This window comes from Sinohyriopsis cumingii, chromosome 18 (genome assembly GCF_028554795.1).
Source record: "Sinohyriopsis cumingii isolate HCF-2022 chromosome 18, ASM2855479v2, whole genome shotgun sequence".
Lineage (NCBI taxonomy): Eukaryota > Metazoa > Mollusca > Bivalvia > Unionida > Unionidae > Sinohyriopsis > Sinohyriopsis cumingii.
Window position 1 is genome coordinate 69912212 of NC_142978.1, and position 144179 is coordinate 70056390.

The window sequence follows — 144179 nt, forward strand, 5'->3', positions numbered from 1 at the left end:
TCACTAGTTTGTACTGATCGTACTTTAAGTTAGAGGAGTTTGATTTCAGCGTCTCTTCAACATTATCTTATTGGGGTCCAGGTTTAACAGTAGGAAAGGTCTAAAGAAAATTCATTGAGCCGATTTCGAGAATTCGCTGCTAAAAAGGAATTCGAGCAGAGCACATGCCGTACGGTTTAGCCATTATGTCCCCTATTTGTACAGTTTTGACATGGACACATCTTTAATATTTTATCTCTAGGGGATAGATAGAGTACACCTACGAAAGAAGTCCTGACGAATTTATTTGAGAGGAAAAAGCGAAATAATGGGTCGCCCTTTATATACGGGGTATCAAAAGCAACCAAATGTTAATAGATTGTATGAATAGTTTGTACTTTGTACTCCAACTTAGAGGAATTTGATTTCAAGGACTTTTAGATAGTATCTAATTAGTGATTCCTTCTAACAGAATGAAAACTTCGAAAGAAATTCGTTTAGCCGATTTCTAGAAATTAGATACCCGTTCTAACAGTACGAAAAGTTAGAAGGAAATGCGTCGACCCGATTTCGAGAAATTACCGGCTAGAGAAAGGAAGTCGAGTTCAATGCATGCCGTTTAAAGATGATGTCTTACGTAAACAGTTAAGCTATTAAGTCCCCACTTAAAAACTTTGACAATGACCCTTCCTTGATATTTTATCTCCTGGGGATATAGCGCATCCACGAAGGAAGCCCTGATGAATTTCTTCGAGAAGAATCATCGAAATAGGAAGTGTCCTGTAGGTATCGTGTATGAAAAAAATCGCTAATATATTCGTATAAATAGATTTGTATTGAGTTTTTACTAAGAGGATTTTGAATCCAATCCCGCTTCGATATTATCTAAAATGGTCCATGTTCTTCCAGTAGAAAACTTTTGATGAAAATTCGTCGAATCGATTTCGAGAAATTTGCAGCTAGATTAAGGAGGTCCAGAACAGCACATAGCGTAAGAAAACTATATATTAAGCATACCTTTGGACCATTACGTCCCCACTTTAGAGTTTTGACATAGACCGTTCCCTGAAGTCATGTTGTCAGTTCACAAGCGAAAGTTTATAATAGCGCAAGTTGTAGGAAGTAATAAGAGGTATTGGGCAGGAGTTATTGCCGTTTGTCTATATACAATGGACAGAAAAGACGAATTTTCCTTTTTGTGAAAGCTGGAATTTGGCGGTAGTAGGGGTTATATTTCTAACATTAATAATTAATGTCATAGGAGAATGTATTCGAACGAGAAATATAGTATCATGCCAGTGTTCCATCACTTTGGGTATATTTCTTCAGTCAAACATTTAAATGGTAGTTTGGACTACTACAAAGTAATATAATACGATAGTAAAATATCTTTTGAGCGTTTTGTGTATATAATTTTGGCACACTATTTCTACCTCCCAAGGAGCAGAAGTGCTTCCTTTACTGAATGAACTTTCAAACAAGAACAAGATGAACACCGTCCTTTGTATATTCGATGAAGGTGGATCTTTCAGCATGTTATACAATATTCGGACAACAAACTCGATCTCCTGCTAACAACCGCTGACACAAAACCACGCATAGTGAGCTGAATTGTTCCCACCCATCCTTTCGCCTAAGCGATTACTTAAAAACGCTTATCAAAGTCGTAGAAATTGTTACCTAATGACTTGAAGATCTTGCCAAAACACTCCATTAGCTTATGAAACCACTAAAAGAGCTAAGAGAACACCACTCGTAGTGCTTATCAAGCAACTCGAATCGCCGACCAAAATACTCTAAGTGATTACTCAATAAGTTGAAACATACTAGGCATGCATCCCAAAAGTCGTCCCCCATACACCACATTTCCTTCAGCAACCTATGAGGAGAATAGTAACTTTGTACCCCGTCTTCTAAGATATACTAGGAAACCAAAAACAAAATAGCGTCTAGGTCCACCACTCATCACAAACACCTTCACGCTGAAAATGGATCTTAGGTATAGGGCAACATATTTATAGATCTGTGTGTATGCATGTTTGTGTGTGTGTGTGTGATTAGGATTTTTACCGTAGCTTTAACAATTTTGCAGTCATATCGCTACGATGTCTACAGTGTGGCAGTTTTATAGTTATGTCTAGCACTGGCGCATCATGCCGTAGACACTTATCATGATGTCCCACCCAGTCACATTATCCTGACACCAGGCCGGCAAGTCCTAACACTAACCTCTTAATGCTGAGCGCCTAGCGAGGCAGAGGTTAGTATCATTTTTGTAAGTCTTTGATATATGCATGTTTGCTTGGGACTCTACATTAATATAGACAGTAACGTGCAAAAGAGAATAAATGTTCCCAATCTAAGGAGATCAATATGATCAAATCATATAGTAGGTGTCCTATATTGATTTCTTCACTTTAGTCGGCACTAGCAATTAATCAACGACAATAATTCAAAATGGGAACACCACAAATTTTCCACATGACATGATTTATCAATATGTGTGTATATTTTTGTATTAGGTATTCATGGTGGACAGCTAATAGATTTTGAAGATTTGTACAACCCAAAAGTTGCGATAAAATCAAAGATCAATATAAATCTCTTAAAGAAGGGCTTGCATCACCTTCATGTACAACGACTATGCGATCTCGATAGATCGTACAAAAACACGGAGTCATTAGCCGGACGTTTGTGCGAACACATTGGTAATTCTGGTTTCTCGCAAGTTGCTTGGAAATGTATTCAGACCTATTCAGGATGGAGAGCCACTTGTGAGAGACAGTCGAAAACGACAGAGACCAAGGAGATACAATTCGGATGAGTATATTTTACCAATAGAGAAGAAAAAACAATGTTTGTACAGGAAGAGATTCAGATTTGTTTCTCCGTTTAAAAGAACTTCCAAAATAAGACAAAATGACTCCATACAGTATGATCGTGAGCACAGTCATTCAAATATGGCGGGCACCTATGACAATCAAGCCGTCATGATCAGGAAAGATAACTTCGAAGATTCATTATATGCAGCAGATTCAGATCATTTTAAAATTTCGCATGCAATATATGCTACAGTTAGATCAGGAGATGACGTGTTACAATCCTTTGTGGAAGACAATGCCAAGGATGGGTTTACAAATAATGCATCCGATGATATGCAGATGGATAAATTTGCGTCAGATGGATATATTTTTACTGATGATGAAAGACGACATTTAGACTGCACAAGTAGTGCAGAGTTAGTACTAGAAGAAAAGACTGGGAAAGATTATATCAAATTGTATCATGGTCTTTGCAAAACTTTAGAAACTCACAGCATCACTGACAAGGAAGCTGCCCTGGCTGAGAAAAGGAAATTTGACGATTCCGATGCAGGCTATTGCAAAAGCTCTTCTAAAGGAGATGAATTATTTAGATCAAATGCTTACGTAGTACAAGGATTTGTTCAAGACCGTGACACATGTAAGGATATAGATGAGGTGAGCCTTTTAAATGATAGTTCAGACATTATACCGGTTGAGAATTTCGACGTCTCATGTTCACAGGATATCACAGAAGAATCTAAGTACTTGAGTAAAAGTGCAAACGTTGAGGATGACAGGAGTAGCTCTGATGAAAAAGAAATGATGGAGAAGGAAGAAAATATTTATGAACCATACCGCAAAATAGAATCGCCAGAATATTTTGAAGTATGCTTATCAAAAGACGAGTGGACACAAATTAAACCAAATAAAAACGAAAGTCAAAGGAAATTACGAGGAAATTGGACAGACATTTTAACTCAGAAGGTGTCGGAAAAGGTTCCATCTTGTGTTCTTAGGTTCACATATAACAGAGTGAAGAAAAAAGGAACTCGCAAGCAAAATGCTCGTTATTTCTATGGGAAAGCCAACTGCCAGTTTGAAAACTGTGCTCAATTCATTTTTGAGATACAGAAGAAGCTAAAACATGTATCCAAGAATGGTGTACATATCAAAGTGACAAGAAAAGGTGAAGTGATACACAAAGAATTTGAAGAAAGGCGGCGGCAGTTACGTGGTAAAAAACGAGAAGAGTATAAACAAGAGATAGAAAGGTCTGGTGCATCTAAGTTGCATTATGAGATATTAGGAAGAATGGACAAAACTGCATTCGATGCTGGAAATCGTACCGACGCTTCTACTAAGCAAGTGCTACGAAATCTGCAATATGAGAGAAACAAGGAACACAACTTGGACGATGATGAGTGGAAAGATTTGGTTTTAACGAAAAATGTACTGGAAGATTGTGACAAAGAAAGTTCGCATGTACGCGGTTATGTTCAATTCCTTTCCCTTTCACATTTTACAGTTATACTGTTCACAGAGAAACAGCTGCAGCTTCTTCGTAATAAGGTGAAGACCGACGAGGGTGTGTTGTACCTTGATGCTACTGGCTCTGTTGTTCGCAAATTAAAAGATTCAACTAAGGAAATATTTTATTATGCTGAGGTTTTAAAAGGCCACAAATCAAAGGAGCCCCCTATCCCGATTGCAGAGATGATAACAAACGAGCACACGACAACCATGATTTCTCTCCTTCTTGCTAGAGTTAAGCAGGCATTGCTCACTTTATATAGGACATGGACGGTGGTGCAGCCTTCCCGTATAGAACTGGATTATTCGTGGGCTATGATTAATGCCGTTCTTTTGGTTTGCAATCAAGAAAACATAAACGTTATTTGAACAGAGCCTGGGAAATGGCAAGTAAATCAATTTCGCTAGCTAAATTCACAAAGGTGCACTTATGTTCGGCTCATCTGATCAAAAGAGTGCGCGACAGACTTTCAAAAGTGACAACTGACAACGGACTGGCCGAGTACTGCACTTTTTCCTTTGCATTGCTGCAAAACTCTTATACTTTAAGTCAAGCCGCCGACTTATATTCTTCCATATGTATAGTTTTGGGTTCAGAGTTTGTGACCAACAACGTACAGGAGTCCGTTGAGAAAATTCAGAGAAGAATAGCATTACTTCCACATGCGGACGAGGTTTCGAGTATACATACACCAGAATTGGAAACTAACGTTGAAATTGAGACAAGCGCGACAATAAGGGCTTCATCACCTTTCCATAAATACTTTGAAGTCATTAGGTCGCAAAGCAACGAAATGGCGAAAAAGTGTACTGAAACAACATGCCGAAGGAATCCATACCACAATGTTAAAGCACTTGGTGTAATTGAATCTTACTTACATATCTATCCATTTTGGAGTGGTTTACTTTTGAAGCAAGAAACTTCATCAGAAGACCGTACCAGGCACACAAATTGTTTCGTAGAATATTGGTTCCGGATTGTGAAACACGACATCTTAAAGAAGAAACTCCGACAGCGTGCTGGAAGGTTTATCAGGATGTTGCATTTAAACATAATCGGAAGATGCAGGGAATACGAGTATAGCATGAAATCAACAATGCGTCAAAGAAGAGTAAAGGAAATTGAGATAGAAACACCCACAGTTAAATAAGACGATATTGACGTGTCAAAGGAACAGTGGAGAAGGGAAGCAAAGACTTCACAGACTACACCGAGGTATTTCTCGCCTCCCAAGAAGATTCCAACTCCAAAGAAAGAAAATGCCAAAGATGTAAAGAAGACCAAGCAACCGTCTGATATCATGCGACAAGGTGAAAACATGATAAAGAATAGTGGAATTACAACCTTCCACCCGGCTTTATCAGAAACGAAAGAGAACTTCCTACAAAATTCTGTAATCGTTAGATCAGGCAAGGCTGATCAGCCTGGACATCGACTGGAAAATAAACACAACAATTGTTGGCTCAATTCCCCGATACAAGCAATGAAAAATTGTGAAGGATTACTTCATTCAACAAACAGTACAATCACCACCTTCAGTAAGTATCAGGTTTTGTCATTGAATTATTATTTACATGCATGTACTGATTATGCTGGTTATAGCAACAGCATATCAAGCTTGTACAAAAATGTTTCGACTGTTAACGGTACTTTGTAGATATCAAATTTAGTTAAAGATTTGTATTCTCTTAGATTTAAACTGACATACATTCTGATTCTTGTAATATGTAAATTGTTCAAGATTATTTGGCAATGTTACACTTGCAACTATATAATCCTAAATATATTTTATGTTTCTTTTCATGGTATATTAAGTCTGACTCTTTGTCTACTTATGTAAGTACGTTTGAAGCCATGCTCGCTTTCATGTGGTGGACCATAGCACCATTTTTAAAAGAATTACATTGCCAAATAATTCATAAGAGACTATATATTAATATCATTAATGAGACCGTTAGGGTAATCATCCATGGCTGTTGGTACCACAAATATGCTCTATTTTTCACCCTGAAAATTATTCTGCTAGATTTTCACCTTTTGTACTTAACAATTTTCATAATCAGACCATTTTTACACATATAACCATACTTCCTGATGGACTCGGTGAATGTCGAAACGTTGCTTGCGAAGATTTTGTGCGTTTGTTCTCAACAATACTGCGTGACACCCGTTTTACAATTAATTTTATTTTATCAGTGCCTTCATACATTAAAACATACGTAATACTCACCTCACACACGCACATGGGTCTGCATAATATTCTTCATTGTAAGGAAATACTATTAGATCTTTACAATCCATACATCTTTACATTCTTAACGTCTGAAACGACTTTTATCTTCGTCGTTATTCTGTGGTTGATTATGTCTACGTGGATTTATTTTCATTCTGGTACAAATAATGTTACGTTAGCATAACAGTTTATTTCAACAAAGGTTTGTGTTCTGCTTCATATCAACACGCTAGTTAACTATCTGGAATGTTAGCGTTCTCCGTATTTGTTAATAAAGACATGATCCGCTTTGAAACAAAAGTTATAATTTAAAACATTAAATATTGTCATTTTTAAAACCCAACATAATTTGGTGTACAATTGTAGTGTGAAGCCCTTTTTTGACATCTCCACTAAATTGTATGCGGTTAACATACTGCTGAACGGCCTGACGATGAAAGTCTAAAAAGTCATCATTAGAGATGATGATGATGATGCTCATCATCATCGTTATTATCATTATTATTTTCAATAGTTTTGATTTGTTACAATTATGAGGTGTATATTCTCTGTGAAATTGAAAAACATTTGGTACATAAACATGTCTCAATGATGATTACAATCTGATTTATGATAGGATATTATTATTATTATTATTATTATTATTATCAATGTTGCTCTTGTTATTGTTTTTAATTTTACGTATATATTTCGTTATTTACTATTTAATTTTAGACGCAGGGATAACAGATCCAGTTCTGGGTATTTTACAGGAGAAAATGCATCTTCTTCTTACGAAAACTGATGAAAAAATCGTACATTCAGTGGACGACATATTGGTATGTATATAAACAATGTTTAATAGGAATCTCCAAATTATATTCACGAAAGTCCATAGAAATACGTCACATCGTATGCTGTAATTTTAAAATAAGTCTTAAAGCATGTGTGAAAACGTGATGAAAATAATGTGATTGTTTCAATACCATTCTTGTTCTTTTATAGGATGTAATACAAGCTGTGCCAGAGTATCGAGATACTGAAGTTGGCGAGCAACAAGATCCTTCTGTTTTGCTTCAAAGATCTATTAGCCAGGATGCACGACGTTAAATCCTTTGAGCCATCTACTTTACACTATGAACATGAATGCATAACCTGCGGAGAAGTACTAAACCTTTCAAATTATATATATATAGCTTTCACGGTCGATTTATAATTTGAGGCGCAGAATCAGATTGCTACGTAATAACCTTCATCAGCATAGATAAGTTTGTAATGCAATTTAGTAATTTTCTGCTAAAGACGATTTCTTGAAATAGAGAGTTGTGACTAGCATATCTAATGCTGGTGATAGTAATATCACTTAATTATATAAGGCTAATAACCAACAAAGTTATAGTACGTTCTTTTTCCCTTAGGCCCAAAATTACGACATGTTCAGCTAATGGCCCCTTCAAATACGCATAGTTTCCAAGATTGATATGATATACTTGTGACGATACATATAAATGTTAATAATACATCGCATTTAATAACTTATTAGATACTGCAAGTCCTTGATATATTACAGATGTTTTGTATTACTTTATTTGTAGTTCTAAGTATGTTCGCTTCCTACATGACTTACTTAAGGTGGTTTATCACGGTCGAGTCTATACCTGTTCCCATACTTAAAGATTTTGCCATGTGCGCTGTATTTCGTAGTTAATTTTGAAGTTAATATTTAGCTGTATTGTTCTTAAAAGTCCATATACTTTATACGGAGAGAATCTATATTTTAGAAATTCATAAGATAAATTTAAGAAATCACTTTTGTGATTGCACTGGAAAGAAGATAATCACACAAAGACATTTTAAAGATATCTTTAATCTGAGGAACTGCGATGGCGTTGTCTTTGTTATGTTGCGCATTGTGCAAGTTTTCACATTTTAAAAGCTCTAATATGAGAAAAGAGAATTAGGATATGATTCGGGTCCTATAATATATGCACTTACACAGCAATAGTATCATCATGTATCGTTTTCACACATTATTGGAGAATGCTTTTATTATTATGATAAAAATCAATAAAAATTAACATTTGTCATAACATATCTTTTCCTTTATCCAGAACAGAAAATAGTCAGAAGAGAAGGCATATATGTTCATGGTAGAGATGAAGTTATATGAGCCAACAGTTCAAAAGTGTTTGGACGAATTTTTTAAAGAAGAGGTACTCTCTGGCAGCGAATCTGTGTAAGTATCATAAAGTTGTACCTTTTGTCCGTATTCCTTCGATTCTTGTATGAGATCTCACCAATTCCCTTGATACAGTATGAAATTGTTTACAACTATTTCGTAGTTAATGTTCCAATGAAAAAAGTACGGAAAAGAAGAAAAGGAAAAAATAGTTATATTATCCTCCTTTGGTTTGATCTTAACTGTGTTCATTCCTTTGATGAAATAGTTAAATGGCCGCATCTCTTCCTTCTTTCCTACATCAATTTCGTAAATACAGGAATACTAAGATACAGGTCTTTTGACAGAATCTCACTGTGTCAATGTTTGGAATAGGTGCAATACAAATATACGTCTGCTGCTCTGTGGAATTACGCATCGTGTACTGTCGATGTGAACCCAACTCTGCATATGTCAAGTGTTTTTTTTTTTTTTTTACGAAAACGACTGTATTTATATGTTGATAGATTAAGCTTTTCAGTCACAACAACTAAGAAAATAAAAATATAGCAATGACAACACAATATTTCCATAATGTTATAGATATCTTGTCAAAGCGCAACGCATTATGAGTGAATAAATTAGTTGACAAATGGGCAGAGAAATAGACTCATGTATATTCAAATAATTTTCAAGTCAGATCATTATGATCCTTTTAATATATACAACTTAAAGGAAAACAACACAAATAAGCATTGATCGGTTTCATTTATATTACTTCTCCTACTCAATATAGTCCATGCAGTGTTTCTAAATGCTGTTATATCCAGTAGATAAATTTGGTGTCTGGAGTACCAAATGGCTCCGTTTTATGTTCGTTCTTATTTGTATGTATTTTAAGACAACCACTAGAATGTAACTAGACTTTATTGCTTATTCATGAATTGATACTTGTAACATTGAATATATGCTGTACAACGTTTCAGACGATTGACGAATGGTCATTGCAGTGGTTGATTGACTTTAACACAACCATCCCAGAGGCTGTGCTATTACGGTGTACGTTCGAGCCATTTTCTCCTAAACTATAATTCTGAAAATAAATTGTATAATTTGTTTCTTACCACACATATATATGACTAGCAATTATTAATCTTAGCAATTGGACAATATATATATATATATATATATATATATATATATATATGTGTGTGTGTGTGTGTGTGTGTGTGTGTTATATTTTCAGTTGACGTGAAACTGATAAATGTCTTGTAACATTTTTAATATAAATTAAATATATTTGTTTAGATGTATATGTTTTACATACATCTGCCTTTTGCTTGAACACGTTGATTTGGTTTTGAATGTGTGTTCGGCTACAAGCTATTGTTATTTGCATAAAGTACAATTTGATGGGTGGAGATTAATTGATTACTTACGTCTCTGCTTCATGTCTTGTTGACTTTTAACACCATTGGTTGATGCGACAAAGATGTATAATCTTAAACTTAGAATACTTCTTCTGTAACTTTTGTTAGAGTTAACAAACTAGACATTCGTTTCTTTTCTCCTGATAACACTAGTTGATTGAATTAAAGGTGAAAGTATATGCTTATATTCAGAAGTAAACTTGAAGCTAAGGCAATGCACTTCGCTGCCTATTTATTCGTTCAGTTAAGGAACCTGTAGAACCAATTGTATTGTTTGATATTATGATTTGTACTCTAACAATTCTAGAGACTGTTTTTTATTTATGATGAATGTTTGCAAAATGCATACTATTACAGATTTATCTGCAAAATACCTATACAACAAATGAGGAAATTTGTCAGATTGTTTTATCAACTCTTTATAGCAATGGCTGCTATTAAGTCGGTATATAGATTGTCTAATTTGGCTACTAATTTTCATATCCTCTTTCTTTACTTCCACCAGTCGTATATTAAAGGCCTATAAACCTAATATAAATAGGGAGTACTAAACATTTGATTTATCCACTTATTTAAGCAATGACATGACGATCTTATGCCTATTCGTTTTTACATATGTACTCTTGTACAATAGTTTTCCACGAGTCGTTGATTGCCTAATTTAGGACTTCATCCATTTATAAAATTCTCTCTCATTTATTGTGTCTACTGATGTTGTATACATCAAGTATGCTTACATATAATTGTATGAAACAAAACTCGTTATATGCTTCTATATATGTAGCTTTTAATCGATTATATGGGAAGGGGCTTTGTGATAACTTGTATACTGACTGCATTAGCCAACGTAAAGCACCGGCTATGATTGAAATACAGACAACCAACATATGCAGCTATTTTAACTCTGTTGTTAGGAAGGACTCGGTTACATGGAAGGTAAACTACGTTATATATGTTCTTTCGTTTACGATGGTTTATTGTTGCACATCGCCTATTTGCAATTATAGTTACTCTGATATAATTGACTTTAATAAATGTTTCATAAATATTTTAAAAGTTACTGCCAAAGGCGTGGAACAAAAACCATCCACATCAGAAGGACGGTTCTTGTACAAGCAGCTGATGTTCTTATAATCCTTCTGAAGAGATAAACAGGTAAATAAATCAATTAATTACAGTATACGAAACTTCTGTTTACTTTCCCTGAACAGATCTCTGTTTGCCCTATATGCAGGCAATTGGGATGTGTTTATCATTGTATTGTAAACCGATCTGGTAATGATAGTCTTTCACTTTGTGATGTTCGATGACTGTCTTCCTTTTCAAGTTCATCTATTTTACTTCATATTGTCTAACACACGCTATTGACCGGAACTCGTTCATGTCCAATGAAACAATTTTCACGCATATTGCGTTAATATTCATTACTACACGTACACTATCAAATCTAAATTTATGTGACGTGTTTTGTCCTTCTTGTTCTTCTCCTATCTTACTGTAATATTGTTTCACAGTTGGCACAAGCACATCTTTATCACATAAATATTCTTTGACATAGCTATGTATGCACATCGAACGTGCAACGATTTACTCTGAAGTAGTTGTTTCCAAGACGTGAAAAACAACGTTGAAACTCTAGCATTTTCAGATAGGTATCTGAAATCTCCATCCTTGTTGTGAATGCATCATTAAGACGATTTGGTGAACATATTTAATTGCACGTTGAAAAGTTGAGAATGGATGGCTATGCAAGATGATAGTCTTACCAAGAATATATATATATATATATATATATATATATATATATATATATATATATATATATATATATATATATATATATATACACAACGTTATGATCTCAAAAGAAAGAAGGAAAACCAGCAAGTTGTGTAAATTCAGCATTTAATTTCCTAAGTTATAAAATGAAAAATGATTTAAAGCCCAAATAATCCTAAACGTTGTATCACTAGTCCCAAAGTAAGGAGTGTTCTGAATGAATTCCAATGCTGAACACGCTTTTGTATACTAATCTTAATGTATCACACTTATATCACCCTAAATGTTTTTTTCTAAAGGGTCTTCAATAATCCCAAAGTAGAGTTTTAGTTCAGCAGGTAAATGAGCTCTTTGTAATTCCAATGGATAATTTAAATAAATAATTCCTCTCAAATTATAACTGAATACAACTGAAAGCAATTGCACTCGAATGATATTAAAATAGGAATGAAATGCTTATCAAATCCTTGTATAAAATCTTAAGTCATACTAAGATGAGCAAATCAAAAGACCCTGTCAACTTGTTTATAAATATTGCCATAAAATACAACACACTACTTTGGACAAAAGCTAGTTCTCAAGACATTTGTTGACGAATGGCCATTAGCTGAAACTACAACCTACAATCACGGATAAAAGTAAAGTGAAACTAATTTTCACATAATTCAATTAAATAAATTAAGGTCATATAGGTATACTGCTGTGAATGAATCTGCTCTGAGATAGTCTGTAGTTTTCACATTCCTATATGTACATGAACGTGTTTTCTAGTGTAAAATACCGGTGCATGATAGTTCTATCCTACCTCACAAAAGAGTGACATTTATCGTGACTTGTCAACTATTTGACCTTCTACTGCGAGCATTGTGCATACAAAGTAACACAATGTTCCCAACTTCCATCAGTACTTGAGCATTCGTTCACACTCATCTTGATAAACATTACTTACAAATTGTTTAGCAAGGGGTGGTTTCAGTTAAATGTTCTGCAGCCATATGTCTTCGACCTAAATATATATGATGCTTCTTTGGTGTAAGTTTCGTAAAAAAGCTGTTCCTACATTTGTTAATATTTTCAAAATTCTTATTCTCATTATCTATTTCTGAAGCTTAACAAATTTCTAGATCAGATGTGAACCGAGGGCTAGTTAAATATGTTTGTATCAGTTTATTTTATGGATAAGGGTGGACTTTATTTTCTGACCTGTTCGCATTTGTATCACCGAGCAAGTAGTCCGCATTGCACAATTCGGTCGCGGTGTATTGTCATTGCCTTAGCCGTTTTAAGCAATCTTGTTTTTCAAAACTAAACTGTTAAAACGTCATTTAAGTTTGTAATGAAAGTTTCAAATTAACCGAAGTTTTGTGTTCTTTCTTACGGTAAGGACAGTTTGCTTTTGTTGTTGTTGTTGTAGGGTTTAACGCCATTTTTCAGCATACGATATGCTATACATGGCGGCCAGTATTAATGGTGGAGGAAGAACCCGGGAAAACCCCGGAAAGAACCACCGACCTACGAGAAGCTACTGGCAAGCTTTCTCACATACCCACATTGGCTGAATCCGAGACTCGAACACACGCAGATAGAGGTGACATGGCAGTGATCCGTAAGGACAGCGCTTTAGACCACTCGGCCACTCGGAGCCCCAGGACATTTTGCATAGATGTTTCTGTGATTGATTACTATAGCAACATGTGCCATTATTACTTGGACCATCATTTTCCGTTCATAAAGGATCTGTTATGTGACAGTGAAGCATATCAATATTCCAAACAATTTCAAAATACTGAAAATTGGGTGGAAGTTTCAAATAATTATTCTTGCATATGAAGGATTCTGTTAGTCAATACCACTTGTTGAAAAATAAGGATGTTTCCAGAAATGAATATTTAGCATAAATGACTTATGGACAAACTATCTCGGTCCATACCTAACGACTGTTTTAAATATGAATAATAGCAACAAAGAAATTTGCATTTCGCGTTTCTTTTTATAAACGAAAGGATACTATTCTTAGTGACATCGAAACTAAAAGGACAACATTAACAAAACAGACACAGTGAAAATGTTAAAGTGTAACAAAAATAAATTCAAACTGCATTTTAAGACATCTTCACATGTGCGCATATAACGTTAGCTGTATATATATACTCAGTATTTTATATTGACTTAATATGTGTGTGCATGTATTTCATTTGAAGAACAATATTCGTTGACTCAGACAAAGAACAAGCTGTTCCCTGGACGCTGAAGTCAGTTCAGGTAAATTATTGATAAAAACAGGAATATTAACAATAATGTTGTCATATTAAATTTCAAAATTTTACTTCGTTATTAGAAATAGAAAATCAATTTTTTATCAATAAGTATGAGATAATTTTCATAAATGTATTCTTATCAATCGTACAATTCTGAGTAGGCTAAAACCATACGTCCATGTTCTTTCCATTTCTGTGTAAAAATGCTGTCAAGTGTTTATATATAATTCCATATTAGTACCAATCGTAATATAATACATTGCATTTTTAAATAAAATAAAATAATAGTAAATATGTATATATATGCTAATTCAGAGACTTACATAATTTTATATGAGTAATATTAAAATGTATTATCTGCTTTTTAGCTTGGGGTAGATTGTTTTTAGATTGACCATTATAATAATGTATTGCGCTCAAGGCTTCATTGACTTTCATACGCATATCTCTGTTGTTGTATGTATGTACTGCGTGATAATTAAACGTTCATTTATAATTATAATTATATAATGTGAATCCCTTTAGAATATTTATTGATGCAATTTATGTTTAAATTGAATATGTTACATTTTATTCTGCCTTCTCTGTTACCGTGTCTTAAGTGATTAGACCCATGAAATGTACGAGTTGTCGGCACATTACAAAGCCTTTTAGTGCTCGACAGTTTCTGTTGGATTCTATTCTTTCATATTATGTTGTATTTAGTCTTTTAAATCTATATCATTAATTGCACAGTAAAGTCACACTATTAATGAAATAATTACGATTTGATTCTTAAATGTTTGATATCAGACATTGTTTCATAATAGCCGCCTTTGGAAAGGAATGTTTAAAATTGTGATAACTAAATTATGAGTAATTTATGTGTCAGATGTATGTATTGTACTGTTTGGATTGTGATTTGCATCCATTGTACCAACACATATGCACCGACAAAAAAATCAGTTAAATTAATTAATATATATGGTTTATTTATTGTACAACAGATGCATCATGGGAGATCACTGAGCAGTGGACATTGTAGGATTATATATATATATATATATATATATATATATATATATATATATATAGAGAGAGAGAGAGAGAGAGAGAGAGAGAGAGATTAGTTATTAGTTTCAGTTACATTTGTTTCTTCCCCTTCCACGTCCCTTTTGTATTATATTGTTTTGTTACCTATTTTTTCAAAACTATTATAATACTGTTTAAAGACAAAATGCAGAATTATCTCCCATCAAGTAAACGTTTCTATTTGACACTACATTAAGACAATTTACTCATATCATAGGAAACAATTTCAAAACTGTACGATATATATTACTCAGTAGTGACCGATGAAACATTATACAAATCAAAAACAGTACGCACGAGTTTCTGTCCGTTACGAAGACAAATGATGAATCGAAAATGGACTAAGGTGTGTTGTCTATAGTTCAGCGAGAAAGTCTTCCTTGACAATTGTTGACCGAATTCACCACCAAAGAATAAGGCTCTTGGATCATTAAGGACATCCCCATGGGGAAGGCTTCTCGCTGAAGTGGATGACCTCACATTAGGATCGAATAAAGCAGTGTACCAAAATAAACCTAATTCCATACATACCTTTCTCATTATAATTTCATCCAGGCTTGATGACACAAAATTTGACTTGTCGTAAGTGAAGAAGACGTCCGTTTCTGAAACACCCCCAGCTAATCAATCATCCACGAGTACTTTATACGCTACATGGCCGAAAACAATTCTGAGACAAACCCTTCTATCTTCCACAACTCTTATCAGGAACTCCTCAACAATTCAATAACCTCACAAGAATTTATACTGATGGGTCAAAAGATGAGGTAATGGATGCTGTTAGTGGAAACTACACAACCAAAGCTCGCTTGCCAGATGGTGCATCGATTTATTTTCATCCCAATTCAGATCAATATATCTTGCCCTGAAATGTGTCGAAAAGTAAACACATTTTAAACTCCACTATCTTCTCCAATTAAATATCAGTACTTCAGCCACTACACATTAGACAGATGGAAAATCCATTACTGACAAGTATTTGCGTGGAACATTTCGAGCTGTTTATATGGTTGAGTACCCATCCATGTCGATATTAAACGCAATGAAAAAGCACACGACGCTTCTAAAATGGCCATATACCTTCAACCCACTTATTTTTAACTATCATACACTAATGTTAAACCTGGTATCAAAAAGTTCTTATTTATTAAGTGGCGGGCATCAAGGAATGATGCAGTAATTACAAAGTACATTTAATCAAACCAAACCAACCCTAGTTGCCTGGGTTCCTTCATACAGAACCATCCGTAGTTACTATGTAATCATTGCAACAGTTATAATCGGTCATACTTATAGAACCCACCTATACATACTAAAAGGCGTGGACCCAACTGAGTTAGTTTCTTGTAATGAAACCTACGCTGTGAAGCACTTCGTGATAGCTGGTTTTTATCTCCAACGTACACGCGATCATTCCTGCAAAGTTGTACACAAAAAGAGGCTTTTTGATACAGTAAATGTGTCTTGCATCTTAAATTTCTCGAAGGAAGTAAACATTTATTCTAAAATATAACTTTTATTCTATCACTTTAAGGATATTGACGTAACATATATACTGTCGTTCATCCTAAGTCGCTTTTTATCTAATTATTCACTGACACACACCATTTACATCCGCCATTTATCGGGAATCCTCATATATTACCCTCAATATCTCCTCATTTTGGTTTTAATTGTTTGGTTTTACTATCACTGGTCGATAAGGAACCCTTTATGAGATATAAAAGATCATGCCTATAATTATTTTTCTGCGGCAAATATCATTACAGCCGTAAAACTTCAATCAATATATATCTTGAGCATATATACATTTTCTTTGTGTTCCTGCATTTTCTTTACCTGGTTCTTACTAATGTATAGAGTTGCGTGGTATTATCGGTATACCAATTTGCCATGGTATTTTTCCCATTGTATTTACCATGGTCCTTATATACTGTACCAGTGCTTTGGTAGTTTCCGTCAGTAAGGAATATACAGAAATTCCCGAAAACTGGCTGCGAATTTATTGATATTAACAGCATTTTTGTTTATTTTACAATACCAAATAATTGAATTTTGTTATGTGTTTGCCCATCATATGCAATTGTCACAAATTAATTTTAAATATTAGAGTATTAAATTCATGGTCCTTTAATAATCTATTCGATACTTGTCATGTATGCTAGCAAGGTGGCCAAATGGTATGTCGTGGAAGGTGTTCGGGTCACATCCAAATTATTGGAAACTTTTTTAAATAAATGGCATATCTATTTATTTTTAGCGTGTGTTTTTGTGTTTAGCACATGTGTTTCTTTGTAAAATTAAAATTCGTAATTAGATTTTCAGTAGAGCAATTGACTTCCGTTAGAATTAATGAAATTTTTAAAGTCTACTAAATCTTTACTCATTTGTTGAGTCAGTGTGTTTTATATTTACTGACCCTCTCTGAATGCGATGGCATCCAACTCAAAGCTTTCTTGCCTATTATATCAATATTGCAGCTAATTAATTTTTTAGCTTCATAATTTTTTTAAAAATAAACTCTCTAATGTCAGCCCAATATCTTTTGCAGGGTATCAGCTATAGTGTAGGCGTAATCTTTCCATTTGAGTTACAGTTTTTGTTCACACCAATTAACAGAGAAACGTGCATTTAACATCGACATTTAAATTTGCTGTGTATGTATGTGCGTGTGGATAGGTGGCGTGTGCGTGATTTCTTTTGAGTAGATATTTTTTTGTTTGTTTTCAAGAGTATTATTTTTATTTTAAGAAATAAATTTGATACAATATGGAGTTATTTTGCTATAAATCAGTGCAATATATTTTCCCAACTATTGAATCAGTTCCTGATTCCTAATATTCTTGATGTATACCGTGGTATGGGTCGCGTTATGGTCAAAACATCCTTGGCTTACAGCGGTGCAATACTTTTCCTGGTACCCACTTCATCAAATATCCCGTTGAATTTACTCGCCGATTACATCTTCAAAGGTACATAAAATCCACATGAAATGGCATAAATCATATAAACCGAAATATTGTTTATTTAATTTAAATATATCTGCTCAGAAGATTTATATTGTGCTTTTGTGTCTTGTTATTTATGCGCTCGCCATCAAACACGCTGGTTTCTAGTTATATCTGGTTCATTTTAACATGAACTATATCGAAATATAGCAGATTCGTATGACCAATGCTGTTGAAATGTTAGAGTTCTAAGCAGAGAACACCAAATATATATTTAACTTTTACCTATGCTTATTATACAAAGCGTCTTCTTTTCCAGTTACCATAGTCTGGCAAGGAAAGAACTATATACTATATTTCGATATCATATGGTTCATAACTTGTGTAATATTGAAATTAAAATTTTAACACATATACAGCAAAGAATCATTTTATGTTTAGATCTTTATTTTCGTCTTTTTAATACCCTGATATTCGTAATATATGTAATAAAAGCTTGTAAGTATTAATACATGCAAGTCGTTTCGCAATCATATTTCAGATACCACTGCATGCATATCAAAGTCAGGTATTATCCATTACGACGATACGGCTCTAAGCATTAAAAGAGAAGAGTTTCTTCAGTCCAACTATGTCAAGGTAAGCATTGAAGATATCAACAAATATGTTAGTAATATCCGTGTAAATGAAGTATTATACGCTACTTACCAGCAGAATGGATACTGCAGATCTAAACTTGTTTTAATGAAACCGCCACTGAAAACCATTTGCCGTGCATTAATTAACTTTGGTCTGTGTTATCTTCTTTTCATGGATCTGTTATGTCTTTTATGGTTGTATAAGGTGCATGTAATTATATATTTCTCCTTATTAACTTTGCCAATGTTTGACAACATATACACCTGACTCAGTTAGACAGCAAAATATGCAAACAGATCAACCTAGCTGGTTATGTCAGTAGATGATAACAGGTGAATAGCAACATCTCGTCATTCCGAAATGCACTTGTCACATCTTACTTTATGCAGCTGAAGAACAAACATATTATTGCCTCTTAAGAACATTGATCCGAACATTTCCAGTATCTACTTGCCTCGAATATAAAATATGTTTATGTTTCCAGGTGATAATTCACTTTCCCTTATATAATCATAGCATATTTTTTGCAGACAAACTCGTACATACTGTACTTAGAGCAGATCGTAGATTTTGAGGTCACTTCTAAGGTAATTCAGTCAGTAACATAAAATTGTTAAATTCTTTTACAGACATAATTATAATAAACTGGAGCTTGATGCTTATACGGCGAACGGCTGCTTACTTAAATTAGTGTTGCAGACTCTCAAGCAGAGATACATTGTAAAAGAAGCGACTTCAACAATACTGACGCGTAACGGTAACAAAATAAGTTTTCAAACGCTTTTATTCAACTAAATGCAAGAATTCAAACATTCAAAACTGCTCATGACTTTCATATATTTTGTTGATGTACAGAAGTATTAATTTGTGAAAAGAAATATTGTTATATTACTCTACTAATAAACTTGTTTTTATTCGTACAAATAGTTGAACTCAAATGTGTGCAAATTATTTCAAATTGGTTGAAATTAGGCAATATTTTTGCAGGACAAGCAATCATGGATTTAAGAAATATTGCAGTAGAACATTGGATAAAAAATACGGTTATTCTTAAAGAGTTGCATTCCAAATATAGTTCATGTCCAAATAAAATGAATTAATTGATTTTGTGAACCATCGTACTAAGTAGAACTTGCAGCTATAAACTTTTGGCTGACAACCTGGAAACCTATCAATTAAATTCTTATAGTGTCTCTTTAGTATTGAGGAAGATGATGCATTGTGTTTACATATAACGGTTCATAAATACATTTGGCTGCATACATCTTACATATCCGGAATGGCAATCAAGAAGCCAGCAATATGAATGCTGTTGAAATCGAACAATGTTAGCTCACACCACATTAAGAAAACCTAGGAGTCTTTGACTTCAGATACAACAGCTTTTGCAAATGATTTTTTTTTTAAATCTAGAAATTGGTTGGTCTAAATGTCTTATAAACAAAAACAACACTAAAACCACATTTCTTTCAAATCTATAAATCCTTGATGAATCATGCTCAGGAAACAAATATCAGGAGACTGGACATTTATGGATTTGAACCAAAGTAAATTTAATTGTGTAATGCCGAAAATAAATATCGTTATCATTATCATCAATATAAAAATGAAAACCAAGTTTGTTTGAAATTCCAAGAAATCTTGGAATTGTTAGTGTGTGAAAACCAGTTATTCAAAACCTATAACTTCTGTAATTGATTTTAGTACAGAGTAGGTTTTGCTCACGTGGGACGTTCACAAGAAAAGTATACGAATATAAAATTAAAAATGTTGTAATATAACAAATATTGCTCGCATTAGGTGGCCAAAAGTATATAATCTCTTATATTTTTGTTCTGTGTAAAACGAAAAACGAGTAGAAAATAACTGAAAGTGCTTAATGAACTTGTACAAGAATTAATTGTATTGAATATATTTTACCTTCATGATTTAACTTAATTTAAAGATTAACATTAAAATACACCTTTGTTCACATACGTTTCTGAGCATTTTCAAAGCTGAATATAAATATTGCAATCGGAAATAGGAACGATATACAAATTGATGATTGGACTGTGAACACTTGTAGCGTTGTCTTACAACTAATGATTTAAATGTGGTCCACATTGTGAATGGAAAATTCCTTATATAAAAGTGATGACGAATATATTAGTTTACACTAATCATGTTTTGAATCTTGCAGTGAAAATTGCATCTATAATAGTATGTAATAAATGTTAGAAGACTAATGTTCACTTTCTTTTCGTCACAACATATTATGATATGATGCACTGAGATTTGAACCATGCATAAAAATGTATTTGCATGTACGTGTGTGTCAGCATTTAGTTAAATAAAGGTTCCATACGTTCCTGTACATGTAACAAGATATTTTGAACATAGTGAATAAATTTATCATCTATATTAGCAATGAATTTGTTTTTCATACCCGGTAATGGGGCCTTATTTCGAAACAGTATATGTAGCATTGAAATCAAAATTCTCTAAGTAAGGTTTCCATAAGTACAAACTATTGATACCGTTTATTAACATTTGCGTGTTTTTCATAGCCGGTAACCCCTATGGCGCCCCTTATTTTGCTGTTTCGTCTCCACGAAATTCGTCAGGACTTTCTTCGTAGCTGGATTCTATCTCCTAGAGATAAAATATCCATGGAGGACTCATGTGAAGACATACAGAGGGACCTAATGGCTCACATGTACATGTATATAATCTTACGGCATGTGATCTGCTCGTCTTCCTTTATTTAGTCGCAAGTTTCTCGAAATCGGCTCGACGAATTTTCTTTGCATTTTTTCCGCTGTTAGAAAGGGGTCTTATTTCAAAACAGTATAAGCGGCATCGAAATCAAAATCCTCTAAGTAAGGTTTCCATGAGTACAAACTCTTGATACCGTTTATTAACATTTGCGTGTTTTTCATAGCTGGTAACCCCTATGGCGCCCCTTATTTTGCTGTTTCGTCTGCACGAAATTCGTCAGGACTTTCTTCGTAGCTGGATTCTATCTCCTAGAGATAAAATATCCATGGAGGACTCGTGAAGACTTATAAGGAGGGGACTAATGGCTCACATGTATATAATCTTACGGCATGTGATCTGCTCGACTTCCTTTATTTAGTCGCAAATTTCTCGAAATCGGCTCGACAAATTTTCTTTACATTTTTTCTGCTGTTAGAAAGGGGTCTTATTTCAAAACAAAAGGTATGTCAAATATGAATTATTTACAGAAACCACTAAATGTCATTAAAAATAAAGAATAAATCGCATATAATTTCGCAATAAATGTTTTAAAAGTTTTATTTACAAAGACAGTCATTGTACGTGGCTTAGTTTAAAGGACATGTACGGTAACAGATTGTATGGTAATGGTCACAAATAAGATAAGTGCTGCAACCAGCTATATGCCTTGAAATGAAGACAAGTCAATGTGCTACAACCTGCTATATGCCTTGAAATGAAGAGACAAGTCAAAGTGCTGCAACCAGCTATATGCCTTGAAATGAAGAGACAAGTCAAAGTGCTGCAACCAGCTATATGCCTTGAAATGAAGAGACAAGTCAAAGTGCTGCAACCAGCTATATGCCTTGAAATGAAGAGACAAGTCAAAGTGCTGCAACCAGCTATATGCCTTGAAATGAAGAGACAAGTCAAAGTGCTCCAACCAGCTATATGCCTTGAAATGAAGAGACAAGTCAAAGTGCTGCAACCAGCTATACGCCTTGAAATGAAGAGACAAGTCAATTTAGATGCTCCAAATGTAAATGTTCTTCAGGTAAATATTCAAAGCAATACATTAAATTTAATGATATTTTTCGTATTGCTAAATTATCTAACTAACCTAATAACATGATAATGTATGGAGTAGCTAAATGTAGCAAAACAGTGGCTGCACTATATATGATAGACACTGAATCCATACTTAATGTGATTGTAAATGTTTTCTGTCCCAACATAGAATGTGTATGTCATGAATTGTCTCACACAGCACGCACATCACTATGCTCATCAAAAATTTCTACTGCACATATCTAGACATCCACCTTCTCATAAAAGTTTTAGCACCTTTGTACATAATCAGTTACCTTGAGGTTGATATTTTGCATCACCATGGTGTTGCTTATGGTGTCCTCTATGTACAAAAGAGTTTTCTTTATTTGTTTTGCTCTATCTCTTTTGTGTCTTTCAATTCCACCTTTAATTCCATTATCAGTCCACAGGAACATACCATGGTCAGTCGAAAGTTCTAATTCTTTAAATGTCCATTTTACATTTGCATCATGGTCCAATCAATGAGTATCGAAATAATGATCACCGTCTAGTTTGTGACCGTTAGAAACACGCCTAAGTCTGTTAATATTTTAAATCATCAGTTTGGAATTATTTAGACTTTAATAAAACTTGTATAAAGCTAGTATAGCTATTCCATGAAACCTTTCAAACTATCCATAAATACTTGTGAATAACATTTGATGACTCTAAAACTGTAAAAATAAATTGTCAACCTGTATGATTTTAAACCTTTTCCTTCCATCAAAACTAGAATAATTCCAGTTGTAATGAATCGACCGAATTTTATGTAGTATGATTGGATATAAACAGTTATATGGTACTGATCAAGAATTTTTTTATACATCAGTAAATTCTGCAGACTACGTTTGGTTGCCAGTTTCCATGTAACTTTATGTGAAATTTGATCTATACAAACGCCTTATGCCATAATCATAACAATCCCCAACCACCCACTTCCGTGATTTCTGACTCTAATTTTCAACTCCCTGATTAAAATTGGCCATTAGAAATTAAAAGAATGTAACTTGATAGTCATTCCTGCACTCTAACACTCATCCCTTCCGCCAAAGAAATCACATGTCAGGCTTTACAAGCCAATCTTCAGAAATGAATAAAATTTGCTTTTATAATGTTTGACCCACTATTATTTAAGGTCATGGTCATTTGTCAAGAAAAGGGGTTGCTCTATAAATGGACACGATTTTGCTTTTGAAAGATCAAAATGTTGAGAAAGCAATAATAATGACTGTTATAACAATACGTGACATACACATGCGTAATGCTAAAAAAGGAATGGTCTGTTTTAAATGGCATCAGCCAGCTTGTTGTATTAAAATAATGATCACAACAAGTTACTTTGATCACTGGCATGACCCGCTCTGACACTCTATCCCGTATTAATATATAAAGAATCGATGACTCTTGACCAGCAAAGATGGGGCTTTGTATTCTGTCGTAGTAAAGAGGCAAAGGCACCACAGTTGACTTTACAACCAATTCTCTCTGTCTTTCCGTTCTCTACTGTCCTTTGGGAAGCTCAAAATCCCATGCCTGTCCAATCCTTAATGTTGTTTTACCACCTCTTTTTCTGTCTGCCTCTTTTTCTGCATCCTCGCACTGTGCCTTGCAAGATTGTTTTTGCCAGTCCAGATGATCATGACCATACCACTTTAGTTTGCTCTTTTTTTACAGTGGACAAAAGGTCTTTATAGCCTCCAATGGCTTGTTGGATCCTGTTGTGGACTTTTTCATTGGTTACATGGTCAATGTATGAGATGCCCAGGATCTTGCAGTAGCATTTCATTTTGATGGTTTGAATCCTTCTTTGTAGATCTGATGCAAGCGTCCATGTTTCATAAGCATACTGATAGATATGGCAAATTATCATATGTTATCAGTATGACAGATTTGCCAGTGACAACAAATCATGGGCATGGGAGTTTACTTTTTCTTAATGTAGGTGGTTTGTCAAAATAAGGGTTTCCAACAACATGTAAAAATGTGGATACAGTCATGAAAAAGTTTAAACTATGCAGGAGGTCACAGGTTAGAACCAGGCTGAGTTGTACCAAAGACTTATAAAAATGGTACTAACAGCTGCCTCACCACTTGGTTAGTATTAGGACTGGTCAGCCTGGTGTCAGGATAATATAGCTGGGTTGTACCTTTTCTTGTGACTGTCTCAGAAATGTGAACAATGTCCAGTTATAAATGTCTGGTCATTGCCATTCATTTTTACAGACCACATTTATCTTCTGAACCCAGACCACCTTCCAAGTGAGACCACTATTTCTCAGTTAGATTTCTGATCTTAATTGGGAAGTTTCATGATACAAGATTATCAGTACCAGTGAATGAAAGAACATAAAAAAGGTTTACTTGAATAATCAAATTTAGTGAAAAGGGCAATCTTTTGTATCTGCTAAGTACAGCTCATATCAAGGTGTATAGTCTGTAAAATGGCTAATTTTAGGAAATCTGTATTTCATTTGCGCGTCATTTGCATTCCATTCTAGTTTGCATTTCATCTTGCTGTTTTATCTTAAAGTCACAGAAATACATTCAGACCTTGTATTTATCACTTCCATTCATTGTCCCCTTTCATTTTGATTCACATGATTCAAAATGGAAATGCATTTTACTGGAGTCTGGTTTTCTTTTATCAAGGGTGTTAAACATGGAACAACTGCTTTCATATCATGTTTTATTAAAAATTGTGCTTTAATACAATAGCAAATACATAAAATACCAAAGACAGCATTTAATTTATGACAAATAAAAATATAACAACAACTGCAATAAATTAAAAAATGCAGCTTAAGTGTATTTTTTCTTACGGTTTCTTGTTCAAATAAAACTAGTACATATACAACTGCTAATCATGGTGTTAATATGACCACCACTTATCACTCATCATTCTGCATCCTGAATTTGCACTCTGATTTCTGCACAATGTATTCATCATTTCATTTGCTTCCAATTCTGCATTCCATTTCATTGGTAAAATGACCAACAGCTGGTATCCCATAATTTATTACATTGTTTTAAAAATAAACACATGATCTAAAATTCACGTCTTATGATGCAAGACAGCATCCATAAAAGTCTTCAACAGTTCAGTCCGTTCTTTAGCAACTTGGATGGAAATTTGTTGGAGTTCCTTGATTTCAGCAAACATTTTCCTTTGTTCTTCAGCAAAAGCCACAAACCAAGCAGGTGGCTTCTTTGGTTTCTTTAGCCTCTTCTTTGGAGGCCCTGCTTGCTCCTGTGATGGCTGTGTCTGGGTTCCACTCTCTGGAGGCCCTGCTTGCTCCTGTGATGGCTGTGTTTGGGTTCCACTCTCTGGAGGCCCTGCTTGCTCCTGTGATGGCTGTGTCTGGGTTCCACTCTCTGGAGCAGAGAAACTAGTTGATGGAGCAGATGGTTGTGGGAGTCGTTTGGGGGTAATTGCTGATGTTGATGCTGATGTTGATGGTCTTGGTGTGGATGGAATTGATGATACTGATGCTGATGAAGGGATTGTAACAACAGAGGTTGTTCCATCTGAAATGATATACTAATATTCTTTAAAAATGAAAAAAAGGCTGACCAATTTACAGCTATAATGCAAATCACACATCTAAAATCAACACTATACCATAATATTAGAGCAGAGCTGGTGTCTCCAAAACTGATTTAATATTTTCACTACTGCATACATATTATAGCGTTGTCTCCAGTTTTCATCACATGACAAGTGATGAGATAGCCTGGACAAGAAAAATGGAAAGAATCACACAAAAGTAGATTCAACATTTAGCAAGTCTATGAATGAAATTACTGACAAAGACATTATCAGAATAGTTTCGTTGTCTAAATTACTCTCTAAATTTTGCTTTTACTGGGACTTCTCAGAAACCAGGATCCATAATCATCTCAAGGTTTTGGCAAAATGTCTTGCAGAACCAAAGTATTGCAAGTATATTGACATAGAGGGAATGGATAATATGATATATCAATGGACAGTATGATACATTAATGGATAATATGACACATTAATGTATAATATGATACATCAATGGATAATATAACACATTAATGGATAATATGATACATTAATGTACATTATGACACATTAATGTACATGATACATCAATGGATACTATAATACATTATTGGACAATGATACATAAATTGATAATATGATACATTAATGTACATTATGACACATTAATGGATAATATGATACATTAATGGACAATAAGATACATTAATGGATAATAAGATATATAAATGGACAATATAATACATTCAAGAAAATAAAGAGTTGAACAGATCTGTGATTGCTTATGAGTCCAACTGGTCTGCCATTACATAATGCACCAACAGATCTGGGTCTATGCTCTTTGTTTGAAGCAAGCAGTAGAACAAACAACATAGCCAATGATCTGCCAGTGCATTATGTGACACCAGATCAGGGTCTATATTGTTTGTAGTTGGACTTATGAGAGCATATTTAATACAGAAGCCATTTCACTATATTATTATGTGCTTTGGTAAAATAAAATCTGTGCTTTTCATTATGCAATAATTAAACTTTTGTATCGGTGCTTATTTCAAATGCAATTTATGAAAAATGCTGAATAGTTTCAATCTCTCACTTAACATGGCCACAAAATGTGTCTATTATTCAACTTATTTCGTAAATATCTCCTGAAATGACCATACATGTAAGATTATATATGTTAAATGAGCAAACCTTTAGAACAAAAACATTAGCTTTTGTTAATGCATACAGCTGTAGTGACAAGAAAAACGATCTCTGGAATTTAGATGCTTGTTATCAACTTGTTTTTCAACGGTTCTAAAAATGATGTTGTATAAAGTATGTAATCATTATTGCACTGAATAATTTATTACATTCATACAAAAAGTAATATCTTTCATTATTATGGAACTTCCTGCCTTACAAAGTTTAAAATGATGTTTAATTCTATATCATATGTTTGAAAACAAACAGGAGATAAATATAATCTAACCTTTGGATTGAACAAAGCATCCCTTCTTTTGCTTCAACGTTGGATCATCAGCCAGAAGTTTGTCTATCAAACTGTAATAACGCCATCTCCGTCGACAGCATGGGTCACATCCTTCTAGGAGCAATCTGTATCTAAAACAAGTACAAACAAGGTGTTTACTCATAAACACAAATTTTGTTGACAAATTGATAGCTGAAAACAAAACAAATTCTCTCAAGTGTGAAAATTATGCCACAAGGATCTATTTGTCATAAGGTATGATTACAAACTCTGATATGCTTCTATATTCCAGTTTTTACAAGTGTATGTTAAATGGGGGTGAAAATATTAATGATGTCATGAACAGATTTCTATAAAAAGGTCCCTAAAGCATGAATATATGGCCACACTTAAATAGTGTTTGGTATGCTGCATCCACTTACAAAATTTGCACAAGACTACTTAAAATACTGCCCAAGATATTCAGAATGTAATAAAATAATTGTTCAAAATTCACATCCCTCAAGCTTAAAAATGAGGTAAAATCAATTTAGATTTTGGTATGGTTGAGTTACTTAACTCGAGATGTGTGACAATTTTCAGTTTTTGGCATGGTTGAGTTACTTAACTCGAGATGTGTGACAATTTTCAGTTTTTGGCATGGTTGAGTTACTTAACTCAAGATGTGTGACAATTTTTAGTTTTTGGCATGGTTGAGTTACTTAACTCGAGATGTGTGAAAATTTTCAGTTTTTGGCATGGTTGAGTTATTTAACTCGAGATGTGTGACAATTTTCAGTTTATGGCATGGTTGAGTTACTTAACTCAAGATGTGTGAAATTTTCAGTTTTTGGCATGGTTGAGTTACTTAACTCGAGATGTGTGACAATTTTTAGTTTTTGGCATGGTTGAGTTACTTAACTCAAGATGTGTGACAATTTTCAGTTTCTGGCATGGTTGAGTTACTTAACTCAAGATGTGTGACAATTTTCAGTTTTTGGCATGGTTGAGTTACTTAACTCAAGATGTGTGACAATTTTCAGTTTTTGGCATGGTTGAGTTACTTAACTCGAGATGTGTGACAATTTTCATGACTGTAAGTAAAACAAGGTCCAGGATATTTAAAGTAAATGAATGAACAGCTGAAAATACAAAAGTTAATCAACAATGTAAATTAAGTCACAATTCCCTAGTTTTGATTGAAATACAGTAAAACCTGTTATGAGAGACCGCCCCTTCTGCCAACCAAAAGCGGTCTCTCAAGACAGGTGGTCTCTCATAAGAGGTGTGTGAAAATGGACTGGTTTTCAGGGTCAATAGTTAGCATTGTTGAAAAATAAATAATACCCATACTCACTGTACATGTATCATATCCTTTATTCATGAATCTTGTTAAATGATGCATGCATTCCTCTCAAAATATATTTATATAATAAAGATATACATCTATCAAACGAGAATAAAATTTATATTTCAACATCACATTAATATATACAAAAAATTAACAGTTAGATATGATGTATATATCTTATTTTATACACTTATTCACTTGTTTTTTTTTTAAAGAAATCCATTATACTTCTTTGTTGACATGTTTTACTCAGCTATTTGGTCTGAACATGTATCTCAATTATTGCCCTTTCATGAATCAACTTCCCACTTACTGGTATGTTTTTACTGCTTGCGACACAAAACCACTCCCATACTCGCTCGTTCAGATCTCCGTAAACTGTCCGTCGTGCCGTGGCATATTTCCTCTGTGCTTGTGCACCTTTCTGCCATTCGTTTCTAATGGACTTCTTGTCTTTGATTACATTCTGAACTTGCGTTTTACCGACGCTTAAGCTGACTGCTATTTTGTGGTCTCGCCTTTTTCATTTCTTTCAATGACATTAATCCTTTCTTCCAGTGTTAAAATTTTTCTTTTTTTTCAGCGGAGATTCTGCCGTTGTTATTAGTGTTGACGTTATAAAGACTATCGGTTTTGATCAGGTTTTGGGGAATTGTGGAATAAATATATATTATGTACCAATGAATGAAACCAAAAGACATAATTAACTCATCAGGAAACAATACTGTACATTTATTCTGAGACGAAGTTTAAATCAACAGCGTTATAGCTCGATAAACAAATGTTCCGACCATCTGCACCCACGTAAACAGATTGTGGCCTGGTGAAACACTAACAAAAGAAATAAAAAATAATTTTAAAAAAATCTGGAAATGATTCTCACTTACTAGTATTAAAGACAATGAGCTCATTCACCCTCCAGGCATTATGGATTAACTGGAAAGCAAACGACGTACTCAAACCAACACTGAAGTCCTTTCAAACGATTTCTCACTTGGACATAAGGACTACCGGCGTTTTGTGAGTTTTCATACAGATAAAGAAAAAATACAAACCTCTAAATTGACTGCGTATATCCATCATTACTCCCTTTGATGTTACTCTTACTGGCTATTCACATGACTTCGGCACTACAATGGCGGTTAGTGACATGTACTTTAGTCTGGTTTACTGCAGTTTACAAATGACACCGTACGCTGGAGTTGTAAATTTCACAAAACTGGTACTGTAGCAAGACAAATTATTTTTAAATACTTTATTAGAGCAATCTTTGCTATTTATGCAGTCTTTGTTACAAAGGATTAAATGATGGTTAGAGGTGTTTATCCCGATATATGGTTGTTCAACTATAGTGTTATTTAATGTGCACTTTGTTTGCATACTACATTTATCCCGAGCTCTAGTGTTTACAAAGGATTAAGTTAAGGTCAGTTGTGTCAATCTGTTTTGATTTTTTGGCGATGCGGTCATTCATAGCAGTGTCAAAATGCATATTTTGCCAAGAAATCGCGGTCGCTGGTCGCGTTCAGCAGGTGGTCGTTCATAACAGAGCGTTTATATAGTAAAATCGATCCGTGCATTACGATTGTGGTCGGAAATGACAGGTGGTCGCTCATAGCAGAGGTCGCTCATGACAGGTTTTACTGTACCTCACTGACATGCATCTACATGCTTGTTTTTGTTTTTACAGGTATTAACCAACTTATGCAAGTTTGACTAATGCAAATTTTGCATTAATGTGATTTCATACGATTTTTTTTTAAATTTAATTTTATTAATGAAGACTAAAAAACAATTATTTCATTTGCTGAAAACAAACAAATTAGGATTCATAAATGGCTCAAATGGATGGTATTAAAGGTAACTGAATTATGTATTTTTCAAAAAAACTGAAAGGCAGTGAATCCAAACATTTTGAGTCACACAATTTTGAGTAATGTGATCACTCCTTGGAATGCAACTATTGCGTAAGTCACATGTTGGTCACTCAAGTATGCAAATCAAGTTACAGTGACCTGGATTTTATATGGCTAAGTCAATTTCATTGAGATGTATCTACATATTAAACATTTCAACAGTGTAGATGAAATAGGGTTGAAGATTATGTGTAACAAATGAAGAGATCAAAATATGTCACTCAAGCATGCAAATTAGGTCAGTGGCCTAATTTTGGAATGGTCCAGTTATTTTTTCATCAAGATGTATCTACATGCATTTTTCATGAGCATATGTGAAATAGGATCCAAGATACTTAAGTTGTAAGAACGAACAGCTGAAAATGCAACTCACACTCAAGCATGCAAATTAGGTCACAGTGGCATAGTTTGGAATTATTTCTTTGCTTTCATCCAGATGTATTCACATGCCAAGTTTACGAATGTAGGTAAAGTAGATATAAGATACTGATGTTGCAAAATAAAAAAATAACAAAATGCCTTAAGTCACTCAAGCATGCAAATTAGTTCACAGTAACCTAGTTTTGTTGTGACAGAATTACTCAACTTACTTATATCATATTTTCATAGGTATATGATCTGAGCTACTGAGTGTAAAACAAAACATGAATAAACAAACTAACTAAATTTATTTAAAAAATGCTATATCCCCTCCCAACCTTGTTGGCAATGGTAAAACAAATCTGTGAAATGCTGGAACCATTTTTAAAAGGGTGTTAATGTCTTGCCTGTGAATAGTATTGCAATAAGTGATCTAATCCAGATTGTGACAGTGTTATGATGTTCACACTATATTGCTAAGGACACAGTAGATTAAGGTAAATAAACTCCTTTCTAGGGATGCTCAGTTTTGAATTATGGCGGTGGATGGTCGTGGTGGATAGGTATCTAAGATCTATATGACCAAATATATATATGTCTCGTCTAATCTAATGACAATGTATGATATATATTATCACTAGCTGACATGTATATAATAAATGACTTTCAAAAACTTAATACAAGTCCTGGAAATTGTTAAAACTTAACTGCCTTCTGAAAAGCAATTACAAGTTCCACAATTTGCTTGACACTTGGCTCAACCTCATTTATATAGGATATTAAATACTAAATATATCAAATATTTAGTAATATTTATCAATTTATTTTTGTTTAATAAGAACAACCTAACTAAAAAATATCGTATGTGTGGTTTAGAATAACAAAAGCGAGTTTTGTGGTCCCAAATGATCAATGCATGCAAGTGAGAAGTTATCTACTCATGTAAGTGTAGGAAAAAAACTGGAAATTTAAAAAATTTGAACAAAAGAAAGTAAATTTGTTTTTCTAGAAGCATTTATTAGACTTTCAAAACAAAAAACAGCTGGTTGACTTAGTGTTCACACACACACACAATAAAAACAAGAGTCCTTCAAATGGACTTTATTCCACTATCCGAATAGAATTTCCAGTTTATCACTTCTTTTTATTTACTTTATTTTTCAGTGAATTTCAAGAAGGCCACCATAGTGATGGCAATATTGGCTTGAAGATCAGAACCATTTTCATTTAGGACTGTGAAGTTCTATGTGACCCACTGTTATGCGTTGGGGTGGGATGCTCCTAATATTTATTTGAATTACTGTGGAATTCCCACCCTGGCTCATTTTTGTAGGAAGTGAAATTAGTGATAGAGAGAGGTAAAGCTCCAAGCCCCCAGTCAGCAATACCGACAATTAAATTATTAAGAACACAAAGGTGAAATTCAAAAGAGTAACAATTTAATATAAATTAAACGATATTAATTTCTCAACCAATCTTCTTCCTCTCGACCATTTAACAACCTATTTCATCACGTGATTATAGTATGAGATGGTTTTCCCCTGTACTTGGTTTCTATTCATCTGTGCTCTACTCTGCTAATTCCTTTCCTCCTTCCGGCGTTTTCCGTACTGCGATTCTTCTTATCCTCTTCCCCTTTTGTCTCCTTTTCTCCTCCCCCTTCTCTCTCTCTTTCTCCAGCAACTAGGCTTGTTCTCGACCTACTGCCTTGTTCTATCCTGTCTCTCTGAGACTCGGGACTTGACTACCCGGTAGTTCTGTCCCCAAAAGCTTCCTGTGAAAAACACAAGGACATTAGCATTTGTGTTAGCCATCTCGCCTCACACTACATCAACAATCAATCATCAGATAAAGGCTATCTACATCTTCAGTCATGCATTTGTGCACATCAAAAAACACACATGTTCTTATAGAAAACAACATTGCAATAAAGAGTGGTATCCTACTTATCATACAGACATCACTAAATTGCGTCACATCAATATATATATATATATATATATATATATATATATATATATATATATATATATATATATAATTAATCTCATTATTCTCAACAATATCACAACAATCAGATGCATTTCTGTACATTACACTCCCACAAGTGTACACAAATATCCAAATTATTTAATTTTACACACTGCAACCATTTCTAAAGTTACAATTCAATTCAACAGTTGCAAAATCTAGAATATCACATGAATAAATACAATAGTTTACCATGAAGTAACCAGATAGTGAATTAGAATATTAATTCTGACTATGAGCTAGCAATCTACATAATCATAGCTCATTTCTCAAGTATGCATGTAAATTAAACAATACAAAGGTAATTCTATGTACTAACGATTCTAGTAAGTAAATATACATACTGCATATAATTACAATTACAATGCCGTAACATTCTGCAACGATAGAGCAAGTAACTCACTGACCTTTATGAAGCTTTCTGTCCTTGAATGTACCAAGGTTTTTCCCACCAAATCACAAGTGGCTCCCAGAGTGAGTATATTTCTACTTGACCAGTACGAAGGCTTACAATCACTAATTCGTTCCCAGCTCAAATGACTGTTAAATTCTGGTTCGAATTGATGGCCCCACCCTTCCTCAGTTCTGATTGGATATCAATTCTACCCCAGTCGGTCCAGATTAACAGACGAGCCTCAGGCCATCTGTCAACGCGGGGAGATTTACAACAGCAACAAGGGTCCTTTGTTCTAGCACAAAGCTTCCAACGTCTACATGCGAGTTTTGACACCTAACGAAGAGAACTCTTGTACAAACACGAATCGCTACGACAGTGCAGGGTTGACATACTCATGGCGCTAACCCATTCATTTGTTCCTGACTTACATAATTGTGGGCAGGCAAACGTGACAAGGACCAACTAGATATCATAAGATGTTTTCTGGTGAAAATATCTCCATTACATTACCCTCCATTCAGATGGTGCACTTATAGCAAAATAAGTAACAATAATACAAAGAATATTTTGCTGGTCCACACAGGATCTATTCTAGAAATGAAAAGAATAAAGGTTGAGAAATTTCCCCTCCATTAGGAATAAAGGGAGTTAATTTTCTAGAACAGGGGACAGTTATGCTTGATTCTTGTGGTTTTACAGCACACAAGTACTGTAAGGCTATAAAGTGCCACAAAAAAGGTTTTATGGATTGCTTATCAACTTGCGATAAAAAGAAAAAAGAAAATGATGAGATGGCGAGGATAATATATGAAGGTTTTCGATCAATCGGCAATGAAATGATGTGTATAAATCAAAATTAGACTATAAAAAATATTTATGGTGGATGACAGTTGACATGTTCATTAAAAAATCTCAAACTAATTAGGATGCACACATACTATATTTCAGAATAAAAATTTAAAATACAAAATACATTTACTGGATCAATAAGCTTCTTCATGTGCTGAAAATTGTTGTGACAATCACATGTAGAATGGAGATCAAAACAAGCTATAAGAAAGTGCTTCACAGTAAAGGGTTCATTGCAAGAATTGCACTCTTGCAGATTTTCACCATTTAATATATATATATATATATATATATATATATATATATATATAAGTAGTTACTCACATAAGGATAACAAATTTTAATTTGAGCAAGAATTACCTCATCCTTATAGATGGTTTTGCAGGAAGGTGGCAATTCACCTAAGTGGGGATGTGTGTGACCACATGGAGCTTGTTAAGCTTATTGTTAACAGCATCATGCCATGAAGACTGCCACTTAGGAAGTAAGAATTTTTTTTATAACAGGTTTAAAATCAGTGTATGGTATTTTTTAATTAGATGGTTATGCATGTGTGTGTGTGTGGTTTGGATTTTTAACATAGCTTTAACAATTTTTTAGTCATATCGCTACGATATCTGCAGTGTGGCAGTTTATAGTGATGTCTAGCACTGGGAGCATCATGCTGCAGACATGTAGCATGATGTCCCACCCAGTCACGTTATCCTGACACCAGGCCGACCAGTCCTAACTCTAATCTTTTTAATGCTGAATGCCTAGCAAGGCAGTTGTTAGCATTTTTTTGTACAAGTCTTTGGTATGACTCGGCTGGGTATGGAACCCATGACTTCCCGCATCTGAGGCAGATGCTCTAACCACTAGGCCACTGGAGCAGTTATAGAGCTTGGGCTATTCTTGGTAGTTTGGTCGACTCTTTCATTACTTTTAATACCAACATGACTGGGTAGCCAATGGTATATTATATTGCGAGAGGCACACAGATCGGTATTGTAACACCCCATGTGTTATATATTGAAAATATCAGAGTTCAAGACTTAAAAATGCTTTTTATAAATAATAAAGGTGAGATAGAACATGCTTTTCAATCTTGCATAGTGACTTTATATGAACACAGTGTCTGTCACAACACCAAGTTTCTGATAATGCAGAGCAGACTTGTTTGTCTAGATGTGAAATGAAAACGTTACAATACACTATATTATGGTGAAATTAATTATATCATTAAATTCATGTGTGTATTAACAGATAAATTTATTAGATTGACTGTAATTCATTCTGACATAGTAGCATGATCTTAATTTTAAATTTTTTGTTTTAGTACTAGTGTACATAAGCAGTGTGGTGGGAGATAGCAATGGCTTTATAAAGAATTATTTAATAATTATAAAGCATTTAAACTCAAAAGCAATTATGTAACAAATCTGCCGTATATACTCGTGTATAAGCCAACAAATTTAGGAAAAAAATAAGGCCTGGAAGAAGGGGGATCGTCTTATCTGTGGGACAAGGTCCAAGTCTGAAATTTTTTATGCTTTTTTCCCTCAATTTCCAGTATTTATTGTTTCTGCCGAAGATGAGATCACATGCCTAATGATGCCACATGGCTCATAAGATTTGTACTGTCGTGAAGTGAAACAAATATTTTTTTTCTAACTTAAGTGGTAGGATAATGAATGAAAAACATGTTTTAACGTACTTGGCGTCTATTTTGACAGATGACCATCCACCAGAAAATGCAGCCATACGTGTTATTTGAGCCACGGTGGTACGTGTATTTTCCAAAAGAACCGACATATCAGTAATCTCCAGTCAAGTATTTAACCCTCAGCTAATTAGTAATCATTAAACTCTACGGTATCGTACAAATGCACGCTAGCTTATTTCAGTGTAAATATGAAAAGAATCTACGTAAAAAAATAAAAGAATTACGATACTGAAGGTATATACGACAAGCATTTTGATCGAGAGTAGAAATACATGTACGATAGTCTTAACAGAACAATAGTGAGAGGCTCCATAGGGGTTTGTTGCGCACACACTTAGGAAGGGTAAACAACAGGGCAATATACGAGTCAACGTGAATAATTGTAAAACAATATAATTTGTGGGATTTCTTTGACAGGTGTTTTAGAAGTAATCGGCAGCCACAGTTTATATACTACTGTTGTTTAGTTGTTTGTAAAGCAAAGTGGTTTGTTAGCGGTAGAGTGTTGTACAATAGCTACCAGATGCTTAATCTGTGGTAAATGCCTCGGGGATAATAGGTTTGTTTTGTTGCACAATGCCAATGACTTTACTAATACATGCCAACTCTCAGATGTATTGTTTAATGAGATATGGTAGTGGACATGGTTTCTGCTCAAAGTTATAAACTGTCACAATACTTGTATAATGTCCACCTTGAAACCAATCATATTTTTATCAATTGAATCACACTACCGGTAGTTTAAAAAACACACACAAATAAACAACAATGATAAATAATTATCAAATACAAATTGATAACCAACCACACATGGAAATAATTACAGGATAAGGTATATAAATAGTATACTACCGCTATAAGAAATTATTTCACTTTAATCTCTCTAGAAGTTTATATTCAATTGAATCAGATAAAATGAATAGTGTTGGAAGTAAAAGAAAGCGTTCTGCTTAAGATGCAGCATTCAAACTTAAAGTTATTGAATATGCAGAAGCAAAAAACAACTGTGCTGCACCACGTGAATTTTTTGTGAATGAGAAACAAGTACAGGAATGGCAGAAAAGCAAAGCAGCATTAGAAGAAATGCCAAAATCCAATAAGGCTTGTCGGACTGAGATTGCCTCTTTCCCTGAATTGGAGAAAGAACTCAGTGATTTTGTAAGTGAACATCGACAAAATGGATACATTGTCACACGAACTGCAATTCATCTACGTGCTATGCAGATGGCGAAAAATGATAAATATAAGTTGGCAGATTCAAAATTTGTTGCATCAGCTGGCTGGTATTCTCGTTTTATGAACCGGAATGGTTTCTGCCTCAGGCAACGAATGAAGATAACACAAAAGCTACCAAAAGATTTGGAAGAAAAAATTGAATCATTTCAGCAGTTCATCATTAAACGCAGAAAGGAGTGCTCATCTGAACTATCACAAATTGGAAATATGGATGAGATGCCTATGACCTTTGACTTACCAAGCAATAAAACAGTCAATGCTGTTGGTGAGAAAACTATTCTGATAAAAACGACCAGCCATTGAAAAAACGCATTTCACGGTTGTATTGGCATGTTTAGCTGATGGATCAAAGCTGCCTCCTGTCATCATTTTTAAAAGGAAGACGCTGCTGAAAAGCATGAAATTTCATGCTGGTGTCATCGTTCGTGCACAGCAAAAGGGATGGATGACGAAAGTGGAACAATTGAATGGTTGGAGAAAGTACGGAACAAGAGACCAGGTGCAATTCTTCGGAAACCTTCAATGCTCGCATGGGATATGTTTCGTGCACACAAGACCGATGAAGTAAAAAAGGCCGCAAAGAAAATGAAAACAACACTGGCTGTGATACCAGGAGGTTTAACGTCAGTGTTACAACTTCCTGATGTCTGCCTTAACAAACCTTTTAAGGACAAGTTATGAAAGATGTGGGCAGAATGGGTTTGTTCAGGGGCTGTGAAAATGACAAAAGGCGGGAATTTAATGAGGCCGGACATCGATTTGGTCGCCAAGTAGGTATAAGAAGCATGGGACTCAATTCCATCGGAAATGATTGCAAAATCATTCAGGAAGTGCTGTATCAGCAATGCCATGGATGGAACAGAGGATGATGCTATATTTCAATCCGACAATGACAAGGAGAGCGAGAAGGAGAACGACACACTATCGGATGACCATGATGACAATGACGACATATATGATGAAAGCACACCCGTAACAGAAGCAGAGTTTCATGAAATGTTTGGCGAGTCTGATACAGAGCCAGATTTTGAAGGATCTAAAAGTGTTAGAACTTTTATAATTCATGATTTTAGAATGAGGATTAATTAAATTTCCATTAAGACTTAACACTTTAGAATTGTTTTTATTTCAACATATAAATTAGCTTTCTTACTTTCATTTTATTTAATAATGTGATTTGCCTAAATAAACGTATTCAGAACTCACTTTGTGCATCTTGTGATGTACCGGTAGTCTAGAAATTATGGGTCGGCTTATACGCAGGTCATGCACTTTATAACAGTTTTACCAATTCAGTGGGGGGGGGGGGGTCAGCCTATATGTGAACGGGCTTATACGCGCGTATATATGGTATTTTAAAATTTCTCATAACAATTTGATTCAGATTTAGGATTGTAAAGTGTCAAAGTTAATATCGGTCATGTAAAAATATATAAGTGATGGTTTTATATGGCCTGAAATTCTTTTCTACTTAGATGTTCATACTTTGCCGCTCTGACAGCTATCTGCCAGTGCACAGTCTGCACTTGTATTTATAGACTCCTATTCACATCACGTGACCTTAGTTAGCCAATCAATGTTTGTCCTTCTCAGGGTTAGCCATGGCGGTAACTGAGTCAACTGTTCAAACTGCACGGAAAAATCCCTCTGCACACAAAATTTAGACAGAATTAAGTTGTCCTCTCAATGTCTGTGGTGTGGTTTTTACTTTTAATGTTATTTATATATTCATACTTCTGATTAAGTAGAAAAGAACGAAACAGATAAGTGAATTTGATGTGAATCATGCAAGAGTACAATGTACTGATGATGCAAAGAGTCGTAATATGGTTAGAAATAGTACCTATCAAACGCATACTATTTCAAACATTAATGTAAAAAAACAAGTTCTATATAACCTAGAACTTAAAATAATAAATAGTAACATTAGTTCTAACTTATTGCTCAATAAAAGTCTCACAAGAGAAATGTTGATTCTTCCACTGGTCAAATTGACTCCATCACTATCCTGCATCTCCGCTATTTCGGTAATAAAACTCTACCGGATGGCTGAAGTCACTAATTTATGGACTAGCATCATATTTCTGGCTTTGATATTCCAATATCATGGAAGGTATGATAATTAATTTCCTAAACTATTCATGTGAAATTCCAGCATGACACATCTCAACGTTTAATCATCAAATAATCTTCACACATTAACTGGACAATGTGCATGCAAAACTCCATTCACAATACCATTAATGTATTACAACTCATTGAACTGCCTCATGTTTTTCTGACTTTATTTCATGTTTTTACATTATCATTATTAGTATTACTATTGGAAAAGGAATGTAGTTTTTAATAGTGCCTAATATTTTGGTTTGCTGAGTTAGGTATTACAGTATGCTTAATGAGAATATTGGTAGGGACAATTAATTAAGTAAACAAACACTGGGCTTGGAAATATGATGCATAATCTTTGGCACATTCAGTTCATTTTGTGCCTTAATATTTTTTTTGTTTTCTGCATGAATCCTACAAATGTATAAAATATATCCTGATCCTGACATCATTTCACTGGTTCTGATTAAATGTGTTGTGATGTGATTTGGATTTTTAACATAGTTTAAAAAAAATTTCAGTCATATCACCATGATGTCTGCAATGTGGCAGTTTAAAGTGATATCTAGCTCTGGGGCATCATGCCGCAAATATGTAGCATGATGTCCCACCCAGTCACATTATCGTGACACCAGGCCAGCCAGTCCTTTCACTATCCTCTTAATGCTGAGTGCCTAGCAAGGCAGTTGTTAGTAGCATTTTTGTTATGTCTTTGGTATGACTTGGCCGGGGATCAAACCTATGACATCCCGCATCCGAGGCAGATGCTCTAACCACTAGCGCAGTAAATATACAATGAAGTGGTTTTGATTAGAGAAAAATATGATTCATTGATGTATGACTAACTGAAGTTACATTGTATCTGCATGTACTTATTCTCTACCTTTTTGAAGTTTACCTGCATTTACCTGTACTTTACGTTTGAAGTTTATCTACATTTACCTGTACTTTAAACTTCTCATCTTCTTATCACACTGATGACGATTGTAACAGAATCCCTGTTTCTGAAGCTCACTTGCAATTTTCTTATAGATGTCTGCTTTTTTATAATCTTGCGATGTAAAGCATGCCAGATGCTCTCTGTATGTCTTCAGCAGACAAAGTATTGCTTTATGTGTCCATGTAGTCACTCTGGATGTTGCTGCAAAAATATATTAAAACCTGTGTAAAGTTGAGCAGTTTGCCTCCAACTCTCATGCACCCCATAGCTACCCCATGAGTGAGATGAAACTAGTCATAAAAATGGTTCAACTCTTGTGCAAATACTGCAAGCTCCATGACTGCTCAGCATGGATATCTTTTGTTGGTGTTGTTGTTGTTATTGTGGGGTTTAACACCATTTTTCAGCACACGATAGGCTATACATGGCAGCCAGTATTAATGGTGGAGGAAGAACCCGGGAAAACCCCAGAAAGAACCACTGACATATGAGAAGCTACTGGCAAGCTTTCTCACATACCAACATTGGCCGAATCCAAGATTCGAACCCACGCAGACAGATGAGATGGCAGTGACCACTCCGCCCCCCCACCCCCGATATCTTTTGATGATGTCCGTAGTATGTACTAAGTTTCAAAGTAATTCACCTGAAACTTAAACCTGCATTCACATAATTTGTAATATACTCCTATAAGTCACAAACTAGTATAAAATTCAAGACAGTACAAAGATTTCTCCACATGTGCACCTTTAGGTGATCACCATAATATGTACCTAAGTTTCACCACAAGCCAATAAACATTGCATGACAAGTTGCTTTCACATGATTCTAACACATCATTCAGCCACAGACCAAAATGGGCAATAACCTTAACGAGACTCCTGGAGTATTAATCTGTAGATATGTACTTCTTCAGATGATGACCATAATATGCATCACATTTCATAGAAATCCATCAAAACTTGCAAGACTAGTTGTGTTCATAAGATTCTGTTGTGCACTGCATTCAACAACTCCAAGGTAAAAAGGGCAATAACTCTAACAAAAAACTGGGGGAGGATTGTAGTTTGTTGAGATATGAATCTTCAAATGATGCTCATAGCATACAAAAAAAGATGTGATCCACTGAAAGCTGTGAGAACTAGTTGTGTTCACAATATTCTGTCATACACAATGTCTAACTCAAACTAAAAAAGGGAAATAACTCTTACAAAAATTGAAAAAAGCTCAGTGGTTTGTTCATATGCACATTTTCAGATAAAGATTATAACTTTTCCCCAAGTTTCATGGTGATCCATTGAAATCTTTCAGACTAGTTGTGCAAATGAAATTGTGCCAAAGACTGCATTACAACAGAAGACAAAGAGGGTGCAAAAATGTGTGAACAAAGTGATTGGTCATTATGCATATCTTCTGGTGATCTACCTGGTTTCAAAGAAATCCATCAAAAACTGTGGAACCTGTTGTGTTCACTAGATTCTGTCATAAATTACATTCAGCTTAAAGATGGAAAGGCAAGCAAAGCTCTAACAAAATTAAGGGAGGATCATAATCTGTCAAAATGGACATCTCCGTATGATGACCATAACATGTATACAGTTTCAATGAAAACAGCGAGATTATATTATTATATGGAGATGAGGATATAAAACACAGTGCCTGAAAACTGATTTTAAATGCAAAACGTAACCAAGGTGTTATGGATGGATAGATGGATAAAGATAATAAATGTTACATTTCAGTCATATAGCTGTATATATTTGTATAATGCATCAAGTATAAGTGACATCAGCTAGTAAATGCAGGACTAATCATAAAGAATTGTCATATATTACACCAGCTATATGTCCGAAGGGGCAATAACTCATACAAAAATTAATATCATGCAAGTCACTAAATGGCCAATAGGCCCGTGCTGAGATATCAACCATAATACCTGTAATTTCATATACTACTGGATAAGACAAGAATAATCTGTAATAAAACATGAACAAAATGGCTTCCTTAGCTATATATATATTTGGCTCTGTACATAAAATAATACTGCCAACAGGATATACAGTATACATAACACCCACCCTGTAACTTGCTTTTCCTGTCATAACCCCAACCCTAATAGAAAATTTATTACAAAATTCTGACAGAAAATATTTAAGCAACTACCTTTTATACACATTTTCTACTGAGACTCCTCTGTTTGAAATAGTATACAAAAACTGCCAAAATAGATCAAGGAAGATAACTACTCTGAGTAGAATCATGGAATTTGAGTTATGTCCCTTCACCTAGCTGGCCTGGTAGCTTTATTAAGGCCAATAGAACCAAATGTTAAAAAGTGTCTATAGTTAGACTGGACTATTGTAACTCAGTTCTGTCTGGTTCATCTCAATATATGCTCCAGAAACTTCAAAAAGTTCAAAACACAGCTGCTCAGATCATACTTAGAGTACCACGATCAGAGCACACCTCCCCGCTGCTCTGTACCCTACACTGGCTATCCATTCGATCCTGAATCAAACACAAAATTTGTTCTCTGTGCTACGTTTCACTGTCAACTCTAGTCCAACATACCTATCCGACCTCACCCATGTGTACACACCAGCAAGATGCTTATACTCCTCTTCTGACAATCGTATAATCATTATTCCCACTATGAAAATAAAAGTCATATGGACAGCGTTCTTTTGCATACCAGGGCCCAGCAACGTGCAATGAATTGCCCACTGAACTCAGACACAAAGACACAGAGATCCCATTCAAGAGTGTTCTCAAACTCACTCATTTTGACTGCAAGAACAAACTTAAAGACCTAATAATGTTTCCTACCTTAAGTATTCTCAGCATGCTTTTCTACGTTTTCTAATTTCATGGTGTTTGTTTTTGTAATCATATCATTATATGTTTTTTTATCTTATAGGTGTTCTCTAATGTTGCAAAGCGCTCAGAGCTTCTAAAGATTAGGCACTATACAAAGTCCTCATTATTATTATTATTATATACAAATATTCAAATGACAGGGACTAAAGAGTATGTCACAGGCTTGAAACAGATTAATCCATCCAAGGCAATGAATACACAATGTTTGTTATATTTAAATATAAACAATGGCCGTATTTACACAAGCAAGAATAGTCCAATCATGGTTAACATAAATTGTCACTATTACTTACTGTTTTTCTGCGGTTCCAAACTGCTTTGATTCTGTAACTTAACATCATCCAAAATGTCAATCTCAAGCTCATTTTCATCTGGCAATTCATCCACCATAGGGCACTCTGTTTTAAACAAATTCAACGTATTTGAAAATAAAAAAAATGCTGGTCAATAAAACGTGTATTAAGTTATATAGTAATTGTTGAACTTGCGCACTTTGATGTTGCTCTGCCCAGCTTACATAGAAATAACTAATAAAATGATTTCACTGGTCAACTGTCCTAAATACATTTATAATTATTATCCTTTTAAAAGTTTGAAATTTGTTTAAAATTTCAGAATGGTTTCATTAACTGGGCTTGTCTGCCATGACCTCATCTGGCATATTTGCTATTACATCATCATGCCTGACAAATGTCTGCCATGACCTCATCTGGCATATTGACTATTACATCATCATGCCTGACAAATGTCTGCCATGACCTCATCTGGCATATTGACTATTACATCATCATGCCTGACAAATGTCTGCCATGACCTCATCTGGCATATTTACTATTACATCATCATGCCTGACAAAAGTCAGAAACATAAAATAAAAGTGGAATGGAACATGGCTTAGTACAGCCATATTTAATGTCTGTCAAAATAAAATTTATGATCCATTTTAAAAATTATGGTGAATATTTACCATTGATTCCCAATAATGCCTAAGAATTATTAGGCAGTTTAGATTTTTTTAATGGTTAAGACAGAAAGTGCTTAAAAAAACCCGTCTGAAATACGCCTTAAGTATGACCAGAAACTTTTGTACGAGATGAACTATTACCAAATTCCATATGAACTATTTACAAATTCCATATGGACCATTTGCCAATTCCATATGGACTATTCACAAATTCCATATGGAATTTTAATTTTATTCCATATGGACAACCCACAGATCTCATGGACTAATTAGCATATTCCATGAGATTTTCCATACGGAGTACGTATGGAGTCCATAACATTTCCATATGGATACACTGAAATTCATGAGTCCTTCAACCATAGAAGAAAAATGTCCATATGGATATTTCTTTAAAAGTACGTATGGATTCCATATCCAATCCACGTGGAAAATGTCGTACGGGGAATTATCTTAGCTTCATAATGATTCATGCCAATTATGATGTGACTTAATCAACTGTGTGTGATTTGGATTTTTAATGTAACTTTAAAAAAATTACACTCATATTGCTATGATGTCTGTAGTGTGGCAGTTTATAGCGATGTCTAGCTGCAGACATGTAGCATGATGTCCCACCCAGTCACATTATCCTGACAACAGGCCGACCAGTCCTAACACTAACCTCTTAATACTGAGCGCCAAGTGAGGCAGCTTTTAGTACCTTTTTTGTAATTCTTTGGCACGACTCGGCTGGGGATCAAGAACACAAACGCCCGCACCCAAGGTGGACGCTCTAACCACTAGGCAACCGGAGACATAATCAATTGATTTCGGAAAAGAATACAAATGAAATCTTTAACAAAAACGTAAAGAAACTATTGATGCTGCTGATGCCACCTTTGACAATGCTAGAAAAGTGACTAATAGGTCTTACTAATATGGGCTTGATAAAAATTAATTCTTATTTAAATAATTTCACTTATACTTTTTATGTCTTTAGAACAATGTTAGTGCTGTTATACTCACATCATCTACCTCAAAATTTTATTTAATTTAAAGAACTTTCACCATCTTCAGTGTTCATACACAACAGTCCAAAGTATTTTAGCACCAGCAGCTCAGTTTCCCTGTTGTTCAAGTCAATGACATATCCCCTGAACAGCCAGTACACAAAATTTCTTCAATGTACTGAATAAAATGATAAAGAGTTCTGATGAACCTAGTGTCAGCTGCATCCATGTATTGATGCACCCCTCCCCACATGACTTGCATATACTTTAACACAAAACTTGAACAATGACAATGTTGATTGGGTTACCACTTCTGCCAGCCTAAATGTGATGCCTAGGTCACATCTCGCTAATCCATGCCAGGCAATTACTTCATTTACGAAGTTGGGAGACTTTAATCCCCATTTTCAACTGAAACAAATTCTAATCAAAATGTTACCACTTTTAAGAGCATATCCAGAAGGTAAATAGCTTAACCTTTTGACAGGGAAGCCAATGATCTCGAAGCCCAGAAAACTGGATCCCCTGCAAGTAGATCATCCATGAGGTTGAAGTATTTCCAAGTCTGGTTAGTATTGGCACTCTGATCCTTTCCTTCTATTATCATCTTGTATCTTAAATGAAGAAACAACCATTTCATCTACTGTTGCAGAAAACCTCATCCGAAGCAAAAACATGTATTTAAAACATCTGATGTTAAGAAACAAAATTAATGAAGCCTTGAAGCAATTATTTATGTAAAATCTGCATCAACTAACAAGACTTAACAAATCAAAACAAACTAATCAACTATACAAGCAAACAAAATACAATTCATGTCAGCACAATCGACTGATTTCAATAGCGTATTCCACTCAAAAATACCTAGAAAATATGTTTTGGACAAGAAAGTGTGAACATGTGATTAATTAAAAGTATTTGGTCATACATAAGACATGCCTAAATGCTATGAGTAGTGTCTGGTCATACATAGCACATGCCCAAATGCTATGAGTAGTATTTGGTCATACAGTCAGCACATGCCCAAATGCTATGAATAGTCTTCAGTCATTCATAACACATGCCCAAATGCTATGACTAGTATTTGTTCTTACATAACACATGCCCAAATGCTATGAGTAGTATTCAGTCATACATAATACATCCCAAATGCTATGAGTAGTATTCAGTCATACATAACACATCCCAAATGCTATGAGTAGTATTCAGTCATACATAACACGTTCCCAAATGCTGTGAGTACTATTCAGTCATACACAACATATGTCTAAATGCTATGAGTAATATTCAGTCATAGATAATACATGTCCAAATGCTATGAGTAGTATTCAGTCATACATAACACATGCCCAAATGCTATGAGTAGTATTCAGTCATACATAATACATCCCAAATGCTATAAGTAGTATTCAGTCATACATAACATGTTACAAATGCTATAATTAGTATTCTGTCATACATAGCACATGCCCAAATGCTATGAGTTGCATTTGGTCATACATAATACATGCCCAAATGCTATGAGTAGTATTCAGTCATACATAATACATGCCCAAATGCTATGAGTAGTATTCAGTCATACATAATACATCCCAAATGCTATAAGTAGTATTCTGCCATACATAACATGTTCCAAATGCTATGAGTAGTATTTGGTCATATATAACACATGCCCAAATGCTATGAGTAGTATTCAGTCATACATAATACATCCCAAATGCTATAAGTAGTATTCAGTCATACATAACACATGCCCAAATGCTATGAGTAGTATTCAGTCATACGTAATACATCCCAAATGCTATGAGTAGTATTCAGTCATACATAACACATCCCAAATGCTATGAGTAGTATTCAGTCATACATAACACGTTCCCAAATGCTCTGAGTAGTATTCAGTCATACACAACATATGTCTAAATGCTATGAGTAATATTCAGTCATAGATAATACATGTCCAAATGCTATGAGTAGTATTCAGTCATACATAACACATGCCCAAATGCTATGAGTAGTATTCAGTCATACATAATACATCCCAAATGCTGTAAGTAGTATTCAGTCATACATAACATGTTCCAAATGCTATAAGTAGTATTCGGTCATACATAGTACATGCCCAAATGCTATGAGTTGCATTTGGTCATACATAATACATGCCCAAATGCTATGAGTAGTATTCAGTCATACATAATACATGCCCAAATGCTATGAGTAGTATTCAGTCATACATAATACATCCCAAATGTTATAAGTAGTATTCTGTCATACATAACATGTTCCAAATGCTATGAATAGTATTTGGTCATACATAACACATGCCCAAATGCTATGAGTAGTATTCAGTCATACATAATACATCCCAAATGCTATGAGTAGTATTTGGTCATACATAACACATGCCCAAATGCTATGAGTAGTATTCAGTCATACATAATACATCCCAAATGCTATGAGTAGTATTTGGTCATACATAACACATGCCCAAATGCTATGAGTAGTATTCAGTCATACATAATACATCCCAAATGCTATGAGTAGTATTTGGTCATACATAACACATGCCCAAATGCTGCAAGCAGTATTCTTTTCATACATAACACATGCCCAAATGCTGCAAGCAGTAATCTTTTCATACATAACACATGCCAAAATGCTGCAAGCAGTATTCTTTTCATACATAACACATGCCAAAATGATGTGAGTAGTATTTGGTCATACAGAACACATGCTCAAATGCCATCAGCAATATTTGTCATACATAGCACATTGCCCAAATGCTATTATTATTTGGTCCTACATAACACATTGCCCAAATGATATCAGCAATAGTTGGTCATACATAACACATTGCCCAAATGCTATCAGCAATATTTGGTCCTACATAACACATTGCCCAAATGATATCAGCAATAGTTGGTCATACATAACACATTGCCCAAATGCTATCAGCAATATTTGGTCATACATAGCACATTGTCCAAATGCTATTAGTATTTGGTCATACATAGCACATTGTCTAAACACATTGTCTAAACACATTGCCCAAATGCTATCAGCAATATTTGGTCATACATAGCACATTGTCCAAATGCGAGTAGGCTAGGACTCTGGTCTCTTGCTAAATAAAGTATAAATAACATTCAATCTCTAAAAACATTAATAAATAAATAACTTAAAGAGGCAATATCTAAAAACTTATAAATAACATAATGTAGGAAGCACACCCTAAACACCTCGACTAGTAATACCATAATAACCTTGAAAATCTCTCTTCATACATGAATTCTACTAACAACCTCTATAAACAGCATAGAACACCCCCCTTTTTAGAATTTTTTGAGAAAGAAGAAAAAGAAAAAAGAAACACCAGGCAAATGCAACAAGAAACCAGTGATGTGAAGCAACCAGGACCGTTCCCGAGCTCTCCTTCCCACTACTGACAGTCAACCATTCAACTGTAAGGGACCTTTATGGACCCACAGATTGAAGCCAAACTATCTGGGTTCCTTGAACCCTTAAAAGCCTGGGGGAGGTGACACCATTCCCTTCCCCAGGAACAACTAGCAGGCTGCAGTGCAGTCAGAAAAAAGTGGCACATGCACAATTGTGAGCACGCCACTATAATTAAACTCAACAACAAAACAACAAATGCTATTTGTATTTGGTCATACACAACACATTGCCCAGCTGCTATTAGCAATATTTGGTCATACATAGCACATTGGCCAAATGCTATTAGTATCTGGTCATATATAACACATTGCCCAAATGCTATCAGCAATATTTGGACATGGCAATTCCCAAAATGCTATTAGTATTTGGTCATTTATAACACATTGCCCAAATGCTATCAGCAATATTTGGTCATACATAGCACATTGGCCAAATGCTATTAGTATCTGGTCATACATAACACATTGCCCAAATGCTATCAGCAATATTTGGACATGGCAATTCCCAAAATGCTATTAGTATTTGGTCATTTATAACACATTGCCCAAATGCTATCAGCAATATTTGGTCATACATACAACATTGCACAAATGCTATTAGTCTTTGGTCATACATAACACATTGCCCAAATACTATAAGTTGTAAAATGTTCTGGAAGATCTAGGTTTATGTGATATGCCTGAAATACCAAGCAAAACAAAACATTACAAACCCCGATCTAGTTGATTGTTGGTTGGTTTTTAATAATATCTGCAGCGCACTGTTTGTTATATCATGACAAGTTCATGGAAACTCAGCACCTTGTTCAAGGATGCACTGAAAACAGCTGACATGGGGCTGGCCTGAACAGTTGTTGAATCTGCAACCATAACCAAGCTAATACCATAATATATAATGCACTGCAAATCTGGGTCTATGCAGTTTGCTGGAAGTAATCAGTAGAACATAACAGGGACCCTGATCTGCTGGAACACTGCATAGTGGCAAACCAGAAATTACACTGTATGCAGCTGGACCTAACTTGTGAGCATATACGATACATTTCTGTCAGAAACACAGACTTGTACCTACACAACTGCCAGTTGAAAAGAATGTCCTTAGCAATTTAAGATTATGTTGATTTGTTTTTACACCTTTTGGGAAAGTGCCACACTATACACCCATTTATAATGAACATTAAAATACGGACAGCATAGGCCCAGACCGACAGGTAGTCTGCTTTTGCATAATCAACACTTACTGTGCAGCTCAAAATGGCACGATCACTTCATTGTGTTGTCATTAATACTGCATCACATATTCCCTGCTAGTAGGTGTTTTCTAATGCTATAAACTCAGAGGGTGACTGAATGTATAATGACATGGCTCTGACTTTTGTCACTTATCAATAGTGCAAAAGAATTTCTTTTACACAAATTCTATAACTGTACCAACCTTACTCTGACAGAAAACTATAAAGTCAGCTTAAAGTATGTGATAACATGGGAAATCTTTTGCGATTCAAATGTGCTGCAGATCGACTGTGTGGGCTTTTGCTGCAGAAAGTAATCTTAATAAATGTGTTACAGTGAGAAAAATTCACTCATGAACACATATATTTGTTTATGTCTAGCTGATAACAGGATTTCTCATGAAAATTTTATAAATTTTTAAATACTTCTTTAGCTATTAGTTTTTAAACAATTAGTGATGGAGTACTTTTCCCATATCCCTTAATGTAATGACCCTTATTTGGGGACAGGGTACTTTTCCTTTACTCTTCTATGTAACAACCTTTATTTGCAGACAAGGGAACTTTTCCCATACTCTTCTGTGTAATGACCCTTATTTGGGGTCAAGGGTACTTTTCCCAAACTCTTCTATGTAACAACCCTTATTTGGGGACAAGGGGACTTTTCCTTTACTCTTCTATGTGACTACCCTTATTTGGGGACAAGGGGACTTGTCCCAAACTCTTCTATGTAACAACCCTTATTTGGGGACAAGTGTACTTTTCCCATATTCTTCCATATAACAACCCTCATTTGGGAACAAGGGTACTTTTCCACAACTGTTCCATGTAACAAACCCTTATCTGAGGACAATAGTACTTTTCCCATACTCTTCAATGTAACAACCTTATTTGGGGACACGAGAACTCTTTCCATACTCTTCCATATAACAATTCTTATTTGGAAACAATGAACTTTTCCCACATACTCTTCTATGTAGTGACCTTTATTTGGAGACAAGTGTACTTTTTCCATAATCTTCCATATAACAAACATTATTTGGAGACAAGGGAACTTTTCCCACATACTCTTCTATCTAGTGACCTTTATTTGGAGACAAGGGTACTTTTTCCATACTCTTCCATATAACAACCCTTATTTGGAGACAAGGGAACTTTTCCCACATACTCTTCTATGTACTGACCCTTATCTGGTAACAAGGGTACTTTTTCCATACTCTTCCATGTAACAACCCTTATCTGAGGACAAGGGTACATCAAGTTTTAATGACTTGTGTAATATACACTAAATGGTTCTCACAGCTGCATAAGGTTGTCCTTTTGGCAAAAAATCAACAACAAGAAACCAGAGGAAACCACCCATGTCTGTTTGGGAACCAAGTGCTGATGCTTGTGCTGGCTTCCAGTATTGAACTCAGACCAAGGGCTGTTCCAATAACACATATATCACCCCCGGGGACGGCACTTCAAAAAAACTTCTGTAGGAGGTTGTGTTTCGAACTATTTTGATTCTGACAGTGGAAGGTTGGTTAAGAAAATCACTTCTGTTGTGGGTTGTGCTAACAAAATGAGAAATCGCTGGTGGGGTTGTCAGAAAGAAGAAGAAAAAAAAACGAATATATATTTAAAATCGCATCTACCCCCCTCCTAGCGGTCTAACGTGAATATAACATTGGGTCAGAAAATGATGCCAGTACATGCGAGTGCACGTAATTTGTATGAATTCGCATACTTTTAAAGCAGTGATACACATTTGGCAAATTACGTCAACGCCGCGGATATAAAAAAAATGTGCTTTGTTAAATATGCAAGTTTTATTAAACTTTTAACTTAACTTTAAAAGTGCATTTCGCGACGTAATTCGCGCTGCCGTAGCTTTCTCTCAGCGATGATGCTACATCCAGATATCTGGATACTTCGGTTCAACATGAATGGCTGTTAAACTAAATTTGATTCGTTCATTGGCCCTAGAACATGCATTTTATGGAGTTTTAGCCTTACTTTCATCGTGGAAGTTTTACAAATGCGTGTTTTCAATAAGGATCACACAGGAAATCAAAATGATTGAATCACAACATGGTTTGTCTTCAGACGTTTTCAGTCGGCAAATACTGGCTGGTGATAGCTATGATGACAATGAATTTCATGTATATCGGTCTGTTGGACATTGGAAAAATGTCACTGGAAATACCAGTGTGTGATTTTGAACCTAAATTTGATGTTGAGTGTGAGTCCAATGTACATGTTGGATGGACAATATGCCGGTTATATTTATTAAATATACCCATGTCTAAACAAGCAGACTATGGGAATGTTGGACTTAAAACCCTAATACAGCATTATGGAAGAGATAAATCTGGCATAAGAGGCAGCAAAACACTGATTCAAGGAAGTGAATCTTTGGCAGGGTTCATGTTTGTGAAAACTGACAGAGGTCTCAGAAACGCTTATAATCACGCGTATTTGGACGCCAATTTTTTTTATTTAGGTGGGCGGTAAAATTCAAAGACTTGCCAGTCCTGCTTCAGTCACCTGCATAGTGGGAAAATGTGTTGATCAGTTAGCTGTGATGATATTTACAATGACAGAATTTAGTGGTTGAAAGCCCCCCCCCCACCATTATAAGAGTACATCAAAAGAACATGCTGCAATAGCTAAGCGGCGAGATCAAAGGCGTTTGCCTGGCAGCTGGGTGGGAAAATCAACTGATATTTACAGTGCTTGAATTCAGAGGCAGAAATACCCAGAGATGTACTGGTCATTTATAACAGTACATCAAATAAACAACTTTAGCTTTCATTATTGTGTTCATTTCCGAGTGTAATGGAATAAGCAGTGCACATGACCTCGGAATCATGACATGTTAAGACATAGACTTGAATGAGTATTTTGGGGTTCAACGGCAAACTGACGAAGATTGTGAGATTCAGGAGAGGGCTGAAGTTGCAAGAACTGATAATTTGAAAGGGACATTATCCAAGTGTAAGAAAGTGTGTGATGCCTAGCTTAGTGCTTTGAATAAGACCTTCCTTGGATCGAAACAATTCAGACTCACTCTGATGAACAAGCAAGAGCTATGTCAGTGTTATAAAGAATGTAGAAATTAAACTCTGGCAACCAATAGTTCTTATAATTGGCATGGTTTTCTGAGAGGGGACTGCAACTTTTCCTGTTGAGACTCATATTTTTACCAAAATGGGAGCCATGGACTCTAAGTTTTAAAATTCTAACGAGACCTCTGGGTCAAATGTTTTCTTTTTGGGACAGAGATATCCAAGAGAGAATACCCATGGGGCCATACATGTGAGATGTTGAAAATTGCACAACCATAAAGAACAGTAACTTGTTCAAGCCAGTTATGCATATGCGTTTCAGACAGCAGGCAATTAAAGGAGTTCACAGCACAGAATAATATTCGTACACAGAGGAGGAGGATCATATTAAATTCAGATACAATTAACAGATTAATGCTCACAGGGAACATCAGAGATTCCCCATACAACATAATTAAGTGTGTGTAGATCTCAAATTGGCAGAACCACTGAGCAACAAAAGAATAAAAAGACAAACTTTTGTATCATGCAGATGTATGACCAAATGATGTACATGCTTTCTATGTGCAAAAATTAAATGACGTTAAACATAAGAGACTGCCTGATCTGTGCAAACTCAAAGCAAGATGGATAAAATTTGTCCTGTTTGTGTTCGCTTCTTCCTATGTATATTTTGATCATGGTGGTATTTTCTGCAGACCTTTTGGCACTTAGTTCCAAGCCATCATTTGGTATTTGTATTGCAAAATGGATAACTAAAAAAGTCTATTATCTAGTACAATACATTTTTAAGCAGTATCATTAACTGATGATGAAATTGATGAAAAAATACTTGATGCCATTCTGATATATGGATTCGTTACTACACTACTAATCTGTTCATCCTGATTCTTTTTTTTTTATACCATCTCCTTTAGTCTTACTGGTACCAGTGCTTTTAATAAAATTGTAACTTCTATTTTCTTGCAATCTAAATATTTGTAATGATGTGTTATTGTCAAAAGGTAAAATGTACTTAGTGTTGTAAAATCTAAAACTATTAATTAGAAGGGACTAAAGTAAAAAAGTGGACAGAAATTACTGCCATATTACAGTGCTGTTAGAAACAACAGAATAGTCATACAAGATGTATTTTGCACAAAGTTGTAGAACTAGTGCTCGTATTGTCACCATATATTCCACTTAAATAATTATATCATTATTTCTGTATATTCCTATCAGTATTTTCCCAGTGGTAGTAATTTTCTGATCTGATGTTGTTCATTTCTTGTGTAATTTTTACACATAAAGAATTCTCACTGTATCATTAAAAAAACAATGTAATCTGCACCAAATTGAGTTGTTTGAGAAGAAATTAATTTTTTTAACCCAAAAGTCACTGAAGCTACGAGTTCTTGCATTAAAGTCTCACATTAAATAACATTTGAAGTAGCCACGATAGTAGTTTAGGATGCAACTGTACCAATTTCACCTTTGGTATATCCAAATCTTGAATGTGATGGAGGAACAGAGCTCCAAAATAAACACTTCAGTTTTAGAACCTGTTCATTGACTATGAATCAAGTATCCGAGTCCAATTGAATTGCTAGAAATTTTTTAATTCCTTTGACAACATCATAATTAGCTGTCAAATATGGAGTAAGCCTATAGTCTTTATGCCATTCCAACCAAGACCCCACCACAACCACGTGACCATGCCCAATGACATCACAGTAATAATCACTATACAACTAGAGATGACATCTCTTCGAGAATTTTGATTTCAGTAGAGCTGCAACAGAGTGGAACAGTAAGAAAGAGTGACAGATATTTAAGTGTTAGGGAGATATTTAACAATGGCTATTCCCACAACCACCATTTCCTCATTGGAGATCACACACACACAAAACTGAAATCCTGGCAGCATCCCTGCAGAGGAGATAATTTGACTATTTAATTTTATTGGTCTCTGGTTATCCCATGGTATTTCTGTTACTTGAACATTATCTTACAGTGTGTCCATTCAGCATGGTCGAAAAAGGCTTACAACCATTGAGAGTTGTTCAAGGACTCACATTACTACAGATGTGAAAGAATGAGAACCATACTATAAATCAGTAAAGATAAAATAGAGTATATATGTGTTTGACTGTCCCTGACTGGTTGATAATGAAAGTAAGATTTTAGTATAAAAAAATCTTTTGAGAGCTTGTCCTACTTGTAACTGAAAAAAGTGAGGGACATTATTTTATTAACATAATTTCCATCCCTTTACAGACCCGAGTTTGGATGACTCATTACTGAAATCAGCAGCTGACTCTTTGGTGCAGTATTGAAAGCACACATTTCAAATTTGTATTTGTTTTTTTTCTTCACAAAAGCTGTCGTCAGAGATGTGTCTATACTGATATAAATTTGATCATGAGCACTCAAAATTTTAAGTTACTGAATTTTAATATTGTGGTGTTTGCACAAATTTACAGTGGGAACTAAATTAGTGCAGAGTCCTGAACTCTTGAGTTTTGTGCAGAAATATGGAATCCAAGCAGAATACATCCAGAAATGTAGTGGTTTTCAATCTTGGATTTAGTCTCCCCATTGTGTTTCATACTGATATGCATATTCACAGAACATATGTATAGTAGTAGGAAAAGTAAGTGAGAAATTTAGATACATATCATAAACAAGACAAACAGTATGTGGGGGGAGAAGATCATTAGAACAGGCTGGAATGGAGAAGTATAATAAAAACAATGAGTAGAAGTGTGCCTCTTTTTTATGTGTGCAACACTATTTTCTTAGCTTCAGTAAGAAATTTCATCAAAAGGAAGACAATAAAGGGTGTACAGTTAACTAAACCAATATGAATTTAGCTGCTTAAAAGATGTATCAAACTGATTTTAACCTTCTGGTCTGTTTCTGTCCATTCTGGTGAAATGTCCACTGAATCAGTATGGTTGGAAAAAATATTTGGCAAATTTAAAAAATTAAAAATCTTTTGGCAGATTATGATTATACCCTACTTCTGCCTGAGAGATGTGAATAATTTTATTTCCTGGTTTGTTGATTGTGGTTGTTGCTCAGTTCAAATGCATCATTGAAAAACATTGATGCATTCTCATACTATGTTACAAATATTTATTACAGTTGCATATCACCTGATATTGGTGAATATAGCTTGAATAAGTTATAACAGTTCTAGTTGGAACAATGAACATTGTTAAGAGAAAATTTAAGTGAGCTAAAATGTAAACTTTTTGGCAGTGTGGGATGCAGGATTGCTCAAGACTTTTCCATCTCATATGCTCACCATGAAAATTCCATTTGTACCAACTGATGATGACTTTTAGGTAACTGTCAGAAAGGCATAACTGATGATATTCTAAGGTCTACAAAAATTACTAGAGTCAAAAGTTATAAACTCATACAGCTGTGGCAAAAATGATTGACTAGTACCTTTGCTGCTGTTGCCACAGTTGATTAGTTGGTTGATTCAGTGTGGTTTGATTTGGGGTTTTTCGGTGATTTTTTTACAATATATTAGGTGGAGGAAGAACCCCGAAAGACTATATATGGCAGCCAGTTTTACTGCTGAAGAAAATCCATGTCCTTTTGAGACACCAAACACCACTTATGTAGAACCACTGACCTTCCACAAGTAACTGGCAACATTCTCATTAGCACATTGGAAGCAAGTAATCACATGACAAGCATCTTGTACCACTGCCATGGAAGCCCCTCAGTTCTTTATCACAAGACAAGCATCTTAAACCACTCTGCCATGAAAGCCCCTCAGGCCATAGGTATAAGTCTCATATGAAAGACTAGAAGTGGGAGATAGAACCTGCGACAACTGGATTGAAAGTGCAGAATGTTACTGCTAGGCCATCAGTGATGATTATGATGCTGTTGACAATACAGTTAACTGCAATGACACTGATTTTATGAGTGCTCTGGGAAAAATGATTCCTTGACTTTCATCCATTTTTTTAAATCTATGATATAAAAATGTTTGACTTGCTATATTTTTTTATAATTTTATATTAGTCTTGCAACAAGGTGTAAAAATAAGACATCGGTAACTGAAAAAGATGTTCTTACAAGAAATGATATAGTGTAAAAGTAGACAAATGATGCAACATCACTTCCACAGGCATCATTGTTTTTTTTCTTCTGACAAATCATATAAGTTTACCAAAACATTTATTGGAAAAAATAATAATGATTCATAGAATCTGATCACACATTTAAAGCAATACAAGATTTAACTATTATTCTACTCAAAAGCAGCATGCTTGAGAACAAAGAAAAATAGCAAGAAATATTGATCACTTTAGGAAACACAGAGTTTAGTAAGGAAACAAATTCATGATTTCTGTATTAGAACAGAAATATCTATTATAAAATCTGTATTCATTGGATGTTAAATTAGTAGGTATTAAGGGACTGATCAATGACATCTACAAATAATAAGCCACCACGAAAATCGGTGATTTCACAGTATCAGAGACATACTTGGCTGACAGACAAACAAAAAAAAAGGACAAAAAACTGATTATAATGAAAGAATACAAATAAAAATATGCAGCAGATTATATGATGTATATGAATTCAGTAGATTACCTCCAGCCAGCTGTCATTTAAATCGTGTCTGTCCCCAACCCAATATTAAAATCGCTTCTACCGCCCACTAACCCATAGTCAGAAATTATGTTAAAAAAATATACTTCTGTAGGGGGCAGTATTTCTTGATTAAAACACATCTGACGGTGGATCATAATTTTTTAAAACTGCTTTTGTTGTGGGTTGGTTGAATTTGAAAGTGCCTTCCCCCCGGGGGGTATATGTTTTACTGGAAAAGCCCTAATGTGATAAAGCTGTAGGAGCAAAACATTTGAAATTGTATTGAAATAATATTTTATTATTTTATAACTTAACTTGAGTGTGTGTGTTTTGGATTTTTAATGTAGCTTTAACAATTTTTCAGTCATATCGCTACAATGTCTGCAATGTGACAGTTTATAGTTATGTCTAGCACTGGGAGCATCATGCCGCAGACATGTAGCATGATGTCCCACCCAGTCACATTATCCTGACACCAGGACGACCAGTCCTAACACTAATCATTTTAATGCTGAATGCCTAGCAAGGCAGTTGTTAGCATCATTTTTACAAGTCTTTGGTATGACTCGGCTGGGGTTCGAACCCGCAACCTCCTGCATCTGAGGTGGATGCTCTAACCACTAGGCCACAGGAGCAGTCCACTTTGAGATGATGATTGAAATCAAATATATTTCTGGACTATCTGCTCATTTGTACCTATACATACATGCCAATATGCCTAAAAGATTACTTTTATGACTACGCAGCCAGAAGTGCAGAGGTGTGAGAAACCTCCTTACCACTGGGTTGTTTACCTGTGCTTCAGAACTCTTATCTTTTTATCACAGGAAATGTAGTTATACTTGAATCCTTTCTTTGCAAGTTCAGTTGCAACTTTCTTCCAGATTGTTTTCTTCTTGTGAAGACGAGATGTGAACAATTCCCGGTTGTCCTTGTATATCTCAACAAGACACAGCACTGCTCTATGTGTCCATATCTTTGTTTGTGACAACTCTGTAAAATAATGTAAAGAGGCTTTCACAATATGTAAAAATATATTAATATATGCACTGTTATTTGTTAATGTATGCCAAGCAGTTATACGCTGAATATGTGTTCATAGTTTATCCTTCATTTTAAATGACTAGATTTATAGAGCTGAAATGTGGTTCACTTTCTTAGGTTATGGAAATTTACTTGGTAACTCAAATACAACTACATTTTCACGTGGTATTTTAAAATCAGAATTATATTAATTTAATTTGCATGACAAGAAACAAGTTTCTACAAACTGCTTCAATTCCAACTGTCACAAGGTGGAAATTAGAATCTGGCAACAGGTCATCATAGAATCTCAATTTCACTAAGACATTTTCTGTTAAACATCAGCCACATAAAATTGACTGGTACTTTTCTGTTTGTATGCCAAGCTAAATAATTCCTAGGAAAATTGGCAAATTATTCTGTAAGCGATGAGGAAACAATGGTTTAAAATCAAAGTGTGCATTATGACATCATAAAGTAAAGTTCCCTTAATGGTACATTGTATATCAATCATCCTTGTTCATATCTAAGTAAGTCTGGACACATCATGCATAGCTGCAATAATTGATATGAGTAATAGTTTGACAGTAAAATTTGGGGGTCAATATGTGAGTAAATATGCCAAGCACTGAACATATAATACATTCAAGCAAGGCACACCAGATACACAATCAATCAGAAATGTCTTCTTGGAACATGGAAACCTTACCAAAGTACATGGAAACTAAAGTGCCAACATTAACCAAGTTGTGCAGCATGTATTTAATGTCCATACATAAATGGACATGGACAATCTATACAACACTTTTGTGGCATACATCTTGACCATCAGTCCCAGATACCTTTTTGCTCCATCAAGTCATCCTTACTGACCATCTCTTCCATTGATATGGATCCTGTAAAGACATAATTTTGTACAGTTATAGTCGATTCGATTTTTTGTTAGACCTGTTTTATGTGTTGGATTTTTAACATAGCTTTGAAAAAAAAAATGTCAGTCATATCACTACGATGTCTGCATTCAATTCTGTATAATCCTGATCCAACTCTGAATAGGTAAAAGATGCATTTACCATCAGACAGCATGCCAAAAAGATCATTGTCATTTTTGCTTGAAAACACAAGCAGAACAGACTGCGAAGACTGTAATCTAATCTGCTGGCTCAATCCAAGACTACATTTACTATGTTCACACTATTACACATGCTAATACACCTGCAGTCATGTCAATTCAATGCAATGCTACCAAGGAAGGGGGTCAACAAAATCAAGGAAATGAGGATATAATCAACATCAGAAACTTTGCATGTGCCAGCTTTGAGGATCAAACCCAGAACTGAAGAGAAGCTGAGTCTGATATGAACTTTTCTTGATGATATTTGCTTAGCTGTACATACTTGATCTCAAATACACAAGTTCTAAAGTACAAGTCACTGACTTATGATTAGTGGGATTGTTTTGTTATCAGATAACACATAGTAGAGACCTTACCTTTTGGTTTATGGATAGGTCTTATTAGTTTTTCAAAAAGCTGTATTAGTATTAAAACTGTGAAGTCTAAGAACATTTAGGTCTGAAGTTAATTTAAACTGTATTTTGGCATCAACATAGAGCCTGGCTACTGGCAATTACAACGCTGGAACATGAGCATAGGGTACAATAGCATTTACATCAGTGTGTAAGTATTATGACACGGGGTGCACAACGTAGCAAGAACATGTTACAGTGAAAGCATACATCATTATGCTGTCTTTCCTAAGCATCACAGTATTAAGAACATAACAAAATTTTGTAATGTTTTCTTGATTATTTTAACATTTAACAGTAGCATAACAGTTCCTCAGGAAAGCTGATTAATTACCAAGTGACTTGCATTTGAGCTGTACAGCATGATTTTGATGGTTCCAATGTCTATGCAATACAGTCTATGAGGTGAAGGAAATCTTGGAAACAGTGGGAGTGAATACAACTGTGTAAGACACTACTGAGAGATAGAAAGTTTGTGGACTGCTGTAGACATGTCTATTTTGGCCACTGAATAAGACTCTTAACCAAAACTGCTCCAGTCCATCTACCCCTACCCATAACACTGCATTCTTACATCTACCCCTACCCATAACACTGCATTCTTACATCTACCCCTACCCATAACACTGCATTCTTACATCTACCCCTACCCATAACACTGCATTCTTACATCTACCCCTACCCATAACACTGCATTCTTACATCTACCCCTACCCATAACACTGCATTCTTACATCTACCCCTACCCATAACATGACATTTTTACATCTACCCCTACCCATAACACAGCATTCTTACATCTACCCCTACCCATAACACAGCATTCTTACATCTACCCCTACCCATAACACAGCATTCTTACATCTACCCTTACCCAAAACACTGCATTCTTACATCTACCCTTACCCATAACATGACATTTTTACATCTACCCCTACCCATAACACAGCATTCTTACATCTACCCCTACCCATAACACAGCATTCTTACATCTACCCTTACCCAAAACACTGCATTCTTACATCTACCCTTACCCATAACATGACATTTTTACATCTACCCCTACCTATAACACAGCATTCTTATATCTACCCCTACCTATAACACAGCATTCTTGCATCTACCTCTACCCATAACACAGCATTCTTACACCTACCCCTACCAATAATACATTATTCTTACATCTATCCTTACCCATAACACATTATTTTTACACCTACCCCTACCCATAACACAGTATTGTTATATCTTCCCATACCCATAACACAGCATTCTTATATCTACCCCTACGCATAACACAGCATTCTTACATCTATCCCAGCCCATGACCCAGCATTCTTATATCTATCCCTACCCATAACCCTGCATTCTTACATCTACCCCCACCCATAACCCAGCATTCTTAATCTACAACTAACCATAACATGGCATTCTTACATCTATCCCTACCCATAACACAGTATTCTTACATCTACCCCTACCCATGACCCAGCATTCTTATATCTATAACCCCGCATTCTTACATCTACCCTTACCCATAACCCAGCATTCTTATATACCCATACCCATAATCATGAAGTTCCATTGGCTTCACACTAGGGATTCAAGAAGTCCTATTGGCTTCACATTAGGGATTCATGAAGTCCCATTGGCTTCACATTTAGGAAACAGAGACAGTTTACATGTTTACTAGCTACTATATGTTGACAGGTCTTTACCAAGATGAACGATTGCAGAATTCAAACCCGTTTCTAAAACATTACGCAAAGAAATCAACAAAATTCACACAAATCAAGATAATAATTCATTTAGTATATAATCTTTTGCATATAAACCTGTTGACCACTCCACCTCTGCTGCAGCAGGTAGCAGGTGTGAACCCTGGCCAAGTCATACCAAAGACTTATAAAAATGGTACTAACAACTGCCTCACTTGGCACTCAGTATTAAGAGTAAAGTGTTAGGACTGGTGTCAGGATAATGCGACTGGCTGGGACATGATGCCACCTGTCTGCATCATGACACCCTGTGCTAGATAGACATCACTATAAATGGCAACATCGCAGACTTCACAGCTATATCACTCAAATTAATCACACTACATTAAAAATCCAAACATATATGCAAAAAAATCTGTCCTAATTTGCTCAGTATCATGAGAATTTCATGTACTCATATCTACATATAAAAAAAAAAAGTTTTAAATATAGGTATTGAACCAAGATAGATGCCTGACAGATTGACAGTACAATGATTACTGGCTAAATTCCTGCATTGTAATCTCCAATATGACTTTTTTCTGTTCTGGAGTAATGATGACAATAAATTTCAAGATGGCTGTAATGGTGACCATAATAAATGTCAAATAATTACAATTTTCATTTAAAACCAACTGGTCACCATAGGAAATCTTTTAGTAAAAACCTGATGTTGACATGACCATATGTTTGGGAAAAGTAGCTAAAACACGATTTTCAAGATGGCTGCTGTGGTGGCCATAATGAATGTATGAGCAACTTTCATTTACAACTAACTTAGGATGAATGTGTGTATGTAAAGCTTCATGGCAATCCTCAAGTAGTTTAGGTAGTTGAGGAGGAGTAGTGACAACAAACTTGTATTATCAGATGGATGTCAGACAATAGATGATGAACAGGCCATCCCATAAGTTCTTCTGATCAATGACCAGTAGAGCTAAAAGACAATAATTTGAATGTTGAGTCTATTTCCCTTCATCCTCCTCGCTTGGCTGTTTGGTCAAAAATGAAATTGCACCCCATCCCCCCATGTCTTGCAGGAAAAGTAATTTTTAACCTTCCTGTAAGGATGGCAAAGCCAACTGAGAGTCTCTTTGTGCCACAACAGAAATTAGTTCCAAATATTTCCACTTCTGCTGACCAATTCCACGCTGGTTTTTTCCCTCTGCATGAGCTTTGTATCTGAAATATGATGGGAGAAACTGTCATTGCAGGGGTGATTTGCGATGCAAATGTGACCTGATATGCGAACTCACTAATATATATATATATATATATATATATATATATATATATATATATATATATATATTAACTTACAACCTTTTACTTCATTCAACTGGGACTAAATTCACTGCTTATCAAATTCAGTTAATGTTTAATACCCTACCTATTTAAATTGAGGTTACATAAATTCAACGCATATGAAATCCGACTTTTGTGGCAAGATGTCAAGTTATTAAAAAAAAGGTAAATGTTTTCAGGCTTTATCTATAAGAAATCAAATTAAAAGTGTGAAAATGGAAATAATTTAAAGCTAACTATGACCTTGAAAATAAAACCTTGATGATAACATACAAGATACCATCTTAATGAACAAGAGACCCACGCAGACATGATGTCACTTATCTGAGAAAATGTGAATTGTAAGCCTGTAGTGAAATAAACATGGCATGAAATGTTTGGTGCACTTAGTTGCCACATTGTTTATTAGACATCATAAATTATGAGTGTTTTTTGGTCTCATGCTAAGAAAAAACAATGTATTGATTTGTCAGAAGATTTTTAAAAAAATTCATTTACAAGACAAGAACCATGGATGCATGATCCAATTTTATTCCTATGAGGAAAGATTTTATCACTATTCCTCAACAACAAAATGTTTTACGATACTGGTATTTATCATATATACTTGCTTATACGTCAAATCAAACTGCAAAAAACAACAAAGATCCTAATCAGTCCACAAGATTCAGAAGATGTGTTTTAAAAATCTGGGATATGGTAAGAAAATTATTAGAGTCATTGCTAAAAACATTATAGTGATCCATATATTGGGGTTATTGAGAGTATTAAATAAATTGGTTCAGGACAATTTGTTTACAGTTGTTATTTTTAATTAATAGTAGAAATACTAAATATAAATCTAAAATAATAAGTCACTAATGTTACCATTCCATGATCTCAAACTACGTAACAGAAAAGAATGAGAACCATTAAGTTTTGTAAAATTACCAAATAATTTATTTCCCTAAAATACAATGAGAAAGTTTTTTAAAAAATTTACAATGTGGTAAATTAAATCTCAAATAGTCTTAAAAGTTCTACTGCAAGTCCAAAAGTATGGAGTTCCAAATGAATGTCAGTAGTGATCTAAATGAATTCCAAGTTTGAATGTGCTGATGTGCCAATAGCCTGGAATGTGGCACTGTGTAAACAGTCTTGATGTATCACAATGGTATGATTGTTCTTGAATGAATTCACAGTAATCCCAATACGGCAATTTTGTCTGAAAATCAAAGAGCACTCTGTAATTCCAGAGAATAATAATAAATAACTCCTTTTAAATTAAAACTGAACGTACTGGAAGACTGGTTTCACTTTGGATGTTATAGTATGAATGAGTAATTCCAAAATGATCAAACTTAATGCAAAACCTAAGACACAATTTGAGAACCAGATTGAGGGTCAAAAGTTCATTTGTAGAAAGTTATTTTAAAAAATCTTAATAGATCCCCACTACTCTTTCATCTTCATGGAAATTTCCATCAAACTGTAAACAAAAATTGTTTCTAGAAAATTCCAAGGTCAGAATCAAGGCAGCATCCAGAACTAAAACTTAGTAAATATCTTATGTGACCTTAAACATGTAGGCCCAACTCTTACCCTCAATTATGGATAAAGGTCAATCACACAAAAGAGATTATGTTACACCAGTATATGTTAGTTTTTACCAGTAAAATTTGTTCATTTACCAGAAGAAAAAAATAAGAACATTGGTATTTGTGTACCAACTGTAAAATGTGTTTTAAGTCTTAAAAGTTAACTGTTTCAACATCAAAGTCTGTCAAAAGCCAATCTATTCTTTTCACACAATTGTAGTTCCATATTCCCACCGACTTTGATCAGTAATTGACAACAGCATCATAGCACCAGAGAAAGAGTCGGCTTATCACTTTGATGGATTCAGTTGGCATGATAGTATATCAGACCTGCCAACCCTGACGACTCCATTTCAGTAAGGCAGTTCATTTTGTTTTGTAAGATTGACCAGTTTTCAGTAAGGTGTAACAAAATATCCGTAACTGCTCTTCTAAAGTTGGAAAATGTAATTAAAAGTTTGACGCATCAGCGATAAACCTTATGTTCAACTGAAAAGTTTGTAAAAGTACGCATAGACTTTATTTACCACAAGTACAATTGCACAAACTCAAGTTCCAAACCCTATGCAGCTCAATGGCTTGTTGCCATCTCTCAAATTGACATAATTCTTGGAAATTCTTTTCCATTTCACATGGCGATGACAATCATATCTCACACGACAAGACATACTCAAATTGGCATGTGGTGTCCAATAAATGTATTTTGTCCTTTCCAGCATTTATTCACAAGAATCTGAATACCCCTTTCTATTCTTCTGTGTTGATTATTAACACTTTTCTAGAAGCTTATTTTCCCTTTTGTCTTAAACATGCATCGCTTTGTGGATGCCATTTTTACAAATTCTGTAATTAAAGATTTTCATCATGCAGATGCTTCACATGAACAAACAGGTGCAGTTTAAAGCATCTGGGCTGCTACTGTAAAGTTAGTCTGTTTCCCTGACTGATATCACTAATTCATGAAACTCAGTTCCAAATAAAACACGGATGAACCAATTATCTGGATTTTGTCAGCAACAATAGTTTTTCTGTAGTTTTTGCTAGTTAACTGTAAGTCCTTATTTTAAGGGTAATTTTCATAAGATTTACGGCAAAATCGTAAGAGTTGGCAGGTCTGGTATATACATAAGGTAAAATTCTGTCTTCCTAACATGTTAAAATAGATAACTTATGGTTAGGGCTGAGTTCCACCAGTTATCAAATTAATGAAATATATTATTGGTTTACTGCTGCAGCTTAACAAGTGGGGGGGCCTAGAAGCAAGTTTCACTATGCATAGTTGCTGTCAAAACAAAAGCCTAAAGCCAACTCTCCTTCCTGTGCTATTCTGTGGGACTTATTGCTGGTGTGCAAAGCAATTAAATTAAAACACATCCTATTTCTGCTCATATATAGTGTGACCCCGCTATAGCACATTCCATTATAACATGAATTCGGATAAAATATGGTCATGGTGTGGATCCCGAAATTTCATATACATGTATTTTTCTGGTACACAAACAAAAATTCTTTCTTAAAAGTATGAAAAAACATAAAAAGTTTATTAGCATTTTGGGGAAGAGATCTCATATGAATGATCGTTGTGTGGCTCCTGAAATTTTATGTGTATTTTTCTTGGACACAAAAAATGGTTTTATCCTCTTAAAAGTATGAAAATTAACGTGTAAAATGTTTATTCAGGGATCGCGCAGTGCTTTGCTGATGTTGCAAATCACAATTTCTTTTCCCTTATTGGTGGCAAAATATACCATCTGGCAACTTTTTTTCTTGGCGATATTGTCTGCTGTTTAAACATTGGTTTGCAGAGGAGAAATTTAGAGGCCCCATGAAATGAAGCAGCAAACTTGATATAAAATGCACTGAAATTGATCTATTGTTACATAAACAAATTCTTTGTCCATATTGACAAAACCAACGGTGCATTGCTATATCATAATCTGCTTATGTTGACATCTAGTATGAGTACTGTATGTCATGAGATATCATTTTTTTTGGTGACATTTGTAGCGGAGATAAACCGGATGAGGCACTGTCTCATAATCTATCTTTCGTCTGATTTTCGGCTGCTCGCTAGTAATTAATATATTTAAAAAGACTGACATTTGTATGTGGATGTAAAATTCCTCTTCTTTTCATTCAGAATTAAATATTTCAGAATACACATTTTATGTAGTAAACCCTGCCATCAGACCAGAGCACTTTGTCTCTATCATCAGTTGACCCTTTTTTAAATTCTGACACATACGTGGAAGGTAGCATCACTCCACTACCACAGACGTAAAAAAAAAATACCAGATCTTACTTGTTGGTGTGTTCAATAGGCAGGGAGGTACAGTAACTACAATCAACCAAAGGATGGCCAATTCTTTTTTAAAAAAATGTTCCCTGATAAAATAGTTTACTGAAATTTCAAAGAAAACAGATTACCTTTGAAGCACCAGTTTTTATGAGAAAAAAACGTACAAAGCAAATGGAAAACAAAAATCAGTTTCAATCATGCAATACAATTATTTGATGTTGGCGCCACAATTAGAAACGAACATTCGTTTGGTTCTCCAAAGCTGTCCTTTAGTGGTAACTTCAATAATGCATGCACCCTTCATCAAAGAAAGCAGACTACAATCTTCTAATAACAAAGAACCTTTCTTCAGAGGAAGTCAGTACCAAACTTACATCAAAGCAATAGAATTTCATAGATCATTTCATTTTCCAACATGACTGAAACACATTTACTGTGCTGTGAAAGTTTCCTTTTTGCAGGATAAAAGTTCATACTTATGAACGCTACCAATGGCGGCTTAAAATGCTAACTAACTTTTACCAACTTGGGACTTCCTGAAAAGTAAATATGCTTCATCATTCATTTTGTGATTGTGCTATTTTGTCCCATTGAATTCAGACTTATATGACTTGTGACAAAATTGTGGAATATTTTAAATCTCTGTGTGTGCATATTTTCAATGGAATTACTTGTATTGTGGATTCAATATATGTGATGACACGGTGTTAATACTCTATTCATGCTATACATTACACATGTACATATAAACAGGATACATGTATATGTACCAATGTGTGGTTCTTGGAATAAAGTAAACATATTATATATGCCTTTTCTGTTTTCACTACAGGTGTATTTCTTATTTAATATGCATCAATTTAAGATGGTAACTGTGCCAATGAAGCACATATTTTTGCACATTTATTACCTACACCCCTCCTACAAATTTTATTGGGTACATGCATCATTTGCTTCAGCTAACTGACCTGGTTGCTTATAACATGGTTCAGTCTATAACACGGTTGGGTTCTATGGCTCCCAACTAGCGTGCTATAGTGGAGTCACACTGTATGTTAATCCAAGCTTTCATTTCTTTTTGTTCAAAACAATTAAAAAACACATACTTTTTGGCTAAGGGACTAGCTTGGTTTGGATTTTGCCACTTTCTACTTGTGATCTTATAAGCCAAACTTCAGTTGAAAGCTGTCACCTGAACCAAGCCACAAAAATAAAACATTTTATGCAGTGCATGCACACACCATAACTATTTACTTTATAAGTGCACTCTGAAACAAAGCTGTTAATTGCATGTAGATTACATTGGCGACTGACTGACAATTGTGAAATGAGATTACATGGTCCAAGTTTCCTCAGACCCTTCCTACCCTATTTTAGATATTTTACATTTATGTTGGGGTATGGCCAACTGGCTATCAAATAGTTGGAATTTGCCACCACATGGAGAAAGCCCAATTCATGAAGCATAGAGCACTTTCCAGTCATGTGTTTGTTCATTTCATGTGACTACTGTGCTGGTATGGGTCCTCTGCTTGATGAATCTGATTTTCTCCAGGTTGCTGCAACAGCATTAGATTTCTGCTCATTATTCTCAGAATAAATATTTTGTGAATTAAGTATGCTCTAGTTCATTTTACAAACATGTGAATTACGTTTAATAATTTAAATTCTTTTTGTACAACTACATACATTTTATTTCACAGATGTCATGGACATGTAGGTTGCGAGATTTGTTTAGTCATGTGACTAGCAATGCAAATGGCGAGTACCAGGTCATATTTTATGTAGGTTTGACTTGTCTATCAGTGGATTAAAGACATAACAAATAATATAATCACAATTTCTGAGAAAATAAATCTTTCATACATGATACTGGCTGATTAGCATTTGTACCAGTAACATCTGGCCTTGTATCGACCATTTCTGTCCTTGCCAGTACAAAGTAATGGTAGCTGTATTGCCCTAGCAGAATCTCTGCACAATACAATTAAATATATATAATATATAATCCTGAACAAGACCCCAAAACCCAACATACAACACAATTTAGATATATTTAACACTAATAGCATTTATTACATGAATGAAAAGAAAAGGAAAATACAAGTAATAACATAAGAACAACAAATATTTCAGGCATTTTTAAATAGTAATGCCATGATAAGGTTTTAGTAACTTTCAAGTTTTGTTGGGCAGTGAGATTACTGGTGCACATCAGAAAACAACAAACAATACCTAGTTTGTTTTTCAGCTCAAAACAGAAACTTCACTCCCAATGTAAAAAATATTAGTCTACCTAAGACCATGTTTATTTTTGTTATATCTTTCTGCCTGTTTTCTTTAGCTTCAAATTACAGACTATTCAATTTAGACCATTATTTTGCAAATTTATATTACTTGTTTGACTGAAATTCATATTTCATATTTTTTTAAATTATTAACTTGGGAAAGGAAATTTTTAAGGAGAATAATTACCCAATCACATTACATTAGGAATATCAGCCTGCTACCCTATGAATCCAGCACTACTAAAAGACATAAATCGTCTTTTTTGTCTATTTCAATAGACAAAGAGCATTAACTCTTCTGCATTACCTCCCATTGGTACTGCCAAGTGTCACTAGATTTTAGCTGAGTGAGATACTAATGAGGATACTCACATGGCAGGTAGGTTAGGAGAGTTTTTGAGTAATCTGATAGGTTAAGTATTCTCAGAGAAACAGAATTTACTTACATTACATTAAGAGAAGAATAGGAGGAGGGGATGCTGAGCATCTGAAATCTACCTTGGGTATCCTTCTACGGAAGAATAGCTTCATTCCTCACGTGAACATAGCCCGTTCTCCTAATTACATAAGCAACATAACCTGGGGTCACTTGACATGTGACTCTAACATACTGTAAAAAAGATGAATATTGAAATCTTCTTAAGTATAAATTTAACCTGAGAATCCAGTGAAGCTATCAGGCTGTGTTGATTAATCTAGTTGGGTCTGGTGGCTATCTATGCTGCTGCAACTAGACCCACCAGATTTAAGTTTTGCCTCTGCAATGCTAAATCTCTCTGAGATGAAGGCATGAGAAGGCTGACTCTGCATGTCAGCCAACAGCTTCTGTCAAGTCTCGGATGGAAACATTGCATTCAAATGCGAGGCTCACAAATATGGCTTGTTGCTTCTAAGCAGTGATCTTCATGAGGCGACTGATCTAGTGAGACATTCTAATACACCAAGCATACAAGCCACTTCAGCCATGAAACAAAGGTTTGAAGGGTGATATCCTGTGTTCCTGCTCACACCGGAAGGAAGAGGAATTTGCACATGCCACAACTTGTCTCAATGCACTTGAAGTACTGCTTGAGAGCTCAAACAGGATCTTGCATGACTTGTTCTCAATCTGGCCATGGAAGAGAGCAAACAAGTGACAACTCTTTGATTACCAATGGTCAGTAACCTATTTTGGGCTATAAAGAATAGTTGTGTCAAGAGAACCATCAAACACTCCAATCTGCACTGAAGAGAGTTCATGTAGACATAAAGGGCATGCAGCTTGCTTACCCTGGAAGCTAAAGCTATCAGGCAACATGAATTGCATGATAGTGACTTTAGTGAGATGTTGGCTAGAATCTCAAATGGTTAAAACCAAAGAATGGTTCCAATGGAAATTGAGTGAGAGATTTTGGTCAACTGAGACCAAAAAGAGTTAAAATATCTGATAGATCTATATTATGCCCAAAATCATGTCTGCCATGATGCCAGAATGTGTCCAATATCATGGGGTGGTAGCTTTTGATAGCGACTGGGCCAACTGTTTCTGCACAAAGAACCAGATAAAAAAAGTTGACCCATTGAGGGATTGAGGCAAGCAGAGGAACAATTTTGTTGGTATGACACTAATCCCTGAAAACATGCCAATTTCCCTCATAAACTGTTCGTCTCACAAGGCTGTACTGATAAGAACCAAGTGTTTGGAAGTAGATGAAAGTCTAGACCGTGGTTGCTAGAGAAGATTTTCCCTAATAAGACTTGAGAGTTGAAGGAAGAATAGGGTTAGCTGGAATCTTCCTCAGCAGATCTATCGCTATGAGTAGATCGATGAGCCAGGCCTTGTCCCATCTGAGAGGGGCTATCAGAATCATCTAGCCATTCTACCCTTTAACTTCTGGATTATTTTCAGCATCATCAGAAGGGAGGCAAATGTCCAGAACACCTCCCAAATGATTGACAGTGCATTCATAGCCCAAGCTTTTGGGACTGGCACTGAAGAGACAAAGGTGGGTAACTTGTGATTCCACCTTGTCACAAAGAGATCAATCATCAGATGCCCCAAAGGTGCAAATCCAAGAGAAGACCAATTGTTGGAGTGAAGGTCTTGACCTATCCTGGATAGAGTGTCAGCAAGACACTGAGTCTGCCAAGAATGTGTCTCATTTGTACACCAATATGGAGATTGCAACACCAACATGCCAAATCCAAACACACTAGTTAGGTGATTTGGTGCCTCCCTATTTGAAAAGATAGGTCACCACCACTGAGTTGCTAAACCAAAGGAGGACCATTTTTGCATGAGAGGTGATCTTTTCAGAAATGAAAGGCACTGATGACAGCCTTTATTTCTATGATGTTGATGTGTAAAAGACGTTCCCATGGCTCCCATGTGTTGCTGATGGCAGTGAAGTCCGGCACTCCGACCATGCGCACTAGTGTTGATACATACCAATATTTTCACTTGGGTCTTCTCCAGTAACATTCCCAAGATCAGCCAACCTTGGTTGCACCACTAAAGCAGGAATGATTGAATCTCAGGTGTGATAGTGTCTGAGGGGAGTTGAAAGGAGTGCCATTGTGCTTGCAATGTCAGCATAAAAAAAACAGCTGAACAGGTCAGCTGCTGCATTAGATAAGCCAAGGAATTCCAAAAACTCACTCACTGAAATCCAAGTGTTGTTGGAAAAGGACTCAACAAGCTTGACGTATCTGATTATGCGAACACAAGAAGTAGAACCAGATTCAAGTTGGTTAAAAATTTCTGTATCTTGTAAATTCTAGAACAGACAGAGATCTTTCTTCTCTAAGTTCGCTAGAAATCCTGGATGACCTAAAAGATAGAGGAGATCATTCCTGCCTTGGAGATGGATAGAACTTATCATATGTTTCTTGAAGCTGTCGTCCAGGTAGGCTACCATTGTTGTAGATTACATCGATAAGAACAGGCTGAGGATGTAATCCATAACCTCTGCAAAAGTCCAAGGGCTGATGTTGAGGCCAAAGAGAGAACTCTGAACTGATAAACTGTGTTGCGGTAAGCAAAAAGGAGAAAATGTTCATGACATGGGTGGATAGGGATGTGCAAATATGCACTGGTCTGACTGAGACTGATGCCATACTTGTCATGCTGAATGGAGAGGCAGAGTGAACTCGCTGTCTCCATCTTGAATTTTGGCGGTGCAATAAATTGGTTGAAGCAACTCAAGTCAATGATGGGTCTCAACTTGCTGTTTGCTTTCCGAGAAAGAACCAGCCTTGAATAAAACCCCAGGGATTGTGGTCTTTGCACAGGTTCCACTGCCTTTTTTTGTTGATCAGTGATCATATCTCCTGTTGTAGAAAGGCATCCTTCTCCCAATCTAATGCTGCATCCATGAAGAGAGGAGAGGAGGAAAGGGGAATGTGAAGTTCATGAATGAAACCCAAAGCCCCTCCAAATGATTTGGATCACATACACACACACACACTGATACAAACCCTGTTCTGAGGGAAAAGGGAGATCCAGTGAGCTTACAATTCGGTGTCTTACCACCTATGTACAACTGCTTCCTAGGGATCGATATTGTTGCATATATGACTATGAAGGTTCCCCTGTCCTGAAGTCACTTAACATCACTTCATGTTGGCAGGAGCTGGGAGGTTCCAAATGCCACTATGGGTTTAGTGATGAGGTAGAGCGGCAGTTCCTGAGCTGCTTGCATCCAAACTTCCTCTATTCTTCCTCCAAATCATTGGTGACCCAAACAGGGTTGTCTGGAAAGGGAGGGTTTGAGTGATATGAAAGACATGTGACACATTGCATAAGGTGTAAATTGGCCAAAACTGTCAAAGTGTTGGCCATGGTATGGAGAGCAGCCCTGGTCAATGATACTAGCAAGCCTGGCTGTCCCCTCCCAAGCATGGTTATTGTCAGGTGTCTTAGTCAAGTCTGAAAGGTGTCAATGAGGCCAAATCCAAAACTGAAGAAGGTGCAATGACATCCCAAACCAGCTCTGACTTGGCATGGAGCACATCAGTTGCCTTAAAAAACAGATGAGTGAACATATGAACAGCTGCTACATTTTTGTAAAGTGCCAGGAGATCAGTACTGAAGGCGTATGTCACCATAAGCCAAGCTGATTGGGGAAGGAACCAGAATGATGGCATCTTTTCCTCTTCATCAAAAACTAATGATTCTTTAAGTTACTGTAGCAGTAGTGGGTGGAGGGCATTCTGAAGTAGCCAACACACTATAAATGTCCCTGACGGCAGCTTCAACGTTAAATTTTAGTCTATTCCATGGTCAGATCTGAGTATGATGTGAAGGATGGTGGACATGAAGGAGTTTCGTCGCACTCACTGTGCATCGAGGCCAAATCTGGGTCTACCTGCAGCTCTGGAGAAGACATACCAGGTGGCATGAAGATTTAATTCCATCCCATTGAAAACATCACTAGTCCTGGTGGACAAACAGTGAACGTATATAAGTCCAGCACTGCAAGGACAGGTAGCTGGTTTGCATGGTGAATGGTCAGCCTGGAACCTGGCTATATAGATGGTCTGGCTTATCACCGGTGCCACCTACTCCAAGGGCCTGGCTGGACATACAGACTTCTCACTTAAATCTCTATCATAGAAAGGATATGTCACCAATACTACAGTTAGAAGGATGGATCTGTCACTAAGTCAAGGAAGACAACCTACAGTCATCATAACAGGAGGGTAAAAATAAAATGAATGCTAGCAATTGAAACTATACAATGTCACTGTCAAAGAACCTAATATGTAAACAAGTTCTTCTTCATGAAGAGATAATTGTTTTCCACTAATTTTCATCATCAGAAGTTAACATATTTATTTCATTCATTTAAATTCAATAGTTAGTAAAATGAAATGTGAAAACATTAAGTATGATAATTTATGATTGTTTGTGTCATTTATAATGATATGTCAATCCCAGTCTTGCCACTGTTTTGTTAGCACTTACTGAAGTTTCATGTTCCTCATTTTCTTATCACACTCTTCATAACTGTAATTATAACCCTGCTTCTGTAGTTCATCTGCAACTTTTTTCCAGATGTCAATCTTCAAATAGTTACGTTGATGGAAATGTTCCTGATACTTCTTGTATAACTCAATCAGAAGCAACACTGCATCATGAGACCACTGACAAATTGTTGATGCTGAAAAGAATTTTTAAAAACACAACAAAAATAAGAATCCCCTTTTAGTGGAGATATGCTGGTTTTATGTATCTAGAAAGTAAAAAACAAACTTTATTGTTGAGGCTAATCTGATAATATTTAACACTCACCCTAATCCAGAACATGGATGGACACAAACATAGACACCAAAGAGGTCACTATGTTGAGGTTCTTCTCCTAATCCTAAGCATGGAAGGACATAAGCATAGACACCAAAGAGGTCGCTATGTTGAGGTTCTTCTCTTAATCCAGAACATGGATGGACATAAACATAGACACCAAAAGGTTGCTATATTGAGGTTCTTCTCCTAATCCTGAGCATGGATGGACACATAGACACCAAAGAGGTTGCTATGTTGAGGTTCTTCTCCTAATCCAGAGCATGGATGGACACAAACACATAGACACCTTGGAGATCACTATGTTGAGGTTCTTCTAGTAATCAAGAACATGGATGGACACAAACATAGACACCTAGGAGGTTGCTATGTTGAGGTTCTTCTCCTAATCTAGAGCATGGATGGACACAAACATAGACACCAAAGAGGTCACTATATTGAGGTTTTTCTCCTAATCCTGAGCATGGATGGACACATAGACACCAAAGAGGTTGCTATGTTGAGGTTCTTCTCCTAATCCAGAGCATGGATGGACACAAACATAGACATCAAAGAGCTCGCTATGTTGAGGTTCTTCTCCTAATCCAGAACATGGATGGACACAAACACAGACACCTAGGAGGTCGCTATGTTGAGGTTCTTCTCCTAATCCAGAACGTGGATGGACACAAACACAGACACCCAGGAGGTCGCTATGTTGAGGTTCTTCTCCTAATCATGAGCAAGGATGGACACAAGCATAGACACCAAAGATGCTGCTATGCTGATGTTCTTTTCTTAATCCAGAACATGGATGGACACATAGACACCAAAGAGGTTGCTATGTTGAGGTTCTTCTCCTAATCCAGAACATGGATGGACACAAACATAGACACCTAGGAGGTCGCTATGTTGAGGTTCTTCTCCTAATCCAGAGCATGGATGGACAAAAACATAGAAATCAAAGAGGTTGCTATGTTGAGGTTCTTCTCCTAATCCAGAACATGGATGGACACAAACACAGTCACCTAGGAGGTCGCTATGTTGAGGTTCTTCTCCTAATCCTGAGGAAGGATGGACACAAACATAGATACCAAAGAGGTCACTATGTTGAGGTTCTTCTTCTAATCCAGAACATGGATGGACACATAGACACCAAAGAGGTTGCTATGTTGAGGTTCTTCTCCTAATCCAGAACATGGATGGACACAAACATAGACACCTATGAGGTCGCTATGTTGAGGTTCTTCTCCTAATCCAGAGCATGGATGGACACAAACATAGACACCAAAGAGGTTGCTATGTTGAGGTTCTCCTCCTAATCCAGAGCATGGATGGACACAAACATGCTGAGCTTCTTTCAAGGCCAACTTAACAAAACTTAGACATTACAAATTCACCAGTTTCCAGTCTATAACCACTTAAAGCAAGCAAATCTAATACAATGATAATGTTTTGATGACTTTTGCATCAGCCTTGAAAACCAATACAACACAGGAGTTTTTTTTAAAAATAACTCGACCAATCAACTCAATGTTTGTAAGTTTTGGTGCAATGAAGATTACATCGTCATTGGAACAAGAACATGCTACTGAAAAAAGTTTCCTGGACTCACCTTCAGTGAAGTAAAAAGGGAGGTAAGAGCTATTTGAGGTTGTAACGTGTGAAGAGATATTCAGTAACTACATACAACCAGTACATTTTCTGAAAAGCCTTGTGTTTGACTGCATTAGATAAGTGATGGCACTTTTCATCTTGGTATTCCAAAGATTATGAAGCTTTTATTCTGTCTAGCTGGATACCACATAAAATGACTAACTTTTACAATACTGTAGCATCATTTCTTTGCGTGGGGTCCAATTTCTGTAGTTTTGTGAAAAAATGTCATTACTGTGGGTACTTACATTCATGGTTTTGAATGTCAAGTTTGCATATTAGAATGGAATATCATATTTTTGTTTAACATTTACTAATACCCAAAATAAAGAATACAAAGGAATAATAAAACTATTCCAATGCAAATGGCAGTCACTTGAATGTTTAAAACAATACTACCAGATGTATTGCAAAAAGCAAAGAAATGACAAAATCAATACTCACATTGTGTTTCTGTTCAAGTGAATAACATCAATGGAAGATGATGCAGCCAACAACATTAAAACAGTACTACCACCAGTATGAGCACAAAAACACCTGTTCATATCAATAACTTACACCATGTTTTCATTGGAGTGCTGAATGTCAAGGGAATCCAACATCACCAAAATGAGAAGATGCTATATAAACTGAAAGACAGTGGAATCACTCCTTTACTTGTGTCTGCTTCATGTATAGACCAAATTCAACCAATAGACGTGACAATAATTAGAGTACAAAGAATTAAAATCATGCATCCTCAACTGGTATTAAATAGGTCATGCTAGCCATCATTAATAGAGGTTACCGGTACCAATCAGAGCTCTGTATGAGTAAAGTTTAGAACCTCATTAATCAAGTCAATTTACACCAAGAAAAAAAATGGATAATTGCAGCTCACGCGACAATGAATGAAAGATCGGATGTAATTATTATTGGTTTTGAGAGAGCTGGACTTGTCCCATTCTGCAATATAGCAATTATTTACCTGACATGCATTTTCATATATTATGAGACTTGACTGAATGTTGATGAAGTGGTTTGTCCTAATATCAATAAAGTGTGAAGTTTAATACTACGCTGCAAATAGTGTATATAAATATATGTTTCATTAATAATTGTGCTTCACACAAACGTTCTAGAATTTTATTTGCTGGTTGTTTTTTGGGAGATTAAAAATGCTTGGATAAAATGAAATGTGCTTTCAAAAGAACTGGCAGTTCTGATTTTGGTACTGTTTTTTTGTTTTTTGATTATTCCAGCAGACTGCTGATCACTAACCACAAGGCAACTGGCTGCTGTTATCTGATTTCTTTGTCAATATAACACATAGAAACCAGTCAGAACTACAGCCATTACATAACAAATCAAGCTTTTCCATGTTTAAAAAAATAAAATGTTCACATTGTCTTTTTGGCTTGTTTTCAAAAATAAAAGTGCTAAAAAGCAGTCTGCTTGCTGAAACATCACATCCATTTGTAATTAGAGGCTGAAGCCAAATCCCATCAACAACAGTTACTACTTGGATTCGCATCTTCTCAAGGGATGTAATTGCTGCCAGGGTTTGAGAGGGGTGTGCCCTACTATGACTGGGTAAGAATTATTGAAGAAAAATATTTTATTAACAAAATTTGATTCCTTTGTCCAGTATGTAACCCAATCAAAACATATTAGGAGACTATCTTATTTATATTTTAATTTATTTTGCAAGCTTGACTTTTGTCACTGATTGAGCATGGAATAGTTATGGCATCCCCGACTTTTAACATTTTGTTTATTGATTTTTAAGTTCCAAGGTCTAGCCTTGTTTACAAAATGTAGAATGTTCTGGAAGAGAACTTCTGACCCATATTCTGGTCATTTTGTTGTGTCTTGGGGTTTTTATGAAAAGTTCTGATAAAGAAAATTATTAATTCCTTCTTTAAGTTCATTATCTGGATTATTTACTGTTGCGTTCAGTTATAATTTAAAGGAATCATTTGTTTAAAAATTATCAATTATCAAAAGTGTTCATCACTATTTTGGGACTACTGTGAATGGATTCAAAGACATTCTGGATTATATCATTGTGTTACATCAAAACTGTTGGCACATCAGTTCATTCAAGACTATCAGCACATGGAGTTTATTTGGAACACTAAACTTTTAGACTTGTAATAGAACTTTTATGATTATCTGGTATTTAAATCACAACACTAAGTTCCTCTTAAGTTTTCACTTTTTTTAACATAGAGAAATACATTTATATGTTGATTTTGCTAATCTTGTTGTTGCTTTTTTCTGTTAATTAATTTAAGACCAAAGAATCATAACAAATAAGCAAGAGGTGGATTTACCCCTGAGTTGGCCCTCACTTCAGTCTCTAACTATACGTAAAGCCACTTTGAGTTTGGAATGAGATACAGGATAAGATTAGCACAGGTCAATGAATGAATGTGGTTTTGCAAAAATGTTTCCCACAAATCTAATGCAAGTAGATTAAATCATGACTTTATTAATCTACCAAGTGACCTTGGAATGCAGCCTGCTGAGCTGCTGATATAGGTCTCACAAAGCTGAACTAATTTGTTTGAGATGAAACACCTGTGCTAAAAGCTGAAGGATGTCATCTCTGACACTCATCCCATAACTTGGATGATGTCAGCTATGAAATAACTGCAGCTGAATGCCTACTGGAAAACTGCCTTAATCATGTGAGTCAATATGCGTAAGAAATTCATCCATCTAGAGTTAGTTCCTTGTCAGGTGAGCAGATCCAAAACAACAGAGCCTGACCATGGGACAGGAGTGCCTGATCATTATCGCAGCTAATTTCTCTTTGAGAAACCTGTAGAGGAAGGTGGCCATTTAGGAAAGGAGTGTAGAAATCTTACAATTTCCCCTCATGGGTTTTCAATATGGTGGACTTTCTTTCTGTAGTGATTCATCCACCTTTTGCTTGGAAATATGCTCTTTTTGATGTCTTCTTTGATACGAGACAGGCATGCATGTTCAAGATCTTTGAGTTCAGATAAAAAATCTGCAAGTGCAATTGTTTTAGCAGGTGAGGAGAAGATAGATGTTCCTAGAAATATCTACCTTTAAAATGAGAAAGCAGATTTTCCTATAAATATCTGTCTTTAAAAACAGTAGGTCATTGATCATTTTTCCCACCTGATGACAGCATCAGGATTAGCCAGATATATAAAATTCCCAAGCTTTCTGCAAGACTTTGAAAATTAGAAAACATAAATGCATTGTACAAAAGAATGAAAAGTTCCATATAAATTTCAGATTCCATGAATATACTGGTCTGCCAACAGTCCCAACATGTCAAAATAGCATTGTCCACAACTCCTTTGAATGCTTCCCAGAATAATATTATAGTCCAATGAGCACTTTTTATTTCCAAAGAATAATCCAAACAAATGTTTTTCCTCTCTAATATTTAAATACAACATAAAATACATCTGCAGATTTATGTTACAACAAGAACCAAAGAAATAAGAATGAGAAAACTGCCCAGTCCTTGCTACTTATATATACAGGCAAAAGGGTACAACATGCAAATTGTCACTACTCCTATGTGACAAATCATAAATCTACAACATCATAAAAGAACTCACATGATTTAACCCATCCAATGGGAATTAACTTAATTCTTCTAAGATAACACCTGAATAACCTGTCCAATACGAAACAATAGAGAAGTGAGCATTTTTAAGGCAATTACATAACAGAGGTGACCTTTTTGACATACCTGACTGAAACTCAGTACCATTATTGATTTGCTGATTAGCAGGTCAATATTTATTCAATAACATTACTTTTCTTAAGAGGTAACTATATTTTTTTAGATATATTAACTTACATGGAATTTCTGGAAGGTCAACTGAAAATTCATTTAGCTGCTCAGTCATGGAATCATCCATATCACTGCTTTCATCGGAGTTCTCTGTCAGGTCTGTGATATCTGCAAATATTGTGTTAGCATTATTGTTGTTTTTGTTGTCTGTTATTTATATTTTTGTCATTAACATTATTACATTTTTCACAGCCAAATGGTTCTACTTTTTTGACAAATCGTGTCTAATTGTGGGTTCTTGTCATTTCCTGCAGCCTTAGATGTAAAGGATTTTGGGTTGTGGTAGCTGTAGTAGATATTTTTATTATTATTTTTATTATTATTATACTCTATGCCATCAGACTTCTGAATCAATAACAATATTTAGCATGTAATTGTTTTTTCCCCATTAAAAATCTATTATTTGAATCCATCTGAACTTTTGATGAAGTGACAATTATGCAACAGAACTGATTGGCCAATATGTGATAACTCCAATGCAAATGAGAAAGTAATCTGTAATTCAAATGTTAATCAAAAATTCAGAATGAATGCAAACAAACTGAAGACTTGGTAAAACTGCTTCAAAACTTAATTAGTGACAAAATTTGCCTTATAATGCCTTCTTTCATGCATGTCAATTCATTTGGACTTTTGGGTTAGGCCTAATCAAGTAATCAAACAGTTAATGCCTCTTTTTAAAATGCATTCTAGAGATCTGATGAAACCATACCTGATTATCAATCAGTGTAGAACATTCAAGATTTGAATGCATTTTGCTAGATTAACCATGTCTTTATATTTTTCATCCCTCATGAGTAAACATGCACCTTTGACACAGTTCCTACTCTGGCATACTACTCTTGTGAATGCAGCGTTATCAATTAGTTTGTGAATGGAGCATTATTATCTAGCTTGTGAAAAAAGAATAATCAATTAGTTTGTGGATGGAGCATTAGCAGTTAGCTTGTAATGGAGAATAATCAATTAAGTATTTACTGTATATACATGATAAAATAATAATTTTTTCCTGTCCCAGAACTTATGTGAAACTTTTTATTCACCCAAGTAATATGTCCCAACTTAAGAAATGAAATAAATTTGTGTTGAATTTGTGTCCCCACACCACCAACTGCACACTGAAATAAAACAGATAAACAAAACACTTATTTGATAATAAAATGAAAAAAATGAACCTTTTGTATTGTTATCATTTATTCCTCTTTTTTTTCCTCATAAACATTCAAGAATAAAATACGTCCATGAACTCTTTATACGTAGCGTAGGCATCCATACTGTAGGGTGTATTCACTAATGTCAGACAGCACATGACACTTTGTTCACTGACGATTCACAGAGAAACCCATCTTGTTTGGTTGTACTCAAAGGTTTAAATAAGATATCTGACAAACAAAGTCACAAATGAGAGGTAAATAATCAACCAATTGCTTGAAGGCATCTACCATTCATGCATGACATGGTGTCAGGTGCAAAATAACCAGGATTGTAAAATATACAGTTCAACTATACAACATCTCCCAAATAAAAATCATTATTTGAAAATATATTCATTTGAGTGCAAATGACAATCTTTTCACTGGCATGGGTTACAAAAAGAATTATTAAAGCAAGTTATTGCTGTGTATATTATTTTCCTGCAGACATTAATGCCTGTTTATATTAATTATGACTACAGATGCCAAGCAAACAGAAGCCCAAGTGATGAATAAACACAACTGACAGTGAGTAATAAACTCATTGTTTGAATTTACCAACAGAATATCAATGACAAAGGTTATATTTATTACAAAAGCAAGCCGACCTCGGAAGCTGATTTTGGATATATTCAAGCTGATTCTTTTTTGAAGGCTATCAATACAAATTTATTTTATTACAAAGAAACCCGACCTTGGAACCCAACTTTGGATTCTTTTAAGTGTGCCAAATGTTTGGGTTTTGAGGGGAAATTTACAAAGCCAGTTAACAGGGTAGCTAACTTTGGTTCCTTTTCACTGGTATTCAGCTATTTTGAAAATAAAATGAAACAGTGGTACATTTTTTAAACTGACACAATGTAGTGCTTCAGGCATGGATTTCAATGACCCAGTGTTGTCCAAAAGATTCAGAGAAAATAAAATCATTTGATGTATTGTGAACACCAGAAGATGATTTCACTGACAATACGATCATTTACATAGAGGAAATTCCATTGTACTTTGACCTCATTCCTGGATGGACTGTTGATAAGATGGGAGCTAAAAGTGAGAAGAAAAAATCTGACTTTAAGCCTTGCAGTTTCTGCTTCAGATGTATTGCCTCTAACAACAATTTTTCATGGCATGAGAAAGCTATACAAATATATTCATGCGCCGAAAGAATAGATCGTATGTATACAGGAGAAGGGTTAGGTTGATGAGATGATGCTGCAGTGGATAGAGATTTTTATCTCAAATACAGTTTTATATATTTTAAAATAAAATTTAAGTTGGAGAGCATACTCCAACATGCAATTTTTGAATGATTTATAAGGTATCCCGCAACTTACAACTAAACAGTGCACAAAAAGTTACTTAAAAGATTAATTTAAGGCATCCCAACATATAGTGTCCCAACATATACAGTAAATATGATAGCTTGTGAATGGAACAATAGCAATTAGTTTGTGAATGGAGACTCGTCAAATTAGCTTGTTAATGGCGAATCATCAATTAGCTTGTCAACGAAGCATTATTAATTACCTTGTAAATAGAGCATTATCAATTAGCTAACCCAGGAATTAGGTCAAAGTACAATCAATTAGATTTTACGAGTGCCTCTTGTCTCTTGACAGGACAGGCTACACTGAAATCTGAACCAACTGACAAAATTTATCGCATTGCAAAATAACAAAATTCCACAAATGATGAATAATTCATAAAATAGATACATGGAAAACTGCAGGTGTTGGAGAGAAAATGTTACAAAATATTTCAGTGTCATTCAATCATGGTTTAAACATGAACTTAATTCATCAGAGTGAAAACACTACAGAGGAATACAAGAGTCATTTAAAAAGACTGATGCTCTATTGTCCAAAAAGAATTTCCAAGAATCCAAGTTATGTCTGTTTCTTTCTTTTAGGTGCTAAGTGTTGAAACCATATTTTATATTCTTGAACAATAACAAAATTTTCAAGATGGCTGTGGCTAATTGGGTGCGAGATCAGTTCCATTAACATTTAGAAAGAACTAGACATCGTTTGAAGTCTTTTGGTAAAACCGTATGTCAATCAGCACGATCAACCATTCAGAATGTGTAGTCAAGATGGTCATCATGGTGGCTATATGGAATGTAAGACTGGAACCATTTTCATTCAGACCACTAGATATTATAAGAAGCTTTCTTTCTTCTGAAAACCCTATTTTAATATGACTTTCCATTTAGTAGAATTATTGATAAGATTTTCCAGATGACTGCCATGATGGCCATATGGAATATAAGATCAACCATATTTTCATTTAGGACCAACTAGTCATCACAAGTCTCTTTAGTGAAAAACACATAGATATGACGATCCATTCTAGAAGAGTATATATTAAGATTTTCAAGATGGCCACTGTGGCAGCCATAATGGATTAACCATTAGCAGTATTTTCCTTTAGAACTAACTCAACCATGGGATGAATAATGTCTACAAAGTCTTATGGCTATCCTCCAAGTAATTTAGGAGTAGTGATAACAAACAGAGAGCTCATTGTGGGTCTATCACAACTAGAGCTAAAAAGAGAAAAGACCAAGATGATTTGCTTGCAAGCCAAATGCATTAAAAAATTACATAAGGGCAATGGTTTAGCATGATTTTTTGGCAAATAATTCTTTATAATCCCTGTCAAATTTATTATACTATATAAATATTTTTAATAAGTTTAGGATTTTAAAAAATAACAAGATTGTACTGAAAAGCATTGCCATGTACATGCTTTATAGAACCCCATCTGACTGACAAAAAGTAGTTCATCTATAAAGTTGTCATTCAAGAGTTGACAGCCACCATATTAGTAACTTTATACCCTCATGTAATTCAACATAAGGCCAATTCAAGCATTTATTTTATAGGCTTAGTTGATACATTTAACTCTTTATTTACTACAGCTATTGTGCAACTTCTCTACTTTTTGTATTATTAACTATGACACTTTTCAATGGCATGGCAAACTACTGCGATTTTGGCTGTTGATCACCAGAGCCTAAGACAAATGATTAATTTCTATCCAAGAATCATTTTCTGTAAAGTTCAAGTAAGACTGGAAGTTTAAACAGATATTTGAGCTTGTATCAAACTACTAGTACCCACGACTTTTTGACCTTAACAAACACTGCAAGAAAAACATGTTAATATTATGGTCTGGGCAAGCCATTTGTGTAAAACTTTCTAAATGACCTCTCTAATGGTACCATTAATTCTTTGTTCTGCCATGGGTAGAAAAATACTGCATGCATGTAGAACATAATTAAAAGGTGGAGAATATAATTTTAAATTTAAAACACAGACAGAGGTGAATCTACTAAGTGCAAGAGATTTACATGTGTCAGAAAGTTCAACCAGTAAGTACCATATATGCTCACATATAAGTCAAGTCAAAATGCAAACAACAAAGATACTGATCTGTCATAACATAATGCACCTGCAAATTACTGTCAATATTGTTTTGTTCTACTGATTACTCCTAACAATCTCCACAGATCCAGATCTGTCATTATGTGATGACAGATCCGGGTCTTTGCAGTTTGCAAATGGATTTGTCTCTTAAGTGAGTATATACGGTAAAACAAGATTCTAGAGACTGTAATTAATCAAGTCCAAGAGGCTTGTAACTAAATACCTTGCATATGCAGTGTTTTCCACTGTAAGATATCAATTAAAGAGTATTTCATGTATCCTGGGCAACTTGTAAGCAAATTACCTTATTTATGGATTACTGCATTGGTATGGGAAAATATTAACAAGTTTTTTTTTGATGGATACTGCATGACCTGTGGGAGTATGGTATCCACGAAAACGATTTCATACAAATGCAGTAACCATTTTATTATATATTTACTTTCTTATTCTGCCTAAGATTTAATTATTTAAAAAAACCACACCACAAGAAACAAACCAACTGAATTAATACCATATTCCAAAATAAATACACAACCATAGATTTGCCAATACACAATAACAATATTAATGTGCATACACCCAGCAACCTTTCAACTTAGTTGTACACTTGAGATCAGTTTATAAAAGAAATGTCATTTTGGTCTACTTAAAATTGAAATTTCAAGCCATATTGTGAATGAATGCACATGGATTTTGTTTCTATATTGATCTATCCCAATTCCTCAATTCTGTTTTTCTAAATATGATGGACTGGATTATTGGGTCAATTCAGTGCAGTAAGGCGAATGGATTTCAGCTGGAAATGTACTCGAAATGCCAGTAGTTTCAGTCTGTATCAGTTTTTGCAGGACATGTCAGCTGGATTTGAAGAACTAAGGAAGTGCATTTTGAGGAAATTCAAGATGCATAAATGTAAGTATATTCATTACCATTCTTATTACCAGCTAAAGAAAACATGTTTATACCCTGTAACTTGCATATCACTGTTGGAAGGACCCCAGCTATGACCTGTATCATACAGTGTGTCTTCTATCACAAGTCTAACACTGTATCAAAATAGTTACATGGGGAAAATTGAAATGCAGCTGTCATGTGACAGTCCATTTAGCCAGTGGAATTAATACTTTTTTGTCATCTTGGCTTATTGGCTCTGAGGCTGTTTTCTTCCAACCAAATCCTTCAGGTACATTTTTTCTCGAATCTATTATATTGACAGATTTGTAAAATATTAAATCGATGATAAATATGCTTTTCTACGCTAATTTTATAGATCCTAGAGAACAGTGATCATAGTCTGAACCATTCTATTTGAGAAAAGATACAAATATTTCTCCTAAATGTTTCAATGATCAAAGTGGTACTTTTCAATTACTGCATCACTCACGTTTCTTGTTGACATTGCAAATATCATGTTCATTCGTTTGCTTGTTTGAAAGTTTAGTTTCTGACTCAGTGAACTTGTCAACATCGTTAATTTTATTATCTCTCTTTCAAATATACAAAACAACTGTTTTAGTTCCTCCACAAACAAATCTAATAAACTAATAACTATAACATCTACAACATGAGTGTACATGGTTTGTTTACAAAGTAGTTCCTATTACACTATACTATTTTAGGCACAAGTGTTGTGTACACGTGTGCATTTATCAAGGTGTTCAGTATTGTAAAATACTGTACAATGACGATGTAAAGTGAACAGATAAAAAAAGGAAGCATATAATTAATACTCATGTATAAAACAGATCCAACTGCAAACTGTACAGACCTAGATCTGCCATCACAACATGCATTAAAAGAAAAAACTTGGTCTATGCAGCTTGTTTGGAGTAATCAGTATGACAAACAACATAGCCATTATGTGATAACAGATCTGGGTCTATGCTGTTTGCAGTTGGACTTGATTACAAATGAGTACATATGTTAACTAACCACTGCAGTCCTATATAAAAAATGGTAGGATAAAAATTTGTATGAAATTCAATAAAGTAGAACACAACTGAACCTTCTTGGACTGTTTCACATCGACTTGGAACCTGAACAGTTGACTTTTGGGCTGATTCACACTGACTTGCAGCATGAACAGTTGACTTTTGGGCTGATTCACACTGACTTGCAGCATGAACAGTTGACTTTTGGGCTGATTCAAACTGACTTGCAGCCTGAACAGTTGACTTTTGGGCTGATTCACACTGACTTGCAGCCTGAACAGTTGACTCTTGGACTGTTTCAGATTGACTTGCAGCTTGAACAGTAGACTCTTCTATCAAAAGAGTGTCCATTAAGCTGAAATATTCCCATTTTGTGTGATCTCTGTCGCTCTCAATGAGCAACCTATATCTGGAATAAAAGGAAAGAAAGTTTTGCTGCTACACAGAAAAGAAACTAGAAAAGTATTAATATGAAATGGAGGCCCCAAACAAGATGAGGCATCTGAAGGGTAAAAAACTCCAAATCAAACAAGATGAGGCAACTGAAGGTAAAAATTCCAAGTCAAACAAGATGAGGCAACTGAAGGGTAAAAAACTCCAAGTCAAACAAGATGAGGCAACTGAAGGGTAAAATTCCAAGTCAAACAAGATGAGGCAACTGAAGGGTAAAATTCTAAGTCAAACTAAGGTCATAACTTTGCAACCATTTAGAAAAAAAGTGAAAAAGAAATGAGACCTAGATTAAGACTTGTACATTAAAACCTGTCTTGAAAAACCACTGCTGTGTGAGACTACCTGTCTTGAGAGACCACAATATTATGGCAAAAGAGTTGGTCTTTCAAGACAGGTTCTTCTGTATATCAAATCTGGTTTCAATCCAAACAACCGTAAACGATTACCAGTAGGACAAAAAGTACTATGGGTGATATGATGGGCAAACACAGGCCATTTGATTCAATGATAATGACCTAGTTTTATTCAATCTGCATCAAAATATTGTAGTATTTGCTGCTGGCATACATAACCAACAAGTTCTGCATTATGCCATTATTTACTTATTTTTCACCCACCTGGCTATTGTTTGCACAGCAATTTGTACCCTCTCTCAATGAATGTCAAGTTCACTTCACTGAACAGCCACATTTACCTCACATTAGTAGTTACATGGCCAGTAACGTAAAGGAATACAAGCCGCATGTGCATTCTCGTATTAATTGGAAGGGCTATTTCAAAACAGAGAGTTACAAAAACATGATATGATGATATGGTTAGTAAAAAGGATGTTGCTAGGAGACCACGCCCCCTACTCATAAAGTACTATGACCCAGCAGACAAAGGAGTATGAGTAACTGACCTAAATGCACAATTTGTCCAAGGTTTGATAAATAGATTGCTGGATAGAAAAAAAGGTTTGAAGAATTGGCAAAGGAGCATAAACTATTATAGACTTCCACAATCAATATAAGGCATAAATATCAAAGTTCATGTGTTGAAGGTATATCCAGTAGTCTTTACTCTTAAATAAATTTCACAACTAAAATTATTTTTATAATATATTGTGAAAGTAACAAACTTTCAACTATTTCAAAATATACCTATATTTCAATGCCCTCATCTTCTTGTCACACTCCAAATAGCTAAATTTGAAGCCCTGTTCCTCAAGATCCTTTGCAACCTTCTTCCAGAGGGTCAATTTCTTATGGACAGGTGACCTGAACAGAGGCAGATAATTTCTGTATCGCTCTACTAACAGTTGGACTGCTTCATAAGACCAATACACACTTGTTGTTGATGCTGAAACAGAAAGTTTGACATTTAGAATCTTGTTTAATATGATGAAAATTATCATCAGATCATAACACTTGGAGAGTACGAGTCTGTAATTGGAGTACCACCTTATATACTTGCTTATATGTCAAATCCATCTGCAAATAGCACATACCCAGATCAGATATCATATAATGCAACAGCAAATCTGCGGTAGAGCTACTGTTTTTCTTCTCTCAGTCTGTGGTCCTCACCTTTGGCCTTTTAGTCCTCAAATCAATAATCAACAGAATTCTTCCTAAACCCAAGTCCTATGTATGTAAACGTCATAGTGTCCTATAGTACCTCAGCACAACTGAACAGAACGAAAGCTTAGGAAAATAAAACCTTCCATATAAATGCAAACACAAAAATGAACAAGAAAGAATATACAATGTGTGTGTGTGTGATTTGCATTTTTAACATAGCTTTAACAATTTTTCAGTCATATCTCTACGATGTCTGCAGTGTGGCAATTTATAGTGATGTCAAGAACTGGGGCATCATGCCGCAGACATGTAGCATGATGTCCCACCCAGTCATATAATCCTGACACCAGACCGACCAGTCCTAACACTGACCTCTTAAGGCTGAGCACCAAGCGAGGCAGCTGTTAGTACCATTTCTGTAAGTCTTTGGTATGACTCGGCTGGGGATCAAACCCACGACCTCCCACATGCAAGGTGGACACTTTAACCACTAGGTCACTGGAGCGGTGAATATACAATGAAGAGATGTTAAAGTTATGTAAAATGCATTTTAGCTAAAAGCTAAAGGTAACACATGCAAAGAACCCAAATGCAAGTCACCCTCAAATATTGGTTGAGGTTTGTCATGCAGAAGTGTTGGTATTATGCAGATAAAAAAAATTTAATTTATTTCAGTCACTGACTTTGACCATTGAATTTTTGACTCCAACATCAACAGGTTTTTCAGTATACCAACTGCAAGCCACCCACACAATTTGATGACTGTAGATGACAGATAACTTCAGTTACTGTGTAGAACCTTCCTTCTTTCAGTTATATTGACCTTGTCCTTTGACCTTTTGTGATCCCAAAATTGCTCCTAACTCCAAGTGTCAGCCACCTATAATGTCTGATAACAGTAGATATTGCAGAAACCATTTTTCTTCTATCAGTCACAATGACCTTAACCTTTGCCATTTTTTAAATCCTAAAATCTATAGGACTATTCCCCCCGCCAACTGTAAGCCATTCACAAAGTATGGTAACTGTTGATGGTGGAGAAAACTTGAGCCATTGTGCAGAAACTGTTTTCCTTATTAATATTTTAAACACAGTGAGCTTGATGTTTTTAGTTTTTGATGATAAAAACATCAGGGGTCTTTATTACCCCAAATAGAAGCCATCAACAAAGTCTGATAACTGTATATAATGATGGACAAGTCACATTAGTAATAGGCAGACATATGAATCGACAGACATCATAGCATAATCCATTCCATCTTATGGTGGGCAAATAAAAAGTCATTATTTATACATCTAATGATAAAATCAGTATCAAGACAAAGCTTCTTTGATTTCTCTTACAAATAATCTCAAATACTTTCACAATAAATAACAATTCCATAACTTTTTAACTGGCCTTAATTTGAATGGCAAAATAATGAATAACATGAAGGTGTTGTAATGGGATCTGCATACAAGTACAGTGTAACCCCACAAACATCTTCTTGCTATGTACTGAACTGTGCTCTAACCAAAAAGGTCAGTTAGCTGAAGGGGGGGGGGGGATTATAAAAAAGGGAGGGTAATAAAAGTGGGTGCAAAGCTATGTGTTTCATTGGTACAGTTACCATCTTAAATCAATGCATATTAAATGATGAATATACATGTAGTGAAAACAGATTGCATATACAATAACCTAGTGGTTAGAGCATCTGCCTTGAATGTGGGTACGAACCCCAGCCGAGTCATACCAAAGACATAAAAATGGTACTAGCAGCTGCCTCGTTTGGCACTCAACATTAAAAGTTTAGTGTTAGGAGTGGTCAGCCTGGTGTCAGGATAATGTGACTGGGTGGGACATGAAGATACATGTCTGCAGAATGATGCCCCAGAACTAGACATCACTATCAACTGTCACAATGGTAACATTGTAGCGATATGACTGAAAAATTCCAAATCACATACACATGCAATATTTTACTTTATTTCATACTTAAGTGTTATTTTCACATGTGAAAATATAAGATTTCCTATAATACAATGTGATGCTTTATTGTATGTTGCCACAAAAACTGTACCAGCAGCAGCAAAAACAAGTACTTTTTGAGCAAGAACAAATAAACAGAAACTGCCTTACATTACAGACATGGAAATTAATCTTCAATCAACAAATATGACTAGACGCTGTCTACATCTTTTGAAGTTGTTTCGCTTTAACTCCTTGACAACAATGACAAACATGCTGTGATGCATTGCTGAATTGGACTTGCATTGTTTTCAGATCAACAACCAATGATTGCAGGAAAATACTGCTAGTTGCACAATCTAAATACAAATCTTCATCACAAAGAGCCACAACAATCACTTACCACTTCATCATTCAAGAGCTGCATCAACATACAGTTGTATCAAAAAAAGGATTCTTAAACATAGCACCTGTGATTGATCTGCGATATGCTGTGCCATCTAGACAGTTCTCTGAGAAAATTATCCCAGGTAGGTATTTAAAAGAAAAATCATGCCTGTCACTTGTATCTCAAGCTGCATTAACAGCTGCTATTCTCTTGGGTTGAAACCATCCAAAATTTTGGAATAACTGAACTTTACTAATTTACTATATTATTCATTCAGTCTTTCAATCAAAACAAGACATTTGTCAATGTGAAAATTTATGATTACATGCATTTTTTTTAACTTATTTTTGTTCCTTTTGATGATTGTACAGCATTATATGAACCTTGTAGTCATTTTAGTTTGTTGACCAAAAGACCTTTCTCATCAAGCAAAATAATACTGCCACTCTTCTGCAAATTTTTGTTTCCTGCTGGAAGAAGTTTTCACTCATGTCGATATGTTTATTCTTTGCTAAATCATTTATGTAATTATTATATTCAGTTGGTGTTTTGGTGAAATAAAAAGCAAAATGATTTTATCTTCTTGTTGATATTTTAATACATGTAGGAAATTGCTCATTATTATAGTTCAAAATAAGCAAAATTAATGTTAGAATCATAAATTATGTCAATGACCAGTACGTATAGATGCATATTGCATTGCAAACATGTTGTATTGCAATATTTTGTAATATGCTTTTTCCTGGTAATACTCACCTCTAGATATTATTATACAGTCCCTCTGTACATAGACATGCATGTATGCATGCTTGCATCCATCCATCCATATGTGTGTCAATTTCTTGAACTACTTCTACAACATTAAAACCAGAAACACACGATATGTGACAGGGCATAAAAGACACCAAACAACAACGAACAATCCTTTTATTCTCTAATAATAAAGTGGAGGTACTATGAGTTGAGAAAATGAGAGATTATACTGGTTTATCTTTGGGTTTTAGGTCATGATGGTCCTATGAGCACTGACTGTGGTTTTATCATACTCCTAGGGGTGGGGCCAGGAGGAAGGGGAATATGTTACATACATTTCAAATAACTCCCATTTTGTGTGTCTTGCATGTCTGAGAATCATTGACCCAAATTAATGAGACATCTGGGTGATGCCCTCAGTTCTTTCCCTACCCACACAAAACTTAGCCCCTGGCCTTTTTTGGACAGAATGTAAGGAGAAAGCAAGCGTACCCAAAAATTATTAACTTGTTAAAAACTCTCTCATTATAACATGCCTCATTATAACAAAATTATGGGATGAAAGAAAACAAGGTGAAGCTAATGTTTTATCTTTATTAGTCTGATTCTTCATTTCAAAAACCTCTTGGTGAAAGCCTCATGTTGATATGACTTTCCGTTTAACAGGATTAGTAATAACAAGATTTTCAAGATGGCTACCATTGTGATCATAATGGATGTCAGATTGACACTGTTTGCATTTAGGACCAACTAGATATTATAAGAAGTCTTCTTAAGAAAAGCACAGATTGATATGCCTTTCCATTCAGAAGGAGTAGTGATAACAAGATTTTCAATATGGCTACTTTGGAAGTCAGCTTGGCTTCATTTTCATTTAGGGCCATCTATATATCATAGGAAGACTTTTTGGGAAACCTTAGATTGATATGACCAAACACTCAAATGGAGTATTTATTTTAAGATGACTTCTCTGTTATTCATATCTGAAGTCCCTGCAGCCCAAGTTTCATTCAGGACAAATTTAACCATGGGATGAATGTGTGTGTAAAGTCTGATTACAATCCTCCAAGTAGTTTAGGTGGAATAGCGATAATAAACTTGTACAAACAGATAGGCATATGACAGATAACAAACCAGCCACAAGTTTTTCTGGTCTCTGACCCGATAAGCTAAGAAAAATTGCATCACTTTAAAAATTTTAACTTAAAAATTAATACCTTATAATTTCAGGCAAAAATTAACAGCATTCAAAATTTACTTATCTTTATAAAAGATGCTAGAAATTTTCAAAGTAACTGCTTAGAAGGTCATGCCAGCATAAACAATAATTACAACACAAATATGCCAGCATATACAATAATTACAACACAAATGTCAGCACAGACAATAATTACAACACAAATATGCCAGCATAAACAATAATTACAACACAAATATGCCAGCATAGACAATAATTACAACACAAATATGCCAGCATAGACAATAATTACAACACAAATATGCCTACATAGACAATAATTACACCAAAAAAAATATTTTGATGGCAAAAAATACACTGTACAAGATAATTCATTTCTTTTATTGGGTCAGTAAACAGAATCCTTTGGGAAAAATGGCAATAAATTTAAAATAAATTATTTCCATCAACTTCCCACTGACTGTTGACAACAGTGTAAATCCAACTTGTCAACTAGACAGTCAAATGAAATGATTAAACCATTTATTGATCAACAACCAGTTTCTTTTTGCATTCTTTCTCTTTTAATGATAAACTCAACGACCAAAAATAGAAACATTGTGGTTTCATTTTTTTCACAGGATACCAGTCCGTTATATTTTTTTTGTTCCTTTGCTTTGAAAAATTACATTTTCATTGTGTCATCATGGATTTTGAAAAGAAGCCTGTTAATTTATGTTTGGGTTTTTAAATTCATGATTTTCCACAACTACTAATCCATGAAAATTGTACCCTACAAAAATATCTGAATTTAAATTATATTAGCTTACATCCTCCTTGATCACCTTGATGTTCAACTTGGTTCTGATCAGATGATTCCTCAGTCACTGTATTAGGGACCCTTTCTAGGGTATTAGGGACCCTTTCTGGGGTATTAGGGACCGTTTCTGAGGTTACAGATTCTGTAAGAAAAAGTTTTCAGATATATTCACCTGTCTGCTGTTGAAGACAAGTTCAAGATGAAGTGTACTAATTGCCCTTAAAAACTATTTCCCCCGATATTAAATACTTCTGCACTATTAAGAATCAGACAGTGGCATCCCCCTCAAAATGTTTTTAAAAAAAGACAATCCACCCCAATGCAATCTCCAAATTCAGTGAGAAGACTTTTATGCAAGAATCGATACTTCTGTAGTCCTAAATAAATACTTAAAACAGCAATTCAAATTGACAAAGACAGTCCTTGGGTTTCTCAGAATACTTCTACAGTATTTTTCATTGAGAAAATAGAACAAAAGTTCCATGGCACTTGGTTTGTTGCCTGTGGGTAATGTTATTTTGCCTGTGGGTAATGTTATTTTGCCTGTGGGTAATGTCATTTTGTCTGTGAGTAATGTTATGACTTTGTTTATACAGTTAAGACTGAATGTGACGCCATACTCTTTAGACAAAGAGGAGACTTCAAAACAATCGTATTTCTTGACAGGTTTGAAAAATTGACCTCAAGTGACCAGTTGCTAATGCAACATGTTAAATGCTGGATATATGCCATTCCTGATTACTGTACATATGCAAACATTCGGTCATTATGTTCCACTTCATTGCACAAACACTTTATAACCATAAAGAATTAGATGAAAGTTCACCTCCAACACTTAAGATTTTTTCATGGGAATATATATATATATATATATATATATATATATATATATATATATATATATATATATATATATATATATATATATACCATAGGTACTTGCTTATCAGTCTAGTTCAACAACAAACAACATAAACCCTTATCTGCCATTACATAATGTGCAAAAAGATTAGGGTCTATGATGTTTGTTCAACTAAATGCTCCAAACAAACTGCATAGACCAATATCCGTCAGCACAGCAAGAATAGAATGTAGATCATAAAATTGTTACTAATACTATAGTCCCCACACCATATAATTTGTCACCTTTGTGTCAAGACATAAAACTTTACAATATCAAACCCTAATTCCAATTTAAGATTGATAACAGCAATATAGGATCAGTAGATACTCACTTATAATTCAAGAACAGCAGCAAACTGCACAAACTTGTACCTGCTGATGCATAATGCACCAGCAGACATGGGTCTATTAAGTTTGTTAGTAGCAATCAGTAAAACAAGTACCACAGACCCTGACTTGCCGGTACATTATGCAATGGCAGATAAGGGTCCATGTTGTTTGCAGCTAAATGAATATATACAGTAACCTATATTATCAGACTAATTTTTTTAAACAGAAATACAGAAAAACATCATTGTCTGACAAAAGAATTGAAATTTATATAAATTAGGTAATTTCTGAGGTTGTAAGTCTACTTGTTGACAAAGATCAATTTATTTTTAAAGAACATTTTTAGTGACATAAAATAGTTGTAGTCTGCAAGAAGATGTTTACAAATAAAAGGAAAGAAGCAAAAAAGGACAGCTAATAATACATCTGAATAACAGTGCATCTAAATGGAAAACCAGGTATGTAATCTAATGATGGAGTTTGCCTATTGTTTAATTAAAACGAATATCTTCTATTAATGTATTTGTAAAAAAAATTTGGCAGCCAGCTTATTGTCATCAAATAGAAGGCCAACACAATTTGTAACCCCTGCTTTAGACATAATGTAACATTTTACCAAAGCTGCAACTGTATTTTGCCACAGATCAATGGTATGTCACAATGCACAATAACAATTTTGTTGCTGCCACTGTCACAGAAGTAATACCCATCTCTCACCAATAAAAGGATAAGAAGAAGAAGAATTCATGAAAAAAAGAAGAATTCATGTATCCATGCACTCCCATTCCCCACCCATGAAGAAGTTTGGTTCTGTATGCAAATTAAAGCATTTTTTCCTTCAGTCCACAATCACTTAAATACAAAGTCTATTAGATTCATGTTTGTAAACCCTAACCCTCAAGCAGTCATTTTTACCTAATCTGCAATACCTGATCATAATACATAATGAGTGCATCCACTAGCTCACCAATCCAATAATAAAAAAATACATTCTTTGCATATTTTGGCTTGTATTAGCAACACAACTGCTAAACGTCTGCTTGCCAAGGTGGAAGTTTGAGTGGTCTCTTCTTAGATAGAGGGGCTGATGTAAAATCCCGTCAATTCATCAGTTACTAATTCTGCACAGGCCAGAAAGCATGCTCCTTCTTAAAGTCTAACAAATACCAAATATGCTTGTGCCTTTTCATAGACTGTACAAATGTTATGTCCAGAGAGTATACTCCAACATATTTCTATTTCTTGCTATCTTCATTGTATTCAATGTTTTGCACATCGTTTAACTTCAGCATACAAATAAGCACAATTGTACCTGCCCTATGGCCATTAATACTGCACTTAAACTCAGTTCAACCATGTCTATGCATTCGGCAAAGAAAATGTCTGTTATTACATAATGTAACGCCATGCCTACAATTTCCAAATGCATTTCTTTTATCACTAGCAACAACTTCACCATAAAATCTATGTGACTCTTAAATGATTTCACCTGTGCATAACACTGTTTAGTTCTGTCTATTAACAGCTGTCAACACAATGTGCATAATTAAGCGCATGCTGTGCAACTGCTTCAATCCATCTTAAGGCAATCACTCATGCTTTGTAAAACGCATGTAGTGCAATGTAGGCTATACTTGTAATGTGTGATCACAATAGCTTGTGGGTGTATGTGCAACCATCTCTACCAGAAAATGAACTCATGTGAGTGAAAGGGCTATGACTGCATACAAGCAAGGGCTATGATTGTGTACAAGCAAGGGCTATGATTGTGTACAAGCAAGGGCTATGATTGTGTACAAGCAAGGGCTATGATTGTGTATGAGCAAGGGTTATGAATGTATACAAGCAAGGGTTATGATTGTGTACAAGCAAGGATATGGATTCCAAAAGCATTGTTGTCTCAGTGGATAGTTTCCTCTTAACTCAATCCCCAAAAGCACACCTATTTCATGGAATTAGCAATGCAGACTATCATGTGCTTCACCAGCCCCACCATCATCCTAGTTGGTTCAAACATAACCAATATATATGGCAAAAGTTAATGAACAGCCAGTACTGACTCGGGATGGTGTCCCATCTGGATCAGTCATGGATATACTGGTAACACAGGCACACCCTTATATTTGGTTCCCTAATCTTTCCACAGATAGCTGGTATTGAACTTTCATACCAGGCACAAACAGGATATGAACCACAGTAGCTCAAACACAGCCTAAACTTAAGCCTTAAATTTAGGACCAGGCATGGTGATCTATTTTCCCTGGTATAAAGATATTAATGCCATCTGACATCTGGATGACCACACTCCAGTCCCAGCTCTGACACACATGCCTTGTATAACCACCACCAGAATCAGTTAATTATCTCATGCTCCCCCAGGAACATGCCTAGAAAATCATTTCAGTAGAATCCAACATTTCCTCAGAGAATAAAATTTCAGTCGCAAATTGCTTCAACTTTAGCGTCTCTTCAATACTGCAGTGGATTTCCTTGTTGTTTGGGGAACCTCACTTGATTCAAATCAGGCCCTTAAGAACTGCTGGAAATTATGATCTGCAGAGATGCAGGATCGCCATTCAGGAATTTGGTCCTTCCTGGGGCACTCATTACATATCAGCCTCCTGGGGATGACGCCACCAATGAATGCCTTGAAATAGCTACAGAAAAAATTATCTGGGAAGGGTGCCTCACTCTATCCAACAATGCGACTATCGTCAATTACATCAGAAGGATAGTGGGGGTCCATATCCCCAGAACCTCTGCCTTCTGATTTGAGATTTTCTCAGTATCACTAGAAATCCACATCCAAATTAGCTACATCCTGGATAGGCGTAATTTCCAAGCAGCTTCAATATCCAGACAGAATCAACCAATCTATACTGAATGGTCTGCTGTCCCCTCAGTCTTTAGTTGAATCTGTGCCTATTACAGTTGACCACTCATGGACTTGCATGATTTTGTGAGAAGGTGAAATGCAGAGCTTCAGACATTCATCTTACCACTCTATTGTTTGTTTCTGAGGTTAATCTGTTCCTTATCTGTGTATGGATATTGTCCTGTGCTGAGAACCCCCTTTCACAGTCTGAAGGGGCATATGCATTACAAGCTTAATCAGTTTGAACAAGTTGGAAAACTGTTCTTTATTGTTCTTATGTACAATTTTCCATGGCTCAAGGGTGCTATCTCTCGAGTCATCCTCATACAAAATATGATTTTTCATTAAAATGAGCTCTGCCAAAGTTTCAATTTCTGGAACTAAATTACTTTAATAAATTATGTTTCTTCAAGAATACTTGCCCAATCATATTACCTTAGGAAGAACTACTACTACCTTGCAAATCCAGCCCTCCCAGATAACACTTTTTAGCTACAAAAGCTACAATCTGTCGGTCCACCTAGGTGGCAGTCAAGCAGAGTGATCTCCCCTTCATGTAGGGATTGGTGGCCCATGAATACTGGAGCATAAGGCATAAGGGGAGACTGGGAGAGTGTACGTGTATTATGATTGGTTTAGTATTTGCAAAGAAACATTTTACACTATAACAAATTAGTTTCTTCTTTAAATACATTACCCAATCATAATACCTTAGAAGAACAGTAAGAGGTGGAGGAAGCTACATCAGCTTACCCAAGAGGTGAGAAATCTGGTCCCCTAAGGTTTCTGAAACAGATAACAAACCTTACTGGAGAAGACTCCAGCTGTCAGGAAGTGGCTTATGAAAAAGAAAATGTTTCCTTCCTGCAAATCCAGCAAAATCATGAAGCTACATCTTATGAAGCTGCTGAACGACCTGGGAAGGTGGCTTGTTGTGCCATGGCTGGATAACATCTGAGAACAGTTCTTGTCAAAGGTTATGTGTGTGGCAACTTCTCTAACCTCATGAGCCAAAATGCATAATAAATTCATCTGAGTTATTTCTCAAAATGCACAGTGAATAATCCACTTAATCCATGATGAGTGCTGGTGTATAATCCTGGTAAACATAGGCATGATCTACCTCAATGCAACCACTCTGTCATTTTAAGGTACCACTTCAAGGTGTACTGGATACTGTAGGTGGTCTTGAGTTGAAGTGTCCAAAGTAGACAATGATTTCAGTTCAAAGGTCTAGTTGCCCGTGAAAGGAAGCAATTGTTTTTGGCAATGAAAGAGGGAACCATCATTAAGTGAAACTGACCTGTCTTGTCAGAACTGCATATAATTTGGGTCCCCTGATAGGGCATGTATTTTGCTGATTCTGCCTGCTGTTGCGGGCATGATAAGGAAGTGGGTTTTGTATGAAAGGTGAGCCAAAGATGAATTTGAAAGCAGTTCAAATGGTGTTTTGTTCAACCAGGTAAGTATCGATGACAGGTTACATGACAGGTTACATTTTGGGCACTGAGCCAACGTTTTTAGCCAGGTATAAATCAGGTTGAGGAGAAGGTCAGATAAGTGTTTGTTTTTTCCGATATCTTCTCTTCAGCTATCATGGGGTGGTAACCTTTGATTGTGCATGGTGCTAACTTTTTCTCACTGAAGAGCTAGAGAAGGAAGTTAGCTATTTCAGTTATTGATGCCTACAATGGTAGAATGTGTTCTTGTGTACACCACTGTGTAGAGATTTTCCATTTGCCTTGATACACTTTCAGAGTTGATACCTTGTTGCTCGAGTGTTTCTATCCACAGCTGGTTGTGAAAACTGATTATTTCTGAGTGCCTGTTTAATATGATCCCCTGACATGCAGGTTGAGTAGCTCTGGGTTCAGGTGAAACAACTGCTGTTGTGGTTGTTTGAGTAGATGAGGGAAATTCACTATTTATCAGGGAATTTCCATTATGAAATTGAAAAGGTTATTGATCTATGATTTCTCCCATCTGAATGGTGCAATAAGAATGTGCAACACTGGCTTCTCTTTCTTTTGTATCACCTTTGGAATTGGAGGGAAGACATGCATGCAGGCCATTCCAATCTATGGGTAGTCCATCAACTGCCAATGCTATGTGATCTGGGACTAATGAGACAAAGGATGGGAGCTTGACATTCCACCCTGCTGCACACAGATCCACCAATAGCTGGTTACATCGTGTGAGGGATGGAGATAACATTCCATCTGTGTCAGCTGATTTTTCCGGGGCAGAGAATCTGCTATTACATTCAGGTGTCCAAGAATATGATGAACTTGGACATAGATTTGTTGCTGACAACACCACTTTAGAAAATCCCACACCAGTATGCAAAGGCATGGGGACTTGGTTCCACTTTGCTGCTTGTGATATGTCACCTCTGTAGAGTCGTCCGATAGAATGACTACTCCCTTGCCAGTTAAAAATTCCCGACACAAGAGAAACTCTTTCAAAATGACCTTTGTCTCTAGAATACTGATACGTAGATGCTGGTCCAGGGATGACCACACTCAACTGGCTTCCCAGAAAGAAAGTAGTTGGTGTGCTGTCCCAGTCATCTGTGCTTGCTATCTCTGGTGGTTGTACTTGTAGAGATATAACCACTATGAGCCAAGTTAGGTTGCTCCAAATCTGAAGAGGGTACCTCATATTTGTGCAAATGAGGAAAGATTGGTCCAGTGGGCAAATTTTTGGCCTCACTGTGATAAAAGAATCATCTGTAATGGGCACATATAAAGGTGATCTAGGATGATGAGGTCAGCTGCTACATTGAGCAAGCCTATAAGTTGAAGGAATTCCTATGTGGAGATAGAATCCTTCGAAAGTAACGATGCCAAATGGTCCTGATTTTCAATGCCTGTTGCGGAGGGGAATGTACTCTGTTTACCTGTGTGTTGAATTTAATACCAAGATGAAGAAATTGTTGAGATGGCACTAGGTCAATTTGTCCTTGGTGATGAGGAAACCCATTCTGTAAAAAGCATGACAAGATTTATCATATAGTGTTTTAATATATAACTCACCTGAGATTTTCGTAGGATGTCGTATAAGTAACATGGTGTTGCCACCTTGGAGATGATCTTGACATGAGCCATAACACAGATCATCAGACAAGTAAAGACCCAGAAAATGATGTTAAGTCCAAATGGGAGTGCTTGGAATCGATAAGCAATGACATTGCAGATGAAACATGTAACTTCCTGAAGGCCTTGTGAACTCAGCTGTGAAGATATGCATGCTTTAAAAACATGCTGATTGCACAATCTTCCTCCTGAATTTCATTCAAAATGATTCCATCAAGAACCAGGTAGCATGAATGAATTGATTCAGAGCGATAAGGTCAATGACAGGGCGCAGAATGCCTTTAGCCTTTTGGACTAAAAATAGTCTTCAACAAAAATGTGAGAAATTTATAATTTGAACGATTCTGCTGCCCTTTTCTGAATAAGGTTGTTTATTTATTGCTGCAGGGTGGTGGCATTGAATGTTGGAATGTTTGTAGCTGATATGAAATAAGAAGGTGTTCTGAAACTGATGCAGAGTCCTTTACAAACCACTTGTCAAGTCAAATGATCATTGTGGCAAATCTTGTTCCATTCGGCAGCAAAAGAACTGAAATATTCCTCCGACCAGGATCTTCTGGAATGGTGGTGTGGAGACAATGTCATTTTTGACAGATGGAGGTGGCTGTGTAGAGAAACTTTGATGTATGCAAATGCTACTTCTTTGTCCACTGTGGTTTGCGAGAGCCACAGTTTTCTATGTGAGGAACTAAGATAAGACGACTTGCCAGAGGTTTTATTTGTGACTTGTCACATGGTTCCTTTTGTTGAGCTCCTGAACATCCCTCTATCAATTTGTCTCCTTAGTGGCTTATTTGTGTACTTCATCAATCTGGCCATTAAAAAGTAGGTTAGAGGATAACTTGGCCATGTGACAATCTTTAGGGAAGGTAAAGGTGGACAGCAGTGCATCTCATTCTGCCAGATGTAAGTTTGGAGCTGCTGTGACAGCATTGGCTAATGTATGTTGAGCAGATTCATTCAAGACTCAGACCATTCTAAAGACCAACTCCCATGCATGTACCACAGAATTTGGAGTAAGAGATGACATGCTCTGTTCCGCTTGTTGGAAGATAGCCATTTATACTAAGTCCATCATAGAGCCCACAGCTACCACAATGCAGATCAAATGGTGAGTGTCATTGAAAGATGTTTGATTCAAGTGAGTAGAATATGGTTTTGTCATCCCCAAAGCTGTGACATCCCATTCAACTGCTGGGGTTTCCGAATGAAAAACAGGTGCATGGCAAAACTAGAACCTCCAATGAAAAGTTGATGGAAGGCATTGTTGTGAGAAAAAGAGATGGTTGGTGCTGCAGTTTTGATCTAAACATCAAAATATATGTGATTCTGCCTGACTGTGGAAGTAATTTGAAGCTGGATTCTTCCATTTTTGTGATCTAAACCAAGTGGTTAATGAGATAAGAGGCAGAAAATGTCTTCAGTGGAAGGCCTGAAGGCTGAGTCTTCCCATGAGATAGTGAGATCAGTAAGTGAAGAAGGAGCCTGACAGCAAGCACTGTCATCTCTGCTTGCATGAGGTGAAGCTAGCATCTCTTCAGTTGCCTGAGACAGAGTTGGTGAAGAGTGTCAAGGTCTGATCCTGACAAAATTTGTGGGGCGCCCTGAAGTAGAAATGGTGATTTCAAAACAGTCATAGATTAAAGAGTCCCTTCTACTGACCAAGAGTTGAGAAATGACAGGTGGTATTTGTCAGAGGCAGAAGTACTAACATCAACACTGTTAACGGATAGTGCAGTGAGGTCATGTGTGGGTTAGATTGGTCTCCATAATTGCCTGTATACACCAGTTTCAACTTCCGGGAACTTATTGTTCTGAAGCCTTTGTCCAAAATGATCCCTTGTAGTTGGCCTGGGTCAGAAACAGAAATAGTTCAACAACCTTTCATTTCAAGCCAAAGTACCCACCTCTACAATGATACATATCACAACAAGCACTAATAGACCAGTGGCACAACTTATTCTATGACAAGCAAGTCAAGGGTTAACAGTTAAATAAAACTTGTATGCTGTCCAGACTTTATCTAATTTGCAGGTGGCTTCATGCACCAAGTACACAAATTCATGCCAATTTTGTGCAATTCACATACCTGCATTCCCAGTCAGCATCTCTGAAGATCTTGATCATATAAGCCTATATTTAAAGTTTGATCAAAATCATATAAAACAATGCCTTCCAGAGTAGTAACAAGTTAAGCCAATTAAACACAAGTCACCATAATAATATGTGTGCACCTCATTCATTATCAAACTTGTTCATAACCTTTATGACAGGAGCATATATTACAAGACGAATCCAAATTAGCTCAGAAATATGGGCTCCCGTGTGGAAACAAGCACAGCCAATCAGATGAAGGATCACCTCGTTAGCATGCACAGATCTCGCTCGTTATTGAGCTTGTCCAAAATCTTGATGAGATAAGCAAATATTCCAAGTCTAATCAAAATCAAATCAGTAATGTGGCCTCCAGAGTGGTAACAAGGTCAAGGCCAATTAGATGCAAGATTACCTCATTAATGAATGGATCTTGTTCCAAATCTCCTGAGAACTTCATGATATAAGCCTATTTTCCAAACTTTTTATCAAAATGGGACCAGAAATATTGCTTCCAGAATGGTAACATGGTCAACTAATCAGACGATAAAGGAACACAGTCAAAACTGGATCAGAAATACAGATGGGTAACAAGATCAACAGATGAAAGAGATAACTTTAGTAATGTGTGGATCTCACTCATTATCAAACTTTCCAACTTGATGATAGATGCATAAATTTCAAGTTTAATAAAAGTAAGATTGGAACCATGGATTCCTAAGTGACAAGCTCAATTGGATACAAGATCTCTTCATTAATATGGACTGAGCCCACTCAAGTTGAAATGTGTCCAAGATACTAATGACATACACCTATATTCCAAATGTGACAAAATCAGATTAAAAAATATGGTCTCCACTGTTGGTAGTAAGCAAATGCTGATGAACAGAAGACTGACATATGGCCATACAATAAGTTTGCTAGGACTTATGGGTAACTCAGCTAACAAGACAAGATACAACACTAATGGTTCTCTCCTATTAATACTGTTGAAAATGGAAATCCTAATTCTGGTAAATGCATTGCAGATGAACAAAAATGAAAAGAAACAAAGAAAGGAAGCAAAAAAGGTAAAATGATCTCAGAACACATTTTGGCAACCATAAATGAAACACGGCATGATGAGAGCAGAAATGGAAATGAGAATGGAATGCAGACTGATATACTACCTATCTCAGAGTCTGTAGAACTGTTATATGTACTTGTGTCTGTGTAACACACAAAACTGTAAACAAGATAAATTAGACTGGCTCTCAAATAACGCATCAACAGATGAAAGACTGTTTAGATAATCAGCAGAACAATGAAAATCCCAATATCCCACTGACTGATGTGACGACATATCAGGGTCTATGGTGTTTGTATTAAGACCCATCAAGACCTGATTTGAGGACATATCAAGGTCAATGGTGTTTGCATCAAGACCCATCAAGACCTGATTTTGAGAACATATTGGGGTATATGGTGTTTGTATCAAGACCTGATGTGATGATGTATCAGGATCTTCGGTGTTTTTAACCATACAACTGTGAATTACTTTCTTTCACATTAAGCCAGCAATAACAATGTTAGCAGTGCTGACAGAAAACTAAAAGGTGCAATAAAATGGATTAATGAAAATAAACTTCACAGAAAAACCAGTTAATCAGCTCAGCACAATGAGCAGCCAAACATGGACAACTGTACATAAAAATAGATTATAATATTATTTAGAAAACTTGTTCTTACTTTCAATGTCTTAAATAGTTTAGCACAAGAGAATTTTAATTTATTTTAAGTTTGTAAGGAACATTAGCATATGGAGTACATGGTGAAGTCAACACAATAATTTATACCAACCACAAGTTGTGACAGCATTTTAAGAAATATTTTCCTTATGCCATTTTAAGTAAATATTTTCCTTATGCCATTTTAAGTAAATATTTTCCTTATGCCATTTTATGAAATCTTTTCCTTATGCCATTTTAAGAAATCTTTTCCTTATGCCATTTTAAGAAATCTTTTCCTTATGCCATTTTATGAAATCTTTTCCTTATGCCATTTTAAGAAATCTTTTCCTTATGCCATTTTAAGAAATCTTTTCCTTATGCCATTTTAAGAAATTTTTTCCTTATGCCATTTTAAGAAATCTTTTCCTTATGCGGAATAGTCAGCAGCATATTATAAAAACACTTAATGCTCCAGCCTTGAAGAAATTACACCTCTAAAGATATTTTAAAGAGCAATCCTGATTTTATGACTGCATAGCAGTTCAGTAAATAAAGGATATTATTATTGTTATTATTATTATTACTGGACATACAATCATGCCGAAATTTCCAGCCTTGAATGTGATATGCAATTTATTATAAACATAGTGCTAAAGAATAAATTTACTAAATTCAAATATTAAACATAAATTTTACTATAGTCAGAATTTTTTCAATCCCGAAATGTGTTCTTATTCCAAGTTATATGTAACCTTGTGGCATGGCTGATGTTAGCTGGACTGATTGCTGATACTCCATCAGGTCATCCATCAAATGGTAAAATTCCCACCTAATACGCTTTTTATTTGGGGTAGTTTTTGAACCTGAAATCAATCTGTATCTGAAATATAGAAAGAAACAAAATTGTCAAGTCCTGACATTTTGACTTATCCTGACAGGTGGTAAAAAGCAAGGTAAAGCAACCTTTACCAAATAAAATGGCAACAAATTAAAATCATTGTACAGCAGTATGATCCAATAAAGAACCAGCACAAATTTCAATTTTACATCACACTGAACCTAAAGAATGATTTAGTTCTAACTGTACAATTTCATCATTATGTAACATATGAAAATGAATAAATGGCATAACATATGAAAATAAATAAATGGCATAACATATGAAAATGAATAAATGGCACATAACATAACAAGAAAAGAGACAATGGTGCAGTTTTTCCTACTTATCAAGTCTTATCACCCTAGTAATAGTGTCCAAGAAAATGAAAAAGTGAATGCAGATAACTGGAGAATGATGGTTGTTGTTGTTGTTGTTGTGGGGTTTAACGCCATTCTTCAGCACATGATAGGCTATACATGGCGGCCAGTATTAATGGTGGAGGAAGAACCCGGGAAAACACCGGAAAGAACCACTGACATATGGAGAATAAAATAAGCTTGCAGTGACTTAGATTGACTGCAGTATTAAACTTAGAATGAAGCATCTACAAACCAACCATCAGGATTCTGCCAATAATGTCTGACTGGTTTAGTTTTGTGGGGTTCAACACCATTTCTCAGCACACGATTGGCTAGGAATGGCTGCCGGTATATTTGATGGAGGAGGAACACGCAATGAACTGACAGACCCACAGGAAGTTACTGGCAAGCGTTCACACATTCCAATGTTGGTCAAGTCAAGTCTCAAACTCACCTGGATAGAGATGAGATACATGAGTGACCTATAGAGGTGAGCACCTTAGACCACTTAGGCACCCGGGACCCCTGCAACAGTGTCTGAAAAACAAAGCTAAATATAAGGATTAATGAAGGTCACTGGAGTGTGAAATTTAACTTAAGGCTGTCGTACCTTTTATGATGCAACTACATACCAAGTCACATGACTAAAAGCAAACCTGTCTGAAAAAAAGCACAAAGGATAATGCAGGTCACTAATGTGGGAAACATTGTTCAAAGTAACCTAGTTTGACTGAAGTAAATAAGTAGTGCCACTAATGTTGCATCTTTATCCCAAGTTATACGACTGCAAGCAACAGTGCAAGAGAAACTGAGCTAAACATAAAAACCCTAACCAGAGAAAATGATTTAACCCAAACATAAACACAAATCACTAGACCATGAAATATTGGTTACTGTGACCGAGTTTTCACTGATCAATGGATACCAAGTCCTGTAATTGTACAAGACAATAGTGTCTAGGAAAATGACCTTAATGCAAATTCTGGATACCAAGTCCTGTAATTGTACAAGCCAAAGTGTCTAGGAAAATGACCTTAATGCAAATTCTGGATACCAAGTCATGTAACTGTACAAGACAATAGTGTCTAGGAAAATGACCTTAATGCAAATTCTGGATACCAAGTCCTGTAATTGTACAAGACAACAGTGTCTAGGAAAATGACCGTAATGCACATTCTGGATACCAAGTCATTTATTTGTACAAGACAATAGTGTCTAGGAAAATGACCTTAATGCAAATTCTGGACACCAAGTCCTGTAATTGTACAAGACAACAGTGTCTAGGAAAATGACCTTTATGCAAATTCTGGATACCAAGTCCTGTAATTGTACAAGACAATAGTGTCTAGGAAAATGACTTTAATGCAAATTCTAGTTTCAGTGTTGATGCCAGGCAGCTGGATGGATGGAATCATCAATCCACAAGCCAGAATTGTTTGGCATCGTCAGAAATTTGTCTTCAACAAAACTTTTTCATATTCTTGCAAATGCAGAGAATGTGTTTAATGTAAAGTATGGGTCTATAAATGGGAAAATCACATTTAATACCTGTATTTCAATGCTCTCATTTTCTTGTCACACTCCTGATAATTGTAGTCATATCCATATTTCAGCATTTCACTGGCAACTTTCTTCCAGACATCCAGCTTTTTGTGCATGGGAGAGTTAAAATATTCCAGATTATTCTTGTATGTCTGCACCAGGCGTTCTATTCCAGCTACCGACCAAACACAACCTAATCACAAAGAATAAACAATATATATATTAATCAAGAGTCCCTCAAAAAGATTGAAGTTCTGCTGCCTGAAAACAATTTCCAAGAATTCAAGATAAGATCATTTTTTCTTTTTTTTCTCCATTTAACTGCAGTGTGTTTAAATCATCTTTGATATTACACATTTAATTTTACACGTCATTGTGCGCTGATATTTTTGACATGTCGTGAATGTATGTCATTATCAGACTGACTGAATGACTGATGATGCTGGCGCGCTGTATCAACACTGTCAATCAAATAATCATTTCATGGTGGAGAATGAGCATGGAACAGGCAAATGGTAAATATCAAAGAAATATATGCAAGTCATTTTAAACAAAGTATCTTGAGTAGAACCCTACTTTAAACAATCACATTCCAACTTTCACCCCACCCCTTCTACAATTTATTTACCTTACTGATTTCTGAATGGCCATTTAAGTACTTTACTGATTTTTGAATGGCCATTTAAGTACCTTACTGATTTTTGAATGGCCATTTAAGTACCTTACTGATTTTTGAATGGCCATTTAAGTTCCTTACTCATTTTTGAATGGCCATTTAAGTACCTTACTGATTTTTGAATGGCCATTTAAGTACCTTACTGAGTTTTGAATGGCCATCTAAGTACCTAACTGATTTTTGAATGGCCATTTAAGTACCTAACCGATTTTTGAATGGCCACTTTTACTCTAAGTTTCTCTATTGCTTCATGTCTTAGAGACAGATTTGTGCAGATAAATAAATTCATACCATTTAGAATATGGCTGCTTATTAAGATGGTATGATTTCAAGATATCCATACTGCCTGGGAATTACTACAGCTACACAGGAAGTTGTAGCAGTCTGTTTCTCCATTCTTATTTTCAAAAAAAAAATCTTGAAATGTTGGGAAAACATGTATGCATAAATATATGTATTGACCTTGTTTGTAGGCAGTTGCCAGTTAATAATTAATTCATTCAGCTGTTTGTTTTTCAATCTCGCTAGTGCACTTTTCATCCCATCTATGGCATTATTACATCTACTACAATATTTACTAAAAGTATATTACAGTTAAGTTTGTTCATTTTGCTAGCCACACAATAACATCTGCATTATGATCCTGTCCAGTCAGATAGGAAATGTTTGTAGCCACATGGCTGCAACTGTGCATAAGCAGTTGTTTTAGCATATGACCATGGCCTGCCTGTTTGCAGGGAGCACATTCAAAAGTGACCACCAGGAGAAATTAAGAGACACAGAATTTATTCGACCAAACTTAACCAAACCACCAGTTGCTACAGACTAAGTGATTCAAATCAAAAGGAATATAATTCAAAAAGATTGTAATACATTCTGATCCAGCATGTCAAACTCCAATTTCATCTGTGTCTAAGCTGTTGCAGTGTCCAGCCATTCTTTCAACAAGATATTGACTGCATCAAATGTATCAAACCAACTAAATGAAAATTCCATACTAAAGCAAGGAAACCATGATATAAGTTGTGATGTTCCAGTTATTACTCTTTCAACATGTATAATAATAAAGGAAATTCTCCTTGATTCAGCGGTCTACTTCTCCACAAATTGTGTACATCCATGCTGGAAGGGTGACCTGCTTTCTGCAAGTTGTGCAAGTCCACACTGGACGGGAGACCTGCTTTCTGCAAGCCCACACTGGAAGGGTGATCTGCTTTCTGCATGTTGTGCAAATCCACACTGGACAGGTGACCTGCTTTCTGCAAGTCCATACTGGAAGGGTGACCTGCTTTCTGCCAGTTGCACAAGTCCACACTGGACAGGGGATCTGCTTTCTGCAAGTCCACACTGTACGGGTAACCTGTTTTCTGTAAGTTGCACAAGTTCACACTGGACAGGTGACCTACTTTCTGCAAGTTGCGCAAGTCCACACTGGAAAGGTGGCATACTCAGAGCATTACTCTCCTAAAAATCAGCTCTTCGGTACAACCATGGTCAGCCATGGCCTTATCATCTGGGATTAATTAGCTGAGACATATGGATGTTATGGTGATGTACTTGTCACTAGATCTTCCCCCATAGCATTTGGATAGGAACATATTATTATTTGGTGCAATGCATACAAGAAATTATTGTTTTCTATGGGATTTGTAGTTGCTATAAATCTGTGTTGGTGCCTTTAAGAAAAATGGCCTCTGGATATACACTTCGGTGCAGTCAATTATGCAAGTTGTTTTGAAATGGAATTGTTTAAATGGTCCAGGCATGGTTCTTTGAATAGTATCATGTGGCAGTCACACTGTAAAAACTTACGGTGTCTAACCAGAATATACATCCACTTTTATTTGCAACCTGACATGTAGCCCCAAAATCTCCTGTAGCATTCACATACAATCCTATTTGTTTGTAAACCCCCTACCGGCTCCAGAGATATAAAAATTGCACAAAATTTAGTCATTATATTCACTGATTTATAAGTTCTAACCTGATTGTCGCCAAGGGGACCCAAACACTGTCAACTTGTTGGCATTTCGAATCAAACCATAGTTTCTTTGGTGTCAATAACATCATTTGTCACATTGAAGAATGGCTTTGCTTGTGGGCCATGGAAATAACTCAGTAAAAATCTGTCACATTGAAGAATGGCTTTGCTTGTGGGCCATGGAAATAACTCAGTAAAAACATGATCATCAATGATAGGGGTTTCTAGCAAAAATAGCATCACTTCCCCATCACTAATCTATATGTTGTAGTAATAATAATAATAATAATGACTTTATTTAAAGAGGATAACATAATTAGCTAAGAACTAATCTGCCTTAGGCCCTCATAAAAAGGAATTTATTTACTTTAGTTGTCCCTCCTAAAGTTCCAGAAGAGAATTAGCTTGGAATCTTCTAACTTCCAAACCATACTGGTCAAACGCCTTCTCGTTTAACATGTTAGATGCTACAGTAGCTTTGCCAATATTAGTACAAATCATTTTGGCAAAGACTGCAAACAAATAATCCTCTGATGTTACAAACTGAGCAGCTTTGTCCCCCTCAACTTTGTTTTTCAAGCCATTTCCATTTTTACACATTTTTCAAACTTTTTGTGTTTTTGTCTGTTTGGCAAATGTGCTTATTTCCATCAGTTTCCATTACATGAAGATTCACTGGATGAGTGGAAACTTTTGACCAATCAGAATGCTCTTTACAACAATCAGCTGTTAAATAACATACAGAACAAATAATGTTACAAGTATCGTCTTTATATGGTTAAATTATTGTGAAATTGGGCTGCAAAGAGTGTCATTTAAAATCCAGATCAAAGATTAAAGCAAAAACATTTGACCATATCAAGGAAAATAGGATTCAGGTTTGGAGAAAAGCAGAAATTCCACTTTAAAATGGCAAAAAGTCATCACTGGGAAATACTTAATATGGCCTGTGACCTCTAACTTTAAAAAATCCCTCCCGAACATGGCATGTTACACACCTTCTAGTGATGATGTAACAAATATGCACAAGTTTCATCCCCTATTCTCAACTGGCATTAAATTTTTAAAGAGAAAAGTGAAAGTGTGATGAAAATTAACAAACCGAGCCATGGCAATGATGCTAAAAATACCAACCCCTCTAAAATATGGCACATGATACATGTTCAAGTGAGGATGTATGAATATACCAAATTTTATCCGTTAATCTCCGATTCTCAAGCGGCCGTTAAGTAATGGAGCAGAAGCTAAGATATAAAGTATTAAGCTGCACTCAAATGCAATATGCAACACACCTCCTAGTGATGCTATATGAGCATACCAAGTTAATCACAAATGACTTTGAAACTATACAGCAGAAATGAAAATGTAATGGATGAACAGACAGACACACAGACACTATGGTTATGCCTTTTCATGCTCACTATCAAACCCTTCCATGTGCTCATTAACAAATTCATCCAAGACCTAGCATGGATGAGGCTTCAAGGAAATTTGAATGAAATCAAAAAAGAAAACAAGGTTTATAAAACATTTCCAAGCTTGTGCACAGAAGGACAGATAAAATGTCGGATATTATAATTTTGATGTCTCTCCTAAATGGCAGGGATCTTAAAGACAAAGGGAATCCCTGGAGACTACCAAGTGATTTCGAAATTTGACAGACCCTGCTTAAGGTCATTTTCCTCTGTTTCTGTATTCTCATCTTTAACTTGTTCCGTAAACTGTCCTGCTGTCAAACTGCTGTAACTATGGTCACCAGTGGGTGTCTCTTTCACAGCTGCAGAATTTTTTCCCAATGCTGTAAAATAAAACAAATTCAGAAGGATAAAAGCCTACAATATTTTGTACAGCAAATTAAATTTATCACAACATACTGAAAACAAGGATTATCAAGCAATAACATATCCCCCCGACAAAGACCACCACTTTTGTAAAGACTCACAATGAAAATACCCTGATGTCTGGTGCTCTCAATTTTTCTACCATTGACTGAATTTATCTCAGGACAAGCTTGATGATAAGCCCACACCATTTTTTTTACTGCATTTTGGCAAATATTTAGTAATGATATCTTTGTACAATAATAAGCCTAACCCCAACTTTATGACAAATTTATCTGGCTGGACCCATGGATTTATCTTAGGTAGGAATGATGCAAGGTAGTATCCAATGGACTCTTCAGTTTATGATGTCAAGAAACCCTCAATTTTAGTATTTTCCAAATAATAATGGCCACTATACAAGATCATATTCATAATTAGAATTTCCATTCTTATAATTAATCATCAAAGGTTTCCATTGGCTCTGCCACAAAAATGACAATAATTCTGCAAATAATGTGCCTGCAGATCATGGTCTACCTTGTTTGTTCTACTGGCTATTCCTAGCCAACTGCACAAACCCAAATCTGCTGGTGCATTATGTGACTGCAGATCTCGGTCTGTGCAATTTACAGTTGTGCTCATCATAAATGTCTCTGTATGTTATCTTTCTAAATAAATATTTACCGACCGTCTATACTCTCATACAAGTCAAACTGCAAAGAACATATATATTAAGTGATTATATACCAAGATTGCAGTATGTTAATTATGAATAGATATTATTTACAAATACACACTGAAACAAAACTTTTTTTCTTTCTACAAATTAACCAAAAACTGACCCAATGCAAATTATTCTGTTCAACTTTTGAACTGACCCTTAAAGAGGTACTTTAAAGTATTCCTGTCACACAGGATCCCCAGAGTTGCAGGAATATTTCATACTGATCATGGTATTAAGCTTTGTTATCCACAGGATACATTGTCAATATAGAAAGGTAAAGTATTACAAGTAAAAAATGCAAAATCTAAGGTAATTGGACTATCCGTAAATCTGAGATTATTCAAGTGTAACATCAGTAATGAGTACTAATATGGTTTAAATAAATTACCACTAAGTCTCCTATACACCTTTTTTGTTGGGGGGGATGGGGTTCAAAATAGATTTTAAATCTTTGGGACTTGGTCAGTATTCTGGTAACATTTTACAAAGTAACAAAAAGTATATTGTTTGTTGCATCTGGAGATTATATATTTGACCTAGTTGTAATAACCATAATGTAATATTGATAGTACCAGCAATTAAAAATCATTTGAATGTATAATTATTTTTTTATTTTTTTGCGTGGGGGTTCTTAGTTTTGTTTGTTGAATTGTTTTGTAGATTTTTTTAATGTACTCATTTAAATTTGCATAACGTAAACAAAAGGTGTAATGGCTCAAAGAAAGGACAAACCTTAATATTTTTGATTACCAACAGAATACATATAAAAAAAATGTTCAATAAATTGTGATAGGATGTAGGCAATAAAAACTCATGTCCTGCATCAATTCGCATGTGTCAACTCCATTTTTCACACATAAAACTTGACCAACGCGATATGGTTTAGAGCCGCACGTTACTGTTCCAAATCAGGAATCCTCATGCTAACAATCAGTCTGATATAGCGATAACAATGTAACTAGAGGGCGCTTCAGTCGGGCAGAGTGCCACCATCTTACTATTTTTGTACAGAGAGGGTACCCCTCTTTACAGGGTTCCCATTCTTTTAATTTTGATTCAATCAGTTCATGAATAGTGGGAAAATTTGTCTTTTCTTCTAAACTATACGCTGTTGGTAAGAATTTGACATGGCTCAGAGAATATTTTCACGAAAAATCCACAAAACATCTGGATCATGGAGGGTTTCACGCAGGAGAGGTTTTATTTACGTATCTAAATATAGAATGTGTCAGTGTCAAAAATATTGTGGTACTTATCTTTGTTTCATGGAAATAAGGTTGTATTATAACATACCCTCCGTCTCATTTTTATCCGGACATGTGTGTCAGTTCTCTCCCTTGAGCACCTGGTAGAGGTATCAACCACAGAGTCTGATGTTTTATCAATAAAGTACAATGAAATCTGTGACAACATGAAATCACCTTATCAGTATAATAAATATACATATATTTGTAGTACATTCAGGTGATTTATTGCAAGGTACTTTACTGACAAAATGTCAGACTCCTTCAGTAGCAACTATATACTCAGTGAATAAAAATATTGTTGCTACTGCTACCTGTAACCTGCACTTTGTTTTTATTGATACGGCTACAAAATAGTATAAAACCTGTTTTTAAGGCTACTCACAGTTCAGGCTCTTGTAGTATCCATACCCCCTGCATAAACATCTTCATTTGTCTGTGATTTTATTGTAATTTTACACTGTTTAAAAAATAAGTTAATATTGTTATGACAAAAATGCCAGCACAATCCAACTATGCAATAATTTGCAACTGCAAAATAAAAAAAATTATAAAAAATAAAAAGTATATACAATACTGTATTTAACTTTTCACAGGAAATATTAGAAAAAAAATAGATATTTTATGTAAACTTTTAGTCATAAAAACAATATCTTATGATGAATTTGTCTAAACAAATAATAATACAGGTAAACATTTAAAAGGAATAAATACCTGGATTTTCTTGTTACATTGTCCTTATAGATTTCTTTTGAAAATTAAGGAGGCAGCCGTTACCAATCCCTTTTGTTTTTAACTTTCATGTGAATAAAACATGAATAAAAACAAGCTTTACACATAAAAAAGGCTTTTGGATTGAAATACACTCATAATGTAAATTCTGAGTAATTAAGGTTGCATAAATTCTGAGTAATTAAGGTTGCAAATTATGGATTGACCGAGACACATTTCCCCAAAATGACCGTTTATATACCACATACATTTGCAAATTACACCTCAAGAACAGTCTGGTTAAATTCTCTAGTGACTGCTTCATTAATTAACAAAAAAACCTTTCCATTACTGGATTTGTTTTCAGTATATACACTGTACAAAAAAAAAAAATGCTCACTTTTTGGATAATTCTTTTTCTTTTGCAGGCAAAATAAGTTGTTTGCACTTGCTATGAGCTATAACCATGAAAAGAAGTATACAATATTTGCTGATGATATGACCTCCTCAAAAATACCATATTTATTAGCCCGAGATGAAATTTTTAATTTGGCCTGTTATCCCTAATAGATAACATTTATTCGGCAAGCAGATTCCACAAACATCCACCTATTCAGCAAACAGTGTCAAGCCTTATGGGCATGTCATTTATTATTATTATTTAATTAATGTTTTGTTCTTTATACACAGATAATCATATCATGACAATAAATATCACCACCCACCCACCCGGCAATCAAACAGCCTCCGAGTGAGCGAGCGAACGGTCCACCATCTTATTTAACATTGACCGTAAAACAAGTCGTTCGCAAGTCTTGGCAGCGAGCGCTAACCATTGCGACAATGCAATTTAACGTAACGATGTCAAAACAATTTCAATTTTAGATTATCTTACAGCAAACATGTCCAACGATGTCTCCTATGTTTTTAAATATTTGCATACAATTGGTGCATTCATACAATGTTATTTTGCCAGTCGCCATTACTCTTGTAACACTGGAGCGCCCTCTTCGAACAATTCTCGAGCACAGAGCGCCCGGCTAAGAAATCCATGAAAAGCTCATGGTACAGCTCACGTTGCACTTATTATTATCATCCAATCATGGCAAACCAAATCAGACACATTCTAGATTGACTCAACATAATTTGCATATGAAGGTATTCACTGGGTTTTAAAAAAATAAAACGACTATATAAAAATTGGAATAAACATGACTACAAAACATCTTTTTATAATGTATTAGATGTTTTATTACGATGGTCATCATGATGATGTAGATGAAAGTGCTGATGATGAGAAGAGATGGAGCTGGACCAGAAGAATTAAGACGGAGGAGTAAGGGGAGAGTATGTTTACGGCATGTTTACGACTAAGGTACAAAAAGTCCCCATTTGTTTGTCTGTCGTCGAATTCATCATGTCGTCATTATCGTCATTATCAACATGATCGTCATCATATATATCCCTGACTTCAACATGGAATGGAGGGCATACACAATACGAGAGACCCTAGCTTTAGCCTTATTAAACCATGGGTTAACCCGGCATTGCTTCCAACACGTTCCTTGTAATTTACAGGAAGGTAATAATGTAATTTCTGCTCTCTGTCACTTTGTCAACGTTGGCACCCATGACAAAGTTAGGACTATTTCCTGTTGTTCCTTTTGGTGGAAACCTATACAAATATTTTCCTTATATCATTTTTAAACATGCGGGCGATCGTGGGTTCCAACCCCGGCCGGGTCACACCAAAGATTTATGAAAATTATACTAACAGTTGCCTTGCTTGGCGGTCAGCATTACAGGCATCGTAGCGATATGACTGAAACATTGTTAAAGCTACGTTAAAATCCAAATCACACACACACACACACATACATATTTTTAAACACAAGACGGGGAAATGAAATCTCAGTAATTTAATGTGTATTTGTGTTTGCGGATCAGACACAAGCTATGCACGATGAAAACAAGAATAATTCGCTATCGTATACTAGATATTCATAGTCGTCGATTATACATGTAATTTCCTGTATTTTTTAAACATAAGGAACACTTAGTTAAAAGTGCCTTTAAAACAATAAGGCCGATCTCATATGTGATCTCGTCGCAGAAGGTAGCAGCAACATGCTGCTGGGAAAGACATGTACCGATCTCACTTTAATAGCTTTGATATCGGAAGCACAGCAACAAGTACCTGATTTTCAGATAGACAGTTTTATTTATTTTTAAAAACATGAAAGTGGAGTAGTAGAAAAGAAGATTAAGTAATTCAACATTCACATTCTGTTCTTTTGTTATATTGTTTTAAAGACTCTATCCCATTGCTTACGCTTGTATACGAATGTTTTCCACCTGTTTCAGTGTGAACACTGCGAATCTTCCGTGTATTTGTGATTTGATCTTCCTTTAGTAGCTGTTTCGCATTAATGTGTGGTTGCTTCTATCAACTCATCCATCTGTGATCTACAATCAGAAATTGTTTCGCAATAATGCGTGGTTGCTTCTACCAACTCTGTGATCTACCTTAGGTAGCTACGTCAAATAATGTACTCTTGAAGCTAATTCACATAAGCAGCAGAGAGGGTGAACAGATCACTTTCTTTAAAGTCCATTTATGAAAATAAAACTCCATACGGAAAAAAAGAAAAATATAAGGTCAATAACACAAAACAGAAATATCTAACCAAAACCAAGAGTTTCTCTTAATGTGTTTTTTTTTTATAACAAAATGTTATAATTTTTTTTTTGCTCCATCTTTGTAATTCGTGTTTTTATTTACCTACCATGGCACTTATTTGTGGTCCCACCCAGCGCCGGATTTAGGACAAATGAGGCCCTGTGCTAGTTAAGTTATGAGGCCCCTTACTTGGGCCTTGAACGAGGTAGGCCTGGTAGGCCTACAAAGGTAGTCAGGCATACATACTCAGGCAGTTTAGAACGTTTTGACTTTTGAAAAACTTTTGAAAAATTGATCGTAATTTTTTTTTTGCCAGGAAGATGGGGCTCCCTGGCCAACGGGGCCCTGAGCAGCAGAGAGGGCGAACAGACCCAAGAATTCCGACAAAAAACTAACAAAAAAAATAAAATCATCTTGTAGAAAGGTCCAGATTTTTACAAATAAACATTTCCTGGGAGTTTTTATTTCTGTTGAAACCAACCCCATCAATGAAATCCAGTTCGAAAAGGTAGCTGAAAAAATAAAGTACTCTACGTGTTTATTTATTTTTTGTTTAATTTCCATGGACGACCAACGTTGGTAGGCGCCCTCTCTGCTGCTCATCAGAAACGTTAAAAGATTTTACCAAGACCCACACGATATCTTGTTCTTGGATCATGTAAATTTATTGTTATAAATCCATGCGGAGTAGCTTGTGCTCGTGAGAAGAAATTTCTGAATTTAATTATATCCATGTCACCACCACACCAAGTTTGATGAATATTTCTAAGTGTGTGTGTGTCTACACCATTAAACACAACTAAAATATTGCAGTTGTCTCTGATCACTTTCGGAATTTGTGTATACCGCTGAGTAACATAGATCACATCTGTATTTTTATGTCTGCCGCGAGAAAATATTCTGGCTGGATTTGATTGTTTATCCAGCATCACATCATCATACACAACTAAATTATTAATAAATCCATCTAAAACATCAACTGACGGTGCTTCATCAATATCGGCTATAAACTATATCACATCATTACCTTCGTCCAGTAATCGCGCGTTTTCATTGAAATCTTTAAGTACATCATAACATCGTTGATCATCAGCGGATGGTGCTACTGAATATAATTTATCCCATTTTAACCATCTCATTATCAGATTAAGTAATAACTGCATCTTACCCGATCCAGATGGTCCTATGATAATCATTCTGATGGAATTTGGTAACGCAGGGTGGTGTTTAACAGGTTCTCGTTTTCTTGTCGCTGAGAAATCAGTTATATCCATATATATTATAACATGAATTTATATTGTTTACGCTGTAGAGTTAAAACTCCAACTGCTGATTTAGCTACGGTTACAACAAAAAATAAAAAAATAGCGTATGGTGGATAATGTTCTGTGTGTGGTAGAAAGAAATTTTCGTTTTTACCTAATAAGCGCGGTGGTGATATTGCTAAAATGATGTCAAAGTTTCCAGGTGCTCCATGGGCTAAATACAGTTGAGAAAAACATCTACCAGGATATAATTATTGCGGTCCTGGTACCAGACTTGATATCAGACTTGATAATCAAGATCAACCAAAACCAGGCGAGGAACCAGTGAACGCTATTTATCGAGCTTGTCACGCTCATGATGTAGCTTATAAAAGTGAAAATCTACAAGACAGGCATATTGCAGATGTGAAATTAATTCATGCGTTAAATTCTATAAAAAATAAAAATGTCAAAGAAAAATTAGCTAATTGGTTAGTAAGATCCGCGATGAAAAGTAAACTCGTATTAGGGTCTGGTAATATATAATGGAATCGATTTATTATTCACCAAGAGGATACTGGAGAGGCAAAGCAGCAATTGGTAAACTTGCTGATGCAGCAGCGGTTAAACATTCTACTGCTAAAACGTGGTTATCTAAACAAGCAATATGGCAAATTTACCTACCACCACCGAAACGAATTCAGTACGCGTATTTCGATGTTAGTGTTCCTAATGAAGTTCATCAAGCAGATATTCTGTTTTTACCGCATGATACTGTGCGTGGAAAAACATACAAATACGCGTTAACTGTAGTTGATGTTGCAAGTAGGTATAATGAGGCAGAGCTGCTATCAACGAAAACATCATCTGAAGTAGCCGATGCGTTTGAACGAATTTATCAACGAGGTGGTGGACCACAAAGTGGTCTGCGATGGTCACAATTATTACAGGTTGATCCTGGTAAGGAATTTCTTGGTCCAGTATCATCGTTGATGAAACGACATAATACCAAAATACGACGAGGACATACTGCAATTCACCGTGATCAGGCAATTGTTGAGCGATTTAATCGAACTCTCGCTGAGCGGTTATTTGGATATCAATACGCGAGGGAATTTATTCAAGATAAAAGATCTCGCGAATGGGTTGCAAGATTACCAAGCGTGATAGCTGCATTAAATAATGAGATTACACGAACAACCTGAAACCCATTAATGCAATTACAAAAAAAAAAATTTACCAACACAACGAAAAGGTACTGAAAAACAAAAAATATTGGGTGATGTTACAGTTAGATATTTATATGAACCGGGTGAACTTGAAGGTGGTAGCGCGAGAGCGACTGATCCTATTTGGAGTGTTACCACACACAAAATATCCACCGTGACAAGATCCTCAGGTAGACCCGCAATCTACAGATTAGATTCGGCTGCTCCTCAGCGTGGATTTACACGTGAACAACTACAAATAATTCCCACGGATACACAACTACCACCGCGATCACTTAACTAGCACCCCGACGTCGATTACACTCAAGACAGGTCAACATGGTATTTTCTCGTGTATGACCGCGACTGTTATCTTTTCTATCTACGGTAAATTGTCTTGAATCATTACTCGAATACCTCCACAGCATTATACAATTGCAACTTGCGCAATGATTATTCTGCTGCTGTTTTAACTCAATAATAAATTCAACATCAAGATCAAAGTCGCGTTTATTTTTTTATCAGATTGTTTGTATCCGATTAATTTTTTTATTATTATATCATCATCGATGATGTTAAATTTATTAACGATTTCAGGAATTATAATTCTACGTAATTGAGATATTTTTCTGACCCTCGATACCGCTAAATAAACTAAATTTGACCACTCGATGCGATCGTCTGCAATCCAGACTCGTGTATCAGAAATAGTTAATCCCTGAGACGAGTGGATCGTCATAGCATATGCCAACACCCATGGAGATTTGTCAGCGCGTAATGCATCTTCGACCACACTGATATCAACGGCGACAATATCATTTAATACGAGATTCTGTTTTTCAGTCTGCCCTGGAATATCAACATTAATATTCTGTTTTCGTGTATCTGATGGTCTATAACACAACGGTACGGGTAATTCTGAATATATTAGTTGAAATAACTGCTGTTGTAAAGCGTCTCTGATTATTTTTCTGCTTGCTACGATAAAATCGGTGGGTCTCCATAAATTTAAAAAATCACTCATTGAAGTCTCTGAGATCACTCCACGTATTATTTCACACTGAATTTTGTTTGATTGTAATCTGATTAATTTTTTAAATTCCTTTAAATTTTCATCGAGAGCTCTATGATCATCATCTATTTCTTCGTAATAATCAACGAAATTTTTTAACCAATCATGTGGAGATGATCCAACAAAAGGCGGAGGTTGACCATGATCGCCACACATTATTATTGCGGTATTTTTCGTCAGCAACCAATCAAGAAACGTTTTTAATGTATCCAATGACACCGTACATATCTCGTCCCAAATAATTATTTTAGGTATATATTTTTCTCCCATTCGTTCAGGAGTCCATGTATCCCCGCGCCACCGAAAGAAACTATGATACGTGCACGATTGTACTTGCCGTTGTTTCATCTCCCGTGCAAGTCTGTGTGTGGGTGTCAGCACGATCATATCTGAATTTCTAAAAACATTAATTGCTCGTGTCGTCTTGCCGCATCCACCAGGTCCATTGAGATATACTGTCTTATATCTAGTTATTGGATCACTCAACGATGGCGCTTTGGACATTTCTGATATTTTATTACCCTTACGATAAAAATCTCTCATTAGAACATCTGCTGATTCTGTATAATTGTGTAATAATTCTTTTTTTATTCTCCACGAACCCCATCGTTCATCATTACTTGTAAATTTCATAACAGATTCTAAATATTTACTCGAAGTATAAAACGAATCTGTTGCTACTCTGACTGCGGTCTCAGGAAATCTATTAATCATCGATAATAAATTTATAGAAACATAAGCCAACATGGAAGATCTTAGATGAGTATACTGTGGGGAGACATCATTTATGTAACTAACGATCGTACCTAATTTTGTTCCGTCGGATAAATAAACACTTTCTCGATTTACAAATATATTTCTCGCTGTTGTATCAGCGATTATAAAATCGTACTCGGCATCATCTAGAATTAATCGTGTGTGATGTCTTTTATGATCATATACACCACCTTGAGGAAATTTACCTATAATTTTTCTACCGAGATCTTTTGCGGTTTTGAGTTTAATCTCGAGAATTTTAGGAGCTTCTTTGATAATATCATCTTCGGAAACATCAGGACATTTTTCCTTAAACTCGCTAATAACTTCATCAATATTGATAGAATCTGGCATGGGCAACCAAACTTCGGTCTGTGCGTGATATGATATAATTGCCTCACTGACCACCAACGATGTCAGTATCGCACAATCTAGCATATATCGTAATAAAACTATTGGTGCCCAGCGTTTTTCACAAAAATGTCTGCCAAACCAAACATAACAAATTTGGTGAAGATTTTCATTAAACTCGCATGATTCAATACAGGCGAATCCAGTCAGATCAAAATCAGGTAATGGTCCATTAATTGCCACTCGCGTCATCTCGTTTGTAGGGTGCCCAAATCTTTTAAAGTACACAGAACAATCTCCGTATCCTAGAAAACTACCCGGATAACATGCAACCATATCAACCGAAATAACATCATTGTAATTATATTTGGTATTCCACAATCCGCCGTGTCCGTATTCGACGCAACTTGCGCGTACGTCCTCGAGTAAATCGAATCGTGTTGGTTTCCATGAATTTTTTTCTCTGGCGAAATGAGCCGCAACAGATGGAACGGTAAACCAATTAGTTAGTAATTTGTCAGTATTTTCCGCGTGTTTGCACTCTAAAAACTTCTCCGCGAGATTTTTCATCTCGTCGTGGAGATATTCTGTTCGATATATTTCACCATTTGGTCTAACAAACTGATCAAATTCACCTTCTTCATTACTTTTAAATAACCATACTGATACAGGATCGTTTTTACTTATTTCGTTAATAAAATCAAACATATCTGAGGAGTAAAATCTAACAGTTCGATCACGCGAAAATAGTATTACTGCGCTAGTCCATGCGTGCGCTTTATGATCAATAATATTTATTGGAGCTCCTTTCGATTTATATTTTGATTCATACAGTACCCCTCCCGTTATTGTCGCTACGGTTATTGGAAATTTTAATATTTTTCCTAACTCAGCAACATCTTTTATTGTAGCACCGGTATCCTTAACTGAATCAGCCCACGAGTTTATTTTTTTACGTCTTAAATCAGTTAATCCATTTCCACGCATCGCGTTTGTAAAGTGTTCTATAACTCGTTCGGCTACACAATTTATTTTTGAAAATTTCATTGGTGCCAGTTTATCAACGTTGGGTTTTTTATTTATCTCATAGATTCCATAAATAACCGCAGTTACAGGATACGCTCGCTCATAATACGGTTTGTCAATACCCGTCAATAGACCCGGTCTGGAATTTTTACTTAATATGGCAATTTTATTATTACCAAGGACAGGATCATATTTGTCACGGATAATCCAACTACCTGTTTCTGTTAATACAATCAATTTTACTCTGAAGAAATATTTTTGATTGCCCTCGTACTCAGCGATGTAGTTAATGATAGTTGCCGCTCGCTTGTCATTCATTGTGGCGTCCTTGACAGTATTGCGAATAATCTTGAACGTTGACCATGTATGAGATCCGTGTAAAATTCTTTCTTGGCGTCGTGAATTTTCCTGATCAAACTTTTATTTTTCGGATCAACCAGATCTCGTACTGGTAAGTTAGGAGATAATCTGTCGAGGTTGAATTTATATTTAACAGGCCTAGTTTGGGATAATTTTTCGAATTCGTTGATATAATTAAAACAAATATTCAAATAAAATATATTATATATACAACGTCTCAATGTTGATGGTTGATGATCGGTTCAGTAAATCGCTGCAATAAATCCTGTAGAGGTGAATTTTGTTGGATGCACTTACAAAGTATACGACGAGGAAGCTTAGGACCAATACCATGTCTGCGGTGTGGTGTTGGGGTGCGAAGAAAAACAGAATTATGTGGAAAGTGCGGTGGAAAACGTTTCAGAGAACTTAAAAGATATTATGACAAAAAAAAATAATAATGGTGAAAACGCTATAAAATCCGTGGAGGATTATATATCAAGATTTCAGACAAACAATGATTTAAACAAATAATATTATTGTATAAATGGAGCAAAATAAATTTATCCTACATCCTACAATAACAAACTATGAATCAAATATTAATGGTGTCATCAGACACTGCCTGTTGAAGATACCGGTTGGTTCTGTTGATAATACTGGCTATCTTAGATTTACTGTTAGGAAAAAAGTCATCGTTTCATCTACGAATGTTTCTTCGGAGTGATCAAAGATGATCTTGTTATTGATCATGTTGACGGGGATCCTCAAAATAACTCCCTATCCAATTTACAAGCTATCTCACCCAGCGAGAATAATACACGTGGTAATACTGGAAGATGTAAGACAGTTTCTACAAGGGTGATCAAGGCCACAAACACAGAAACTGGCGAAGTAATTATATTTCAGTCTATGAACGCGGCTGCGAAATACTTTGATATTAACTCGCGTGTGGTAAAATACGTCGCAGAAAATATAACCAGATCTACTTTCTCAAAAAAATATAAGCAGAAAATCACCTTTCAATATTGTTAACGAGATAAACTATCAAAACCATTTATTATTTGAGGGACCCAGTACTGTCTGATCGTATGCTACTGAATTTTTGATTATATAAAAGGGAGATTACTTTGTAATATATAGTTTTCTTCGTAGATTTTTGATTTTTTATGATCGTGATTAGTCAGTTTAACAAATTACGTCGACATTAATTACTCGTAGAAGTATATTTATGGTTTTTAAATACTTCCCATCATACAACGAGAAATCAGGGCAGTTTTACAACCGCTGTTATTGATCCGCAAGGTAGCTGTAATATAGGCACAGAACACGCTGCTTAGAAACCGTTGTTATGGTATAAATTGATCTGCAGGTGTATTGATGCCGCTTAGGACCGCTGTTATTGATTCGCAGGTTGTATTTGCAGTCTGCTTAGGAAAAACGCTGTTTATATATTCAGAAACTGTTGTTATAATACAGAAACCGTTATTATTCAGAAACCGCTGTTTTAGTGCAAATATGTTTGAAATTAGTTCCTTAGCTATATATTAACTTGCAAAACATATGTTTGTAACAAGATTCGATGGCTCAGTCGGTATCGTATTGGACTGTGACGCTCGCGGTCCAGAATCGAATCCCCATGGCTGACAACTTGTCGGTGGTGCGCATAATTGCGATTTTTATAATAATTGGGGAACCGCAAAACCCCCGCTCAGCAAAACTCAACCACCATATCGACCGGTGGTTGATACATATTTTCGTATCACCCACGGGATTGATTATTGTGGGTGGGTTTTTGCTGAGCGTATATGTTTGTACTGTCTTTGCATATATTCATTTCATAATATATGTTTGTGCCGTCCCATGCATAATATGAGCTCGCTAATACACTCGATAGGGGCTCTTCATTCATTGTATATGTTGTACTGTCCTTGAAACATCCCGACGAACTCGCTAAAGACTCGATAGGGGTTCTATAGGGATAAAAAAAAATTATTTTAAAGATTTATATATTACATAATGAACCATGAAAATATCAAAGACATTATTTCTGCTATTAAAAAACTAGAAGAAAACGGAATTAATATATCTGATGAACTAAATCCTGAAAAAATAATATTTTGATTTTGAAACGTTAGAAGAACTTAAGAATGAAAATAAGTATGTTCTATCATCTCAATATAAGTTCATAAAGCGGATTCAGGCAGATATGTTTCAGTCACTGGCTATGGTGAACGATGATCAGGTAAATGAATTTATTCCTCTTTCTGTCGCAGTAGAAAAGGTCAGATCGGGGTTATCCAGCGAGTACGAAACGGAAAAAACATTCAGTACCCGCATAAGATACTTAAGAAAAATTATGTCAGCGGGTAACGACCAAAGCAACCCTGTCTGAGATTATATTTATTCTGAAATATTTTATTTTTTCTGAGATTATATTTTTTTCTGAGATTATGTTTATTCTGAAATATTTTATTTTTTTCTGAGATTATATTTTTTCTGAGATTATATTTATTCTGAAATATTTTATTTTTTCTGAGATTATATTTATTCTGAAATATTTTATTTTTTTCTGAGATTATATTTTTTTCTGAGATTGATGGGTTAGTTGGTACTCAGAAGCATACAAACCGATCAAATTCATAATTTTGATGGGTTAGTTGGTACTCAGATTTATGTAAAATGATCAAATTTATAACTCTGATGGTTTAGTTGGTACTCAGATTTATTTATTCTGAATATTTTATTTTATTTTCTGAAATTCAGTGAATTGCCTATTAGATCGTCGGGTAAAGTTGCCTGATTCTCTAATTGATTTTAATTGAATAAAATATCAAAACCAGTAAAATTACACAAAATCAGTAAAATTAGCTCAAATATCAGTAAAATTAGCTCAAATATCGGTAAAATTAGCTCAAAAATATGTAATTTTTTACTGATTTACTGGTTTTTACTGGTTTTGATATTTTATTCAATTAAAATCAATTAGAGAATCAAGCAACTTTACCCGACGATCTAATAGACAAAATCACCCAAAATGGGTAAAATACCCCTCAAAAACACGAAATTTGTTGATTTTTCACTGAAATTCAGAAACAAAATATTTCTGATAAAATAAAATAAAATAAAATATTTCTGATAAAATAAAATAAAATAAAATATTTCTGATAAAATAAAATAAAATAAAATATTTCTGATCCACCCCTTATTTTATTTATTCTGGAATATTATTTTTTTAAGTTGATCGACTTTAATACAGGAGTGTGTATAATTTAGAATCTGATCTCTGCTACAAATGATCTCGATAATATGTTTTTGACGGATCTCATCTAACTGTTCTTGTGTTAATAAGAAATCCTCACTTCCGTATTCATCAATATCTAAATTAACGTTAAATTGTTCTGTGTTTTGTGAAAACACTATTATGATGGCGTTTTCAAGTACTTCTTTGTCATGTATACAAACCCTCACAAGGCGGTACATTATATAATATTTACTGTATCTTTAAAATCAAAGATCTATGATTTCACATACAGATTTATCACAAGCTCTTCTCCACTTATGTCAGTTAAGCGATTAAGGTGGTCTGTGAGCTTAAAATTTATTCGTGTTAGCATATTATTGTGACACCGCAAATACACAGGATTAGTTGGTTCTTGCACGATTAAACTTCCAGGGCGAACTTGTGGTGTAAATGTATATAAAATATATCCTTGTTGAGCCTGATTTGATTTTCCGAGATCTATTTGATAGCTGCCATCGACTACGTCACAAACCAGATTGACCACGATCGTGCTGGTTATATTAACGATTCCCGGAGATACGTGTCTGCCCCCACCATGTGGATCATTATTATGTCTTAAAACAGTTGCTAGTGGTGCTAGTTTTCTCCATGCATCGAGTATTTTAGGAAAATATTCATCAATGACATCATTGACAGATTTTCCTAATCCATCTGGATTATAATCAGGAAACTTAAACGTTACAATGTCAGCTTCGGATATTTTGTATTTGGTTGCAAAAAACCTTCTATGATCGCCCGATGATTCAAAAACCAGGTTTATGATTCTATTATGAAAATATTCAATGGTATTAGCTATATGAATTAAAATTTCTACTCGTTTAATAATTTCTTCACGCGTAGATGTCAAATCAGACAAATATTCTCGAAAATTATCACGTAAATTGTCTAGTTGTTCTTCATGGTCTGAATTTATGATACTAATGACGTTACTGATATTTATATCGTAAAATGAATTACCACCATCAACGTTGTGTAAGAGCCAGTAGTACTCACCAATATTATTGACACGAAATTGATCACGTTTATCCCATACACGTTTTTCTATGTTCCACCAGAAACTTGTATAATTTATTTTAATATTATAATGAAAACTTTTCGATGATGTAAAATCATCCCGAGTTGGTTCTGGTGGTCCTTCATACACCGGGGAAATTTTAGGCCAACCTAGTACGGATCTTATCGTTGATTGATAAATATCAACGGCATAATCAGGAGAATGTATTTCAGCCGTCGAGGACAGCGTCGGTTCATAAACGTTAATCGATATTTTTGCTTCATTTACCGTTATTGATTTTATTCTACGTTGAAATTCCTCACTGATATCTTCAATCTCATAACTACCGGTGGGTATTCCAAGATCTATCAAGTCAGGAGTACCATCTGGTTTGTTCTTGTTAGCAAATACAAGCAAATTATTTGCTGGTGTACCATTGATCTGATATTTGGCCAGCTGTAATATACTCGTAATTGAGCCAGTGCTATTTCCTTTACTGGAATTGCGGTAGGAAAATTAATACTAAATTCAGGATTAGTTGAACTTACCGAGATCATCGTTATCTTTGGCGGAGTTGTATTAGTCACGATCTGCTGAAGTAATTCTGTCATTATTAGTACTTGTATCTTTAATACCGATACATTCGTGATATATTTTAGTTATCATTGAAAATTCAAGATCAGATATAATTCCATCACTGAGACTCGCTGATAACAACGAAGACAATTTCGAGTATGCTACCGTCGTTGTGTGTAATTTTATTATGCAATCGGATAATTTTTCATTCATGCAAGTACATATTTTTTTGTGATGATATTAAGCACACCTGCAATAGTTGTTGCTGCTGAAATACAAATAGTTACGGCTACTGGTGCCATCATTGTCACCGCTGATAATATAACACCCGTTCCAGCAACAACAGCGGATACTGAATAAACAATCACGTCCACGATAACTAATCGTCGTCGATATTTCTTTACTTTTACCGTGTATTGTTCGACTCGATCTTTCAACGCCGCCTGCCATTCACGCGCTTGATTGTACCTGTATTGTGCACCGTCCATATATTTTTATGCAGTAAATAATTGAGGTGTTTCAGCTACAAATTCCAAACACCACCAGTAAGATATTGCGTTTAATGTCTCATCAGTTGCTTCAAGAATAAATATTTCTTCGGTTCCGCTATTTAATATAACAGATACAACCCCGGAAAACCTATCCGTTGAATGACGCCATGGAAACGTTGTAAATATTTCAAATCGCGCAGAACTAAACACAGACAACCTGTACACGCCAGTGACTGTTGCAGTATATTTTATAGTTTTATTTTGCTGCGACCACGTTGCAAATCCCGATGATACAGTATATACGATGTTTGTGATATGCCCAGAAGTTATTCCGGCTGGAATTTTAATCAAATTGGTTTTATTAACGATCTCAGGAATCCCCGATACGATGCCTTGCTGTGTTCGTTTGATCGTGTCTAGGTCAGTTTTGATATCAACGAGTTTTATGTCAACGACAAACGGAGTACCGAAGAATTCTTCTGCGGTTCTTTGATGGTTTCTGCGAAACCTTGCAAAAGCGCCCACGTGAACGTCACACTCGGCCCGCAGCGTGAATAATTTACCATCTACGGCGTAGACGTATTTTTTTGTTGCTGCATCTTCGTCGGATGTTGGATCTCTTAAAACTACTATTTTATTTCCGTTCATGCTGAGTTCACCCGTCATTGTGTCGCCGGTGTTTCTCACGCGATTAGCAACGCTTTTTGCAATTTCATCTCTAATTGTTGTAAACGATGTATTTGAATCTTTGATTCTACCACCGTCAGTAAACACAGGAATATTATCTGTAACTGCACCAAGTACTCGTCGAACAATATCATACCATCTGATATTGCTCGTTTTTAGTTTACCATATCGATCTTGAAAAATAACGACCTCATCTGGGTCAACTCCAGCCAGGTTCATAATACAGCAAGTTCATCTTTAGTCGTGGGAAGATCTTCTTCCGTAAATATCAACCATTATAATAAGACCTGTTGTTTAAAACGCTTTACGCGCAACGAATGCTTGTGTAATCATGCACGAGTTTATGTGGTGGTTTGGATGATTTTGATATAGCGTTAAGTACATTAATTACTTCACGGCCACATATTGGCGGATCTGTCATTGTTTGTGTGGGTAGTGTTGAATACCAATAGCCGCAAGAAATGGAAATATACCACCAGTTTTAACCATGTCTTTGATGGCGCTCGGAGAAAGATGTATTTGAACTCCGGTTTTTGATTCTAGGGCTTTATTGAAATGTTTAATCTGATTATTTGTCAACGATAATTTGTTTGGACCACCACTAATCTGATCTCGTTTTAGTGATAGTTTAGTTCCACATTTGTTGGCGGTTTTTGATTGAAGCTTTTTTACCTGACCAGGAGTCAGAGTAACATTAACATGACTATACGACATTTTTATATAAATAATATTTTTCTAAATAATTAAAGATTTTCCACTGGTGCATCAACGACCCTCATTCGATCACTACCACCTTCAAGTAACATGGCTTTATCGCTGAGTATGACCGCGATTGCTCCATAATCAACACCACCTGTATTCAATGTTGCTTTAAAATGTATATCAACGACAGATTGTTTTGATAGATCAAGATGCTCCAATGAAAAATAATAAATCGGATATAAAGTTCTGAAATCATATTGTGATATTTGCAACCCAGTATCAACATTTTGATCACGTCCCATGAATGACATTAAACGATGATAGGCACGTGCTATACGATTCTGTTCATAATTTAGTTGTATATTTTCTGTTGGTTCTTGTTGTCCGTTTATCCGTAAAGAAATATCTTTGACACCTAGTTTATCAAATATCATATGAGAGCGAGTTTGATCACCTAATCGATTAGTTTCCTGAAAAGCAATAAAAATATGCCGTGGTGCAGAAACACCCTGTTGTGATGCTATATGCCATGTAAACTGACCGTTAACGTTAGTTTGTATGCTATCCGTGCTTGTTGTTAACCATGACAACAAGGATTTACCACCTGTGTCCATGAAAGAAATCAATTGTTGTTCTTTTGCGATCGTTGGAGTCATTACTGGCATCCACAGTGAAAGTTTCGATAATATTACTTTACCAGCGTCACCAAGAGGTCTCCAAAGAGCATCGTTATCATCACCTTTTCGCACAAGAACAACCGTGTGTCTAGCTCCAAAAATAACCTTTCTAAAATTTCTACAAAATCCAAAAATATGCGATAGTGGAATTGCACATGAGAATCTTCTATTGTCTCCTAGCAACATATTTTTACGTGCTGCAAATCCCAAGTTGAAATTTTCGCTAGAACCATGAACCACTGGCCACATATCAGCATCAGCGTTATTGGCAAAATTTCTTGGTCGTCTTATATTATACGGATCGCTTTCAGGGTGATTGGAGTTATCTTTCACAAACATCATTGTGGGACCTGCTGATCTTGTATAATCATCAGAATATCTTGCTAGACCAATTATTGTTGTAGCAACGTCTACATCTTTCTGAATCGATTCGATATTTTTTCCATCGATCATATATGTGGTGCTATCAAACAGTGCCATGATCCCGTTGTTGACAAAACCAACTTTTACTGCATTTGCGTAATTAGTATTATCCGTTTTTGCAATTGTACCTTCTACCTCAATAAACGCCTCAGCAGGTAAAAAGTATCTACTTGTGTCATGAACTTGTAGTTCAATTCTCCCACGCTGATCTGGTATTCGTGCGTCATAAGAATAAAACTGATAATCACGCACAGATTCATCTTTAAGCACAGGTGCTTCCATGTCAAATGCTGTGTCTGATATACGCTTGAACATTTATAATAATTATTTTCCGTTTAACACGTTGATTACCGCGTTCGGGAAATTCCACTTCCTGATATCAAACTTGAAATATTATTCCCTGATTCACCTGCTAACGCCGCTAGTTTTTGATTTGCAGCCTGATTTATTATCTTACTGACATCTGCAGGCATAATTTCAGTACTTGGTAATTTTACTGGTGGTTGTGATTTTCGTCGCAATAATCGTGCTAGTCTTTCTTTGATCGCCGAGAACGCCTTACCAGCAACATTGACAATTGCTCCAGGAGCTTTATCACGAACAATATCAATAGCTTTCATCGATAATTGTTTTGCAACAGGCGCTACTTTTGGAGCTATCCTTGTAAATAATCCCCGTACAACATCACCAAGTCCATCTCCGAAAATTGCTCTATATGTTGGTAATCGCGAGTTTACTGCGCTGACCTGTACAGGTTTACGATGATTATTATGCATGATCATCTTATTTTTATTTGTTATTTATCTAACAACTAGTCATCAACAAGTTCATCGATAAGTTCTCGGTAAACTCCGATATCCATGATACCATCTTGAAATAATCGCCGACAAATATCAGATGCTTCATTAATTATTTCTGGTGAATTATTTCCGGCACGTTTTCCTCCTATGAGAACTTCTAACCGTGACACATCATTAATGATATTATCAGGACAAACAAAATTATTTCCCAAACCACTACCAGTAGCACCCGGTGCATCGTGAAATTCTTCTTCTGGAGATTTCGGTCGAGGAGGTTGTATTTGTTGTTGTTGCGGTGGAGTTTGCTTTTTCTGTTGCTGCGGTGGTGGAGTTTGTTTTTTCTGTTGCGGCGGTGGTGGAGGAGGTTGTATTTTCTGTTGCTGCGGTGGAGTTTGTTTTTTCTGTTGATGCGGTGGTGGAGTTTGTTTTTTCTGTTGCTGCGGTGGTGGAGGAGGTTGTATTTGTTGTTGTTTTTGTAGTTGATCAAAAAATAAATCTATTGCATTAATAAATGCAATATATCTAGTATCACTGTTTCTAGCCTGGTCAGTATCTTAACGTATACGAAATATCCACTTGTACCAATTTTCACGACTTATAATATCATCGGCATACTCGGTTTTTAAAACTTCTTTTCGATGATCATAACTCCGTGCGGCAAACTCAGCTAATGTATCTATATTTTTTATTTCCTTTATGTAATTAATGTTTTTCATTAAATTTATCTTTTATATCAACCCTTTCCCTGATTTGTTCTGTTTCTGTTTCTGGTACACGATCTTTCATCTCACCTATTTCAGCACGAATTTTACCAATACCCTCAAGTATTTCTTCACCAACGGGTGGAGGTTGAGTCGCAGCTATATCAACTGGAAGATCTCGTAAAATCTTCTTTGTCTGTTTAGTTCTTCTTGCTATTTTTTCGGTTTGTGCCGCAGTTTGTTCTAATACCGGAAAAATACCCTTTTTCCTCTTCTCATCTTCCTTCGCAATATCTCCCCATATAGTTTTTTTCAACAGCCGATGAAACTTTCTTAGTAGCTGCAGTGACGGGTTTAAACAGTTTTTTAGTGTCCTCTTCGTATTCAACTTGTGCTTCTTGCTGCGCTTGTAAGTTTTTTCTAAATGAGTCTCTGACAGGAAGAAATTTTTTGATTGCTTCTAATCGTTCTCGTGCTATTCTTGCAGTATGAGATTCTGGATGTATCATTATTTTGATATGACAATTTTTTGATTAATAGCAGCAGAGAGGGCGCCTACCACTGTTGGTCGTCCGTGGAAATTAAACAAAAAATAAATAAACACATAGAGTACTTTATTTTTCAGCTACCTTTTCGAACTGGGTTTCATTGATGGGGTTGGTTTCAACAGAAATAAAAACCTCCCAGGAAATGTTTATTTGTAAAAATCTGGACCTTTCTACGAGATGATTTTATTTTTTTTTGTTAGTTTTTTTGTCGGAATTCTTGGGTCTGTTCGCCCTCTCTGCTGCTCCCTGTGCTTAAGCACACCTAAGCACAATGGTAAATCCGGTACTGGTCGCACCCTCTCTGATGTTGTAATGTGTGAGTAATTAAATCATTATTATATCAGTCTCTCAACGAAAGATTTTATCGAGACCTATACTGTATCGTGATCTAGGATCGTGTAAATTTATCGTGGTAAATCCGTGTAGGGTAGATTGTGCTTTTGAAAAGAAGTTTTTGAACTTATTCATGTCCATATCCCTGAACACCAAGTCTGATGAATATTTCAGAGAGTATGTGTACCTACTCCATTAAACACAACTTAAATACTGCAGTTATCTAAGATTACGTTAGGCATTTGTGTATATCGCTGAGTAACATATATAACATCGGTGTTTTTGGTTCTGCCTCGAGAAAATATCCGAGCTGGATTTGATTGTTTGTCCAACAATACATCATCGTATACTACGAGATTATTAATAAATCCACCGAGGTCATCTACAGATGGGACTTCATCAATATCGGTGATAAAATCAATAATATCATTACCATCCTCGTCCAACAATTTTGCATTTTCATTGAAATATTTAAGCACATCGTAGCATCGCTGATCCTCTACATTTGGTGGGATTAAATATAGTTTATCCCACTTGAGCCATCTCATTATAAAATTAATCATTAATTGTGTTTTACCCGATCTGGATGGACTTCGGTAATGCTGAAATGTTTTAATGGTTCTAGCTTTCGTGTCGCTGAGAAATCAATGACATCCATGTTGTACAAATATAATAAATAATATGAATTTATATTGCGCTCAATGCAGAGCATCTACCCCCCACATGTGGATTAACAACAATAACAACCAAAAAATAAAAAGCATGCACTTACCGGTAAGTGTGTAAAATGTGGTGCATATATATATATATATATATATATATATATATATATATATATATATATATATATATATATATATATATATATATATATATATATATATATCCCGCTTCATTAGGAAAATTATCAGGAGCTCTATGGGCTAACTATGCAGGAGAAAAAACATCTTCCCAGATATAATTATTGTGGTCTTGGAACTCGACTTGACATCCGACTTGACGAGCGAGATCAACCAATACCTGGAGAGTATTCAATAAATGCAATTGATCAAACATGTCACGTTCATGATGTAGCGAGATCAACCAAGACCTGGAGAGACCTGTAGAGTATCCAATAAATGCAATTGACCAAGCATGTCACGTTCACGATATAACATATAAATAACAAGATTAACAACAACGACATATTGCATATGTGAAGTTAATTAACTCATTAAATTCAATTAAAAAAATAAATCTTTCAGAGAATCGTTAGCTAATTGGTTGATAAGATCTGCGATGAAAGGTAAACTAGTATTAGAGTCCGGTAATTAATCAACCGATTGTTATTATTATTATTATTATTATTATTATTATTACTGAATGGATTTGTTATAGCCCAAGAGGATGTTGTAGGGGTAGAGCAGCGATTAGTAAACATGCAGATGCAGCAAATGTTACACGTTCTGTTGCTGAAAATAGGTTAGCATGACAGGCAATATGGCAAATTCATATCACCACCTAAAGAAATTCAGCATGCTCATTTTGATGTCAGCACTCTTAATGCAGTTCATGAAGCAGATATTTTATTTTACCGCATGATAATATTAAAATTGGTAGACGTCAAGCACGTACATACAAATATGCGTAAAGCGGTCGTTGACGTTGCAAGTTGATATAAAGAAGCAGAACAACTATCAACTAAAACAGCAGCTGAAGTTGTATCTGCTTTTGAACGAATGTATCAACGAGGACCCTTGCGATGGCCACAGTTACTACATGTTGATCCTGGCAAGGAATTTCATGGTGCGGTATCAACTCTGATGAAAAAATATAATGTTAAAATTAGACGGGGACATACTGCAATTCATCGTGATCAGGCAGTTGTTGAACAATTTAATCGAACACTTGCTGAGAGATTGTTTGGATATCAATATCCGAAGGAAATAATTCAGAAATATGTGAGATCTCACGAATGTGTTGCAATATTACCAAGTGTAATAGCTGCGTTAAATAATGAAATTACTCGTGCGATTTCTATGAAACCAACTAATGCAACTACAAGACAAACATATACCAATCCAACGTCATGATTTTCAAAACAACCGGTACTAGTTAACGTGACCGTGAAGTATTAATATTAACCTGGTGAACTTGATGGTGGTGAAAAAAAGAGCGACTGATCTGATTTGGAGTATTACGACACATACAATTTCCAGCGTGGTAGGATCCACGGGTACACCTGCAATCTACAGACTCGATTCAACTGCTCCTCAACGTGGATTTGTACGTGAACAATTACAAGTAATTCCTGAAAACACACAATTACCACCGCGTTTACTTTTGTAAAATAGCAGCTCGACGTCGATTACATTCAAGACAGGTCAGCATCACATTTTAACGTGTATAACCAAAGTTCATATTAATCCTCTCTACGGTAAATTGTCTTGGATAATTATTTGAATGCTGCCACAACATTATTGTGTTACAGCTTGCACGGTGATTATTTTGCTGTTGTATCATCGTCATGATAAAAACAACATCGAGATTAAAGTCGCGCTTATTATTTTGGTCACATCGTTTATAACCACCTAATTTGTTTCTTACTACATCATTATCAATAACATTATCGCTATTAACAGCATTTTCTGTAAAGTCTATAATACCCTCCGCAGCTGAGATAGTCTTCTGACTCGAGACACTGCGAGATAAACTAACTTTGACCATTCGATATGATAATCAACAATCCAAATATTAATATCAGAAATAGTTAACCTTTGAGAAGAATGAATCGTTATAGCATATCATAGAGTTCACGGAGTTTTGTCCATCGTTAACGCGATCTCAACAACACTGACAGGAACTAAAACAATATCATTTAACACAAGATTTTGTTTTTCTGACAATCCTGTATATCAACAATATTTTGTCGTCGCGTATCTACTGGTCAATAACACAATGATACGATAGATTTTAAAAAAATCTTTATGTAACAGAAATAATTGTTGTTGAAGTGTAACACGAACTATCTGTTTTACTTGCATCTATCAAATCATCTGGACTCCATAAATTCCACAAATTGTTAATAGGAGTTTCTGAAATTATTTCACACGTTATTTCACACTGAATTTTATTGGATTGTAGTCTGATTATGTTCTTAAACTCTCTCAATTCTGGATCAAGTGCTCTGTGATCATTATTTTGTTCCTCATAATGATCAACAAAATTCTTTAACCATTTGTGTGGAAACAATCCAATAAAAGGTGGTGGTTGACCATGATCGCCGCACATTATTACAGCAGTGTTGTATGTCAACAGCCAATCAAGAAATATTTTTAGTATTTCTAGCGGCACTGTACATATATCATCCCAGATAATAATCTTTGGAATATATTTCTCACCCATTCGTTTAGAAGTCCATGTATCTCCCTTCCATCGAAGGAAGCTGTGATAAGTATGAGATTTAATTCCTCGTTCGTTCATTTCTCTGGCGACTCTGTGTGTATGTGTTAAAGCAATCATATCAAGTCCACGAAATAATTCGATCACACGTACTGTTTTACCAGAACTTCCAGGTCCATTGAGATAAACAGTTTTATGTCTAGCTACAGGATCATATACCGATGGTGCTGCTGTTAATTTTGATAGTTAATGTTTTTAAACAAATATTTCTTTTATTTTAACGTCGGCAGATTCAGAATAACTAATTATATTTTCTTGTTTTATTCTCCATTCGCCTCATGATACATAAGCGCCTATATGTAATTGTTTTAACAATCCTGCATGGGTTTTTTTTATTGATATAAAATGAATCTGTAGCGACTCTAACCGCAGTATCAAAAGTATGTTTATCATCGATAATAAATTTATCGAAACATAAGCTAAAATTGAAGATCTTAAATGAGTAAACTGCGGTGACTCACCATCAATATAACTCACAGTTGTACCTAACTTATGAATATGTTTGTCTTCGTTTCATCAGTAATTATAAAATCTATTCCAGCATAATCTAATTAATCATGTACAATGTCGTTATTGATCATATGATCCACCTTCGGTAAATTTACCAATTATTTTATGCCAAGATCTTTTGCGATTTTGTTCTCAAATTCGGTTATATCAGATTTTCATCATCAGAATATTTGTTGCTGTGGTTGCCAAACGTGTTTTTTGCGTGCTATATGATATAATTGCTTCATTGTGGTTAACAATAATAGTATTTTTACATCAAGCATATATCGTAATAATACTGCTGCTGCCCACCTTTTTTCTAAAAAGTGTTTGCCAAGCAAGACATAACAAATTGGATGAAGATTTTTTAGCAAACTTAAATGACTTGATAAAAGCAAATCTAGTAAGGTCAAAATCTGGTAAGGGTCCATTTATCGATATTCTGGTCATTTGATGTGTTGGATGTCCAATAGCTCAAAATACTTAGAACACTCTGACATTTCAAGAAAATATTCGGGATAACATACAATCTTAACAACCGACATAACATTTTCATAGTCGTATCTGGTATTCCATAATCCACCGTGTCCGTGTTCGACATAACTTGATATTATATCATCGAGAAAATCAAACCTCGTAGGCTTCCACGAATTTTTCTTTCTAGCAAAATAAGCCACGATTGATGGAATCATAAAGCAATTGCTAAGCAACTTTTCATGATCGCTTGTATATTTCATCGCAAGATTATTCATTTCGAGGTCTTTGAAACTGATCAAACTTATTTTCTTCGATGCAGATACTTACATCAGGTTTTATTAATTCGTTATGATGTTCTTCAGAATTCTGAAGAAGAAAAAAACATACTTATACAGGATCATTCTTACTTATTTCGTTCATAAAAATCAAATATATCACCGTTATAAAACTTTATCAGATCGATTTCGTGGAAATATTGTTATAGGCGATGTCCAAGCCTGCTCATTATGATCAACAATTTCAATCGAAGCTCCTTTCGATTTATATTTTGATTCGTACAAATCTCTCCTGCATATTGTTTTTAGTGTTATTGGGAATTTTATTTCTTTCCTAATTCACCAACATCATTTATTGTACCTCCTATATCATTGACTGATTCAGCCCATCTGTTTATTTTTTTACATCTTAGATCCGTTAACCCATTTCCATGTATCGCGTTTGTAAAATGTTCCATCACTCGTTCGGTTACACATTTTATTTTGCATAATTTCAATAGATTGAGATCACTAACGCTTGGTTTATCATCCAGCGGATATATTGCATAAATAACTGCGGTCACAGGATACGCTCTTTCATAATACGGTTTTCAATACCAGTCAACTTTCTTGGTTTGGAATTTTTACTTAACGTAACAATATTTCCAGTGGGAAGACGGACAAGGTCACGTTTGTCACTGATAATCCATGTATCTTCTACTTCCTTCATAAATTTTACTTTGAAATATATCTTTGACTATCGAGATAATTAATAATCGTCACTGCTCGTTTGCCGTTCATTGTAGCATCAATAGCATTCTCTTCTAAATTCTTACTTGGCGTTACGAATACTTTTAATCTGAGTCTCCATTGGACGAACCAGAGCTCGCCTCCGCAAGTGAGTTCTTCTATCAAGATCAAATTTAGATATAGAAGGCTCGATTATAGATAAACTCTCAAATTATTCCATATATATATATATATATATATATATATATATATATATATATATATATATATATATATATATACAAGGAATTATGTGGACTTTACTTACAAAGTGTGGGGCCCCGAGTGGCCGATTGGACTAAAGCGTTTACCGTTCCGGATCACTGCCATCTCACCTCTGTCTGCGTGGGTTCGAGTCCAAGGCTCGGCTAGCGTAGATATGTGGGAAAGCCTGCCAGTAGCTTCTCGTGGGTCGGTGGTTCTTCCCTGGGTTTTCCAAGGTTCTTCCTCCACTAGTTATACTGGCCGCCATGTATAGCCTATCATGTGCTAAAAAATGGCGTTAAACCCTAGAGTGTAAGCAAAGGGACTTTAGGATCAAAACAGTGTTTCAAATGTGGTGTTCGGGTTTGAGGAAAAACACAGTTGTGTGTGCAATGTGGTGGTAAAAAGAGACAGAAAGTTGAAACGATATTATGATAAAATAATAAAGCCGACAATAATGACAAGTTTATAAGAAAATGCTCAAGATTGTCTCCCCCGATTTTCAAAATTAAAAATTTAGACAAATGATATTGTTATACAAAACAGAGCAAAAAGAATTTGTAAAACATCCTATCACCAAAAATTACGAGGCATCTCGTTATGGCATCATCCGGAACTGCCCACTGAAAAGACCAGTCGGCTTTATTAATAGTATTTCTGGTTATCTAATGTTTTGTGTTGATGAGAAGAAATTTTCTTACTCTCACAAATTTATTCACGAGCGTTCTCATGGAGCAATCGAAGACGGTCTTGTGATCGATCATATTGATTCAAATCCGAAAAATAGTTATTTAATTAATTTACGAGGTATTACACAAGGTCAGAAATGCACATTTGAAAATACTGGGAAATGTAAAACTATTGCAAAAAACGGCGGTGAAGTCTGTAAATACAGAGACAGGAGAAAAAATAATATTTCAGTCAATTATTAAAGCTAGCAAATATTTTGATACAATTATTTAACTGTCTGCATGTTAAATAGCACAACAAAATTCAAGAAAATATTTCACCTCCTTGCACTTCTGAATACACTTCCAGACTGGTTGGGAGAGAGAAATTATGGCTGTTTCTTTATAATCACGATAACATCCACGCAGAATATTCCAGAAATGAGAATTTCCATAAATAGATGTCGATTTCTAGAAATGACAGGGATTCCCATAAGTAGGTGCTGTTTTCTGAAAATGACGAGGATTTCCAGAAATGAACTGGATTTCAAGAAAAGACGTGGATTTCCAGAAATGAAAGGGACTATACCCATCAATTTGTTGAATTATTGGATAATCTGAACAATTATGGGTAATATACCCATCAGTTCGATGAAATTGTTTAATAATCTGAAGAACTATTGGTTATATATCGATCAATTTGATGAAATCTAATTGATGATCATTTAAAAATAAATTCAGTTATGTTTTTGGTAAGGTCAAGGATTAAATTATTAATATGTATTTAAAAAACTGTTTTCGATGAGATTTTCGTTATTTTGAATATCATTTCACCCCATCGATTTTAAAATCTGCCTGATTTTCGTTACTTTAAGTATCATATACATAAATATGAACGAGAATTAGTATATTAAAAACAATTATATATATTTTATTTCCCCTGATTATCATTCATGATTGAAAATCAATCACTAACGTGAAAATATATGACCTTACATACAGATTTATATTCAGAGTTCAGAAAGTAAATCAAGTAAATGTCCGGATTGGTCAGTAAGTTTGAAATGTATCCTTGATAATAGCGGATTGTAACATCGCAAATAGACCGGATTAATAGGTTCTTGTACGACAAACTACCCAGGAGGAACTTGGGGCGTAAATGTGTACAACATATATCCCTGCTGAGCCTAACTAGATTTTTCAAGATCTATTTGATAGTTGCCATCAGTTGCATGGCAGACAAGATTTACTGCAATTGTTGATGTTACATTAACAATTCCTGGTGAAACATGATTGCCGGCACCGTTCGGACCATTGTTATGTTTGAGAATACCTGCTGGTGGGGCTATTTTGTTCCATAACTCAACAATTTTTTGAAAAGTTTTCATTAATAAGATCGTTGACTGAATTCTTTTAGTTCGTCGGTTCTGGTTCTAAATCCTGTTAGGATAAAACTTATTCAATCTGCTTCAGTTATTTTATAATGTTTAGCAAATAGTTGCTTAAAATATTTTTTCTCCATCGTCCATTAACAGAGCACTATCTTTTATATGCTTAATAATGATTAGCGTACTCAAGATTTGATACTACAATTTGATTTAAATGTTATATTGTTTCAATAATTTTTTTTTAGATAGTTATTAGGATACTCATGAATATAGTTTTTAAATAATTGTACTAATGTTGTGGCCATTGTTATATGCTCATTTTTAATTTTATTAGCCAGTGATTTAAATTCTTTTAAATTAACAACAGTCATAGCAGGGTTTTCTGGAACACGTTTGTTTATACAAAGTAAATGAGCACGAAGTTTAGGATCCCATCAATATTCTTCTCGATATTTTGGAGCTGTGTGAGAAAAACATATCATTTCGGTTCTGGTTGTTCTTTATATTCTTGTGCTATCTTTGGCCATCCTAACACTGAACGATGATTGATATATATCTACAGCGTAATCTAAAGAGTTTATTTTCTATCTCGGCTGATAATGTTGGTTCGTGAACAGTGATAGCTATCTTAGATTATAGATTTAATTCTGCGCTGGAATTCATCGTTGATTTCTTCAATCTGATAACTTGCCTGTTGGAATTCCAATAATTTGCGAATCGGGAGTTCCATCTGGTTTATTTTTATACGAAAATACCAAAGAATTATTTGCTGGTAATTCCCCGAATGAATTTGATCTAATATTTGGCCACCGATGATATACTCGTAATTGTGCTAGTGCTATTTCTTTCGCTGTGATTTCATTTGGAAAGTTATCACTAAATACAGGATTGGTTGAGCTTGCTGATATCATCTTTGTTCTTGACGGAGTTGTATTAACTACAATCTGCTATAGTAACTAGTTCTGCGTTGACATTATTAATTTATTTAAATCGGGCGTGGATTCTACCAGTCAATACTTCTTTGTAAATCTTAATCATCTCCGTGAACTCAGTATCTGATATCATTCCATCACTGAGGCATGATGACATCAAAGAAGATAATTTAGAATATGCTAAAGTCGATGTGTGTAATTTTATTATATACTCCTGTAATTATGTATTTTTTACACGTGCACATTTTTGGGCAATGATATTACGAATAACAGCAATTGTTGTTGCAGCTGAAACACAAATTGTTACAACTGCTGGTGATGTCATTGTTATTGTTGACAGTAAAACGTCTGTTCCAGCGTAAACAGTGGATGCATAATAAATAAATATGTCAACAACAACTATACGTCTGCGATATTTTTTTACTTTTACTGTATACTCACCAACGATAGTTTTTAGTTTTGTTTGTCATTCACGTGCTTGATTGTATCTATAATGTTAAACATTGATTAGAGAGCTCATTATATTTAAAGTAGATGGTAGTTTAGCAACTAATTCAAGAGACCAATAGTACAACAAGGGGTTGCCCTTTTCTTCGGGTTCCACCACGGATATTTCCTGATCGTTTTGCTCCAACCTCACCAACATATATCTAGAGGATCCAAATAGTGGATAACGCTGTGAAATTGTGGCGGATATTGTAAATGTCGTAGTATCAGGTACTGATAATCTGTATAACCCGGTAACCTCAGCGCAATGTTTAATGAATTCATTAAGTGGTGACCGTACGGTTGATCCAGATGTTACCGTATATATTATACTGTCGGTATTTTTTTATGTCAGAGCTTAATATTAATAACCACTGGACTTCCAAAACATTCGTTAATGACTCTATTTATGTTTCTACGAAAATTTGTTAACGCTTGTGCATGATTAGAATAGTCAAATCTAAATGTGGCCATTCCATCAGTAATTGTCATTAACGAGTTCATCATCGGAATGTTGCTATCATCAACATGTTTCTTCGTTGCAGCATAACTGCTTGATTCTGGTTCTCCAATGCAAGTAATTGCATTATTAGTCATATTGAGAGAACCAGTCATTGTATCACCTGCGGTTAATAAACGTACATTGATCTCAGTTCTGATCATGTTGTTGTTGCTGTCTACACATCTTTTTGTTACCACATCATCATCTGATTTTGGTTCTCTCACACTAATTATTGTATTTTGACTATATTGAGATTACCGTACATTGATCTCTGTTCTGATCATGTTGTTGTTGCTGTCTACACATCTCTTTGTTACCACATCATCATCTGATTTTGGTTCTCACACTAATAATTGTATTTTGACTATATTGAGATTACCGTACATAATATTCCCAATTATTCTGATATGTCCAGCAATTTCGCCTATGACTGATGTAACTGATTCCTCCGATTTTACCGTTTTTGGTAAACACCACTAAGTTATCTTCCGTTGCATCTGGAACCCGCAGAATAATATATGTCAACGGGATATTACTCGCCTTTAATCGTCCTTGTTTATCCTGAAAAATAACGACTTCATTTTGGTCCACATTTGCCGAACTCAAACGATTATTGAGTTCATCATTGACCTCGTCAAGGGTTGCATATTTAGATAATCACCTTGAGGTTTTCACTGGGTCTTACTCAGAGAAGATCTTCCGTAAATATCTGCCATTATTCTTTAAGATCTGTTTAAAACGACTGACCGTCTGCTTGTATTCTCGTGCAAGACTTTATGAGGTGGTGTTGATGATGACACAGCGTTTATTACAGCAAGAACTTCACGTCCGCATATTGGCGGTTCTGTTATTGTCTGTGTTG

General features: G+C 35.4%; 1 protein-coding gene across 9 annotated transcripts; it reads right to left on the reverse strand.

Annotated features, from left to right (window-relative positions):
- Window positions 1-25296: 25296 nt before the first annotated feature.
- Window positions 25297-115788, reverse strand: LOC149776921 (uncharacterized). Of its 9 annotated transcripts, none has more exons than XM_089941632.1 (18): window positions 115671-115688; window positions 114450-114524; window positions 111937-112071; window positions 107623-107809; window positions 105588-105715; window positions 93840-93971; window positions 88324-88522; window positions 86803-87137; window positions 80183-80284; window positions 74383-74578; window positions 63026-63150; window positions 59527-59580; window positions 58456-58654; window positions 45797-45933; window positions 43657-43761; window positions 40489-40687; window positions 27617-27747; window positions 25297-26141 (listed from the first exon to the last, which is right to left on the reverse strand). In XM_089941632.1, exons 4-18 carry the CDS (start codon window positions 107730-107732, stop codon window positions 25669-25671), a joined length of 2625 nt encoding a protein of 874 aa, XP_089797758.1. In that variant the 5' UTR covers window positions 107733-107809; window positions 111937-112071; window positions 114450-114524; window positions 115671-115688; the 3' UTR covers window positions 25297-25668. The 9 variants fall into 9 exon arrangements, 4 of the variants coding, with proteins under 4 accessions (XP_089797758.1, XP_089797757.1, XP_089797759.1 ...); XR_016416134.1 differs by lacking the exons at window positions 25297-26141; window positions 114450-114524 and adding exons at window positions 32796-32996; window positions 33661-33983 and having other exon boundaries at window positions 115671-115788; XM_089941631.1 differs by lacking the exon at window positions 114450-114524 and having other exon boundaries at window positions 115671-115788.
- Window positions 115789-144179: the final 28391 nt, after the last annotated feature.

What these genes read in the sequence shown, in the direction of transcription:
- LOC149776921 (XM_089941631.1), bottom strand. Translation starts at nt 115,758, where the DNA reads ATGGCGACTGGCAAAATAACATTGTATGAATGCACCAATTGTATGCAA. An exon ending in TCAAGGTGATCAAGGAGGAT is followed by an intron (nt 88,523 to 93,839) that starts GTAAGCTAATAT and finishes TTTCTGTTTCAG; the next exon opens with CATCAACAACAAGTGTGTAT. An exon ending in ATGAGAAGTTTAAAGTACAG is followed by an intron (nt 27,748 to 40,488) that starts GTAAATGTAGAT and finishes TACTTGTTTTAG; the next exon opens with ATACAGATTGCTCCTAGAAG.